This window comes from Mixophyes fleayi, chromosome 8, assembly GCF_038048845.1.
Source record: "Mixophyes fleayi isolate aMixFle1 chromosome 8, aMixFle1.hap1, whole genome shotgun sequence".
NCBI lineage: Eukaryota > Metazoa > Chordata > Amphibia > Anura > Limnodynastidae > Mixophyes > Mixophyes fleayi.
In genome coordinates this window covers 108795607-108939785 of record NC_134409.1, presented here as the reverse complement: position 1 = coordinate 108939785, position 144179 = coordinate 108795607, and the positions used below count along the sequence as shown (strand labels likewise).

The following is a 144179-nucleotide window of genomic DNA, read 5'->3' as shown; positions in this document are numbered from 1 at the left end:
TTTGGAACGTCCTATCTCCATGGGAATCACAGAGGGTGAAGCTGGACGAAATTGAGGAGTTGAACGAAGAGGTGCTTTAACAGCCGTTGTTTTCTCAGACTCTCTTTCACGAAATCTCATATCTACACGATGGCAAAGAGAGATCAAATCTTCTAGTGACGAAGGAAGCTCTTGGGTAGTCAGTGCATCTTTAATTTTATCGGAGAGCCCCTGCCAGAAGGCGGCAACTAATGCTTCAGTGTTCCACTGAAGTTCAGAGGCTAAGATCCTAAATTGAATGACATACTGGCCTACTGTATGGGAGCCTTGTCGCAAACGAAGAATGCTGGAAGCAGCGGAGGTCACACGACCTGTTTCATCGAACACACTTCGGAACGTGGAAATGAATTTGGCACTATCTTGTAGAATAGGATCGTTTCTTTCCCACAGAGGGGAGGCCCAAGCCAGGGCTTGTCCAGAAAACAATGAGATAAGATAGGCCACTCTGGAACGATGGGTAGAAAAATTTTGAGGTTGGAGCTCAAAATGAACTGAACATTGGTTAAGGAAACCCCTACAAGTTTTGGGGTCCCCGTCATATTTTGACGGAGTAGGCAGGTGAAGCGTGGGAGCTGTAGACACCTGGGATGGCACTGGGGAAACGGAGGAAAGCACAGGAGCTTCAATATTAGCTGTAACAGTCTGTCCAGATGTTCCTTGGGAGGTTAACGATTGGTAACATTGAAGTAACAGCGGTTGGCGAGCATCCTGTTGCTCCACACGGCTGACCAGATGCTGCAGCATCTCTTTAGCGGTAGGTTCCGTATCTGGGTCTGTCATGGCCTGATCTTACTGTCACGGGCACTAGGAGTCTTTACCCAGAGATCACCAGGTGATAGGCTTACCAGAGCAGTATAGGTGGTAATATGGTACTCTGGTAGCAGGGTGATCATGGAACAGGAAATAGCAGATGATGAGATGCTCGGAAAGTCTATGACTAGCAGCACTGGCAATATGGAGGTAATAATACACGAGGAACTGTATGGACAAGGGACACGTGAAGGTAGTCAGTGGTCTGCGGTAGCAAGTTGTACCACTGCTATAGTGAGGAGGAATGTCCAACAGAAACGAGGAGGTGATGAGGGTCAGCGGTCTGCGGATAGCAAGTTGTACCACTGCTATGTGAGAGGATACTAGGTAGACCAGCAGGGAAACAAATATACAGGAATCAGTAGAGCGTGGAACTGGACTCCTGCAGGACCCTGGAGAATGGCGATGGTCTAGCAGAGAGGTAAGTAGAGAGACACGAATCCAATGCTGACAGGCGGGTAGAGACCAGCGGGAACACAGGAAAGCGTGGAGAGCGGATCAGCAGTAGATGGATGAGTAGCGCTGAGGAGTAGCAGCAGCAGGTCTCTGCGGACACACGGAGGTAGCCAATAGCAACCAGCAGGTGCAGTAACGATGGGACACGGGAGAGCAGAGTTGAACTGGAACTGTTGATCACGGAGAGTAGCGGATAGCAATAGTGGCAGCAGTCTCGAGGAAACACGGGAGAGTTGACATGAACTGAAGACTGAAGCGCACAGAGGCAGCGGATAGGAATCAGCCAAACAGTCCCGATGAAACACAGACGAGTTGCAGGTTGAAGACTGTAGTGCACGGAGGCAGAGGATAGGAATCAGCTAACAGTCACGATGATGAGACACAGACGAGTTGCAGGTTGAAGACTGTAGTGCACGGAGGCAGCGGATAGGAATCAGCTAACAGTCACGATGATGAACAGGTGAGTGGATGTGGATGGAAGACTGTAGTGCACGGAGGCAGCAGATAGGAATCAGCTAACAGTCCCAATAATACATGGTAGAGTTGAAGTGGTTAGAAGACTGTAGTGCACGGAGGCAGCGGATAGGAATCAGCTCACAGTCACGATGATACACAGAAGGGTAGAAGTGGTATGGGAACCACAGTAGTAGCAGTGGTTTGGAAACCACAGAGGTAGAAGTGGTTTGGAAACCACAGGAATCAGCAGGGCTGAATAAACGAGGAAACACAGGAACACCTTCAGAGACTCATGGGGAATGAGACTCCAAGATCAGGCAACGTGGTGTTGACCACAGGTGCTTAATATAGGGAGTGTTGCCTGATCTGCCAATTAAGTTAAAGGAACATACACTGAAGGTATAGAAAGGGCTGCGCATGCGCAGTCCCTCAGGATGGAGGACGGCCACGGTTCCTAAATGTCCGGGAAGAAGCACTCACAGTCCGGTGAGTGACAAATACTCATTGATCAACTACTCCCCCCATCTGCAAGTGGATACCCCTTGTGCCCCCCACCTTGTTTGACTACCTCCTTTATTTCTGTACCCATATACTTTGTAAAAAATGTAAATAAATAATTATTGATAGAAATACATTTCTTTGAAAAAAAAAATGTCCCTACACATCCCTCGTTCACCCACTTTATTGCTCAGTTAGACCCAGCAATGATGTCCTCTTCATCTGTTATAAATCCATGGGTGCAGGGCTTGGCAAAAAAAAACCCATAATAGACGACAGAGTACTAGCTGCTAAGAGCTCCCGTCTTAAATAAGCTCTTAACGTACTAGTACAATCAGTCATATATAAAAATGAAACGAGAGAACCCCTATTAGCACTAAAAGTTCATAATAAAATAAGAACCAATGATAATAAGGTCCTCCTCTCCTCAAAACCAAACCAAAAGCTTGGTAACAGATTCAAGTCTCTTCGTGGTGCGCACCAATATTTGTCCGGGCGGAAACAAATGTCAAGTGAAATCTTTCTTGTATATTAATCTCTAACCGTGGAACAATTCCCCGAAAACCAAATACTCAGTACAATAGGTGTTGTTTGGATAATTCTCTGTAGTCAATGCCACTGCACCATCAATAGCTAAGTGATGCCGTTTATTTATTACTGGATATACTCTCTATTTATTTTATTCCAAGGACAAGGACAGACTTGTCAGACTTTACAAGGACAGACTTGTGGAACAACCAATACTCAGGGGGCCTATTTATGAAAGGTTTCCCCCCTGTAAAATCCCCGAAAACAACAGTTTTCGGGGATTAAACATTAATTTGCTATTTATGATAGCAGCATCGCAGCAGATATCATAGATATCTGCTGCTTTGCATCTCCTATCGTTTTACTGAGCACTCCCCATAACAATGTATGGGGAGTGCTCAGTAACGCTATTTAACAATGAATGTAATTAACTTTTCAAACATGATAATGTGCGTCAGCTGAAGCTGGCGTACATTATCATTAATGAACAGTTTCAGTGCTGTCAGCTCTGCTCCGAAGAGCAGAGCTGGACAGCACATGTGTGGAGGGATCACATGATCCCTCCCTGTCACTCACCACTCGCTCTCTGCAACTATAGTTGCAGAGCGAGAGCAGAGATGTCTGTGCGCATGCCCGAGGGGTTCACTCGGCGCATGCGCACTGGAGTAAGAAGAGGAGCCCCGTTCATTGCATGCTGCTTCAGAAACGAAGCAGCTGTGGTAAGTATGTTTTCCACTTCACAGGAACAGCAGTTTTTCGGAACTGCTGTTCTTGTGTTGCTTTTTTAATAAATATGAGAAATAGTTCAATCCTTATCAATGCGATTGAAAACTATTTTTCATATTCTGCGAGTTTTGATAAATGTGCCCCTTAATCCTTTAAGCTATATTATTATTATTACCTTCCAGCTGATCGGTGTATTTGGGCTATATTATCTGCTTATTATCTATTTGTTTCTCAAATGATTCTGTAGACAGTTTTATCTGTTGATATTATGGTTTTTTATTGTGTGCGAACTATTATATATATCTATATATGTGTCTATGCATGTTTATATTTTAAATTAATTTATGCATTTCTGTGTGTAATAAATATATGGGCATCTTCTGCGCAAGTCTGCTTTTCAAATTTATTTCTTTGTAGTGGAGGGTTTTTGGACTACCTCTATTGAGTTGCTGCATCTGATGCCTATTGTTTATGAATTGTCTTAGTGTTCCATAAGCGCCAGAGATTGCAGAGTTTATTTAATCAACATAGTGTGTTAGAATGCATCTGCATGGAGAGTTGTTTAATGAACATGTATTTTATGCGTATCTTGATGCAGCCACATATTAGAGATGCCAGTCAACTACAGAACTACATGCCCTGGGAGGGACCGTTGGGACTTGTAGTGCACCTTGGAAACAGGGTTAAAAAAAGACACAGATACTGTGATAAAAATATTTTATTATAAATAAACACACCCTAACACAACCCTCTTTAATCGTTTTATTGCTGACCTAATTCCTGGGATGCTGGTCACCCTCTTCATGGGGTCCGCCAGGTATGCCAAAGGTTAAAAAAAAAAAATAGGCAACGAAGAACTATCTCTACCAAGAGCTGTGTGCTTAATGGCAGTTACAGTAATGTACTGTGCATTCATATATATAGACTTGACATGTCCCATGTCCTTATTGTCTGAGATATAAAGTGGTGAATGAGAGTTTGAGGAGTGTTTTATACGATTAAACTTTATTTTATCATTTTGAGTGTTTTTACTCTCATGGTATAGTGGGCAGAGGTGGCACAATCCTGTTAATTACCCCAGCCCCTACAGGCTAAGGGGGTTAGGTAGAGACCAATTCCTTTTCTGCTTTGGGTTAATAGCCTCTGGGAAAAGAGTGCAATCTTTATTTGTGGGCCGACTTTCCATGGAGGCACCATGTAGCAGCGCTTTCCCGTCATAGTGACCTGTTCAGGATTTGGGGAAAACTGTCTTCTTTTATTTATTTATTTATTTTGATTGTTATTACATGGTGCACTGCATGTGGGAAGTGTTTTGCTTCATACCCATGTGCACCTCATTGCTTGTATAAACAAAGACTTGTGTTGACAAATGTCCCCTGCCACCTCTTCTATGGATATTACGTTTATTGCAATTGTATTTCAGGGTGTGACACACACACAGCAGTGTGGCCAAGGACAAAATCTTGGACACAAGATTAATATCAAGGTACAAAACTACAGCGGCACACAGACCGCGCGGCAGATGCGCTATGCATTGGCGTTTGGCGCATGGGTGATGGCACTGTAGAGGAATCAATCACTGTCTTCTGCAACAACTGTCAGAATTTGGGGATAAATAAAGGAGCAATCAGAAAACCGTAACCTTGCACCTTGGCACTGTGACACACTTATTTCATGACAGCCCACACACTGTAAATAAAATAAAGGAAATGATAAAAGTTATAAGCTTCATATCACACAGCAGTATTGTCACAGTTCACTCGCATCCAGCTTAGCACTGAGGTCACTGTCAGTTAACATTAAAATAGTGTGGTTACACTTTTTGCAACAGCTTATTCTTTCTTAATTGTTTGCCCAACATAACACCCTGTCCTGTTAGGTAATAACATTTTTATTTCAAATAATGTGGCAGGCAGTATATGTAAGTGCATGATTGCTATCTATTAATTTAAAAGCCTGTACATCACAATGTAGTGTAAGTAAATAAAGTGATTAAAGGCTGGTGGGATAGAGAAATTGTTGCTGTTTGGTCTTTTAACAGAGGCTACATGTTAAGTGCAAAACTAAGCTGGGTTTATGAGCTGTGCAAGGTTTGTCAAATTCCTGCCAACCAGGGGCAGGCTGGGCTGAGGGGCAGGGGGGCATCTGCCCCCCAGGATGGTCCCATAGTGGGCTACCTTGGGCTTGGTCACTGGGCCACCTTAACTTTTTGTCCTTTACAATGTTCCTAATAGGCTGCTGTGTAAAGTCTTGACTCCCGGGGTAAAATTTACCAGCCCTCCCCTGCTGCCAACTGTCCAAGGAGGGCAATTGTTCTGATAGTTTAACACATACATTGGCAAGCAAAATATATCTTTACTTTTTTGCGGTTTCGGTAAAATCTGGCAATTTATTTTTGTATTGTTATTGTCTTTTTATAATCTATTTTGAAATATTACTTTGTAGTCGTATGTAGTATATTAGTACTCCAATGTTACTGTATTAATACTCTGCGGTACTACAGTCAAATTGCATTAATTAGTTAGATGACTAGCTCAGCCTAGAGTCCAAAAATAGTTGTTTTTCTTGGGGTGGGGGGGTTTTGGGGTGCAAAATTGTGGCAGGGAGTAGTATAAACTAAAATTAATTTTAAAATATGAGAAAATAGTGGTAAAGGCAGAAGACGATGAATCATCCTTGAGCACGAGTTTGAAGATAAGCAAATAGGAACAACAAGGATGGTGACCGATGCAGGCGTGACGTTGTGGAATGTGCTTCTGTATATTTAAAACCCTGTTTAAAAACAGCCCAGTGGGAAAATATCTGTGCAGGTTATGACAATGTTCAGTTGTTATTGGTAGATATACATAGAAAGATTGGGATTTGTTATAAACCACATAACATAAACAAATGTGCTGAAATATTATTATTATTATTATTATTATTATTATATTTATTATTATTAATAATTGAAAACGGCAGCAAATGAAAGGCCAGCAAAGAAAAATATGATCCTCATCATGGGTGATTTTAAATATCAAGATATTAATTGGGTGTTAAACTTGTGGTTCTGGTAAATGAAACAGATTTGTATCTATTTTAGGTGGCAATTAATTTTTTTCACATCCAGTGCATATATAATAAAGTTTGTAGTAGGTGTGTACTCCTTGCCCAAGCTGCTTCAAACTGATCAATCTAACCTGGGGATACAGCCAGACATCTCTCCCTGTGTCCTGGTTTGATCTGAGTAAATTTACCAACCCCCCTGAGCAATAAAAGGTACTGCATTCCAGGTGGACCGGGAGAATGTTAGCATGAGGCTTAAGATACAGATAAGTGTCTATGATATTCCGGGCCTCAATCATTAAGGCACGTAAATACCGACACGTGCCATATATTGTGCGTAAAATTGCACTACGCAGTCCCAGAAATAAAACATATGTGGGAAAACGCAGCAACATCCAAATCATCTCCCAGCGCAAAAACACTTACTATAGCCTATGCTTTCAGCAGAGAGATGGGGAGAGGTCTGGGCCTATGCATGTATATAAGGCGTAGTGGTTAGCACTTCTGCCTTACAGCACTGGGGTCATGAGTTCAATTCCCGACCATGGCCCTATAACTGTGAGGAGTTTGTATCTTCTCCCCGTGTTTGCGTGGGTTTCCTCCGGGTGCTCCGGTTTCCTCCCACAATCCAAAAACATACTGGTAGGCTAATTGGCTGCTAACAAATTGACCCTAGTCTGTGTCTGTCTCTCTGTCTGTGTGTGTGTGTGTGTTATGGAATTTAGACTGTAAGCCCCAATGGGGCAGGGACTGATGTGAGTGAGTGAGTACAGCACTGCGGAATTAGTGGCGCAATATAAATAAATGGTGATGATGATGATGATGAATGACTATATTATTAACAGGTGACATTAATTGAAAAGTTTATTTTTTTTCTGAGTGCTCTTTTGTGATTTTACATTCCACATGTGCATTGGATGTATCCTGCAGTGTCTTGTCTGTTAAGAGCAGAGCGGACCTAGACCCGTATTCATCAATACATGTATCTTTACATTCGTTCCTTGTTAAATATGGACTTGCATATGCCTGATCCTTGCCCGAGCTGCTTCAAACCGATGAATCTAACCTGGGGATACAGCCAGACATCTCTCCCTGTGTCCTGGTTTGATCTGAGTAAATTTACCAACCCCCCTCAGCAATAAAAGGTACTGCAATCAAGGTGGTCCTTGAATTTTTTACAAAAATGCACAATATGTACGTTTTGCTCTGTTTTTTTGTACATATGTTTAATCCTTTTAATCTATCAATAAGTTGATACATAATGTCACTCATTCAGTGTTCTTAATTGGCATCAGGTACCCACACACTGAGCACCAGTTGCTGACAGGGATTCTCGGCAGATTTTTACCTTTTAAGCTGGCGGCTGCTTCTCCTTCATGTCACAGGCCAGAGCCACACTCCCATGTAGAGAAGATGCCAGTTTGCCCCTGCTCCACACATGGCAAAAAACAGGGGATAGTCCTGATGGAGGGAGCACGTGAGGGCCCAGCAGAATGTACATATTATCACGTTAATAGCATGATCAAATGTATAGCATACTTGGCTACTCTCCAGGAGTTCCCGGGAGGCTCCCGAATTTCGGGGAGTCCTCCCGGACTCCCGGAAGAGTAGTTAAAGCTCCCGCATTCGCTGAAATTCACTGCATTGAATGGAGGGGCGGGGCTTAATCACATCATTAAGCCCCGTCCCAGCTATTCAATGTCGTGTATTTCTGCATTTTATAGTGGGGCGGGGCTATGGTGACACGACGATGTCACCATGCCCCCCTCCTGCGTCTTGTCACATGGCTTCTCCCCCGGGGAAGAAATCTTAAAAGTTGGCATGTATGATGTATAGACCTCTTTATCAGGTGGGAATGGGAGAGAGTGTAGGGTATTAAAGCCTGGAAGTCTGACAATATTTATGCTATTTGTAAAAAGAACACTGCATAAGAGTCAATGCATAGGAAAACATGCTGATCCAATTTCTCCATTTATTTTCCTATAGAGTGTACTATGTTTTGGTAACTATGTATAGTTGCAGTATAGCCAATAAATTTCATTTTTCAAATGAGCTACATCATTTTGTTGCCTTTAAAATATATCAACACATAATAATAAATGTATGTATGTATGTATGTGATTTGTAAAATATGCTACAATAGATAAACACCACTATGATTACCAAAGACATAACAATTGTTAGCAAAATATATGTTTATCATTATGGTTCTATCCCATTGAACCATAATGATTTCATGTATTTTGCAGGTGCTCAATGTCTAATTGTAATAGAGAAATGACATCAATCATTAAGTTACTGCATTTTATTATGGGGTTATGATGGAAATGGTAAAAGAATCATTAAGAATAATTCAAAGTTTAATAAATTGAACTTTTAATAATGAATTCATATAAAGGCAGCACAGTTGCGTGGTGGTTAGCATTGCTGCCTCACAGCACTGAGTTTGATTTCAACCAGGGCCCTATCTGTGAGGAGTTTGTATGTTCTCCCCGTATTTGCGTAGGTTTCCTCCCACACTCCAAAGAGCTAATTGATTTCTGAATATATTAACCCTAGCGTGTGTTTGTGCAGTTTGGAATATAGACTCTAAGCTGCACTTATTTGTACTGTTTATATGAAAGACAGATCTGTATATACAACAATTACTAGAACTACGTTCAAAATATATTTCCGGACTTCTGCTTATGTCATTATTAATATGGGAGCTTTCACCCAGAAATGTTAATTTAAAGACTATTCTGTCTTTGTCTCTTTACACACTGGTGACTACGGAATTTCCCTAAGTGTTGGGGAGTGTCTTCACGGGATGTGATGGCTAAGGAAATTATGACACATATCACATGATGGACAAATCACATGATGTCAACTGACATCTGAAACCTGTATGCTGTCCCTAAACTATTACACTTATCCGTAACCGAGATACTAGGTGTGACCTCTTACTATAAAATCAGCTGATCTCACTCCAACACAGTCAGTGATCTCCCTGCACCAGAGGAAGGTATGTGCATTGCTTTATACATCATCTATATGTTATTAGTCCCAGCTTCTAGCTACGTTACTACTAGCAATCACTAGGTCTCATTTCCGAGTTCAGTATACCTGAATATTTATACATACATGTGTACGGCGATGTGTATGTGTCTGCATATACTTTACAATTCTAACTAGTAGATTGTAAAGGGACAAATTTAGTCTCTCCTTCAACTTTGTATTTGAAATTTCAGATAGATAAATCATCGCCATACAGAATTTATCAAATGAGTGTATCTTTTAGTCAGGACTATTTATAAATGGAGATAGATGATTTCTCTGGTGAAAACGGGTGTTTTTGCCAGAGATAGATCTTCTCCCAATCTGTCATGGGGTTACCATCGGCTACCACAGGCGGTAGCCCCTGCTGCCAAAAAGTTTTGCCGGGTTAAAAAGGCTTTATTTATTTATTTAAATAAAGTATTTTTTCAAAGTGGAATATGTACATCATTATTCCTTTTTATTACTATTTTTATATACGTTTTTTTTTATCATTTATTTATTTTTTACTTTTTTTTTTTTTAAGTGTAACTGGGAGCCAAGTCTGGGCTTCCAGTTCCACTGTGCAAAGCTGGGTCACATACTTGCAGATATATGCTGGACTGGCTTGCTAAGTGGTAAGACTCCTGTTACTGCTGTCAGCCAGGTTCGCTGGGAGCTTTGTATCATTTTATAGTACATAGGGGCAGTATCTTATACTCTATGCAGGCAGCAAATAATAATTGTTAGTTGTTAATGGTTTTAAGAATACTGTACACGTCCTCAACCCTGCTGTATATTACAAATCACCAAGGATATCCAATTAGATAGCTTGTAATATGTTCATATTGTACTAATTTTCATATTGGGATAGCAGTTGTTATATCAATCAGATAACAAATTTGTTTGAGTTAGGTATATCCAATCTTATAGGCAGCGACAAATTTGATATTTACTTACAAATAAACATGTTGAACATGCCTTACTTAATCTGATGAGTGACGTGTAAATATATGGAGTTTGTGTGCTCTCCCCGTGTTTGCGTGGGTTTCCTCCGGGTGCTCTGGTTTATTATTTATCCATCACTAGTGTATTAGAGTATGATATTACAGTTTTGTATTGATTTATTTTACAATTTCACATTTGACCATATTTTTTACACAGCTTCTAAATCCCAAATCTACTACACTAAGTAGTTTTAAATCCACTAGATTAAAAAAAGTAAATCATTGACTCATTTGAGTTTTAACTATTAACCCCCAAAGATTTCTGTATACAAAAACAAAGACATTCTTTAGATTATTAACTCCATGGGGGAGGCTGTCTCACCCTCTGTGTCATTGTATGCTATTGTGTAATTATTCTGGTTTGTCCAGTCTACCTGACAATAAAACACTTCAGAATACAGGTGATAAGTCACGGAGTGTATTTTTATACTAACCACTTCAATTCTTGAAAATTACATTGCTTTTGAGCATTTTTATTAATTAAGGAGACAAATGCATATATAATAGTAGAATTACATTATCTTTAAGGAACAGTTGTATTTGATAGACAGGATTATGGTTCATTAATATTTTTTTTCTGTTTCTCTAGACTCGTCACAATGGGAAATTCAAACCACGGTGAGGATTTCTGTCATTAGGAATTAACTATTTTTTCCCAGAACAATTTTCACAGTGTGGCTTGACGTTCATATGATTGCTCTACTATATCTCCCTACCGGGATTTGACCATCCCTTCTTCAAATGACAATTTTTAATATATTTCAGAACCAGACCTCCCCTTAGTATAAGATTTGTTGACCCTATCCAGGATTGGTTTATCTCTCTTCTACTTTTTATAAAATTCTAAACAGGACCTACTTACCACTCTCTCTGTTTTCTGATTGATCTCTTCGTCTGACATGTCTAACTCGTACCTTCCCTTCTGACTTGTTTATCATCTCTCCCGGGACTTGACAGCAATTTCTTTAAAGCAAATCAATCAAAAATTATGCAATTAATTTGTATTTAAATACTTGTTTCTAGCTGGCAGGGCACACTGCATATTTTGATTTCAACAGCAAAAGAGCTGCTATTTCATTGAACTAAACCTTTTGTATAGAATCTATCTACCAAATGTAAAAGGTCTTGACTGGGTTCTTCTCACCAGGTGTGGAAATTGTGCATCTCTCTCTAACTGTTATTGGATCACTGTCCATGTTACTTAGATAGTACACATATATCAGGCTTCTGGCTGAGGGATATGGGCAAGAGCCAAAAGAGAACCTTGGATGCCTCATAGCAAAATGTTCAAGAGACCCAAGACTTCTCTAGAGGATTACCCTCCCCTCTCATTTTCTCTCTCCCCTTGTCTTCTCTGCTGTTGTGCATTAGTAATCAGAGAGGAGGAGAACATCAGAGCCACCCCCCCCCCCCCCCCCCACTCAGCAGAATTTGGAGCCCTTAAATGCTAACATGCACATACAGCATTCTGGGGATTTAAATGCCTTGCGGTGTCGGCAGTGATACAACAAGGGGAACTATTAAGCCCCCTGCGGAGCTGTCACCGCACTTTAAGTAGAGGGACGCAAGCCATGAAGAAGCACTGGTGACAGCTATATGGGGCCCTTCATCTACTGGGCTCCATAACAGCTGCTATTCCTGCTACCCTGGTTAGGCTCAAGGTAACAGGGTCTTTAGTTGGATAATAACTAGAGAAATGTGAGTTACTCATATCAGTATGCTTTCTGCTTTAATGTTGCCTTCACACATAGCTCTTTAACTGTTGTAGCTTAACAATCACATAGACCACCCATATAACATGTAGAAACTACATGTCAGACATATCTGACATATGGTACTAGGTCAGACCGTTATCAAGCATACTGGCTTGGCTCCCACATTATGGCAAATATGCTGTGTATATATATATATATATATATATATATATATATATATATATACCATACCATACCAGTGTCACATACTATGAACCATGTTCTTCATCGTCAACCTTTTCAAGCTTCTGTGTTACTTTCACTGATTTTATCATGTCACAAATAAAAACATTTAATTTCTGTGAAATGTTATGCGGATAAATATTTGAGAATTCATTGCTTATCTTAATTACTGCCATCATTTATTTGATCAATATCTGCACTGCTACAAGAAAACAAATTAACTTTCAAACTAGCTCTCAGACTTACAGCATGCTTTATTTTAGGAGCACATTGTCACCCCGCACACGTACAGCCAATCCATCCTCCCCATCACCTAGGACCACATATGCACTTTGGTCATCCTTTACACCCTGGACCACATATACATCATGGGCCACATGGTCTCCACGGACATCATGGATTCCATGGACATCATGGATTCCACGGCCATCATGGATTCCACGGCCATCATGGACATCATGGATTCCATGGCCATCATGGACACCACGGACATCATGGACACCACGGACATCATGGACACCACGGCCATCATTAACATCATAAATCTAGCCATTGAAAGGTGAGTCCTAACACAGATGTGGAAGTTCTACTGCTCTTTGTATTAACAATATTTTTGAATGTCTTGTCCAAGGAATGTTTCATGAGAGTTTCTTCCCATCTGGGTGGTACGGTGACACAGTGATCAGCATTGCTGCCTCTCAGGGTCTTACTGTGTTGTTTGTGAGGGAGTAGGGAATTTAGACCTCCAATGGGGCAGAGACTGGTGTAAGTAATACAATAGTTTGTGGAAAGCACTTCCTAACATGTTGGGAATATTATTTTTATTATTACCAGTTATATAGCGCCAATAATTCCGCAGCGCTGTACAGATAACTTACTAACATCGTCCCTGCCCCTTTGGGGTTTACAGTCTAAATTCCCTAACATACACACACACACACACACAAACACACACACAGACACACCCAGACTACGGTCAATTTATTAGCAGCCAATTAACCTACCAGTATGTTTTTGGAGTGTGGGAGGAAACCGGAGCACCCGGAGGAAGCCAACGCAAACACGGGGAGAACATACAAACTCCTCACAGATAAGGCCATGGTCAGGAATTGAACTCATGACCCCAGTGCTGAAAGGCAGAAGTGCTAACCACTTAGCCACCGTACTGCCCCGGACTATACAAATAAACGATAATAAAAAAACATTTGTGAAATAGCTGCAATTTTAGTAGCAGGGGCCCATAATTTTACGGTAAAATGCAACATCATTACCCGGCAATGTTGGTGACAGATTCCTTCACATATTGATATTAATGGTAGATGGCCTATCCAGTACGACCAAAATGCAGCACTTCCTCCTACAAGTAACCAGCTCGGCTTTCTATATCAGTAATGTAAAGCAGGGTTTCCCAAATCCGTTCCTCAAATGCCGACAATAGGTTGTTTTACTGCAATAAGGTGCAAGGTAAGAGGGTGGGAGGAGGGAGAGTAAGAAAGCTGGAATGCATAACTGGATTTTGGCTACATACTAAAATAAGGGGCTTTCTTGTTTTTATTTTTCTGTGTTTTTATTTTTATTAAATGAAATGTTTGTTTGAGAGTTGGGTGGTAGCACAATAGACAACCACAGGAGGCTTGTGGGCTGAAATTTCCTGTACCACCTACAGTTTATCTTTTAAAGACAAACACAAATAAATTACCACAACTCTTTTAGCAACATATAGTAAAGGAAAAATGAACATGACTAAGACACGGGGGGGAGTTTGTCTAATGCAGGCATGGTTTTACTTCTATGACATATAATCAAATGCAATGCAGCCCCATCTGACCAGTATTCAATAACATTGAAGAGCCCGTGGACCAGTGATAACATACTGCTTGGGCTTGGCAAGTGAAAGGTATTCTGCTCTCTATCAATTTCCTCAAGCCCAATGATCCCCTTCACAGTTGAACTACCAGAGCCCCAATATCCTTCTTCACTGGGCTCTTTGAAAACAGGATCACTTATGGATGGCTGAAATTTTCCCCATATGTCTGATAGATTTACAGCACATTTCTGGTGGCGTTACTATACCTATTAAAGAGGTGGGTGTATAACGCAGACTGGGACATGTCACTGGGCCACCTCCATTTTTTCCCTTTAAAATGTTCCTAATAGGCTGCTGAGTCTAATCTTTCCCCCACCGGGCTAAAATTTGCCAGCCCTCCCCTGGTCAGACTGCCCATTTCCTCCACCGTTACACCCCTCAAGTCATAGACAGTCAAAAGTGTCCATTGTCCAGTGCAGACATAAATTGCGTTCATTCGCATAATGTCAGTTTCTGGCCATGCTTAGAGCTATTTCACGTAAGATAGGCTAAAGGACGTACATCTAACATGAATCGGGCCACAAATCTTTGGTGGATTTACAATGCAAAGCCCCCCGTCCAATCCTGTCCAATCTCTGGTGACAGCATAATACAGACCCATATTGATTACTTAACAGCACAATTATCCTGATTCTAGTGGGACAGTCCCAATATTGGGGGAGTGTCTTGAGCTGTCAGGAGTTTTATTCCATCTGGACTTCATAACTTCTTGGATAAAGTTTATTTGGATAAGGGAAACCAAAAAATGAGTATAACAGTGAGTCATGGAATATACATGTTAAACAGAATAAAATACAGTCTACTGTAAATTAAAACTATAAATATTGTTTTTATGGTGACCTGTGTAAAACATTTGGCCTGTGTTCTTGCTCCTATGCTTTGTCATGGAGTGTCTTGGTAACTTCTAATATCTTTATAAACTACAGGCGGTGGTGCATTATCATTTATATGTTGTGTACTTATATATTTATTCTTTCTATTGCAGCAAAAGAAATGAAAACATCAGTCTCTACTAAGCATGTACACAAAGAATATTACACTACATGCTTCTATAAAATGAATTAATATTATAATATAATAATTAGATATATTCAACCTGAGCCTGCTGTCAATATTTAGATGTATATGTGTATTTTGTCCTATAACTTACTTGTGTATATGAGACCTTGAAGATATTACTGATCTCACAATAAATGTTCAAACAATGACATGAGTGAAGATTGTGGTAAAATGTCAGTTAAAGCAAATCAACTAATGCCAGTTAATCGAGAAATACAAATACAAATGTGTGTAAATATATAAAGTCATTGTTAAAGTCAAATTTATAATGGTAAATTCAATTCGTGCTATATATAATATATATTTTTATATATATATATATATATATATATATATATATTACTTTATATTACTAAAATTAATATTAATACTATTAAATGTTCTATCAGACCATCAAAATGGCTGCTGCACATGGACAAGAATGTAGATCCGTGAAACAAAGGTGATTCATCATTGCTTTGTTATTGTCTGGTTGTATTGAAACCAGTATATGATGACATCATTTGTAAAACACGCCCTCCATTGCAAAAGTTTATTTATTGCAATGCAACAAGATCTCTGACTCTCAGTCTGCTTTGGAATTGAGCTGTGTGTCATATTGGCACTGAACTGTGAACATTTTGCTATAACTAAAAATGTAATAAATAAACCTCTATTTTCTTACAAATTCTGCATCTGGTATGGACAACACATTTATTTTACTTTTACATGTGTTTCTACAAGGGACCATATAACCTTTTAATTGCTTTATTACATTTGCCACTTAATCAGAAACAAGTGGTGGCAAATTTACACAACAAAAACTTAACGTCATATGCAGGGCTGCCAAGAGGACTTCAGGGCCCTGGTACAGCAACTTCATGGGGCCCCCTTATAGTTGAGCATGGCAATAAATTTTGCGCCGCAGCCAAGCGGCGGCACGCCGTGGGACTGGTTGTGGTCATACAATTAGGGGATTGGCTGTGCATCATTGGGGCGTGTCTAGCAGGTGAAAAGCGCTAGGCTAGCCTCCTACAGGAAAAAACCCTGCATTGTTGTGTACATCATTGGCAGAAGTGCGTCCACTCGGCGGAGCGTGACATATGTCCCAGCAGTCCTGACTTTCAGGACAGCGGGACAGTGACCTCATAGTGCCTCTTAGTTGTGCCTACAAATCATGTCATGCCTCATAGTATAAGCCCAGTTAATACTATGGTAAATTGTCATACCCACAATTCATAACATACCACATAGTAGAGTCCCCAGTTCATATTATTCCACAGCAATGCCCCAATTAATTTTATGCCACACATAAGTGCCCCCAGATCCTGTTATGCCACAGTAATGCCCCCGATTCATTTTATTTCACACATAAGTGCCACAATTCTTATTATGCGTCACATAAGTGCCCACAATCACATTATGCCTCTCATAAGTGCCCCCCAATTCATATTCTGATACACATAAGTGCAGTGTCGGACTGTGGCATGAAAGGCCCACAGGGGTAATACAATGGTAGAGGCACACCAGAGGGGGTGTGGCCAGCCACTAGAGAGGCGGAACCAAACCACCAGAGAGGGTGTGGTAAGCCCACGATGGACAGCTAGCACCATAGTGTAGTATATAAAGAATGCAGTGTGTATATAAAGAGTACACAGTCTTGGCCTGCTGCTTAGATTGGGCAGAACAATCAGCAAAAATCAGGATTGTCCCATCAGAACATTTGACAGACTGTCCTGCTCTCTCCTACCTGTTTTTGTCACTTTCACCATCTGTGGCTGCTGGTATCTTTAATTGCGACTTGTCTGGGTCCTAGAATGTTGGGGGCCCTATTTGTAAAAAAAATGGGTACATTGAAAAAATTCAAACCAGCCCCGGCGTTAAATCAATAGCACCCACGATTAATAATTAGGCCTTCCAAAAGCCCCAACATTAAAGTAATAGTATTCCCATTTAATAAATAAACCTATTTCCCCTTTCTCCAAACAGCCCCAGCATAAAATAATACTATTTACATTTCATAAATATACCTATTTCCTGCAACCATTACTGCCATTAAATAATTCATATTCACATTTAATAAAGAGACCTCATTCTCCCGAAACTCACCCCACATTCAATTAATAGCACCCAAACCACCCCATCTTAAATTAATAGTCCACACTATTACATTGCCCCACCATCACCCCACAAACAAAATAGCACCCATTAATTAGCCACCACCTACCTCACACACACTACACTGCAAAAGCCCCCTGTGCCATCACACATACTACATTGCCACAAGCCCCCTGTGCCTCCACACACACACACACATGCACACACATTACCACAAGCCCCATGTGCCATCACACACGCACATTACCACAAGCCCCATGTGCCATTACACACACACACATTTCCTTAAGCCCCCTGTGCCATCACACATACACACACATTACCACAAGCCCCCTGTGCCATCATACACACACACTACCTTAAGCCCCTTGTGCCATCACACACTACCACAAGAACCTTTCCCATCACACACACACACACTACCACAAGCCCCCTGTGCCATCACACACACACACAACCACAAGCCCCCTGTGCCATCACACACACACACACAACCACATGCCCCCTGAGCCTTCTGTCGAAGTCGTATAATTGGATGAACGAAAGTATATTGGTTAATATTGTTTTACCGTGCGATTGCAATCAGTACACCACGTAACACGTGGCATGGCGCAATCACACGATAAGATACGCACGCATACACTCGTACTCTCCCATTCAGTTTATATATTTCATATTTATAATGGTTCCATTCCACAGTGATTTATGAGTAGATGGTATTTAGTTTGTAGTTGTATATATTAAGGTTGTATGTACACTTTAGTGATATTTAAGGTTCAGGTTACAGGAAACATGTCATGTTTAGTATCATTTTAATCCCCTATGTGTCCGCAGTTGTCCGGTTCATTTGCCGAAGGGATCGCACATTGCATAGTCTAGTTAGCGATGTTAGGGAATAAATGTTTAAAATGTTGCTGACTGTGTATTGTGAATAGACTAGCTTAAACTGGTTTCTGGGCGGAGAATCATCTGGAATGTTGACCCCCACCCTTGGAGGGGGTTCAATAAAATAAATAGTGAGATCCAAAACAGCGCTTCACTTTTAACAGCTGCCCACTAGAATTCAAGGGGAATATACACAAAATTCCCAACTAGTCATAAAGTGTAAACAATGATATTATGAATCCCTACAGGCGCTAATAAATATTCACTTTAAAGTAGAATGGAAAAATACTTATATAAGGCAGTAGTAATCCTCCAATTCTTATTTCTCTTAGCTTGTTCATATATTCTGTTCCATGAATATATGAACAAGCTAAGAGAAATAAGAATTGGAGGATTACTACTGCCTAATATAAGTATTTTTCCATTCTACTTTAAAGTGAATATTTATTAGCGCCTGTAGGGATTCATAATATCATTGTTTACACCTTGGAGGGGGTTGTTTTAACTGGCCTATGACCTGCATTACACTGGACCCTCCTGAAGCCTGGACCTATGGAAGCAAGCCACATCATCTGTATGGTTTTCTCTGTAGCACTGGGTGTATATATACAAGCTCCCTGGGACCAGCTAGGCCAGTCATTCTCTGACCACAGTCTTCTGGACTGAAGTACTGTAGCTAGTACCAGCGGAGCGCAGCGGGCACGACGGTATGTATGTATCTTTGGTATCGGCTGTACTGTATTATAATTATGTATTGAACTGCTAAAACTTTTGCATCTGCTAAATAAATTGTTTGTGCTTTGGAAATACAAGAAATTGCTTAGACAATGCTTATTGAAAAACGATAAAATTACTTTAACACATCACACACATATTACTGTGCCCCTTCATCATGACCACACTGTGACTCCTTATGATCACACTGTGCCCCTTCAACATCACACTGTGCCCCTTTATCATAACCACGCTGTGCCCCCTTATGATCACACTGCGCCCTCCATGCTGCTTTTCCCCCGTTCATCACACTGTCCCATGTTCCTTCCCCCACCTTCATCACTCTGTGCCATGCTGCTTCCCCATCACTCTGTGCCATGCTGCTTCCCCCCCTCATCACTGTGCCATGCTGCTTCCTCCCCTTCATCACTCTGTGCCATGCTGCTCCCACCCCCCTCATCACTCTGTGCCATGCTGTTCCCCCCCCCACCTTCATCACTCCGTGCCTTTCTGCTTTCCTCCCCTTGCCTTTGTCTTTTTACTTACCTTTCTATTGGCTTCTTTTATCTCTTTTCTTCTCTTCTTCTCTTCTGTCTGGCTCCTCTCTGACGTGATTATATCACGCCCAACGTTCAATGCGAACGGAGCAGGGAGGAGGAGGGGCACAGATGCTATGATTAGGTAAGGTTTTCTTTCTTTATTTATTTTAGTAACCTACTCCCCCCACTAACAAAGAGGGTGCAGCCAGTCCGACCCTATCACCCAGGGACCCAGCCCCCTGGCAAAAAAAAAAAGAGAAAAATAAATTTAGGTTTCAAAATAAAAAAAATAAAATAATAATGCCGGTCGACAGTCAGGGCCCGGGGCCGGGCCCTGGTAATTAGTACCCGCCCCCTCCCCCTGTTGGCGGCCCTGACAGGGAGTACAGTCGTATGGGGCCCCACAGCAGAGTGGGGTCCCACCAGCCCTGGGCCCACACAAATTTATTAGGGGTGGGGCCCTCCGCAGTGAGTTTAGGGAGGTAGCGGGCGCCATTTCTAGGCAGCAGCTGCGTCTAAGATGTTCTCAATGGGATTAAAGTCTGGAGAGTTTCCTGGCCATGGACCCAAAATTTTGATGTTTTGATCCCCGTGGCCACTTAGTTATCAGTTTTGCGTTATGGCAAGGTGCTCTATCATTCTGGAAAAGGCATTGTTCATCACCAAACTGTTCTTGGATGGATGGGAGAAGTTGCTCTTGGAGGATATTTTAGTACCATTCTTTATTCATGGCTGTGTTCATGGCTGAGAAGCAACCCCACACATAATTGGTCTCTGGATGTTTTACTGTTGGCATGATACAGGACTGATGGTAGCGCTCACCTTTCCTTCTCCTGACAAGTGTTTTTCTAGATGCCCCAAACAATCTGAAAGGGGATTCATCAGAGAAAATGACTTTACCACAGTCCTCAGCAGTCCAATCCCTGTACCTTTTGCAGAATATCAGTCTGTCCCTGATGTTTTTCCTGGAAAGAAGTGGCTTCTTTTCCTGGCCTTTTTGACACCAGGCCATCCTCCAAAAAGTCTTTGCCTCACTGTCTGTGCAGATGCACTCACACCTGCCTACTGCCATTCCTGAGCAAGCTTTGCACTGGTGGTGCCCCGATCCTGCAGCTGAATCAACTTAAGCCTTCTTCACAACTATTGAACCTCTCTCCTTGAAGTTCTTGATGATCCGATAAATGGTTGATTTAGGTGCAATCTTGCTAGCAGCAATATCCTTGCCTGTGAAGCCCTTTTTGTGCAAAGCAATGATGAATACACGTGTTTCCTTGCAGGTAACCATGGTTAACAGAGGAAGAACAATGATTTCAAGCACCACCCTCCTCTTAAAGCATCCAGTCTTTTATTCTAACTCAATCAGCATGACAGAGTGATATCCAGCCTTGTCCTTGTCAATACTCTCACCTGTGTTAACGAGAGAATCACTGACCTGATGTCAGCTGGTCCTTTTGTGGCAGGGCTGAAATGCAGAGGAAATGTTGTTTTGGGGATAAAGTTAATTGTCATGGCAAAGAGGGACTTTGAAATTAATTACAATTCATCTGCTCACTCTTCATGACATTCTGGAGTATATGCAAATTACCATCATTAAAACTGAGGCAGCAGACTTTGTGAAAAATAATATTTGTGTCATTCTCAAAACATTTGGCCATGACTGTACATACCTGTTGTTTTCTTTTTGTGTTTGTTGAGACTCTGTGCACAAAGGAAAGAAAATCAATTTAGATAGAAAGGACATAGAAAAATAAAATGTACATTTCAAGTTTGGTTTTGCAATAATTTATTTTTTAAAAGCAATTAAGATTTCAATTAAATTAGTTGAAGGCATATCGTTTCTTTTTTTTTGCAGCATACATAATTCATTTTGTACACACATTTTTAAATTATTAAGCAATCATTACCTTGTTGATTTGAGTCATTCCATTTGACACGTAAAAAAAAGAAATAGGTTGACTTGAGAATTTGTTTCAGCATTTCAACTTACGGAACATTTTTCTTGACACTGTATGCTTTGCAACTTCAGTAGATATATTACTGAGAAGACCAATAAGACTGGCATAAAAAATAATTATTAAGTAAAATTTTAATAAACAAGTGAAACCTTTTCAGTCTAATCCTATTCCTTTTGTTAGAACTTATTTCTGCCAAATATTAGACACCTACAAAAAATTTGAAAAACATGGATAAGACATATTAATAGAAGTATAATATTTATAATTATGGATCAATCTTATTTTATTAATTTATCCAATGCTTTTTATTTATTTAAAGCATTGGATTTTTTTTTTATTTGGTGTCAGCAAACCAAAAAAGTTCGAATATTGCTGTCACTAATTTTAACCCCCACCATTCAGGTTAGGTATAACTTTTAATTTTACTTTTTTAATAACGAGATGTGTTATAATTTTAATTTTCATGATAAGGATAGGCCACATTAGCAAGTAGCTATTATTTATTCTTTAACTAAATATTTACATTACCAATACACAAAATGGCAAAGTTGAATTCGTCTTATGTGTTGGTCCTTCTTCTTTTGTGGAACATAGTAGAAAATGTCAGTTTATGTGATATCCAAAGTGACAAGAAATATACAAAATTATATTACTCTCTTTCTACAAGTGTTAAAGTTTTTATACAATAATAAAATGAAAATAGATCCTTTCTTGGTACATAGTACAGCTTAATGGATAAACTTACAGAGGATATATTGGCATTTTAAAATTATATTTAGCAGTATGCAATTTATGTGTGATAACATTTTATTTGTTAGATGGATTTTTAAATGCAGACATTAAAGAATTTGGTATATTAGATGAATGACAAATAAGTGGGTATATATGTATTAAATATTATTATTTGAACATTGCGGAGTATAATGATAACACATACAGTACATTACATTTGGGATTCTGGTATATATATTCTGGAGTATGCAGGGCTACTCTTAAAGGTGCATTTACAGGTAGTGTTTACAGGTACTTTGGCACTATTACAAATATAAACACAGTGGTAAGCGCTTTCTTTGGTAGTTTAATAGGTTGCTGCTTCCTTAAAAAACGTAGTATAATAGACAATAGGAGGGGAAGCGCAGGACAAATAGTATAGATGTTATATAAAAAAAAAAAAGAACAACACTGGACTAGTATGCAAAAGTAATGTTTACAACTCTTTCAGGAAAAAATGCAGGGAGGCGAAAGACCACTGGGGCAGATAAAAACTTACCCTAACGCTATCCCTAGATGTCAGAGTGGTCCGCTTGTGAAGACAGGCTGTAGGTTCCAATGTGGCTGTAAACTCCAGTGGTGGAACGCATGTGGACCGCAAACTGGAAGTGGATGGATCGCAGTTTGAGAAAAAAGAAACAAAATGAGGGGGAGTATTGCAATGGTATAAACCTACGCGTTTCATCCGCTGAACGGACTTTTCAAGGATGGGCTTGTAGCAGACACTGAGGTTATAAATACTCTGTACAGCCTTCAATAAAAAAAAAAAAAAAAAAAAAGCCTCAAATAAGCCTTAAATTGGAAGCTTCCCAACCTCTTTCACCCCTCACCCTTATGGGGAGTTCAACATTTCGGAGAAAAATCCATAAGGACGGAACATGACATACTGACTGTTCACTGCTCTTTTACTCTGACCTTGATTTTTTGGGGGGATAAAAACAAAAAAGACAGTCCGACTGTGGAAAAGGAGTGCACAAAAAGAGCCTGAATGTGGCTGTAAAATATTAAGGCTAACAGTAAAAGCGATTGGAACAGCTCAATATCACAATATTAAAAAGACAGGGTAAGTTCACTGGTCAAATTATTGAGGGCTTTCCTCTATGAGGGAAGCCCTGCAAAGGAGAATGTAGATTTCAGATAACTAACCTGGCAATGTATTTTTGTCACATTTCTCTTCCTGTGGTATTTCTATCCCCATGTCCTCCCTATGTCTATGTATAAAATAAAATAAAAATAAATGAAAAGTAGTACAATAACCCATGAAAAGGGCATGTTATGCAACTTTTAGGAAAGAGATTATAAACTGTTAGTATAAGTGCCATGGTAAAGATCAACCAAATGGCTACAAATATCAATAACAATAACTTTGGTAATTAAAATGTATAAAAATAAATATTAAACTCAAAAAAAGGTGTGTGAAAATTTAAAGGTGTAATTCTATTTGGATGGAAGCTTCCTCGTTCCGATAATCTTGCAATCAGAAAATCATTTTTTACTTATATATGCCATTCTTCATCACCTACCAACTAGTAAATTTTTATGCATTTTCAATAATAAATATTAATTTTAATAAAACAATTACAAAACTACAAAAAAAGACTGAAATTAAAGTTTAAGGTATGTCAGAATCTTACATTTATATGATAATTAAAAGTAAGGGTACACATGGTTATATATGATTATTTGTTTTCTTCTAAAATAAAGGACACTTACTTCTTCAGAATTTTAAATATCTCATGGTTAATTGATTCAAATACTCCCACTACAAATAAAATAAAAGTAGTCAGTGTATTTTCTTCAATTGACAATATTTGGTATATTCAGAAGCTGTCTTAATAAACTAGGGATGAGCGGGCTCGGATTTTAGCAATCAGAACACCACCGAACAGTGCCGATCCGAGCCCGATCCAAGCACTGTTCAGGTATTCCCGCCAATCACAAAACTCAAAACGGGGCAAAACCTTATAATCCCGCCGTCGGATCTCGCGAGATCCGGATTCGTTTATGGGAAGATGTGAATTGTTTATGAATGGAAGCCTGAGACTGGACGCTATCAGACAGGCTGGAGTACACGATGATTGCTCAACTTCAAAATTTTACCACCATTGAAACAAAAAAGGTTCAGCTCAACATATACGGTACAAACTAACCATGATCCATAATGTAATAATTTCCTCGGTTATGTTCAGTGGCAGCCATACAATACATATATGCTGATGGTGCAGATGCATTCTCAAGAAGTGTTTGGCTTGATATATTGGAACAATATGCAACATTTCCGTGTGCTTTTTAAAGTAAATTATGCTCATTTTGCAGCCAACTCTGTATTAGCCTCTTTACCCAGAGCTAGAGTAAGAAGCCAAAACTCAAACTTTTCTCATGGAACAAGATAGTCATCAAGGCTCACTGTCAACTGCATTGTTTACAATAGTTCTGAAACCCTTGGGCAGGTTTTACAACATGACATAAATATAGTACACTTCCATCCAGTGAAATACATGTTAGAAATGGTAAATCTATTTAGTAAATGCTCTTAAAATCTTAAAATGAATTGGGACAAACCGATGTGATTTCCAATAGATACTAGACTTCAAATAAACCTAATATTTTGCCATACTGATCCTGCCATATAAGTCCAGTGGTACTGCTGTATAAGTCCACTGATCCCGCTGTATAAGTCCAGTGGTACTGCTGTATAAGTCCACTGATCCTGCTGTATAAGTCCAGTGGTACAGCCGTATAACTCCAGTCCAGTGGTACTCTCCTGTGCCGCATATAATTTTTAAAGGCTTTGCCGAGTGTGTGTGGTTTAGGGGTACTCTCTCTTGTGCTGCATATAATGGAGAACAAAAATTTGGAGGATAAAGTAGGGAAAGATCAAGAACCACTTCCTCCTAATGCTGAAGCTGCTGCCACTAATCTTGACCTAGTCTAGACATAGACAATGAAATGCCATCAACGTGGCCATCCCCAACATAAGGCTGGGTGGGAGGGCCCAAGGACAATTCCATCTTGCACCTCTTTTTTTGGCATTATGTGCTCTTTGGGGCCTAGTTTTTCAAACTGCCATCCTGTCTGCCACTGCAGTGCCACTCCTAGATGGGCCACGTGTTTGTGCCGCCCACTTGTGTCGCTTAGCTTAGTCATCCAGCTACCTCGGTGCAACCTTTTGGCCTAAAAACAATATTGTGAGGTGTGAGGTGTTCAGAATAGACTGGAAATGAGTGGAAATTAATGTTATTGAGGTTAATAATAGCGTAGGAGTGAAAAAATAAATAAATCTAGAATTTAGCAGTTTTTATGCTTTTTAAAAAAAAAAACCTCGAGGGGGGTGTTTTGGCAAAACCCATTAGAACCCAAAACCTGAAGGTAATCAGAACCCAAAATGCGAAAAGTGGCCGGTGCACATCCCTATCATAAACAGTAAGTTTATCAAAAATCATCTTCAAAACCAATAAAGCACTTTAAAGTTCAATGACAAGATAATTAAATACTAAAATTATTAATAAAATTCAATAGAACAATAGTGAGATTATCCTTCGTTTACTTTTGAAATTCGGGAGTACTGTCTGATTTTACAGTACAAGGTTGAACATCCCCCCCACTGATAACATTCACCTCTTTAAAATAAAATTAATTAATTTCAAATGAGTGGTTAGTTTATATACAATGTACTAGACATTATGTATTAATATTTATATATGTATATATATATATATATATATATATATATATATATACACACACGCACACAAACATAAACACAGACACACACACACACATATATATATATATATATATATATATAGATATAGATATAGATATATACACATACACACAAACATTTAGATAGATAGATAGATAGATAGTATAGTGTTTTGGAATTCAAACCCACTTGTTATACAGGGTGTTCGGAAAGTCACTGTGCACTTATGTATGACAATATGGATTTATAATATTGCGGACAATAATAATTGTCATTATGTGGATGGAATACATTTTGTGTTTTATGTTTATATGAAGAGTTTGTGGTGCATGTTGTTATTAGTCATTTATGTCATATTGGTGTATGAATGTATGCTGTGTTACTAAAATGAGCTGTAAGTCACAATTGCATACTTGCATACAGACATGTATTTGTACTATCATAGTGACATTATGCAATTTTTAAGCTAATAAAATTATTTTATGCGATGTGAATGCTACGTCTGACATACGTATGGCGCAAATTTTTTTTGCGTTGGTTGTATCTCAAGATGCTCAACATAAGCAAGTAAATACACTTTTTGCTACGTGCATCTTTTCCCAGCGTACATTCTGGTACTCAGTGAAAAGATGCTTATAGTTAGCAATGTTTAATTATAAATAACCATTGCATAACAATGATTCCCTTTTAGAGTACGGGGGAAGGGGTGGGGGTAATAGGTCGTCTGACAAGCACACATTATTTGAAATACATCACTCCAAATTCTAAGCTAAATTATTTAACTATTCTTAACTAACATACAAACTTTCTGGTGCTGAAAATTTGGCAAATCAGTGTCTTAATTATCTTTTTCTATAATTTTCAAGCTAAGATTGGTCTTCCTTCTACTCAAATCACTCTTTATTGTAACTGCTCCATTGGACGTCCACTGACCAACTAGTGGTGTAGATGCCTATTGGTGCTCTTTTACTCCTTGTCCTTAAGGGCATTGTTGGTCACCGATACGCCAATGCCAAGGTACCTGCCCATGGTCTCCGTAGGCAGCTCAGACTTCGTGAGTCTAGCAGCTCACATGCTCTCAACTGAATTAATTATTTCTGATTGGGTGTATGCTATTAGGTGGGCTGTCCATCTCAACAATGTAATCACACAGATCTGATCACCTCCTATATGTTATTGAAAATTATCCCTGCACTGGCCCAATATTAACAGTGCCATTTAAAATATGCTGCATACATTATAGCACAGTTACCATAGTTGTTTATTTATTATTTTACGTCACATCTATTTTTAATGTCTTATTAAACTGTATAATTAGGGTTGCATTAACCAGAAAATAAAACAGATTATTGTACAAAAGATTATGTTTTATTGTTTTTCAAAGATCCGTGTAGCTTACTAAGATCTTACATGAACTTACACATTATTTATTGCTGTTTTGTTAACAGGTGGCAGGATTATAAGAGGCACCTGATGACGAATCACTGTTGTCATGCCAGGGAGACTGGTGGTGGTCCAAACACCTCTTTCGACCTGTCATCTTTCTAGGCAGACCGTGTTGGCCTACATAGATGTCCATGAACTTAGGTGGTGTGGACAGTGATGCGGATCCCATTATAACAGAACACCAGTCTAACTCAAGTAATTATAATGTTTATGTAAAACATACACTATTACAATCTTCACCAGGGCCTGGTCCCTACATCCTGCCCAGGCCTGAGGGAGCACTGGTGTCAGGACTTTCCTCTCCCCCACTGCTCAGGTAAATGCATATTTTCCCACTTTTAAAACCTTGTAACAACTGCAGGAGGGGGCGTTGTGACGCCATCGCTTGCCCATGGCCCTGCCCCTGTTATGAAATGCCAAAATTCATGGCATTGCATAGTGGAGTGGGGCTTAATGGCATGATCGCGTCATTAAGCCCAGCCCCAACAAAGATTCGAGAGGTTGCCTACTCTTCTGGGACTCCTGAATGTAATCAGGCTAACAGGTCTGATTGACCCGATAATCGGATGAAAACACTGTAGTGTGTACCCAGCCTCACTTACACAAAAAAAAAAAGAGCATAGAAAACTAAAGTGTTTCCACCCATATGCACCCGCCTCTGCATCAGCAGCATACATAGTTACCTACTCTCCCGGAATGTCCAGGGAGACTCACGAATTTCTGGGAATCTTCCCGAACTCCCAGGAGAATAGGGCAACCTCCGTGTTCCTGGTCTCCTAATTACTTAAGTGGTGGGAGGCAGGGCTTAGGATGTGAGTCACATATCATCATGGCCCCGCCCCCTGCTGTAATAGGCCTAAAAGTGTGATGACATTTAGAGGCAGGGCCAAATGACGGGATTATCGGAGCCCCGCCCCCACCTCCCCTCTGATCTCACCGAATCCCAACTTGCCAAAGTTGGCAAGTGTGGCAGCATATGAGCCTGGTTTACAAAAGGTCATCATCAGCAGCTTATACATGCACCTGCCCTATAGCAGGCTCAATATATACACCTCCTAACAGGTATATATACTTATTCCTGCAGGTCTGTATGAGCTATATTTGCATGAACACCCTTTTATTGTACTGGGCCAGCATTTGCACGTCCCTTCCCTCCCCCATCCTGCCTTTACAGGCATGGGTGGGCATAAGTACCAGACTCAAATAAGTCTGCATAAGAGATTTGCATATGCTTACTATGCGAGCATGAACAGAGCAATTTCATGCAAAATACACTGTGCAAACTGGCATACGTCCCACTCTATATCAGCCCCAGTGTGACCAATCTCATGGCCATAACTTCATGGTGTTCAGTTGGTGAAGGTATACACAGTGTTCGAGAATATAGGTGTGTGGGTGCATTGAGGCTACAGGAATTGATAGATGAAAATGATATGTACAATTTATTAATATGGGTTTGCCTGGAGATGATGTCATTTGATTCCATATGGAAAAGTGACATCATCATCATCTATTTATATAGCGCCACTAATTCCGCAGCGCTGTACAGAGAACTCATTCACATCAGTCCCTGCCCCATTGGGGCTTACAGTCTAAATTCCATAACACACACACACACACAATTTGTTAGCAGCCAATTAACCTACCAGTATGTTTTTTGTAGTGTGGGAGGAAACCAGAGCAAAACATACAAACTCCTCACAGATAAGGCCATGGTCGGGAATTGAACTCATGCCACCTACACAAATGTTGGATGTTATGCAAGTTTGATATACACTTGTACAAAGGAGCTACACATCTAATATATACAATAAAAGGAATTGTATCATGCAGTTTGTCATTACTGCAAAACCGGGACAATTCAACAGGGTTATCTTTAAAACCTGAGATGGTCTCTGAATATTACAGACGGCTGCAACTATGCTGCACTTTGGTAAATCGCCATTATAGACAACCCAATAGTAATAATGGGCCTGATTCATTAAGGATCTTAACTTGAGAAACTTCTTATTTCTGTCTCCTGGACAAAACCATGTTACAATGCAAGGGGTGCAAATTAGAATTCTGTTTTGCACATAAGTTAAATACTGTCTGTTTTTTCAAGTAGCGCACAAATATCAACTTTAAATTTCAGTGTACAAATAAGCTATAAAGTATTTGTGTGCTACATAAAAAAAACAGTCAGTATTTAACTTAAGTGCAAAACAGAACACTAATTTACACCCCTTGCACTGTAACATGGTTTTGTCCAGGAGGCTGAAATAAGAAGTTTCTCAAGTTAAGATCCTTAATGAATCAGGCCCAATATTATCAGCAGCTTCACAAACATGACGAGTAATCCATTAGCAGCTGAGTTACTGGTTTCCTCTGCAGGACAGCATACTGTACTCTCACCTTCCGGGCAGCAGGTGGCGCTGAACGCTATGCGATGGTATAACCGGGAGACAGCAGGCGGCGTACATTATCTATCTATCTATCATCACACTGCGTTCCTGACGTCATTTCCGGTGCGCCTGGTGTGGTTTAGGCTTCGTTTCGCAGGCGCTGTCTGTAGAGTGTTAATGTGCCGGCAATGGTGAGAGCTGGATGATGTTATATTAACAGTATAATGTCCAATATGCTATAGTTCTGTGTCTCATGCTTTTGTGTGGGGTCTTATTATTAATAAATCGCTATAAAGGAGTTCCCTAGTCTTTATACACTGTTCATCCATAATGTGCTAGCTATGGCCCCCCTGCTGTACGGGAACTACAAGTTCCAGCATGCCCTGTCAGTGCTTCTACAACAGCTTGGAAACCACAGGTTGCTTAACTCTGGGTGTACACTAATTATAACTGTTTGGTAGACTCCTATGTTTAGTTACTGTGTAATCTGTGTAATAAAGTTATTCTGTGTAATGTAAACTTATTTTGTTTTTCAATAACAGGCTCGTAATGCAGAGAAAGCCATGTAAGTATCCATGTTTATTACAAGGGACTTCAGATACTTTGAATATTGTTTTTTTTTCTTCATACCTGTTATGTCACTGAAGGGGCACTAAAGCAAATCTGGCTATTATCAACAGTGGAATAAACAACACTGTTTATTCCATTGTTGACAATAGCCATATTTGCTTTAGTCCCTGTATCAAAATATGTGTTAGTGGGTCTTTTGATGTACAGTTTGTTTGCTCTACAATCTACTGGTATACTATATTAGCCCTTTACAAGGGGTGTGCCTATAATGCGGAAGTTATCATGGGTGGTATGTTTTAGGGAGACAGACTATAGTGATTTAATGTTAAATACATTCACTGGGGAAAAAATTCTAACTGTGTCTTCTCATATGTTAGTAAATCTTGTTATGATTGAAGTGACACTAAGGGGGGAATTCAGTTAGCCGCAAATTGTCTGTGGATGTTCCGAGACTTTACGGCAGAGACTTTGACAGAAATCTCTCCAAATTTTTCCTCATGGAAAAATGAGCGAAGATTTCTACCATAATTGCTGGCAATATGCACAGCGCCATATCCGTGTGCCATATCGGCGGCAATTGAATTCCACCCTATGAGTATTTTTTTTTTTTTAATAACATGGTGCTTGGACATTGATGTGTTGCAACAAATTTCCTGTCAGCTTTTAGCAGCTTAGTATAGTCAGACTAATGAAAGCTGATATCTGGTTGCTTTGGGATGCAGCACATTATTAAGTTTTGCAGAGATCTAATTGGCATATATGCGGGTGTCCCTGAAGCCTTGAAAAACCCGGGACTCCTCCAGATCTATCCCATGTGAGAGACTGAAAAAGAGAGAAACCTGTGAATGGCGATCCAACAATCTGCTGCCTCCAAAAAGGGTAGTCTGTTACCCAGACTCCCTAAGCAAGGGCTGACTCTCCATTGGTTGTGATCATTTAAAGGCATGGTAGTTGTTTTGTCTTAAAATTTATTAAAGTAATACTTTCCTGATATGAATAGCTGGGACACTAATCTAGTTGGCAGAGCAAACAAATAATCCCTGCATGGTAAGCTTACAGTTGTCTGGATGGAAGTGCGGTTCTGTTTTGAAAATATAAATTCTGATGGAATGCATTTTCATTGTAATACCAGACTGCTGTATAGGAACTCTTACTGAGATACATGAAAGTTTTGGGCTCCATGTACACAGGGGATTTGTGTATTGCTTATAGATGTGATAATTCTTTGTTGGCCTCTTCTTAGACTGAGAGGTTCTTGAGATTGTCTAGAATGTGCTATACTCCCATAAGACACTGCTACATTTGCCACAGCATTTCATAGATGCTGGTAGTGTTGCGCTGCAGTTTCTCAGTAATTGTCCATTTTTCAGTCATGTACTGGCTTTGGTAGTGTATTTAAAGAGAGACAAGTTTAACAAGCAGGTGACTGTTTTAAGCTCTAGGGAGGATATAGCATTGTATTTGTTTTTGATTCTACAGTGTGTGTTAACTGATGGTATTGAAGCAATTTTTTTTTTTTTTTTTTCCAAGGACCGCTTTGGCGCGGTTCCGCCAGGCGCAGCTTGAGGAGGGAAAAGTAAAGGTAAGGTGGCTCAAAGTTGTACTGTGACTGTTAGTCTTTGTACACATGAATCTTCACACTATGGGCTAGATTTACTAAGCTGCGGGTTTGAAAAAGTGGGGATGTTGCCTATAGCAACCAATCAGATTCTAGCTTTAATTTATTTAGTACCTTCTACAAAATGACAGCTAGAATCTGATTGGTTGCTATAGGCAACATCCCCAGTTTTTCAAACCCGCAGCTTAGTAAATCTAGCCCTATGTGTTCAGGTTTTGTTCCTAAGGCCTGGTAAACATGCTCTAAAGCTGATAGCCTAGAAATGTAAGTGAATGAACCTGTACACAAGCGTTCGCTTCTCTTTGTGTCAGTTTTAGCATTGCTTGCATCATTCAAGAGTGTGAACTATCAGTAAGATATAGTAGAGTTCTATGGGAATGATCATTAAATGCATCCCACTGACAGGCTTTGAGAACAGTCTCTGAATACTCTGTTAATGCCAAGGTCAAAGTACAAGATTTTGTCTTTGCTTTTACCAGGCATTATATTTTCACTGGCTGTGTGTACAAGCCCTTACTGCCGCAAAAACTTCTAGCAGTTGTATTCTGCTCTGTCCAAAAGGGTATTTGATGAAGGAATTAAAATGTGTTGCTTTGAAAGAAATATGGGTCATGGGGAGGGATCATTCGTCCCCAAAACTCCATCGTTGTTTGAGAAAATTGAGCGTTTCATTTAACTGCAGGGACACACCCATCCACCCAATGTATTGAAGCTAAATTTTTGTGGCATATTTGCACTTGGGATGCGATTTTTTTTTTTTTTTTTTTTTTTTTTTTTTTTTTTTTTTGTGGATCTGTGGAAGCTCAGATGTTACATAGGATAAATCAGTGTTGTAATTTGCTGACTTTCATGCCAAATACAATTTCAAGTGTCTGGAATTGTCAAGACCTTTAACTTAGACTCAAATAGAAACACACTATAATGTGGTTTGTATGTTTTGTCGTACCCTATTTAATCTGGCTTATTTTTTTTCCAATCAGGAAAGACGGCCATTTCTTGCCTCTGAATGTAATGAACTGCCAAAAGCAGAGAAGTGGAGACGACAGGTATGTAAGCCTCTTTATTGCATGGTTTAGAAGATGCACTATTTTTTACACTGCAGTTTTCATGTGGTTCTTTATTGTATTGCTTATCTGGTGCTGCTGATTTGTGTAGCACCTTACAAATAAGTTATTGGACAAAAGGTTCAAAGGTGGAGTAACATGCAACTAATCCTGATTGTTTTAGAGTAAAAGCAATACATTAACCCTCTCCTTTCTAGTCGGCCCTATTCCCAATGTATTGTGTCACTGCCTACATTTGCCCGGTCTCCAAGCAGGATAAAGCATTTTTGCCTTTGGTTGAGGGCTGACTAACCTGTGTGGACATGTGAGGAATAACTGTGCATGGGCGGACAAAATGAATGTTGTGGGTGGGCAGCAGAACCTATCCCTTCCAGGGGTGTGTACCAAGTGCCCTGCTGTCACACACCCAAATGTCATTTGTATATGCAGATTACCTTTTGGGTCATGTGTTTGCTTCAGTGCTACATTTAGAGTGTGGGATTGGCCAACTGTTTTAAATGTCCAGTAAAAATGTTATTTGAAGTTATTATACATCTGCTGGTATGCATCAATTTGCTATCTATCTGTATATATCGCTCTAACATTTCTTACTGTTGAACAGAGCTGCAGGGGAAAGTTAGGATAACACTGAACAATGTTTGTTTTTTAAAAGTCCACAGACTAGGAAATTCCTGAACACCTATAGAGTGGCACAAGTCAATTGTTTTTCTTCATTGACTATTTAAAGACTCCTACACATGGGGGTTGAAAAATAATGCATGTGTAAAGGAGAAACCTGACTTTTAACAGAGCATTTGAAGTGTGTTCTCAACCAGCCCTGCAGCATTTTGTGCCTAATGAGCACTTCCCTAGAATTCCATTAAATTGTACCGAGCGATAACACTTGTGAGTGCTTTAGGTCAGTGGTTCCCAAACTGTGCGCTGCGGTAAGAACTTGGTGGTAAGCAGCAAGGCAGGGGAATGCTTGCTAATTATTTTGGCTTAGTGCCTTGAAAAAATGATGGAGACCCTAAGGGGTGCCTCAAACTGGGAAAAATAGGGATCCACTGCTGTAGGTAACGTTGAACTTGACATGAAGCAGATGCTTGTCCAAAAATACATATGTGCAGGTCCCTTTGATTACTTACTTTGGACATTTTAGGCCAGTTGTTCAAGGCACACACACTGAGCGCATTGTGCAGTTGTTTTTAAAATATACCTAAATCGGCTTTCGTACTCTTGAATCCAACAAGGAATAGAGCTGAAGATACGTGCGCTGATTAATTCTGCTGCGGGACGATGCAGGATGCGTCCAATGCCTATGTGGAATATACATTCATTAAAGGAAAAAAACCTATTCATTTAATGCCACCTGTTAATAATATAAGCAATAATTACAAAACCGTAAAAAAAAACAAAGTAAAAACATTTTTTTTAACACTCTATAAAATTCATTTATTAGAATGATCGTGATGTCTGCTGAACATAAAATACATTTTTACAGTTTCTCCTGATTGCAGACATATCTTATAGCATGTACACATGACTGTCATCACTAGTGATCAGGACTTAGACTAGCCCTGTAGCTGGAGCAAGACATACGGCAGAAAAACAAGTATTATTATTATCTTTTATTTGTTAGGCGCCACAAGGTTTCCGCAGCGCCGCACATAGTACAAACAGTAGACTATACAGGGTATAACAGTACAGAACAATAAACAAAAAGTACCAGTACTTCAGGAACTCCAGGCAGGCAGATGCAATAGACACGGAGCAGAAGAACGGGTAAGGAGACAGGAGGGAAGAGGGCCCTGCTCATACGAGCTTACATCCTAAGGGAGGGTAAAACAGACCAGGCACAAGAAGAGCCAGTTGAGGGAATGGGAGAGAGGGGAGAATGAGCGGAGGAGGTGAAGGGGTTAAGTGGATGGTTGGTAGGCTTTGAGAAAGAGGTGAGTTTTGAGTGCACGTTTGAAGGAGCACAGAGTAGGAGAGAGGCAGATGGAGCGAGGGAGGTCATTCCAGTGAAGGGGGGCTGCACAGGAAAAGTCCTGGAATAGGAAGAGGTGATCAGAGTGGAGGAGAGGCGGCAGTCATTGGCCGAGCGCAGGGAGCGGGTGGGAGTGTGAATGGAGAGGAGGTTAGAGATATAAGGGGCAGTAGAGTAGGAGAGAGCCTTGTAAGTGGTGGTGAGGAGTTTGAAAATAATTCTGTAGGGGAAGGGGAGCCACTGAAGGGCAAGGCAGAGGAGGAGCGGCGTGAGAGGTAGATGAGTCTTGCGGCCGCATTGAGTATAGAGCGGAGGGGGGAGAGGAGGAGGTTGCAGTAATCCAGGCGGGAGATGATGAGTGCGTGTATGATGGTTTTGGTGGCCTCCTGAGAGAGAAAGGGACGGATGCGGGCGATGTTGCGTAGTTGGAAGCGACAGGCTTGGGCAAGAGAATGAATGTAGAGGGCAAAAGAGAGCGAGGAATCAAGGGTGACACCCAAGCAGCGGAGTTGAGCGTCTCAAAGTAACTTTGAGACGCTCAGAGTTTGTATCAGACGCTGCTGCACAAACTCGCTCTTACTGTACAGTGATTACGTGTGAAGGCCCCTTGCCTGATCCGCTCCCTCCCAGAAATTGTAGGCTGTAGTACGTGTGTTTTCGTACATATGTGGACATGCACAGATTTATTTTGCTTACAATAGCTATATGCAGATATGTCCCTTGATAAATCAGGCCCTCTGTATTAAAGTGTTTATCAGGCTTTAAGGACACCTATTGTATGTATCCCACATGTGTACACAAACCCTAAAGGTTTAGAAAAAATAATTAATTGTGTTTTTCTTTCTTAAAACAGATAATTGGTGAAATATCAAAGAAAGTGGCGCAGATACAAAATGGTAAGTTCAGTATTCTCAAAATAACCCAAAGATAAGACTTTTTTTTTAGAGATACCTGTTCTTGGGTTTTGAAGTCCTCCAGGCATGTTCCTCAGACTGTATTGCTGATTTTATACACTCTCACCATCTGAAAACTTCTTTCTCTTTAGTTTAAGCTGTCCCCTGATACGTCATCCTGTAGGTGTTTATTTGCAAACTGAGCTATTTTTAAAAACAAAACAAAAACCCCAAACCTACCAGTATGTTTTTCAAATGTGGGAGGAAAGCAGAATACCCAGAGGAAGCCCATGCAAACTGGTGGAGAACATTCAGAGAGGGTGCTGGTCGGAATTCAACTTATGACTCAGATTGAGACAGCAGTGCTAGCCACTGTGCCAGTCTTCATCCAGTGCACCCACCAACGGGGATCATTGCTAGAAAGTCTAGGCTTGTGTGTCCTGAAAGGATAGTATATATAACCCTCCATGTAGGGGAGTCCTAACATTCATGTAGGCCCACATTTTATATTTGGGGAGTTTGCACATTTCTTTCAGTTCATGATGATTCCATAGTGGGGTCAAAAGAGTTGTTCCCTTTGTGCATTAAATTGTGAATGTATCGCCAGATAGATATGGTTAGGTCCATGATTGAGCTTATTCTTTTATAAAACAGTTTGTAAGCATACAATAGATAACAATGTGGCTAAAAGCCAATTATCTCTACCTCTAAAGCCGTTAAAGGATGGAACTACCAACAGGCGCGCGAAACCTGGTCAGCATGACGCCGCATGCGCGCGAAACCTGGTCAGCATGACGCCGCATGCGCGCGAAACCTGGTCAGCATGACGCCCACATTAGGTGAACTATTTTTGTAAATGTAGATTAGTTTTGGGAGCATAATGTAGCAATAAAATTGGATTTTCCCAGTTTGCAGAACTGGCAGCTTGTACCATGTTAGAGCTTTTCCCTGGAATATCTCCAAAACTGGGGTATAAATGCAAGTCCCTATTGATTAGAATGCTTAGATACTTTAATGAACCCACCCATACAAGACTACAAGGAAGACTCCAAGGGCCTTTGTGACAGCAACTACATCTGTAGGCAACATGGAGAATTTATTTCATTTTATATGTAGGCCTGAAAATCCTCCAAACTATTCAGTGAGTGCTAATATCCTGGCTACTGTGACACCTGGGCCTGCCAGGAAAAATCGGCATGTTTCACTTTGACAAGAAGCAAATTCCGTTTGGCAGAATTATGAATAGAATTTTGATGTTGGTATTTAAAATTATATGGGGTAATAAGATTCACAAAGGCCCGGATCCTTATCTTTGTTTTGAGATTATCTCTATCAATCATTTTTTTAGAGAGTCACGGGCAGACCCCACTGCATAAACTTCTAGAAATCTATATAATAGTAGCAGACTTGGCAAATCTTTGTAAGTTTTATAGAACTCTATGCATAGCTCTTACAGGCCAGAAGATTAGACTATGTACCTGTTAATCTTGTAAAGAGCAAAGTATGTAAATACTTGTTAAGCTCAGCCAAAGCAGAACATACGGTAGTGATAGATATTTCCTCGTAATATTGCTCAAATCTGTTGACTCAGTCTATTACCATGTGGATCTAGAATAAAGGAGTTGGGGGGAAAAAAGTCTTCACTGTGATTGATTTTCTAGTCTTCTTCTCACTAGACTGTTGGGGAACCTATATTTTGATAGCAAACACTTAAAGCGCAAAGCTGAACTCCAAACTTGCAAGTTAGTGTGTGCAAAATATATATTAAAGAAAAGTCTGAAAATACTGTCTGGAATTGGTGTTGTCTTGATCCTTGTTGCTCAGTAGCATGCTATAAATGGTCTGGTAGGCGCGCCAGTCTCGTACGGACTTTGTGTGTTACCGTTATTACAGTAGGTTTAACCCGGCTTTCTGCTAGCAGCTCAGGTAGCTGTGAGCAAAAAGCCGGCGTTGGAACTACCGTAATAACGGTAATTACACGCACTATTGCTGTAATAACGTTAATAATGTGCAGGTCGGGTTACTTTTAACAGTAACACGGCCAATTGAATACCCTCCCATATTGTCATTATGTCTGCAATATGTTCTCTAAGGGGGGTATTCAATTGTTTCTTTTAACGCTCTAAAACAAAAAAAACGAGCGCTAGAAAAAAACGTCATATTATACGGTAATTTTGCGCGCGTAAACAGTTAATACGGTACCTACTTGCTGCCAGCGGGCTGAATTTCAGCTTGCTGCTCAGGGAGCTGCGAGATAAAATTTAGCGAGTAATTACCGTATTAACGGTAATATTTTTAGAGCGCTCGTTTTTTTTTTGTTTTAGCGCGTTAAAAGAAACAATTGAATACCCCCCTAAATATTTCTATCACCAGAGTTGTGCAGTCAGGTGTCCTCTGCTGCTCCTCGTTTCTGCTCCGATTCAGTGGTGCAGTCTCTCAGTTTTAGAGGTTTTCTGTCTTATACTGGCAAATTCCTCCCTCGGCTTATTCATATTGCCAGTTGGAACCACTTGGAAGTTGTTAATTGGTGAAGGAAGGAATCTACCAACTGTGGGTTTGTGGAGGGAGCGGCCTCTTCCACATAGGGATCCAGAGCAGACCCTAGAGACAAAACGGTTGCCATCTTTGTGCATGTTTTTATGGGAGAGTTATGCAGTCTATCCTGGCAGTGCTCTGGCAGAGCATTTTGCTCTCTGCAATCTGTACATGTAATTTACTTTTGAAAAGCATTTGAATGAGCAGACAATGGTATTTAGTAATCAGGATGCTAATTCCAATGGCGCTCCAGACAGACGTGGCCGCTCCTATGCCGTCTCAAGTCTCCTATAAATTTATTGTTCTATTGTTCTTTTATCCTCTGTCACTCCCCTCTCCCTTCTCATTGTGGTCACTTGTTCATGCATCCTGCATAGCTCTGAATGGATGGCTGCGTAGAGAACATGTTGGGTATCGTTATTATCAACCTTTATATAGCGCCAACATATTACTCAGTGCTTTATAGCGAATGTGTAGTCATTCACTGCAGTTCCTGCCCCATCTAGCTTAAGGTTTACATTTTCTACTACACAAACACACACACATTAATAACGCCGTGTTTTCTTTGGCCTGTAAGGGGGAACATATAAACTGCGCACAGGTAGTACCTTGGTTATGGTTCATTGCAGCTTCCAGTTATAGTACTTGTGTGGAAGCAGAGACTTATAATGACAGGCAAGCTCCTCTGCCGGTCAGTGTAGTATAACTGTAGTGACCTCACCATATATTGTATTGCAATACCTGGTGTGCATAGGAGCTGTCCCTCCATTATAAATCACTGCTACAGACACTATTGTCATTACCTCTCTTCTAGATGCAGCCCTCCATATTAAGGCGATCAGTGATTCTAGGTGCTGGAATATGATGCTTACTGATTGGGTGAGATGAGGTTTATAATGCCATTTTATATATACAGAAAACTAATAAAGAATGTAGGAAGCCAATTCAAAAAAACAATTTTACAAACTATACATATATACAACATTTGTTTTTCTTAGTAAATTAAAAGCTAAACTATAGCATGTTACTGGCAGCGTGGTGTTTTTCCAATCTAGCTTATCAGATGGTGCCTTTAAAAACTCAATTTTTACGCCCCTGTCTTGCTCACAGGGGACGAGCATTGATAACAATACTGCCTGGAAGAGGCAAGTGATGGTTTGGCACTGTTCTCTGTGCTGCCATTATACCCTTGTAGTTGGAAGAATGGTATATTTTTGGTCTAATATTTTAGGTATTTGTTGTGATTTCTTGTAGACTTCACAGTCCTCCTGGCAAGGGCGGGAAATTTCATCTGGTTAACACATGTTCTATTTTGTTTTATGTTGTTTTTTTTGTTTGTTTTTTGAGTGTTTAACAGTTTATTCCATTTTTTTCGCTTAGCCATGGTTTGTGTTATGTTTTAAGCTGGATCAGCTGACGTTTTGCCTTCTTCCTAGGCAATAAACTCTGGAATGTGTTTAGTTCTAGTATCTAAATAAAGAACAGAAGGAAAGAGGAGAGTGAGGCAGGGAATGCTATTTTAGACTGGGACAAATCTGCTATTTGTCCCTCTAGAGCAGTGTTTTTTAACTGCAGTCCTCACGCACCCCCAACAGGCTCATGTTTTGAGGATTTCTGTCTGGAACAGGTAGAATAATTACTGACCCAGCCCAGTAGCCTCTCACCTGTGCATGTTTAAAGACATCCTGAAAACATGAGTTGTTGGCGGTGTGTGAGGACTGGAGTTAAGAAACTCTATAGACTAAACTAACTATTTAGACTCCTAAAAAATTTCAGTAGACTGTCTGTGGCTCATTTACACTGATTACCTCATAATATTTTTCATACAATTTAAATTTGTGGACTGTTTTATAACTTTTGGGATTTTTTTAGGGAGCGATCTTCAGAACTTTGTCTTATGGTCATACTGCAAGATATTCCTCAATGAAATATGCTTGGGTGGCATCAACCAAACAACCGATCAATTAATGCAGAATGGATAATTACAAAAATAGTTTTCCTGGAGGGAAAATTTCACACTGCACTTTTCCAGACAGAAAATACATCTTGAGTGTAGAACCACTCTCTCACCAATATGTCATAGTGACGTGGAACTGTCCTTTTCCAGGCATACAGTGTCTTCCTAGCTGAATTTTTAATTGATGACCTACCCGATGATGTGTTAAATATATACATACTATGCAGTTTACATTGCCCCAGACAAATAGTAACCACCTTCCCTCTGGTTCACTCTTTTCTGTATAACTAGGAATAAAGTTTTTCTACTCTCTCAAATATTGGATACAGGCTAGGTAACTCTGCATAGGAGAAATTCATTGCACTGGCCCTGCAGATCTCCTGCACAGAGAGATCCTGAAAGCATAACCTCTTGTGGTCCCAATGGAGGAGGTGGATAAACTGTTCCACAGGACTGTCTCACTATTGAGTGTCTGTCTCTTTCTCTTTAGCTGGCCTTGGTGAATTCAGGATCCGCGACTTAAATGATGAAATAAACAAGTTAATCAGAGAAAAAGGTCACTGGGAAGTCCGTATAAAGGAGCTGGGCGGTCCTGACTATGGTGTAAGTGGAAACTATTTGGTTCTCAATTGTTTGTTTTTGAGGTCTATATACTCTTTTCTTCTTCAGACGTTTTATAGATATTCATCTAAGTTCTCATTTTTTTACATTACCTGATTTTACACTTTCCAGGAACTCGTTTTTCATGGATTCCTCTTTACCTAATTCATTTCAGCGCACCCATTTCTATGATTTAAGTTTTACCACATTTTATCCCATACAGTGTATCCAGATACAGTATTTTCTGCTGTGATGCTCCTGTGTAGTTGTTTTTGTGTTGTGTAGTACTCGGGTGGTTTTATGTACGGAGCAGACATGGTTAGTACAAGGCAATTTACAATTGGCCAGATTGTGTTATAACCAGATTGTAATTAATGGTTATGTTAACTTTGTTTTCTTTTTTGAAATGGAGGTTTTTGGGTTTGATTATATGCACAGTTGAATGTATATAAGTTTACACAGGTGTTTTTATATTCATAATTGGCTACTTTAAAGTCCATCCTAATGCTTAAAAGTGTTTGTAAAGGCGTTGTCTAGTTCAATGAAAATTGTACTTTGCCCCAGCCTATTAACAGCCCAGTCCCGTAATGGTCCTCGTGTGTGTCTGTGGTGTGTGGGCTATGTATATATTATTTGTTCCTACTTGCCTATAGTGATGACCTGTGCTGACTGAGCATTTTACAGACAATAGATAGATATGATCGGCCCATCTAGGTCCCCTGCTCTAAAGCTGGGTACACACTACAGAATTTTCCACCAATTTTTTATGCCGATCGATTTTACATCCGTTCAATGGTCCGATCGCTCGGTCCATGGACTGCATACACACTACCCTTGTTTAGGACGATAAAGGGAAGAGCGGACGTCCCTTTAGCGACTTTTTACAGCCATGTTGTCGTGAGCAATGACTGTAATTTCGTACTCAGTGTTGTGGATCGGTCGGAAGTTTATAGACACTACACAGCGGAAACGAGATTGGAACGAAAATATTTAACGGTACGACCAACCAAATGAGGCGACAATCGTCCATTTGGGCAGACTTTCGACCATCGTGTCACTGCACACACTGACCCGACTTTTGAATGAGCGGTCGTATGTCGGCTGATTTAGCCGATTATTGGATGAAAACTGTGTAGTGTATTTCATAGCATGTAGTGATAGGCTTACAGAGGTTTCGCATGTAACTTTTAAATCGTTCAGTGATAAGCAGTGAACTTCCCTAGCACATTAATAATTGGCCATCTGAGAATCGTTTAGATGTGTTTTTTGCAGTTGCCATGAAAACTCTTGTTTCTCTTGATTGAATAACTGTTCTTTATCATATTAGCGTATAGGACCCAAGATGCTGGACCATGAAGGGAAGGAAGTGCCGGGAAACCGGGGTTACAAGTACTTTGGTGCTGCCAAAGATTTGCCAGGTGTCCGTGAGCTGTTTGAAAAAGAACGTAAGTGTTTTGTGTTTGTACTGTTAATCTCTTAATGTTGAAGATTACATTATTCCAGAGCATGGATTAGATATATTTGTGTGACTGCTCCTAAAGTCTATGCGGACAGGCAGCTGGATTTTTTCCAGACAGCTTTTGTAGCTCTATACAATGTTTTACATACATACATTTGTGAGGTTTACAAGAAAAGGGTATTTTGTGTAAAAGTTCCCAATAAGTTCCTCTAGTAGTGAGACAAGATTGCAAATCATTTTAATAAAAAAATAAAAATGTGATCTTGCGAAGAGGACTCTTAGACTGCTCTGTCTTTCAATATCTTATATTGTTGCTGTGTTTATTTCCAATTGTAAAGTACTGCAGAGTAAGCTGGCGCTATATAAATGTGGTTAATAGTATGGGATTTATTAAGTAGGAACTAATGGAAACTTTCTCCAGACATTTGCACAAGAGAGGGACATCTAAGTTGCCAGACTAATATGCTAGTTGCCCAGCTGGGTATCTCTCCACCAACACCCACTTCTATATATCGGCGCTTTAGATTATTGTGGAGGGCAGAGAGTATAGATGAAGTGTGGCGGACTTGTGTTGGATAATGGAAAGCCAGAGCCGACCAGCTTCCAGTAAGTGTGCTACTTACAGGATGATTTCCTATGTAAATGCTGGGGGGTGGGGGGCAGATGCATTTTATGGGGGGGTGGGCTGGATTCCAAATAGTTGCTACCTCGTTAAAACCTCAGTGTCATCCTCACTGACACACATGGCTTTACTTGTATGATATAATACTTTATAAAGCACCACTTACTCTGCAGCACCGTACAACTAAAAGAAAAACATAGAACAATACAGGAACATATATAGAGATAGGTGGAATCTTTGCTAGAGCGCACAATCTATTAAGTACATACATAATACTAATTTAGAAGTTTATAATATTGGTCTTTCTGTATAAAAATTGATTCCCAGTCATGACCTAGTCTTGCTATACACTGGTGAATTTCCAGTTTGTTTCCTGTTGGCAAAAGGGAATATTTGAACTCTTCAATTTCACAAATAAAAAATACTCAATGATTCAAAAAAGGTCATAAATGTAATGCCTAGGTCACAGGTCTAAATAGAGAGACACTGCTGCTTAATAACTAACACTGGATTATATTAAACCCCCCTGTTCAATATATAGCAGTGATTTAATCAATCATGTCAGGGCAAGTAGAACAGTATTTCCGTTTATTAAAATGCAAGGTCAGTATACATGAAACTTAGCAGCTTGTTTTTAATGATGTTAAAAAGTAAATTAAATTACAACTAAGCTATTGAGCTACATCCTCTGAGTAAAACAGCCATTGAGACGTATAATTTGAGTCAAGTGAGTAAATTTGGATTTGAATGAACTTCTCATTCATTGAAGTTACTGTATCACGCTGGATTCATTCATTTTCATATAGTACACAAGCTAAATCACATGAAACTATTTTTAAAGATACCAAGTTCTTAAATTGCTTTTAGTTCAGACATTTTCCCAAGATTTGTATAAACCCCAGAGGTCCCTGACCTGCAGCACTTTCCTGCTACAGCTTTAACAATCTCTGCATGCCTGAAATGGATGAAGCACCTTGTTCCTCTCCACCTTGTTAATAACCTTGGTTACCCTGTTGCCTGTACAGTGGAGGCAGCCATTTTGTGTTCTGAGAATACAGCCAATTAATCCATTCCATGTGAGTGATGTCACTGGCTAGTAGTGATTTGATAGGCTGTCATCCCATGAATATTTGTAATGGCTGCCTGTGAGTTGGCACATTACATACAATCACTAATACAGCCTGTATGATCTAGTACAGGGGTGGTCAACCAGTCCGAGATGAAGAGAGAAAAAATATCTATAGGTACTGCAAAGAGCCAACTTTACCTTTTTATATGTGTGTACATATACCCAATATAAACATGTGCATACATACCATACACATATACACTGAAAGTGTAATGTAACTTACAATAACTTGCTAAGCAAAAAACCATAATATCCAACACATTGTCATAATGTTCAGAATAATCATAAAATCTCCTCCATGTGCCACTTGATCTCACCACATGCCCCTTAAATGCCATCAGACCTCCCCACTTGCCATCAGATTTACCCAAATTCCCCATACATGCCGTCAGACCCTCCCAGATACTCCATACATGCCCAGTAACTTCCCCACATGCCATCAGATATATCAAAGATTATCCATACGTGCTATCAGATTTCCCATATACTCCATAACTGCCAATCAACCCCCCCCTCCCCCAACATGCCTACAGACCTACACACATTCTATCATATCTCCCTAAATGCCATCGCTTCTTCTTACATGCCATCAGACCTCTCATACTCCTTACTTGCCCACACAGAGGAAGGAGTAAGAGTACTCGCTCCTCCTCCTTCCCTGATTGGATTGTATATGACACTGTGGCCTCCCTGCATTGTTCAGAGCAGGTCACAAGACGCGGCTGCTCTCGGTCAGTCGAACAGCTGAATGTTTTCCAATCTTCCTCTGTCGGTGCCTGGACAACTATACTTTGTTTATGCTACTGGCCCGGAGCCACATTTCAAAGCTCAAAGAGCCACATGTGGCTCTAGAGCCACAGGTTGGTCACCGCTGATCTAGTACAACAATAATAATGATTGCAATGTGCAGTTAATAACGCAGATACCAATATGGGGAAAAGTCTGACAAAATCCTACATCTGTAACACACAGTAAATGTAAATGGTTACGTGCTGTCTGCTGAGAAACCTGTTTAATGTGCTGTTATGTATAGGTAACCTCTATTTTAACATTTTAGCTTGGAAGCAAGACAATAAAATATGCAAATTTCTGATTGTGTGGATTAGAAAACAAACTATAGTCATTAGAGGGTTTACATTGAAGTCATTATTACCAGTGATCAATTTCCAAAGGAAAATATTGTTTTTGAAATGAATACTCTCCTTGGAACTGAAGCTTTATAATCTTGATGATTTGACTTGTATTTAATTGGATGAATCTTGTTTCCTAGCTCTCCCTCCACCTCGTAAGACCCGCGCTGAGCTGATGAAAGAGATCGATGCTGAGTATTATGGATACAGGGATGAAGATGATGGTGTGTTGGTTCCATTGGAGCAAGAGGAGGAGAAAAGAGGTGATGCCTTACACATGTTTTCTGAATGGGGTCTATCTATAAATGTCCAGTGACTTTAACCATCAAATGTTACATTACAGCAGCTGCAATAACCTTTCTGTTGAAGTAGTTGACATTTTCTCTGTACCATAAATGTTGGTTCCTACAACTGACAACAATGTGCTCACTTCATCTAGAAAATAATCAGTGTAAAGCTTACAGGGTCCATTAGAAATATCATCAAGTAAGCAATAAAGTCAGGTATATTATGGATATGAGAGTATTATATTTGGATTTGCAGTTACATGCTCCAAAGAGCTTATGTAGTGCCAGGAGCGGTGATATTCAGCATGTTTGATATAGATGGGGGATAGAAGGTATGGATGGCTATGGGGGATAGAAGGCATGGATGGGTATGGGGGATAGAAGGCATGGATGGATATGGGGGATAGAAGGCATGGATTGGGTATGGGGGATAGAAGGCATGGATTGGGTATGGGGGATAGAAGGCATGGATTGGGTATGGGGGATAGAAGGCATGGATTGGGTATGGGGGATAGAAGGCATGGATTGGGTATGGGGGATAGAAGGCATGGATTGGGTATGGGGGATAGAAGGCATGGATTGGGTATGGCTGTTGAATTTTCCGGTGCTCTTCCTCTGTACACATCATTATACACCTGAAGATGGGATCATAATCCAGTCAGCTGACTTGGCTCACACAACAGCTCACTGGTGTCAGTGAGCATCCAGTTTACACTTTACAGCCATAGATGATAGAGGGCAGCATGATACGGTACACTAAAAATGTACACTATAAAGCACCTGAAGACTCTCCACACAGACAGACCATCTCATTACCCTTGCCTTACAGATGGTATGCAAAGCAGGAAGTGCTGCAAAAATACTGCAGTCCCAGGGGTCATCTCTTCCTGTGTCGGCACATGTCTGCTGTTCACACGTTAAGGTTCAGACAATGTTGATATGTTCTGACCCACTGCATGTGAACAGCAAATGCATGAAGCACAGGAAGCTATAATCCAGTTCCCTGCGGTGTTTCTCACATTGTATCCCATACAGAACGTGGCTTGAGAAAATACTCTGACCGTGCTCCTCTGAAAGAACCATTATTGTTTGTGTCATAGAGTATCATTAAGGTCCTGTTCAACAGCTCATGTAACCTCTTTCCAGCAATTGCTGCGGCCATAGGGAAATGGAGAACGGAGAAAGAAGCTCACCTGGCATCTGGGGAGAAGAATGAGGAGGAGGAAGAAGTGAATATCTATGCAGTGGCTGCTGATGAGGTAGGAGCTATTTCTGAAGTTGGTACAAACATAACCAGTATCCGTATGGTATCATCATCACCATTTATTAATATAACGCCAATAATTCCGCAGCGCTGTACAGAGAACTCATTCACATCAGTCCCTGCCCCATTGGAGCTTACAGTCTAAATTCCCTAACACACACAGACTAGGGTATGTATGTAGTTTGCTTGCTTTTGGTTAAAATTCATGTTGAAGTTCTACTAAAAACTCTGCCAAGACCCCTGTATCTCAATGGCCAAGCATACTTCATTGGGTAACGCATGATCTTGAATGACGTAAAGCAGGCCTGTCCAACCTGCGGCCCTCCAGGTGTTGTGAAACTACAAGTCCCAGCATGCTTTGCCAATATACAGTAGCTTATTACTGGAAGGGTATGCTGGGACTTGTAGTTTCACAACATCTGGAGTGGCACAGGTTAGCCAACACTGTCCTAATGGATGGACTACATGCATATGAATATTTATTATTAGTGTAAAATGGCCGCCTCCACCATGTGTAAGTGACACTTTAAATGTTTTAACTTAATTGAGAAGAGGAAAGAGGTGAAACAAGGCCTCTTATTTATCAATTAAACTGTTAAGATGAAGGGCTGGCCAGAAAGCCTGAAGCAGCAGCAGGGATAATAATACAATTATGTAGCACATGAAAGGAAGCTGACTGCTTTCTATTAAGTAAATTAAGTATAAGTACATACAGACTGGAGTGCATCCGGTCAGTAACTTTGTGCATTCATGAGGTGAGGATACAAGATAAAGTTGAAGAGCTAATAATTATCACTAATAAAACAGGCCTAGTTTATAATTATACTAATAATGCAAGACCTAATATACTGATCTCATTTCTCACAATCATCTATTTTGGTAACCTACATCACCCATTTATATATTACTATACAACTCGTCTTTTCTCATTGGACCAGACAAGGCACTCAGTCGGAAGAATATATATACAAATTAAAAAAAATAATAAAATGACAAAAAAAAGTAACCCAGAGCAACTAGATATTCACTTTCCTTATCTAAGGTGTATTCAAAAAATAATAGAATATTTTGGGTTAGCTGTGTACCAATCCAGCTTTCCAAAATGACATCCATTATGCTTTCCACAAGATCGCCCAATGTGTTTGGGCACTGCATACTCCTGGATCTGTTCATTCTATAAACCTAGATTGGCACAATTCCTTTCTTTCACTCCTGTGAAATGTTTATATGTTAACAGATTGCAGAGGTACATTTCCCTAAGTACAGACTTGGCTCTCTGTTAGTGTGTTGTAACTTGTATACACTGAGAACTAGCCCAGAGATTCATTCCTTGTGAGCGTGATACAGACCTGGGCATTGTGATACAGGTCACGTGACAAGGGCAGAATGTGACTTGGTCATATGCTCGGAACAAGTTGTCATAAAACAGACACAATGATCATCAAAATACTGCATGTCCACATGCAATGTTTATACTCCTTGTTTGTTTATTGATCAGAGTTATGCAAGGTCTATGTCTTTTTATTATGTCCGATAGTTGTATTTAAGGACACGGGGACAGTTCTGTTTTTGTTGTATGCTAGAACTTGGTTTTCTAGTTACCAAACAATCCGTATTACTCTTTAAAAATGGATTTACCACTTTATCACACACTTTAATTACAGTCCTGAAATTGATATGACACCTGTACACCAGCTATCTCTTCATATCGTGGTTGGAAGGGCCACAGATGACAGTTGTGAAGCCCACCACTAATCTATGGGGGTTTTAGTATTGGTGCAAAGAATTGTGGTCTTCCTTGGGACAACCTATATTGTATGAGGGCTTGCATCAAGTCTGGTACAAACAGTCATTCAAGGAAACCTTATACAGTATTGTGTCTGCCTATGTAACACGCAATGTGGAGGAAATTTCCCTTGCCACTTATAATCACATGCTTGTAGATTTAGACTTCCTGTTGAAGTGACCACTGTGACGTTGTGTCTTTTAGTCTGGAGAAGACAGTGACAATGAGAAGGAAAGAGAGGAAGGACAGCAGAAATTTATTGCCCATGTTCCAGTACCCTCTCAGAAAGAGGTAATGTATAGCCAAACTCGAAAATGTAACGTTTTGTGTCCTTTTATCGTAAAGGACCAAGTGGTAATATAATCTCATTGCCTAAGAAATAAAGTAAATGTGATTACCCCCTCCATCCTGTAACATTTACCTGTCCATCTGTATGTCTAGACCTTTTGTCCTCTTAATCTAAATATGAATTGGGGATTGTTTTGTGAATTGATTGTTTTTCCATTTATCTTTGTACCAAACTGTTGCTCGTTCGTTTTTTTTTCCAGAAACCCTGCTGAACACCTTATCACTATATTTTATCTAAGCATTTTTTTGGCAGTTCATTAGTCATTTATTATGCAAATGTTTGCTCTGATAATACTTTGCTTTAGATAAGTTTTAGGTTACTAAAATATTTAACGTACCAATAACTAAACTGGGTTAGTTCTTTGGCAAACTGATCCCACCACATTTAACTCAATTTCCCCTAACTTTTCACAATTATTCCCATTTTTTTTAAGGTATTTTGTACCTTTATAAAACAGAAATTTTAAAGTTAGGCTGAGCAGTATATGACTCATCCCTGGGTACTTCTCAGTCATCCTATTGGGGAACACTGGTATAGAGTGGAGCTGGGCAAATTTTTCATGTCTGCCTATGAATTTTGTATTCTGTTTAATAACTTTTTTTTTTTTTTGTTAGACTTACTGTTTGGTGGGTTTTTTTGTTTTTTTTTAAATCTTTTTAATGCGGCTCATCTGTGGAAGACATCCCTATGCCACCGCTGGGGATGCCTGGAGCAGGTTGTGGAGGGGTCGTGTCCCCAGGGTTCTGCCGTAGGTAGTGCATGGGAATCCCGTGGCCATTGGGTCTGTACACAGCAACAAAGGTAAGTAAATTCCCGCTCCTTCTTGAGCGGGGATTGGGTAGTGGTCACAGTCCAGGGGGGGGGGGGGGGGAAGCGGTATACTCTCCCCTGCCACTACCTTCTATGTAAAAAGGTGTTGACCTCTCCTGCTAAGATTATTCTCCAAATGTGTATAAAAAAAGCACTGTCTTGTATTAAAAATCATTCTTGTTTCTTCTGACCTCTTGATCACTGGAACCATAAACCAGTGTAAACTGTCCTTATCAGTGCACTTGAGCAAATAAACATAATTTGCTTCAAAGACCTGCTTGACAACGTCTTCCATGCTGAAATTCCCGTGACAAACAGATTAGACCCAACTCTAATCCATTCCCGGCTGTACTGAGGTTTGAACCCAGCTTTCTGGTACCACAGCCCTGCCCGCTACCCAGCAGCTCTGGCCAGTGTGATAGGCCAGGGGGGATCCATCCACAGCAACCCTGATCTGTAGGATGAGGTCAGGGCTACCAATCAAGATGTACCAGCAAGAGGGTACCCTAGCGGCGACAGTTACCCAGAAGGAATGCGGTTCCGGATGCCATGAAGGAGTCCAGTGGTGGCAGCCTTTTAAGCCCCTCCTACTGCGGTTAGAGGGCGCATTTGGGATAAAGAAAGAGAACAGTGGCAAAGTAAGCCCAGCTGGTTCCCAGCAACAACAGACATGGTGGCATAGGTGGTCCATCCTGTCACACCCCATGGCTCCATGTAGATGATGGTTTTTCTTTGAAACAGGCTTGATTCTGTATACGGCGTATTCCGTCCAAACACTTACAATATTCCCTCGTGGTAAACGCTTTAGTTTTTCTATGGAGCTGAAGGCTTATTTTGCTACAGCTGTAGTTGATTGGATTTCCAGCACTTACACTTTTTTTTTTATTAATTGCTTAACAAGAGTCCTTTTAGGTGGTCCTCATAAGTTTAGAGAGCTTGGAGGCTGACCACCTGAGCAGAGGCCTCTTCACCCAGAGATAATCCTGTTGCTGGTGTGAACGTGGGGTCAGCCAGACATAGACATGATGGCATCTCAGTTGAACCACAGGATGAGGGATCAATAGACATGTCTAGTGGGTGCCAGTTTGACTCAGGGGACCCTCCATCTCATTTATCTCTTCCTACCAGTAGCCATGCTTCCACGGGTACTATAAATGTGGAGAGAAAATATTCTCGTGGCAGCAGACAGACCAAGAAGGTCATAGTACTTCAAAATCCTCAGCATGGCATAGTGTACGGCATGGAAGAGAATGTCTACATCCCTTGGCGCGAATTGAAAGGGTTACCTACATCTTCAGGTTGGACTGACTACTGCTATTTCTGCAGGATGGTTTGGAGGGGGAGTTTAAACTCAGTTCATTCAAGGTCCAGGTTTCAGACCACTTAGAGAAAACTGTCTCTCTTACCTGAGGTGCAGACCTACTTTCAGGGGGTGCTGCATGTGCAGCCTCCATACACCCCACCAGTGACTCTGTGGGATTTATACCTTGTGCTACCAGCCTTACAGCACCCTCCTTTTGAACCACTCTGTTTGAACTTAAAATCCCTTCCTGTTGGCCATCTCTTCTGCTAGGAGAGTTTCAGATTAGGGAGCTTTATTTTGTAGTTCTACATTCCTCATCTTCCATGAGGATAGAGCATTGCTGATGAATATGTCGTCTTTCATGCCAACGTGGTTTCTTTCATGCCAACGTGGATTCACGGTTCCAACGGAATCCTGAAATTTATTCTTGTTTTTTTACTGGGATAAGTCTCTAGAATGTATTTAGGCCCTTCGTCTTTAGATCAAGGCCCTTAGTCTTTAGATCAAGGAGTACCTCTTGGGTGGCGTGGTACGGCACGTGGCCTCCACTGAACAGCTGTACCAGGCGGCCACCTGGTCTTCGGTGCACACCTTTACAAAATTTTACAGGTTAAATAGTTTTGTGTCCAAGATGTCGGCTTACCCTCCTTCAAGGACAGCTTTGGGACATCCCCAGTGTTCCAGTGTCCCCCACTAGGATGATGGAGAAAATGGGATTTTTGTATGTGTGTTGCATCCTTTTCTCTGAATCCAAAGGGGGACAATGGATGCTCTCAATTACTTTTTTTTTTTTGTGTTCCTATTCTAGTTCTTTGTTTTGCACTGATGTCCTTGTTAGAAATCTTGAGACTGTTGTTCTTCTCTCCCTTTTGTTCTGTACTTCTGTTTTGTCCTTTTGGGGCTTTATTAGAAATTTACTCAGGATTCAAAGGCAGCCATTGGGGTATAGAGGAGGACGAGCCAAAATTTAGCGCTTAATTTGAATGTGCCCAATGCTCCAGCTTCCAGACTTTATACCAGTGTGTCCCGTTTTATTTAGAGAAACCGATTTAACAGAAGTACAATAATCCCATATATATGGCTTGTTTTTTGGTTTTTTTTTTTTAACGCAATTTTATGTCGCAATTTTGAACGGACCAGACATAAGGTGCAGTAATGTGATCTGGATAATTCTGGCCGATTTTAGACCAATTTGGCAGAATGTTACTGTGGGTAGCCGTTGAGAATTGCAATTACAGCTATTACTATGTGTCTGTGACTATGGGCTGAACGCAATAATGGTACCCAAAAGAGAGATAGCCAAATGGCCTGAGCGATCTGGCAGCTATCTTAATCCTAATGGCTAATTATAAGTAACAATTAATTAAAAGCTGTCTTTTTTGCACATTGTTTTCTTCAATTTCTTATTATTGTAATTTGTTCCACTTTGTCTGTTATGGGATATTAGTGTGTACAGTTTGTGAACATTAGTTTTTAGCAGTCTCTGGTATCCTTGTGTATGTCACACTCCAATCTCTCTTCTGTTCTCTGTACAGATCGAGGAAGCTCTGATACGACGAAAGAAAATGGAACTTCTACAGAAATATGCCAGCGAAACTCTGATGGCTCAAAGTGAAGATGCTAAACGTCTGTTAGGCATATAGAATTGTAAATACATGCAACACCTGCCAGGTCCTTGTAAATTATCCTACTATTTTCTTTTTTTTTTTTTTTTACATTTTTGTACAGAAATTCAACAGAAAAATATAGACTGATTTTGTACTTCTTGTGTGGCAGTTTTTCTCTATGGTAATATGTTTTAAAACTGCCATTTTGGCATGGTTCTCGTAGGGTAACCTATTCAAACAAATTCAACATAGTGTGAACTATATCACTGTTTCAGCAGTGCAAGTGTGGCACTGAGGAATGCAAACAAATGTGTTTTTATCCAACCAAGTGTGGATTGAAACGGTGTATAACATACGTCTAAGCTTGCAGATCCAGCCAGCACATTTCTCTCAACTGTGACCAGATACAATCAGGTCACTACCTTCCACAGTTATGTTTACCTCAGGAGTTGCTGTTTATCCTAGAAGCTTTTGTTGTGGGAGAGTTGGGTCATAGAAGAACCACTTGTAGGTTGACTGGTGAGCAAGAGGAACGAGAAGGAATATATAGTTTGTAAAGTGCTTCTGATCTATGCAAACAGTTGCTGCTAATAACGATACCCAAGCTTGCTGTTACCAGATTTACTGTTTCCTTTTTCCTCTCCTACCCTACAGATAACTCTGGATTGTTTTGTAGTAAACAAAAGTGCACAGCTATTATAAGAGGACAGACACAATGTTGCTGGGTGGGACATGTCTGTGTAAGCAGTGCTGTAAGCTCCTGAATTGTCAGCATATTAGCATCTATATGATACAAGTGGGAGGCAAAGCAGTAAACATCTTGGGGTAGAAGTGATTGTTATGTGATCTAGACAGGTAAAGAAACCTCCATTGACGATTCCACAGAGTACACAAAGAGGAAGAGGTGTGACATTCGCAGGAAGACACATTGTTGTCTCAAAAAAACAACAACAATACAGTTGTTCAGTTTTTTCTTTTCATAAAAAACAAACCAAAAATCTAAACTTAAAGGGAACATGTCACAATTCCAATTCATTGTGACATTTGATGATTCTGTATATTGCATACCTATTTGGTAATCTATGGAAATTTACCAACTCCATTCATCCTCTCAAAAATATGGAATAGATTGCATTTAATTATGTGATTATATAAACAAGATTGCCTCCCTTTTCATGCTCCTTAAAGGCTCATGCAGTCAAGTGTTGTAGATTAACCGCTGTGTCAGCATGTACATAAGTAGGATAATTTTATGCACAATATAACTATATTGGGATAAGCTCACCTGCCAACGTCACGGCATCTCCTGTAGGTGATTCCCTATTCTATGTTTTTTTTTTTTTTTTTTCAATCTCTTTATTTTCCCATTTTGTTGTTTGAACAAAGTAGAATATTTCCGATGAATAAAACAGTACAGAGTAAAATTGGTTCCAGGGACTCCAATTTCAAAGTATGCAGCAACAAAGTTAACATTTCTCCTATTTATGTACATGCTGGCACATAGTGATTTATATATTGTTTTAGAGTGCCGAATTCTTTTGTTTTCTTATACACAATGGTTTAAATTGTCCTGGCAGCACTTTCTCAAATGATTTTAAATTGTACATGTACACATTTCATTCATTTAAAGGCACTTACCTTGGTTTCACTGATTTATTATATGTCGGTCCTATGTTCCATCATCACATATGATTGGTGTGTGTGATCCATTAAGTAGGTCAGGTGACCTCTTAACAAAGGTTTCTATTGAACCAGCGACAGGATCTTCTGCTTACAGAGCAAGTGTACAGCAGGCTGAGATGTGTTTTGAGGTTCCTATAGATGACCTAGCTAGGCTCTGTAATAATGTGAGACTGTTGTGCAAACGCTTCTGCTTTTTTTTTTTTTCTTTTAAATTGGCTCTAGATGGTAATTCAACGAATAATTAAATGACTTCCTCATTTTAATAGCAATGCATTATACTGGTGACTGGTAAGAATTTATTTTTCACTTGTAGAAGTCGCAATTAAAAATGTCCTCACAGGTCATGGTGCTGCAGTCTCCTGCCTGTCTTCCCAGGACACAAATGTTAATGTAGGACATCAGTAAACCACCTCATCCTCCTGTTCTTTCTCTTCCCTGCCTGGGGGTGCTTTGATTGGTGATGGGACAAGTTGTTGAACTTTATATCCTCAACTGACTTTCTTCCTTAGTGATAATGCCACACGGGAAGTTATGGCTGCCTAGAAGTGCCCAGCCATGGCAGGTCCAGCTGCTTTGAGAGGTCTTGAATCTGTGTCCAATTAGGTCACACACATGAGAAGCAACCAGTCACATTCTTTGGTGCACACCTAGCGCAGTTGGACAGTAGCCATACGTGAGGTAAATTGGCATCTGACCATATTTTCAGCCAGTTCCTGACTTCTGAACATAATTGATCATGTTGATGGGGCTTATTTTTTTGCCCATATATGCTGCAGTATTTATGGGTACGATTTTTTTGTGGTTTTATTTTTGATGTCCTTTGTTCTTTCCAAACACACAGATCAATTTGCACTCCTAAGTACACGGCAGAGGTGCAGGGGTAAGAAGTTTTTCCGCTCCTAAAAACTGTCCCTGGTGACTTTGCAGTAACTGTATTTAGTTATTGCGAAGATGATAATGTATAAACAGTTTGTGTTGAGAGAAGCAGTTTGATATGGCGTGCCCAAAAATTGAATCAACCAGAGGCCAGTTCTACAGCCAGTAGCAAATGGTAGACAGGCCACATACCATTTTGGAAAGCCATTTTTATGCGTCATGTCAGAATTCATTGAAGGTATGTTTGTGGCAGGCGACCATCAAGAAATTAAGAAAGAAAAATAAAAATTAGGGACTCTTACTGACTCTCATAAAGCAGTACAGTCATTGGTGCTATTTCTAAAAATAGCTGTTTGGTTCACTAAACATACTGAAAATGTTGAAATAGTGACACTAATATATAAAAACCCTTTGCTAAAATATCACATTTGATTATGTGCCTGATCCCAATCAGTACCTGTCTGATATTTTATTCCTCCATTGCTTTCTTTTGTTTTTGTTAAAAGTTGCCTACTTATCTATGAACAACCACTTCTGGTCAAGTATGGCCACACATATCGATCACCAAAACGGATTGATGTAGTACTTACCCTCGTGTATCAAACTCCCATTGTCCCATAGATTGTAAATTTGTGAGCAGGGTCTTCTTACCTCTCTGTCTGTATTGCCCATTATTGTTTTATTAGTGTTTGTTCTCAGTTGTAAAGCGCTACAGAATTTGCTAGCGCTATATAAATGACTATGATTGATCAACTCTCTTTGTTTGAGTGACTGGATTAAACGAGGTCTGTCCACTTTGTATGACAAGTAATTCACAGGTTAAGGACATGACTGTGTCGACTTACTGAATATTCCGCAGGTACTGATTGTTCCTGATCAGCTGTTGGTCTGGATTGATGGTTTGTTGGGCCCACTCATAGAGCAATTTATGAAGTTTGGTCTAGAACATCCAAATTAGCCTTCCAAATTGTTGCATATATAGTCATCTTAATTATTGGTCTCTTCTCCCTAACGATTGTTACATTTCATGTAAGGGAGTGTGGAAGAAGTCTACTAATATTGTAGAAAGATGGCATCTGCTGTAGTGAATGATCTTAACTTTGCATTGTGCATTTCTGTGGGGGATGACCTGTCAAACTATATAACCATTTAATTAGACCTCTCCCTCTACTTGTTTGAGCTGTAGTAGTTGTATACATTATGCAAATGATATCTTCCTTTTGTGCTAGTTAAGTGAATTTGAACAGTTTACCTGCATCCTGGACACTCAGCTTTTGATAACCCCCTGCCAGGACATTTTTACTTGTTTATGTTTTCATTGATATGATAAGTGCATGGCCCACCTCTACATTGTGGAGGATGCTTTTTAATGTAAATACCTGAACTGCAAAGCTGTGGTGAGCCCACATGTGATTTACACACATCTATGCCTGATGTTATTCCAAATCTTCTGTTATGTCAAAGTAACTACCAATGTTTGAAATATAACTAACTATTGGTACTGTTATTTTTTAAAACCATTCAGTCTTTTAGTAAGATATGGAAGCGTGATCACCGCTGAATCGTTGACTTTCTCTGTATTTAGATTTAAATTTGCGTTGAAACATTGAACACAATGTATTTATGGATCTTTTTTTTTTTTTTTTTTTTTTAAACTTAATTACTTCTACAACTGTGTGCCTAACAGTACATTATCCCAGTGTCATCCCTACTTATCAAAATAACCTCAGTCTGACCAGTAATGTACAGGTGGAACTATGAGATTAATGGGAGATATTGGAGATTGAGGGGTGTGCTGGAGGCACTGGGATGCACCCCTAGGACATACTGGAATGTACCCCTAGGACACACTGGTCAGACTGGGATCATTGTACCCCTGGGACACACTGGTCAGACTGGGATCATTGTACCCCTGGGACACACTGGTCAGACTGGGATCATTGTAACCCTGGGGGACACACTGGTCAGACTGGGATCATTGTACCCCTGGGACACACTAGTCAGACTGGGATCATTGTACCCCTGGGGGACACACTGGTCAGACTGGGATCATTGTAACCCTGGGGGACACACTGGTCAGACTGGGATCATTGTAACCCTGGGGGACACACTGGTCAGACTGGGATCATTGTAACCCTGGGGGACACACTGGTCAGACTGGGATCATTGTACCCCTGGGGGACACACAGGTCAGACTGGGATCATTGTACCCCTGGGGGACACACAGGTCAGACTGGGATCATTGTAACCCTGGGGGACACACTGGTCAGACTGGGATCATTGTAACCCTGGGGGACACACTGGTCAGACTGGGATCATTGTAACCCTGGGGGACACACTGGTCAGACTGGGATCATTGTAACCCTGGGGGACGCACTGGTCAGACTGCGATCATTGTAACCCCTGGGGGACGCACTGGTCAGACTGGGATCATTGTAACCCCTGGGGGACGCACTGGTCAGACTGGGAACATTGTAACCCTGGGGGACACACTGGTCAGACTGGGATCATTGTAACCCTGGGGGACACTGGTCAGACTGGGATCATTGTAACCCTGGGGGACACACTGGTCAGACTGGGAACATTGTAACCCTGGGGGACGCACTGGTCAGACTGGGATCATTGTAACCCCTGGGGGACACACTGGTCAGACTGGGATCATTGTAACCCCTGGGGGACACACTGGTCAGACTGGGATCATTGTAACCCCTGGGGGACGCACTGGTCAGACTGGGATCATTGTAACCCTGGGGGACACTGGTCAGACTGGGATCATTGTAACCCCTGGGGGACACACTGGTCAGACTGGGATCATTGTAACCCCTGGGGGACGCACTGGTCAGACTGGGATCATTGTAACCCTGGGGGACACTGGTCAGACTGGGATCATTGTAAACCCTGGGGGACACTGGTCAGACTGGGATCATTGTAACCCCTGGGGGACGCTGGTCAGACTGGGATCATTGTAACCCTGGGGGACACACTGGTCAGACTGGGATCATTGTAACCCTGGGGGACACACTGGTCAGACTGGGATCATTGTAACCCTGGGGGACACACTGGTCAGACTGGGATCATTGTAACCCTGGGGGACACACTGGTCAGACTGGGATCATTGTAACCCTGGGGGACACACTGGTCAGACTGGGATCATTGTAACCCTGGGGGACACACTGGTCAGACTGGGATCATTGTAACCCCTGGGGGACGCACTGGTCAGACTGGGATCATTGTAACCCCTGGGGGACGCACTGGTCAGACTGGGATCATTGTAACCCCTGGGGGACGCACTGGTCAGACTGGGATCATTGTAACCCCTGGGGGACGCACTGGTCAGACTGGGATCATTGTAACCCCTGGGGGACGCACTGGTCAGACTGGGATCATTGTAACCCCTGGGGGACGCACTGGTCAGACTGGGATCATTGTAACCCTGGGGGACACACTGGTCAGACTGGGATCATTGTAACCCTGGGGGACACACTGGTCAGACTGGGATCATTGTAACCCCTGGGGGACACTGGTCAGACTGGGATCATTGTAACCCTGGGGGACACTGGTCAGACTGGGATCATTGTAACCCTGGGGGACACTGGTCAGACTGGGATCATTGTAACCCTGGGGGACACACTGGTCAGACTGGGATCATTGTAACCCTGGGGGACACACTGGTCAGACTGGGATCATTGTAACCCTGGGGGACACACTGGTCAGACTGGGATCATTGTAACCCTGGGGGACACACTGGTCAGACTGGGATCATTGTAACCCTGGGGGACACACTGGTCAGACTGGGATCATTGTAACCCTGGGGGACACTGGTCAGACTGGGATCATTGTCTCAGACGGAAGTTTCCTCTGTCCACGACTTGAGGGGAGGGGTGGGGGCGGGACATGTTGGGTGCCGCTGATTGGCTCATTCTTATACTACCGGCAGCTGATTGGCCCGCACTCGCCGCACAGCTGAGTTATATACCGGGAGCCGACTACACGGCGTAGACAGAGACCACGGAGAAGCTGACCCCCCCTCCCCCATACAGGACAACACCGTGACCAGCGCGACCCACCGAGAACGGCCTCTATACCCGGAGGTCCCAGCTCGTCCGAGGGAGACACGGAGCACTCAGTGGGAGCGGGGTCCCGGGCAGGATGAGGGCACTGTGGCCGCTCTGTCGCGGGCTCCGGTTCTTGGGGACACGTGGATCGGTGAGGAGGGAGCACCGGGCCGGGGTGTGCTTGGCCGCGGACGAGCAGCAGGTAACGGCGGTATTTGGGGTGCTGGTTATCGTGTAGTCGGTGGGGACAGTGACGGTCATGTCCCAGGGATCTGTACCATAGGTGTATATGGCTGCCTCTTACCCCCAAGTAATAAGAGCAGGGACTGGTGTGCACATACCGGGATTAATAATAAGATGCCGCAGGTACATGCATTGTAGTCCAGCTGAGATTCACTGGAGGGTACTGACATAGTCACATAATGCTTGGCCACTTACACATGCAATACACTTCCACTACATGGGGCTAATTCAGCTGACATACATATATATATATATATATATATATATATATATATATATATATATATATATATATATATATATATAATTTCGTGAACACTTGAGGTTTGGAGTACAGCCTGTGGCTTCACAGATTCCTGGTCTGTTATGCTAGAATGACCTTTTTAAAGGTGATTTTGGAAAGTGTATTGAGTACTAATTCTCAGGTTGCACATGAGTTCATATTTGTTTACACCAGAACAAGATTACAAGTACTGCTTTTACCTTGTGTACTGATTGTAGAAGTGTTTCCTTAGTTTTAGCTTTAATTGTATTTTTTTCATGGCTGACACTTGCAGTAGGGGGTATATATGGATGATCAACTCAGCATTTCATATGAACTCAGTGGTCAGGTATGAACCAATGCAGCAGCTCCTGATGTGACTCATTCATTATTTAATCTTCTTAATTATCAGTTATTCCGGTATTCTGGTTTCCTCCCACAGCCCAAAAACCCTAGTTTGCTGTGTTAGGGAATTTACACTGTAAGTTCCATTAGGGCAGGTACTGATGTGAATGATTAAATTTTCTCAGTATGTATTATTTGTTTCCTGCTCTGATCTAATGCTTCCATCTGGAGTTCTTGTCACTGGACTGAAGAGTGACCATGTAAATTGGTTCCTATATGTGAGTAATAGACCAGCTGTTACTAAGAATATTGTGTTACTGCTCACTGGTTTTTCCTTGTATGACACCCTGTCATGGTCATAATTTGAAACCGGTCCACTAAGATAAACAGTGTGTAGTGAGGAATAGGAATCTCTGTATCTGCCACAGATCAAGCAATTGGCTAAACAAAATGCACAATCTGCATACTGCTTTTTTTATTTTACTGCCCTTTAAAGAAAATCTAATTCATTCAGGCCAGGAGTAAACAAATACAATGTTTCTTTCAAAGTATTTTTTTATGTAAATAAACGAAAACATTATTAGAGGTTCTAAGCATTTCAGCATTTGGCTATTATGACCTCTCTAAAAATACAAGTACAGGTGATTAGGTTGGTAAACAGTAGTTCTGAGTTACAGGTAAAAGCCTGTCTGTACTGCCAGCAAAGAGGTTTTTGTGGCATTGTTTTGCTCAAACATGCAAGTTGTAATTTATATGATTAATGCATCAGCATACACTAAAGCTGCAACAAGAGCAGCAAATACATTTAGTCCAATACTGAGATCTGCATCTCGTTCACACTTGTCCTCTTTTTATACTCTTTCCGACTATGTCCACTATAGATTGTATTATTAAAGGTAGAATGCATGGAAAATGCAGTAATAACAATCGTAAAAGCACGTGTTTATCCATTTTTGCCTATTTTCCCCGCACGTGTGTGAACAACCCCTCATGTTTAAAAGAAGTCACAGGAAATGGTAATTTTATAAATAATTTCTTATTCCACGATTGTGACCTGTGTATCGTCATGTTACATGCCCTTTGCTCTAAAGCCATTTCAGGGCCTGAGGAGTTACTAAGAAATGTGTCATGTAAAGAATATGTTTGACCCTGGGCCACTGGCTTGTTTATAATGTCCTTGCCACAAACCTTTCCATTCACAGGGGGAAATGGTTAACAGGTGTAAACAATGTCAGAACTTGTCACAAAATGGCAGACTTGGACTGACAAGTTAAACACACCAATTTGCTTGTAGAAACATTTCTCTGTATTAGACAACAGCCTTTTGTGTTCATTTGTAGGTCTGGAGATTTGCGTGACTGTTTTTTTTTTTTTGTTTTTTTAAAGCATTGTAAAGTTTTATAAAATACATGACCAAGAGGGTATATTTACTAAACTGTGGGTTTGTAAAAGTGAAGATGTTGCCTATAGCAATGTTGGATCTAAAATCTGATCCAAGTTTGCCTGTGGTGTCAAGTATATCTGGAAGTGCTTCAATCAGCTGGAGAGAATAGACACAGACCAAGTTCTGTATACAAGGAATATTCTCTGTTTATTGATCTCAAGATACAAGTCGTCATAGCCTACTGAATATATGAACCCTACGTCATAAGCATAGAATAGTCTATGGTATGTGCTGCGGATGAACTATCTCACATATTCTTGAGGTGTTAAACTTTCTCCCCCTTATTAGGACAGATGTGTCAATTATTGTTTTCCCAAGGGGGGCTGGAGGTTTATCTTCTGTCTGCCATATCCATAGTCATGGGCACAGCTTCCACACTACAAGCTGAAAATGAAACTACCTTCTATTCACAAATCTTGGTACATTCTTACAGGAGTTATCAGTCAGCTTAACCTCAAGGCCGTGGGCTTATATCTTGCAAAACTGCATTTCAGCAGAAAAATGAATAATCTCTTTTAGTAAATATATCTATGCGAGTTACAAAAATGGCTGAACAAAGGCTTTATGAGGCCTTAACAAAAAATCATATTTAACGGCAGCAAATCCGATTCTAATGTCATTTATTTAGTACATTCCACAAAATGACCGCTAGAATCTGATTGGTTGCTATAGGCAACATCTCCACTTTTCAAACCCGCAGTTTAGTAAATATACCCCCAAGTCTCCGAAACAAGGACTAAATCTGTGGTAATTGCTGCTCGTTCGAACTTCGCCTTGGTTAATTCACTTTTGAAGCAATATTCTGGAAACTGGCTAGCTTTTTACCTTATTTATTTTGTCTTTATTTTTTTTTTTAATAAAAGCAAAAACATGTGTAGCTAAATTACAAGGTGATGGGGCTTAATAGCATTCACTGATGTATGTAAAAAGATTTTTGTTTACTGAGCTGGTTAGTAGAATGGATTCCAGTTCCAAGATTCATGCTAAATTCTCACCCTCTTTAATATACTAAATATTAAGCTGTATTCTATTCAGGTGAACAGGATTAAACATATTTAATCTTAAATGACTAATTTTTCGTTTTTTCCCGTGCAAATTCAAACATCAAACTGGAACACACTAGTGTTCACTATTCAAATAAAAATACAAAAAATGTAACTATTTAATCTGAAACAGGCATCATTTTATGGTTTAATTTGACATCTTTTTGTATTAACGGCAAAACTCTAAAGTGAAAGCATGAATTCAGTTGTGGTTAAACCCCAAAATAATGATTGTATCACAAACAAGTTGTGGGGTCCCTCGTACAGGCAAAATTTAATCCTGATTCTGAGCTGGGTAAAATTATTGGAGATAGTTTTCATTTAAAGTAGGTCTGGAAGACTTGTGTTCTGGAAGCCCATGAGGCTTATCAAATGTAATATTGACATGTATGTATGTATGTATGTACGTATGTATGTATGTGTTCAGGTGATAGATATAAGAAAATAAGTGCATTTTTCCTTTGCAAAATTGCAATTTAAATATTAGTGGAAAAACACAGAAGTGAATAATATTGTACTTATCCCAGTCATAACTTTACTGTGAAAGTCTTTTTTTTTTTTTTTTTTTAAACACACGACTTGTATTGCACTTAGGCCAGATACCCATTGACATAAGAAAAAAGCTAGTGTGTAATCAGCACTTACACTTGCAGTTGAGGTAAGGAACAATGGAAGATGCTCTCTCAACCGCAGGTGTAAGTGGGTATAGGATCACTGCAACCAATGGGTTCCATCCCTACATGTTTACAGTAGTAAAATCACACGTTTCAACGTAATTGGTCAATTGACCTGAATTTTATGTTGTCACTGTAAACTGACTCGTCTGTCTCCTTCTCCAATAGGAACACCCAGAGTTAATCGAATTGTCATGTGTTATTGACATGCAACAGATTTATTTCTAAAGCTGCAGGTTCAGAACGGTCTTCAACCAGATGTTCCTCTGTAATTAAAACACTAGCTGCCAAAATCAGCAGAATATCCAATTGTAGGCTTGTGACCCTTTGTAATGTAACTAATTATGATCTTCTCTCAGTAAATTGAAGTACCGTGTACATCAGGGAAGTGCATGTTATGTAGTTTATTGAACCAATTTGATGTGAAATTAATTTCAAGGTCATTGGCCAAAATGTTCAACACATATTAAAGAGAGAATCTTGAGGCCTTGTTTTGGGTCAGAGTTCCCATACCGACCTCTACTGCAGTTTTATGAAATATCGATTGCAATATATTTTTTAAAAGTTAATAGGATGCCGTAAAGTTCATCAAATGGAAATACACCTATCAGGGTTATGTTTGACTTTTTGTGGAGTTTAAAATGCAGTGTTAATTAATGACTGGTTTTGAAAATTACAAATGAAAGCTGTCATTGTATGCAGACAAGGTAACAAGCGATTGATTTCAGAGACAGTTATAGGACTGCTCATTTGCATGACCTCAGGGCCTAAAATCTGTATCTTCCTGGTCCATGTGCAGTTTTTCAAAGACTATTGTAGTATTTAGATTCTGACTATTTTAGACCTAATTAATCATGGTTTACAGATTTTGAAATCTAAATGTATTGATTGGCTCTTTGTCTTCCAGCCATCATTTGGCCTCTTGTTTGACATTGACGGCGTGCTGGTCCGAGGAAAGACCCCAATCCCTGCAGCAAGGAAAGCCTTTCAAAAGCTGGTGGATAGCCAGGGTAAATTCTTGATGCCGGTCGTATTTGTCACTAATGCCGGAAACTGCCTTCGCCAGACCAAAGCTGACCAGCTATCAAACATACTTGATGTGCCAGTAAGTGTACATGTACTTTCTCCATACAGTATACATATACAACTTCTCTGTCCATACAATCATCCTGTAATGTACTCCTGTCATAGAATTGAGGCATTCCGTCAATTTGGAATATTTAGAATGAATGGGGATTCAGAGTACATTAGTTATTCCCAGACGTAGAACTGCTATTTATTTTTCTGGCCGTACTACTTAGGTGTGAAAGTTTACAAAGCAATTTAATGGTATCCAGTCAAGCTGCAATCTTGGACAATTGTCGCATAAAAGCAACCGCAATGTTTATTCTTCTGAAAGAGCCAGCTGGCCGCCAGACCCCTGGCCCGAGAGATGGATGGGTGTGTATGATTGGCTATCAGTGTGTGTTGACAAATTGATTGATTTAATCTCGTTATTTAGTTGTCATGTTACATGGCAGGATTGGGCTATGTGTGGCCACCATTCATCTGACCTAAGTGATAGGGCCAGTAAATAGTCCACCAGCGGTGGGGGAGTCCATACAGTTACAGAATTAAAGGCATGCAATAGACCTAATACTATTGTGAGGACTTACAACAGAGTAGATCCAAGTAGTAACACTGTTGTGTCTTTGTTTTCCATCCAACAGATCTCCCAGGATCAAGTGATGATGTCACACAGCCCCCTGCGCATCTTCAAACAGTATCACGACAAGTGCGTCTTGGTATCCGGACAAGGTCCAGTTCTGGATATTGCAAAATAGTATCCTTTTTTATTGTGGTGGCTCATCCTGGTTCTACAGCAACTGTGATAGTGGCAAAGGTCAATGCAAAATGCTTATAACGGGATTGGGCTTCATATATGGATATTGTATCATAAGCGGTATTGGCTGTTGTAAAGGATAGCTGTCAGTTTGTCCCCAACAGGGCAGTGGCTGGAGGAAGAGAAGAGCAAGTGCTTCTCAATGAAAGCTACTCGTAACATTCCTAAATGTATTTTCAAATGGTGAAGGAATTTGTCAGAGCTGAAAATCTTTAAAATAAGCTGTGCTTTGTGAAGAAGGCATTTTTTCCCTGCGCACGGCAGACTTCCTATCTGCTGAATGGGCCATTGTATTATAATGCTGAAGGGGATAACACTCGTGCAGTACAGAATAAGTGTGTACTCTGTAACTAATAAGATTACGTACAATTTTGATCTTACATATTTATTTTATTTTTTTAAGTTCTAGAGATTTTTTTCCCCCACTTTTTTTTTATTTTGGATAATCTTGAATTCTAGCTTTGTTTTGTTTTTTTCCACAGTGTGTTTTGACCGTGAAACAAGCTATTTTCAATTTACTAACAGATGCATGTGTCTTGACAAGATCTCCTTGTTGGGAGATGGTATGCGTTAGAATTAATGGGACATCCAGCAGAAAGATCCACTATGTGGTACAGCCTTGCGTTATTAAACCAGAACGTTATTGTCAGATGCCTGTTTATCAAAGAAAAACAGGTTTTTACTTGTGATATTCATTTTAATAAAACACCATGGTGAGCACCATATAATTTTGGGATTTACAAAAGCAGATAAGAACCTGGAAATTAAATATGGAATCCCTACAATGAGGACAAATATACCATTCAAGTCTAGAATCCTGGAAACGGCTGGCGTGGCTACTATGCAGGGACTGCTGAGACATCAGAGTTTTTTCATTTCCAGAAAACCGACTACTTCCATAGTGTGTGGTACAATTTGAGAAAAGAAACAGAAAATGGTTTGAGAATCGACACCAACTAGTTCCTCTATCCGTGATGTACAAGAGGTTTAGTTAAAGATCTGGCCGTGAATAAGCTCAATGCACAGATTTCTACCTTGGTGACATTACTACACAACAAATTTGGTGCGGGCAAATTTGTTTTGAGGATCATGCAAGCTGCAAAGAAAATAAGACCTCATCCTCCTCTGGTGCAGAAAAGGATAGGGCGAGCTCAAGAAGGAAGACCTTCCTTATTTTATTCAGGCATATTCAGCTAGATTAATAGGCAGAGAGAACATGAGTTTTTACTGAAGAATTATGCAAAGCACCAGGACACATTTGCGCTGAAATGAGGTTTGAGAGAGCGCTAAGTGGTATAATGTTAAATAATAATAATTCGCTTGGGTATTACCCCTAGGTCAATGTTGGCTAACCTGTGACTCCAGGTGTTGTGAAACTACAAGTCCCAGCATGTTTTGTCAATATATAGCAGCTTATTGCTGTAAGGGTATGCTGGGACATCTAGTTTCACACCACCTGGAGTCACAGGTTAGCAAACACTGCCCTAGGTATATGCTGCCATGGAGGAGAGATACCAATCAATTTGTGCTTTTAGAATTTTTTTTTTTAGATATTTTTCAGCTTGGGTAAAGCCAGAAGACACCTGGAGGAAGGAGTGGTCTTACGTACCTATCAGAGGTGTCCGCTTTCTTGTTCTGAAAGAGTTGAAGGGAGGCTAACCCTTTGGTATCTACTGCCATACAGGATATAAAGGAATCAAAACTAATGTTAATAATTCCTCATTTTTCTCCGTAGGGTGAGAATAACTACTGTGTTAGTAGGTTAATAAGAGTACATTTTCAAGTCGTCGTGTTTTAGCAAGATGATATTTATAATGTTACAAAATCCGAACCAGTCCTAGCACTGGTTGGCATAGCATACTGGAATGTAATTGCTATTCTTATAGATATCAACTGCATATTCCAATAGTTCATGTTTTCTGTTGGCTGCTGTTTTCCTTAATTCACATGATCAGTTTAGGATTTTCGAATCCTATCACGGTAGACTCGGTGCGTGAATCTTATCCGTTCCTGGATATGGTGGACCATAGCAGAAGACCTAAAATTTTGGTGAGTGATGTGGCTTTTTAATATCGATAGTCTATGCTTTAAATTTAATATGTTGATGGTTTGTGGTTTTGTGACTTCTGGGTACACTATGTGCAAAACAAACATATATTGGTGCCTGGTCGAGTGCCGATACTCCTTTGTGAGGAGCCTCAGATTCTGCAGTGATGTACAGTCAGCCGTGCACAAACAGAACATAATACAAATTGGATATAAAATCTCTACATTCATATTTGCTACTACCTAGTCAATGGTAGAATTTCTGTTTTGCAGAATTTATGGTACAGTGCTTCAATGGCTCTACCTTAAGACATTTAATTTCTCTGCGCAAAATTACATACCCATGTATTTATTCTATTATATGTCATTGTCATTGTGATGCCACCCTGCCATGATGCTAGCTTTGGGCTTTCTTTTAAGCTATTGACATAAAGAGGGTGCGCTGTTACAATAAACCTAATGGTATCCATAATGTATATTGCAGATGGACCTATATAGAATCCTACAGACTTATCTCTTTTCTGTATAGTGAACCGATGACGTATGAAATGTCTATGAAAAAGAAAAAAAAAAAAGTGTCGCTGCAGCTTGTTTTTTTTTTTCACACACGCCACTAGGCATTTATAGATATATATAGATATATATATATATATATATATATATATATATATATATATATATATATATATATATATATATATATATATATATATATACACACACCAATTCCTGTGTACCATCAATGATAAGAGAATAATTGTTGTACTTTAGATAACATTGCTCTGGCTTAGTTAATGATGAGTGGCTGGTTATTTTGTCCAGTATGACGTGTATTTGTTTGTACTCCTTTACAGTGCACGGTTGTGCCCTGTGTCGCTGTGACCTGCAGACAGTGCCAGCTGGAGTGTCAGCCCTGTACATAATGGCAATTATCATCAGTCTGACCTTTTAGTTTAATTCTAGAATCAGCTCAGGTTACATCGCAGAACACTTTGTAGTAACTGGTTAATAGTTCATGACAAGTGTAACTTACTAGTGTGCAGGATATAAATCCTTTATTCTGTAAGCTCATGTTAAAATGCCACATTTATCCACAAATGACCATTTTCTCATGTTTTTCATACATCCCTCTTTACTTTTACAGCCATCTACAGCTGTGGATCTTCCCAGGATAGAAGGTAATTATTTCTGGTTTGGTTGTGCATTTTAATAAATTCTGAAAGTGGAAAATAAATAGAGGTGGTATTTCTCTTATGTTCACTCTCCATATACAGTGGCCACTGCTGTTAACAGAAAGAGTAACGTATATGTATGTAAACAGAGAACCATTGTGGCAATGACATAAATACTAGAGCGTAGCTAACAAAGTAAGGGCTCATACTCACAAGTGGCTATAGAGCCCCCCATGGTACATTGTCATGTTCTGCATTCATCTGCAGGTGTAGGCATTGGTAGTTAACCTCCAAAATTACAGATTTTGGGGCACTATGAGAGGACCACACTGTCCATGCTTCCATGCTTACTGTACTGTATGGATCTGAAAGCAACAGGCTTCATTTTCGCCCTACTTGGCATATGTACCGTGACTGCTGACAGCAACGGTCCTCGTAATCAGTCTTTTTTTTTTTTTTTTTTGTACGTCCACATCTTGGTGAACACAACACAGGGCAATGTACTACGGTTGGCTTTATAACGGCCAGTCAGTATAGAACCTCGGGGGGCTAGGTAGGGGTTTTAATTAGGGTAAATGGCTCTTTGTGTTCAATTAAGTGAAATGTAAATATGACTCTCTCTCTCCTTAAGTGACATGATCAGTGCTTGGCTTGATTCACAACGGAGATTGAATATTCAGGCATGCAAAAAGGATGTTTTGGCAATGTCTTCCTAATTCACAGTTTAATTAGATGAGGGCGGGTAAACTCATAGTCCAAGTTTGTATTACAAGAGCATGAGGGCCACTGTCATAAATCCCATTCCAAAGTCTCAATTTTGAGACTAGCGCAAACTTTTCTAAGACTGACCTTGTTCCAGTGAAGAAATAATCTGCTGCTCTTATTTGTTCCTGCAAATGTGGTGTTCTTGTCTGGAGTGCAATTCATTTTAAGACTGCTGTATTATAAGCTGCGCTTCCACAAAGTAAATATGTGTAACTCATCAGACCAGCCTGCCCATAGCCATAACTACGACTATTGATGGATTTTTCTATCGCTAGGAACATAGGAAAAATTCCTCCAGGTACACATTGGCGGAATAATACAAATTACCAACTTATAATTTAAATATTTATTTTTTTAGCTGTTATCCTGTTTGGAGAACCAGTCCGATGGGAAACCAATCTGCAGATTATCATTGATGTTTTACTGACGGGGGGTTATCCTGCAAACCCTCATCAACCAGACAATTACCCACATGTACCTCTGCTGGCATGTAACATGGATCTGATGTGGATGTCTGAGGCCCGCTCACCAAGGTAAGAGGAGCACATTTAAATAAATATATCTTCTGTACATAGCTGAACAGCTCCCTCTAGTGTTGCATTGTGACATTTTACTACGTACAAAATGAAAAGAAGTTGGTTGTACTGAAAACAGAGCAATATCTATTGAGTTTAGAATATGCTTAATTGCATCAATTCAAAACGATCAGTTTTTGTTGTGCTGCTATTGCTCAAACATAAATCTTTTGAATATCCCTCGTAGGTTTGGTCATGGGATATTCATGGTTTGTCTGGAGAACATCTATAAGAAGATTACGGGAAAGGAGCTGAAATATGAGGTTTTAATGGGGAAGCCCAGTGCGGTGACGTACCACTATGCCGAATACCTTATCCGAACCAAGGCCCTGGAGATGCAGTGGAATAAGCCTGTCCAAACCCTCTATGCTATAGGGTAATGAGCTCCTTAAACTGTAGCTATGTCTCCAAACGTGACTGTTCTTGGATGTTAGAGTAAACTGAAGAGGATGTTTTGCTAAGCATTGATCTATACTTTGTCTTACAGATGACACAGATCATTTACTGATTACAAAATATACATATGAAAAGCTTAGAAACCCCTCCTTAATCTATCATCCACATCTGGTGGCTGAGCAATCAATCTATATTTTCAGGATGAGTCTGTAACTGCACCCTCAGCAACTTTAAACTTATAACACCGAGACCTGCATGAAAAGGTGCAGGTAGCTGCAGAAAATGTACTGTAACCCATAGCAACCATTTGCTTTTACGCCATTTTTTTTTTTTTTTTCATATTTTGTGATCTATACAGGAAAATTTACAGACTGGGATTTATTGCTATGGGTACAGCTTTTCTTTTAGATGTTTGAATAGGGTCTGAGCACTTATTGCCACCAGTCTTCAAAACTGGGTACACTCACGAATAAGCAGGAGTAGGCGATATTAGAACAACCTGAAGCCAAACCGATGTTAACTGTACCATAGAGTAATTCCTCTCTGCCAATTCCTGATTGTCAATATGGTGGAAAGTTTGAAGTGGGAGGGGCTAAACCAAGTTGTAGCCAATCCGACCATCTAAACCAGGCCTGTCCAACCTGCGGCCCTCCAGATGTTGTGAAACTACAAGCCCCAGCATGCTTTGCCAGTAGACAACCTGTTGATAGCTGGCAGGGCATGCTGGGACTTGTAGTTTCACAACACCTGGAGGGCCGCAGGTTGGACAATCCTGATCTAAACATTAACAAGAGGTTAAAGGATGACAGCGTTGTCTAATTACTTTGTGCACCTGTTTTCTTAAATGCATTTTTTTTATTTTTTAAATAATCCCACAAAGGGGATTCTAAGAGGCTGAGAGTCTATTAATCTTTTTCTGTATTTAGATCATGTTCCATTATACAATGTTGTGTACATGTTTTGGCTTACATATGACTTTTTTCATGTTCTACAGGGACAACATAATGAGCGACATCTATGGTGCTAACCTCTACAATCGCTACCTTCAGGAGGTGAACTGTAGGAAAGGCCCCAAGGCGATGGTGCAGGCCGGCTCTGGAGCACAAGTTGCTGCAGTGGTGGCGGACGAAGAGGAATCGGCATGGGATAGCGAGCTCTCGTGTCCCAGTGCCACTTGGTGTAAGTCTGTTCTGGTTTGCACTGGGATCTACAACCCTCACACTGAAGTGCCTGCCGACCCCTCGGTGTCGGTTACTGAAACGGTCTTTCATGGTCACCGGGATTTCAGGATTGACCCAGCCTTGGTGGAACCAGGGTACGTTGTTCCTGATGTTAACGCCGCCGTAGACCTGATCTTCCAGCTGGAATTGTTTACACCGACCCCTGGTAACAGGACTGCCTAAAGATTTATATAAAGCTATATATACATGCTAAAGTATCAGGATATTATGACCCAATTAACCTCAGATATTGACGTTTGTTATTTATACTGTACTTCACTGTTCTCCACTCACTCGTTTTCTTTTAATTGTAGTATTTTAAAGCCTTTTACACAAAAAATTATGTATGTAAGTTTTAAAACATTCTACATTTTATTTGATAGGATGCAACAGAGCTTATTTCTGGTTAGGAAAAAGTGTCCAATTCTTGCATTAATGATATTGTTGTTTTATACTCCTCCTGTTACTTTTCTAAATACCTTGTGACTTGTTGTATTTTATGCACAAACAATACTGCTCACCAGTTGCCTAATAATATGGTCCATAGACCGATCTACAATGCATAAAGGTGCTGGATATCTGGTTACTGTCAATAGGCGGACCTAGAAAATGTACCGCTCTCGAGCCGGGTTTACAAGACTGACACTGCAGCTGATGACAATGCAAGATAAGGAAAATATATATATATTGTTCCTTCAGAACATTTCCACTATTTTTCAAAGGGCATTTTAAGTGAAATTTAAACTTTTTTCCATTTTCTATGGTTTTATGGACAGCTAAATGGGCAACATCTGCCCAGTTTGTGACTTGAATTGTACACGTTCAGAAATGTTTGTGTCTGCATTTTATTATCTGTATGTAATGTGCCATTTTGGTGTGTACACATGGAATGCCTATAATATTGTCTGAGTCTGTTACAGATGAGTTTCTCCTTATGGTTTTACTAAACGTGTTTTACAGCATAACTTTTGGTAGTAGCATTTACTTTAAACCGCTAATATCCATATGCACAAAGAGGTAATTTTTTGATGTGGAACAATGAGGTTCTACTACCAATTTTTTTGGGGGGAGGGGGGAGCGGGGGGGGGGGGGGGGGGGAGTTGTTGGTTTTTATTTTGTTTTTCATTTATGTACATAAAATGCAAAACCCCATTTTAAAGCTGAAGTCACATGGAAAAAAAACATGTTTGGGTTTTAACATAAATCCCTCTGGTTGGCTATAACAAGAAATATAGAGGGATATTCAGTTGCCAGTAATGTGGTGTGCTGATATTGCTGGAAATTACAGTAGTAATCTCTGCTCATTTTTTATGGCTGGAATCTCCGCTCACTTTTCCTGCCATAACATCTCGCATCTTGACTTCATACGTTTCGGAGACACCTCGCGCTGAATTGAATCTCCCCCATAGCTTTGTGGGGCTTTTGTTTGTTTCAAGTTGCTATTTATTAATTACAGGCCCTGAGAGTCATCGGATTGCCCTGTAGTGATCAGACAGGCTCTGGACCCCTAAGCAGACATGTTCATAATGTAAACACAATTTACTGCCCAAAGAAAGTCTTGCAGCATTATAAAGTACTGATATTATTTTTTTTTGTTTTTATATTGAAACCCTGCTTCTAAGTGGAATAGAGGTTGTTTTTTTTCTTCTAGCTATTGATTTATGTATGCAAATTAAGAAAAATAGTGATGTCCATGACGGACATCGACATGTCCAAATAACACATTTATGAAAAAGTTTGCTGTTCTCAATCAACACATCTATAATGCTGCTGAACTAATGCTGTACTTGTAAATGCATCTCAAAATCTGAAATTTATAAAAGAAAATGCCTTTTGGCTATAGCTGTCGATGCAGGGCCCAGTGTCTGATAGGCTTGGGTTATGGCGCCGAAGCTGTGATCGCAGCTATAAGACTGGGAGCTGCATCATGTGATCAGATGCAGGGACTCCTAGCCGGCTGCTTCTACTGTGCAAGGTGTGAACTGGCAGACTGCATGCATCTGCTTTTAAACGGTTATGGTTTTGTTTCAATGTCAGAAAAATAATAAGATTGGAGAAGGAGCTAAGTCTCTATTATCTGAAGGTTCCCCCATCCAGTGGAAGGGATAAGGGTCGTCGTTTTATTTTTTTTTTCCCTTTCTTTCTTTGGCATAGTCTCAAAATGATGTGGGTTGCCTTTTAAAGTAAGGACAATGGTGCTTCAAATGCCAGAGAAGAATAGAGATGCTTGTGCAATACATTCTGCTTCCAGAGCAGTCTAGATTAACGCTGAATGCCATTGGACACATTGAGCAAGATATGAGGTTAATTTTTACTTTTTAAAGTTGGGAATACCCAGGCAACTGGCTGGAGACTGTTTCTGCAAAATATGCAATCTAGCTCCAGGGCATTCCTATTCCCAAACACATAATGAAGTATGTTGAAGGAACATGAAATGAATATCATACCTGGGCTACTTTACCAGAGTTGATATGGTATAGCCAAGGAATTAGAAGATCGATTTAGCTACCTGGAACAATCATAGGGGGATAATTAGCCTGGTATTACAGAGTAAGTCTTGGTGATATTTCAGTTTGAGGTTGCATTTAAAAATGAAATTTAATTCAAGAAGCTTCTTCATATTGTTGGGAATTGTTTAAGTCTATGGCTTCTGTTTTATCTATCTTAATTTTGTAACCAGTAGAGCACTATACTGTAACTCCAGTAAGTAGGTTTGTCAATTCAGCAAGTGTTTTATACAATGTAAGCAAGATAGTTTGCGTAGAGTACTATTTTATATTCTGAACAAGCTGTACATTTGCCCTGTACCTGGATTTGATCATAGTCTAATCACCAAAGGTTCAATGAAGATTAAAGTGGATAGATGGCAGGCCTGATGAGCACTGAGATATAGGCATTATCAAGAAAGCATTAGACATTGAAAGCAGATGTGTTGCTTATACACTACTGCACATTAGACATAGCTGAGCACACAGCACCTCTTTACTGTTACAGCTGTACGATTTCTTTTATATTCCTCTTTTTTTTACATGTCTGCATGAAGTTGACCATCTCCTGGACCCCTATGAGTATTCAGAACAGCCAATATACAGGCAGGAGCATGCTAATGGCGCCATACATACATACATACATACATACATACATACATACATACGACAGGTGCCAGCTTTCAGTACATTGGCTCTGACTGATCATATCTGTGTCACAGGAACGTCTGCTCACAGCAGCATCTAACTTAATGTGTGTGCAAGGAATAATAGGATTTTTACTTACCATAAAATCAATTTCTCTGACTTTCTCTGTTTTGTACAATTTAAGAACTGGGAATGAGATGTGTAAATTACAGACCAGAGTGGAGGAGTGTGTGTCTAGGATGGCTGCATTGTGTATATTGTGTCCAGCGTGGTGCCTCCATGTGTAAACATTGGATTTTGCCAAGCTATTTTTTTTTTCCCCCTAATGTACAGGTGTTTTGTTAAATTAAACATTGGAAGTATATCAAACATTGCTAGTACAAGAATACATTTCTGTATTCCTTCTGGGCAGAAGTACATTCCACCAAAGAAATCTGACCCTCAATGCCCAACCTGGACAGCACTTCCTTGATCTGGAACATGTCTCTGGGTTAAATGTTTATGACAGCACTGGGGCTAAGTGGTTAGCACTTCTGCCTTACAGCACTGGGATCATGAGTTCAATTCCCAAACATGGCCTTATCTGTGTGCAGTTTGCATGGGTTTCCTCCCACACTACAAAACACATACTAGTAGGTTAATTGGCTGCTATCAAATTAGTGTCTCTCTGTCTGTGTGTATGTTAGGGAATTTAGACTGTAAGCTCCAATGGGGCAGGGACTAATGTGAATGAGTTCACTGTAAAGTATTGCAAAATTAGTGGCGCTATATAAATAAAGGGTGATGACCTGCTTTCCAAGTTGGCTGTAATGAGATGAAAGGCCTTGAATCAATCTTCTCCTAAGCCCCAAATGTTATATGTTGCCAGATATAGCACTTTAGTTACAGTTGGTGTAAATTTCTGGGCAGGGGCATGTTTAATGTAGCATAGAGACAACTTAACACTGTAGCAAGAAGAAGCATGCATGATGGGTATGATCATACATCTTTCATATCAGGTATAGTTCAGACCAATTTCATTATAAGGGGAATTTGAGGAAATCCCCTGGCTCTGTTTTGGTGGACTAAACTATACACCTATCAGCTTCAACATTAAAACCACTACCTATTGTGTAGGTCCCCCTTATGCCACCAAAACAGCTGTACCTGCTCAAGGCATGGACCTTTGAAGGTGTCCTGTGGAATATGACACCAAGATGTTGGCAGCAGCTCCTTTAAGTCATGTAGCTTTCATGATTTTGACTTGTTTTTGTAGCACAACCCACAGCTGCTGGATCGGATTGAGATCTGGGGAAATTTAGAGCTTATGTTAACACCTTGAACTCTGTAATGTTCCTGAACAATTTTTGTAGTGTGGCAGGTCCATTATCCTGCTGAAAGAGACAACTGTCATCAGGGAATACCATTGCTGTACTTTGACACATACCGGCTACCTTAACATCGTTGCAGACAAAGTAACAGATTTCCCAGCAGAACATGTCCCAGAGCATCACACTACCCTCCATTGGCATGATTCATCAGAACAGGCCACCTTCTTCCATTGCTATATGGTCCAGTTGTGGTGCTCACATGCCCATTGTAGGTGCTTTCAGTAGTGGACAGGAGTCAGCATGCACATCAATGAGCCTTGGGTCCTGATGACCCTGTCGCTAGTTCACTGCTTGTCCTTCATTGGTCTAATTTCGGAAGTTACTAACCACTGCATATTGGTATCATCCCCCACAAAATCTGTTTTTGGAGACATTCTGACCCAGTCATCTAGCCATCACAAATTGCCCATTGTCAAAGTCGCTCAGATATTTCCCCGTGTCCATTTTTCCTACTTCCAATACATCAAATTTAAGAACTGACTGTTCTCTTGCTGCCTAATATATCAAACCCCTTGACAGGTGCCATTGTAACAAGATCAATGTTATTCACTTCACTTGTCAGTGGGGTTTTTTTTTTTTTATATAAACACTTTTATTAGTAACATCTTAAAATTCTTGAAAGGTACATCAGTTACATAGTTTTTACATATATTGATACAGGATGTACAACACTCAGTGCTTTTACAGTAGGAAATTAACTGCACCGATCTGGAACTGTAAAGATGTCATTTTTAACATTTCAAACAGTGGAGGAAAAGAGAGAAAAGGAACGGGTGTGATATAGGATAATAGGGGGAGGGAGGGTGGGTGGAAGAATAGGGAATTCACGCAACAAGCTAGAAGGAATGGTCTTAGGTGGTGGTTCTGCTCCAGGTTCCTGCCAGAATTGGTGCAAAGGTTGGTTGAGTTAAGAAGCCCATAGGGACCAGACTTTATAGAAGGACACAGAGGAGCCCCTCAGTATGCTGGTGATATGTTCCATCTGATAGCTATGCCAAACCCAACCACAGACCATCTGGAGTGTTTGGTGTGAAATGTTTCCAGGCAGCAGCTATTTGACGAGTGTCAGCGCTAATGATATGTCGGAGGAGTTTGTGGGCATTAGAGGGGAGATCTGGTAGAGGCAGTGGTAACAGGACATGCTTAGGATCGGAGGGTATGGGGATGTCAAGGATTGCTGAAGCTAGTGTGAGGACTGCTGTCTAGTATGGGCGTATTTTGGGACAATCCCACCAAATATGCACGAAGGTTCCAGTTTGGCTACACCTTCTCCAACAAGCAGCACTTGTTTGTGGGTATATAGTGTGTAATCTGGAGGGAACATCATACCATCTATGGAGTAATGTTTTGGCATTTTTCCTTGATGCGGACACTTATGGAGCAGCGCACTGTCCACTCAAAAATATGGCGGGAGATTCAAATAACATAAGGTTCCTATAGAACCTTGTGGCTATGTAATTCTGCACAGTTATGGTACAGAAAAGTCATATTTGCATGTACCTCTGCAGTGTAAGCAAAATGAATGAAGATTGCCATAAACATCCTATAGACACACACTGTGCGAGGTTGCTACGAATGCTGGAGGGTAACCGAATCTCCCCCAATATTTGTAATAAATGTAAACCACCTGCCTCTCTCAGAAACACCTTCCTTGGTGGCCTTTCACTCATTGCTCACCTCTACTGCCTCAGGTGCCACCAGATATTAAAGCCAACTGAAATAGTATATGAAGCTGAGGACTTGAGGACTTCTCCTGACGAAGTCCTCAAGGATGAAACGCGTAGAGGTGATTGTGGAATATCTGTGAGGATCACACTGATATGATATCCCCACTTGGATGCTAGATACCTACTGATTTATGCCTGAAAACTTTTCAGTTCTGGTACGTGTAATTTTAATGTTTTGGAAATAAACATTTTACACCATGGAAGCGCCCCTGTCTTTTTGATGTTATAGGTGCGTTGCTGTTTCCCCGTGGAGATCGGGTGTTTGAAGGGAATGACGCGCAGAGTACGGTCTGCTGGTGTTTAAAGTATCGTGGACTTGTACAACGATTAAGAATTAGCACCACCAAATACTGAACTTTTAACTTTCGTGCGCACCGTTTCTGTATCATATATATATATATATACATACATACATACATACATACATTACACACACACACACACACACACTTTAGGCTTCTGTGAAAAGAATCCACTTTTTAGTAACCCTCAAGACAATCCATTTTTTGTTCCTGTATTCAGGACTTTGCTCAATTTTCTGACACAAGAGTCACGCGTGCATTTAAAATTATTTATTTCAAACTCATTTGCTGGTGATAAATATATATCTATTTAAGAGCAGAAAAAAAACAAAAAACCTTCCTAAGTCAAATTTCAGAAATTATCTGACCTGTTAAGAGATAGTATTTAATGATTAAGACATTGCACATAATTCCCAGTCTTGAAATGTTCTGTACGTCGCCCCAAAAGGTTTTAAAAATTCAGGAATGACTCCAAGTAATAAGCCCAAGGATTGGGTATTGAAAAGAAAAAAAAAAAAATTGTTCCAAGTTTTACAAACTTTAGAAAAAAAATGTCTGCAAAAACGCAGGTGGTCCTACAAGTATTGTACGGTCTGTGGCTCACTGCCACATTCTGAAAGAATTTCATACAGGAGTTATTAAAATCACGTGGTACTTCAAAGAATCAACTAGGGTTCTGAACCCAGTGACTAAAAGGCATTCGGTGTGGTACAGTGTGCAGGACTGCCAGGCTCTGCGTAATTCACAGCTGTGGAAGCCAGTTCCACAACATTTTCAGTTATTGATCCCTTACCTACTCCTGTCTACATAATTTAAAGTTTCAGGTAGAACTTTGAAAATAACAGTTGAGCAGGTTTTCTAAGAACATGGGAGGACATATATAGCAGAGTTAGGCAGCCAGTATTTCCATGCTACAGTTGAACTATAACTCCCAAGATGGAATCAACAAAACATGTTGGGAGACGTAGTTCAACAACTGGAGTGCCAATAACCGGATGACACAATCTATAGCCATACTAATTCCAGGCAATTATAGAATTGGCTACCTATAATATGCTAATAAAAGCATTCATCAACAGCCACAACTCCAAGATTCTCCAGCCATGTCTTTGCTATCGAGTTTTATGCTGTCTGTGGATTTTTCACTGAATACTGGCCCGCCGTGCCGCATCATCAGCTCCGTGGCCATCTTCACAAAGGCCTCTTCCACGTTGCTGGAATCCTTGGCGGATGTCTCAATGGCACTGATGATGTCATAATGTTTGGCCAAGTCTTCGGCTTCATCGAGCTGGACTTCTCGAAATTCATGCATATCAGACTTGTTACCTGTGGGGCGAGAGGCAGCAGTTAGAAGGGTGACCTTATACTTCCTCAAAGGCTATATCATCCTTTATTTACACAGCACTGTACAGAGAATACTTGTTATTCACATTAGTACCTACACCCCATTGGAGCTTGCATTCTAAATTCCCTAACACAGACACACTAAGGTTAATTCAGTATGTTTTGGAGTGTGGGAGGAAAAGCAAGCAAACATGGGGAGAACATGAAAACTCCCCACACAAGGTCTTGGTTGGGAATTGAATGCATGACTACAATACTGTGAGGCAGAAATGCTAACCCCTGTGACTATATATAATAATGTATACAGAATTTCACCACCTCTAGCTCAGTAAGTAATGTTTTTCTGCCGATTTTATTACTTATTGTTTCTTTGCCACCACCCCACCCCCAAGCAAAAATAATGTAGAGTTATAGGCATAAACAAACACTAAATTACTACATTTTCAGCACAGTGCCTAAGGCAGCATCAGCTCTAAACATAGACCTGTGTACTATCCACAATAGGCAGTTTCCAGGAAGTGGTACTAAGCTTTTGTTAGTGTACAATGATACAATGACAATGTATCAGGACCCCTCCATTTCTATTTTCGAATGCTATAAATGATATTTTTTATATATAAAAGACACAGTTTTAAAATATTTTTACTATAAGATTTGTACCAGGATTTTTTTTTTTTTTCCTTTAATGGGCAAGTATACAGTACATGTTTTCTTATTCAGTATACTGGATGTCACGGATTATATTCACTTTTATATTTTTCATCAATTATTTACATTACGCCACCAATTCTGCAGAGCTCTCACTCACATCAGTACCTGCCCCAGTGGATCTTACAGTCTAAATTCCCTAACACACACAGGCTAGGGTTAATCTTATCAGCCAATTTAACCTACTTGTACGTTTTTGGAGTGTTGGAGGAAATCCGTGGGCGCGGAGGAAACTCACACAAACATTGGGGGACCATATAAACAGATAGTTTGAAAAAAATCTCATTGCTTTTTATTTCCTCTTCATTACCAAATGGTTACGTTTTTTTAGCGCATGATAAATTTAGCAGCTTCTGACATCTCTCTAGAGCAGTGTTGGCTAACCTGTGACACTCCAGGTGTTTGTGAAACTACAAGTCCCAGCATACCCTTCCAGCAATAAGCTGCTATATATTGTCAAAGCATGCTGGGACTTGTAGTTCACAAACACCTGGAGTGTCACAGGTTAGCCAACACTGGTCTAGAGAAAGAGACCTTAAATATATGTAGGGGAAAATGGAGAAGTCTGGGGGAAACAAGTGTCTCCCAAGGCACCAGTTCTCAGGCCACACCAGAAATACATTATTATTGTAGATGTGTAAGGTGCCACAGTACACACACACTTTGCTTTCTTTCAGCACAGGTGAATTTATTAGCTTACTGGGACATTAATTATTCTATGTTCCTGTGAGGGAATCAGGACATTGTACACAACATTACACTGCCAAATCAAACATTGTTTTAGTCTGGTGCTAGTAGGGAACTGAACCCATTCCAGATACTCCACCTGTTTTGCCCTCTATTATAACAAGTTTTCCAGGCTCTGAAGCAAAGTACCATTCCTATTGCAGTATGCTTCCCTCAACATACTTCACTAGGAAGCGGGTTCATGGCATGAAACACCAAACAGCAGCACAATGATTAGCATTGCTGCCTCACCATGCTGGGGTTATGGAGTTCATTCCCGACTAGGGTCCTTCCTGTGTGGTGTTTGAGAGGAAATTGGAGTGCCTGGAGAAAACCTACAAAGTCAAAAAACATACCGTTACATTAATTGGCTGTGGACTTAAATGGACCATAGGGCAGTGGATCCCAAACTTTCTCAGTTCGAGGCACCCTTAGGGTCTCCATAATTTTTTCAAGGCACCCCTAAGCCAAAATAATTACCGGGTAGTCCCCTGACTTGCTTACAACTGGCCCTGGCCGAGGCACCCCTGTGAGATCACCGCGGCACCCCAGGGAGACGCGGCGCACAGTTTGGGAACCACTGCCATAGCGTCTGTGTGTGCTTCGGAACTTAGACTGTAAGCTCCAATGGGGGCAGAGACCGCTGTGGATGATTCTGCAGCACTACATAATATGGTGCCATTATGTAAATAATAATGGAGGCCAAACAGTTCAGTCTTGGTCTCCTACCATAGAATCTTCCTCCAAATGCTTTTGAGCAAACCAAGTGAGGTTTCATGTGGTTGATGTCCTACTCTAGACAAACTCACAGTTTGCGCCATAGTCTCTCCATTTTTTAGGATGGACTTGACAGTGGTCCAGGCGATATTAAATCTTTAAAGTCATCTTATATCTGCTGTGATCAATGCTTTTAAATAACCTTTTAATCAGATTTGCTTAAATGCCTTTAAACTCTAGGACAAACTACCTGTTTGGATATGCACCAATTATAGAACTAGACCTCTCAGATTGGTATCGTTATTGTGAGATCAACTGAAACCGTTTCGGTTGTACAAAGTGACTTCTAAAGACAACAGATTACTCCAGGGTTGATTTCAGGTTCATCTTACTGACAGAAGGGGTGAATGCTTGCAGCGGCTGGCTAGGTTGGAGGGCAAGGGGGCATCACCCCTACCCTGGGCCAATCCCATACTGGCTACCTTGGGCTGGGTCACTAGGCTACCTGCATTTTTCCCTTTAAAATGTTCCTAATAGGCTGCTGGGTCCAGTCTCGCCCCCCTTCCCCAGGGATAAATGTACCAGCTCTCCCCTGAATGCTTGTGTAATGAAATGTCATTTATTGGTTATTAAATCAAAAAAAATGTTTGAGCTTTACTTGACAGCATTTTCTATTGAGCTGTGGTAAGAATTACCTAATCAATTTTTATTCCATGGTGTAAGAAAATAAAAAATGCCAAAGGACTGAATGCTTCTTCTAACCACTGCAATGACAATCAGGGAAGCGATTTCAATATCATTATGAAAAAACAAGCACAGCCCTGACTTCCACTCTGCTTAGTCAATAGATAACCTGTTTCTTAATAGGTTTTCAGCTGCCTTTATTGACAGAACAATTCCTTTGTGCCGTTTATGAGTGTTGAGGATGATAAAGGGCATATGGATCTCCTGGGGACAGCTGGATGACAGCTTAGTCATGGCCATGGATAACAGGTGTTAGTGGATTGTTATTACACTCAGGAAACAATAAGGCCTAGAGAAGAATATATTCATCGTAAGGACCCAGACAATTCACCTTTTCTCTACACAGGTTCTACTACAGGCCAGAGGAGTATAACCCTCCAATGCCGACTAACAATTATATTCCATCTTCAGACAATAAGCTAGTTAACATCCTCCTGCAACTTAATGCAAATAGTGTTTTTATTGATTGAATCCATCTGTACTTTTCAGACATTTATATCGGGCGAGGTTGATTTGTATTCTGGACACATTTGTATCCAATGGAGAGAGCTGCTGTAATCCATGGCAACAAATATTTAAACCACACGATATAAACCCAGGATATAGTCGGAATGTCGACAATGAACATATTGACATTCAAAATGTTGACACCATAACGTCAACATGTTCATTAGGTTGACGGGGTTAAAATGTAGACAGTCACAATGTCGATATAAGCATTATATTTAAACCAGCAATGATGTGGCTTTCCCCTGCCCATAATGCTAAACCAGCCCCAGGCTGGTCACAAGGGGCTGGATTCCCTAGCGAGAACAGGAACCCCCCCCCCGCCAGTCCTCTTGGTGCACTACAGGTCCCAGCATGACCAGGCTGTAATTAAGTGTCTGGGCATGTTGGTTCTTGTAGTACTACAAGCACCAGCATACCCATGGCTTGCCAGGGCATGCTGGCACTTGAGAAGAAATGTGCACCTAAAAGAATAAAAATGTAAATAAAACACAAACCGTTGTAAACAGTGCTTTACTTGAAATAAATTCACACCAAAACATCCCTCATGTATCCTATTTATTGCTCATCTACATCCAACGTCATCTGTACTAGATCCAGTGATCCTTGCTTGGCAAAACAAACATGGGAATTTCCCACAGCCTGAACTCGTTGTGGGAAATCCCCATGTAATAATAGGACCAGTGCAGCTCACCATGCGGTGGACTCTTCAGAGCTAGTATTGCAGAGTATTCCTGAGTTTTGTATTTTTGCAAAGAAACCATGGATGTATTACAGATGTAGACCATGAATGTATTTATTGTTTTTATTCTGCAAGATCATTGGATCTAATGTAGATAATAAATAATAGGGTGACGTAGGGATGTTTGGGGTGTTTTTATTTCAATTAAAGTTCTGTTTACAACAGTGTGTACTTTATTTACATTTTTCTTTGTGTGCACTACAGGTCCTAGCAGGCATGGCAGTCATGGGTATGCTGGTACTTGTAGAACTACTCATCCACTAACCCCCTCATCCACTAGCCTGACCATGCTAGTGGGGGAGGTCTTGTTCCATCCCCATACTGACCAGCCTAGGACTGGTTTAGCATTATGGGCAGGGGCAACCCATGCTGCGGTTTCCCTTCTCACAGTGCCACCAGCCCAGCTGGTAAAGCCTAGCGCTGGTAATAATAAAATCGGAGGGACTCCACGCTTTTTGTCCCTCCAGTTTTGCTAGTACCTGCCTAGGCTGGCAGCATTAGGGTTGATTAAGAAGCTTGGGGGCCACTCTTTTTTACATTTAATTCCGTTAAATACAAACACCTCGTAAAACAAGTGCAAACTTTCACACACCTATCAGCAGCTGCACGATGTTAGAGCCAGCGTACTTCTTGACATCCTCTATCCAGCGAGGGATGGACACAAATGATTTCTTCTTGGTAATGTCATAGGCGATGATGGCACCGTTGGCGCTCCTGTAGTAACTCTGCGTTATGGTGCGAAAGCGTTCTTGTCCAGCCGTGTCCCAGATCTGCAACTGGTGAACAGAAAAAACACAACGACATCTGTAATGTGCAATCACCAACTTATTCTACATTTGTAGTACGCCACTTCATTCCATGTATGGCTTCGCGGAGGACACAAACGTTGCAGGACAGTACACAGAATCACATCAAAGTCTTAACACTTTCCAGTCGGAACTGGATCACCAGACGTTGCCCACCATAAACATTTACCATTATACTGAATATCACTAGAATTCCTTCAAAAGGTTTCACGTAACAGCAAATTGTATTAAAATTCAGAAAGAAAAAAGAAAAGAAAAAAATTACACCAATCAAAAGGTATGAACCAATTTTCAGTTGCTTTCATAAATCACCCCATCACACAATAAAGAAGCCTATTCAGCAGACTGAAACATCTGCACTTTCAGAGTATTTGCTTATGAAAACATGAAGTCCCGGGTTAGAGGGAGTTTACTCTGGCACAATAGCTCTGGTATATTGATTTACCTGTTCTGCAGTCAACCGCTCATCTTTGCAGCTGTGTTACCCGACACCTCAAATTGATTGGATCATCTCTAAGCTTGAAAGTGCAACTAGTACAAGCTGATCTTAAATTGCACAACACTTTAAACAACCACTAAACCTAAAATTCAAGCGGACGTATCAAAAAGAACAGCTGCTAAAACGTACAAACGTAGAATGTGTGCAGAATTCAGGAGCTTATATGTAATTATGTTAAGCATCTCAAATTCTGTCAATGCATGAGAAAATTATATACACACACAGTATATTAAGTTTAGCTGTCCGTTAAAGAAAACTTGAAAGTTTTTAGAAAATTTGTTATAGCACCTAGTGCACTTTGTAAACAGAATAGAAGAAAAAAGTTCTTTCCACACTTTCTACAGTAGAGGAAGATAATATTAAAAACATTAGATGCTGTAAGCGAATACTGTGACTCTGGATGAGTCAGTCCACATATTGCTAAATACTCAAGCCCAAGGCACGGGAACTGTGATATAAATATAATTGAATAAAGGGAGGGGTTCATACTTCGCTCAGGTCCCTCTGGTCTAACTGTACTATTACAGCCGTGTGAGGCATCCAAAAGTATCTTGGTCACAAGAAATATTGCAATGGCACAATCAAATTGCAAGTGATGAGTCTGCAGAATTCTCCCTATGAAGCTGTGAAACTACAATGTAGCTACAAAGTTCTGGGGGCATTTTTGACCCTCCTGGTACTAAAAAAAAGTTTCTGTAACCTGCAGCAATAAACAATATAAAGTCAAGCCACTATTATTATTATTATTATTATCCTTTATTTGTTAGGCGCCACAAGATTTCAGCAGCGCCGTACACCATACAAACAGTACACTATACAGGGTGAAACAGTACAAAACAATAAACAGAGATACCAGTACTTCAGGAACTCCAGGCAGTAAAGCAATAAACACGGAGCAGAAGAACAGGTGAGGAGACAGGAGGAAAGAGGGCCCTGCTCAAGTGAGCTTACATCCTAAGGGAGGGAAAACAGAACAGGCACAAGGGGAGCGAGTGGAGGAGATGAAGGGGTTATGCGGATGGTTGGTAGGCTTTAAGGAAGAGGTGGGTTTACAGTGCACGTTTGAAGGAGCACAGAGTAGAAGAGAGGCGGATGGAACGAGGGAGGTCATTCCAGTGAAGGGGGGGCAGCACGGGAAAAATCTTGGATTCTGGAGTGGGAAGAGGTGATAAGAGTGGAGGAGAGGCGTCGATCATTGGCTGAGCGCAGGGAGCGGGCAGGAGTGTGAATGGAGAGGTGGTTAGAGATGTAGGGGGCTGTAAAGTGGGAGAGATCCTTGTAAGTGGTGGTGAGGAGTTTGAAAAGGATTCTGTAGGGGAAGGGAAGCCAGTGTAAGGCGAGGCAGAGAGGGGAGGCAGAGGAGGAGCGGCGTGAGAGGAAGATGAGTCTTGTGGCCGCATTGAGTACAGAGCGGAGGGGAGAGAGATGTGAGATATCACATAAAACAAAAACAAAAAAAAAACTATGGATTATATTTCGATTCTTGAATTATCGTTTATTAATTTCCTTGCTCATGAAGTCTATAGTTAATACAGAAACCGCCAAGAACAAAGTTTCACAAACATTAAGAAACTTCGACATTTAATTGATAGGTCATGCTGTATACAATACATAAGCTTATGTGGCAATTGCTGCTACTTAAAGAGATTAAATAAAACCTATTATCTGAGACTACTTCCAAACAAAGATATTTCTTGATCTGGCTGCGTGTTCGTGATTAATCATAGGTCCAAAGACTACAATTACACGTGGACAGGCAGCATTTTCCTAGTTTATAAAGTCCCATTTAAAAAGAGGATTTTTCTAAATGAAACATTGCTATAAATTGAAAAATATTTGTCCTTCAGACATTTTACAAAATCTACATACAATAAAATTAGGCTTGATTTTTACATGTAAAGTAAATAAATCATTCTGCCTTACATTAATGTAATGGCTCAGTGGTTAGCACTGCCTCACAGCACTGGGGTCATGAGTTCTCAACCTTGGCCTTATCTGTGAGGAGTTTGTATGTTCTCCCCGTGTTTGCATGGGTTTCCTCCAAGTGCTCTGGTTTACTCCCACACTCCAAATACATACTGGTAGGTTAATTGGCTACTATCAAATTGACGTGTGCGTGTGTGTGTGTGTGTGTGTGTGTGTGTGTGTGTTAAGGAATTTAGACTGTAAGGCCCAATGGGGCAGGGACTGATTTGAGCGAGCTGCGGAATTAGTGGCGCTATATAAATAAATGGTGATGATGACAAAGTGGGAGCAGCCATGCCAGTTCAGACAAACATGGGGACAAATGATTATATTGAGAATGCAGCCCATCAGTACCAGTAGAGAATTGTCTCCGTGATGTCACCAGTTTTTACTGAATTGATGAGCTGCATCCTCATCAATTAAACCTTCTTCACCACACACCATTTAAAAGTCCAACTATATTAAATTCAGTGTTAAAACTACATGTAGCAAAAACTGTCTACATGTGGTCTTAGCACCAATCTTTAGAGGCCAACTCCCATTTCAGTAAATGTGTATTATCCCATCACTATCCTATTATCTAGATCAGTGATGGGCAAACTTTTTCAGGAGCGGGCCAAATAAAAAAGTAAAACTTTAGGCGGGCCAATATAATTTATTAAAAAACTCAAATATTGAAATATATAAGACAATTTTTTTTGAATGGGGCGGGAGGGTGTTATAGAGCAGTGTTACCTCTATAAGTGCAGCGATCGTACAGACACAGCACTTATTTCAGCAGGTTGATGCAGATCCGTCTTCCTGGTGAGCCACTAACTGACAACACAGCAGCCAATCGAAATCCGCCTTAGTATATGGCCCAGCCCATCTCTTCTCACATGACTTTCAGCCATTAGGGGGCGGGCAGGTGTTTGAGTGATTGACATACGAAGTGTCCTTTTAAGAAGGAGGATGAAGTGTAATGAAGGAAATACCTGGGAAGGCATAAAAATGAAGGTTCTGACACACAGGGTCGGCCCTAATAATTTTATGCATATTTTAATGCTGTAGTTTGTCCATCACTGATCTAGAGCATTATATTTCTTCTACATGCAAAAGTATCCCTGACATCAGCAAATTAAAACTACCAATAATAAATATAGATAGAATCCTGCTGGGAGCTTGACTTGGAAATTAAGATTAGGTGGTGTCTGGTTGTACTGTACTAGAAGATATAGGAAAGTTTGAAAGAAAAGTGAAAGAGTCAGAGACCTAGTGTAGAACGAGGCTGCATAGGAATGGGTTAAGGTGTCTAAATAGCGTTTCCATCTATGAGCAGATGTTTCACGGGAATTCAAATTTCACAACTTCTCCAACAGATACAGCAATAAAACAATACGGTAACTGGAGGTATTTCAGTATCACAAAGACGCTTACCCATTTTATCAAATTACAGAGAAGAACGGGACAATATTAAATGCAGCAGCTGGATTATATAGAAAATAAAAGACAAATGATGTGGTATAAGGTCTCAATGTCATTCGCCTACATTTTCCATGCTGCCACTTCTACATTTCCACCACTGGCTTTAAAGGGAAATAAATCACCAATTTCAGAACAATGTTTTGCAGATCACCCGATGAGGACGCTCAAAATAAAAAACTCATTCATAATGACCATTTGATAAAACTGTACATTATGACATTAACCGCGTACAGCCCAAACTTCCTGTTCCTTTATTATATCTGTTAGAAACATTATATTATTCCTTTGTAATGAGTCTGTTAATTGATAAATTTGATGTCTATTTTCCAAACTCTAACCGGGAAAATTACCATGTAGTCTGGCACAATACAACGAACCATCATCAGCTATTTATATAGCGCCACTAATTCCGCAGCGCTGTACAGAGAACTCATTCACATCAGTCCCTGCCCCATTGGGGCTTACAGTCTAAATTCCCTAACACGGACAGACAGGACAGACAGGACAGACAGGACAGACAGGACAGACAGGACAGACAGGACAGACAGGACAGACAGGACAGACAGGACAGACAGGACAGAGACTAGGGTCAATTTTGATAGCAGCCAATTAACCTACTAGTATGTTTTGGAGTGTGGGAGGAAACCCACGCAAACACGGGGAGAACATATTATCCATATACAGAATAGATACTCCGAATAGTTTTTTTGTTTACTCTTAACGCCATAAGTTTTACAACCTTCATTTCACACATATATAAACCAATATTTCTTTAAACTAGAACATCCATATGATGAAGTTTGCCGAGTATATAAAAGTCGCCCATTATTATTATAGGGATCCTATTGTCACCAATTCAGGAGTACCAGTAGACTGAATTCTAAGAAGACTATAACAAAGTTATTTTTCCAGTGGCAAAATCTAGAAAGGTCTAGGACAGTGTTGGCTAGCCTGTGACACTCCAGGTGTTTGTGAAACTACAAGTCCCAGAATGCCTTGCCAATATATAGCAGCTTATTGCTGGAAGGGTATGCTGGGACTTGTAGTTTCACAACACCTGGAGTGTCACAGATTAGCCAACACTGGTCTAGGAATAGCAAGCCTCACTTACTGTATATCATCAGCCTCTGGCTCTTTATTTCTCTCCTCACTTATGCCGAGGTGACAATTGCCCTAGCTCGCCATAAGCAGTCACCTGACATGACCAGTTGTGGCAACCATTAGGAAAGTCCCAAAACTGATCTGCATATATGAAGTTTGCAAAAGGAGAAAGTCTCTTTAGCCCAGGAAACAAGATTCTGCCAAGGCTGATCTATATCTTCAGATGTATCTTCTAAGTCTACTTATTTCTCATGTTTTACCCTTTTCCTCCAGTGCCCTTACAAGAACACACATCTCCAGTTTCAAGACACCCAATAGTGTAGAGAGCCCAGCCTAAACACCCCATTATCATATCCTCCAAATGTTAGATTATTGGCCGACGTATGCAACATTGTTAGTGCAGACAGGACCCCAGAGCATGGCTCAGAACTGCACAGAGTCTCTAACTAGACAAACAGATGAAAAGATAAAGCTGGCATTAGCCAAAGAATACAGCCCCCCCCCCCCCCAATTGTACCTTAAAAAGATGCTGCATGCTATGACTTCTTAGAAAATAACGAAAGGACTTTTTTATTCTGTAAAGCAGGGCTTTGACTAGTGTTCATGCAGCATCCCCATATAGTTACTTAAAATGTTGACTGAATAAATTGCAAGCTGGCTCTTCCTAACATGAAATGACAAAAAAATCATGAAGAGCAAGGGAAGAAAATTAACAGTGTATATGGCAGATTACCCATGTTAGCAGAATGAATATATATATATATATATATATATATATATATATATATATATATATATATAGTAGCCACTACACCAAAATCTGACACCATATGAACCACTTCAATCACAATCTTTAAAAGTGTCAAATCAGCTTTGGTCACTGCATCTAGACAATGCCAGCTTACTCTCCCCCCAACCACTGCAAACAGAACCCTCTAGGAGTTGCTCCTATAATGATATACTAGGTAGACCAACAGCTGTACTATGTTCATTCTTTGAATAAGAAGCCATAGTCTAGACAAGAGTCTTCCTTACTGGACTGTCTGATCATTGTGTATGAAAGGCTCTGGGTAACACCTGTCCTCACTATTGTGTCCATCAAACCAGAAAATCAAGTAATTCAATAGCAAATACCTGACACACTGATAAAACAAATATTTCACAATTAAAAAAAAACAAAAACAAAACAGATTTTACCAGCAGATGTAAGCAGTTATAAAATGTATCCCTGGGTCTGAAAATAAAATTATGAAACATATTTTGTTAAATGGGTAGGTAAATCAAAGTTTCGAGTAATACATAACATGGTAGACTGATTTTAATTTCTCCTCAGTGTCCGAGGTGAGTCATTTCTGACCCAATTTCCCTGAAATTTCAGGGACAACTACATGAATGGAGGACACTGTTACATGAAGGTTTCTTGACACCAATGTCACATTCTACGTACTGATAAATCAATGTTTGTAAAAGAAACAGCAGGATGTGACAGTTCTGCTTTCCACTCTGGCCTGTGATCTAAGCAACACACTGTACAAAACTGCTGGGACAAAGACATAGGAAATGACAACTGCTGCCCCCATGACCTCACCTTCCCCGACAACCCCCATAGAATCTATTGTGCAACTTGTTATTGTTAAACCATACCTAAAAGCACATGAAACATAAATGGGGCACTCTTCCTGGAAATAGTTCCAGTGCTGTCCAAATATCAATTAAGTGTTGTAATCCTCCAATCTTCTCTTCAGAGATCAGATAAAAACAAAGTCAGCAGAGTTCACTAATCCAGAAAGCAGTGTAGAGGTCGGGGGTTTCCTGTTGTTCAGGGCCAGAAACATACGTGTACAAGTGTGTACGGTACATAACACCCCCATTTGTAAAATACTGAAGAGGATGATAAGCACTGACGTTATTTACAGACACACAGACAGTGATGTGCTAGTGGAGAAGTCCATGATGGTCTTTTACACATTACACAAGAAATACAGCAGATTTCTGAAACACAAGTTTGTTTACTTTTTGCAAAATAAATAAATATCAAACTGTATCAACCTCAGATATTATCTTGGGACACCTGCCACATAGTTTACCAAGTTCTATAGACAGTTTGATACACAACAAATAGACTTGACCAACCTGATGCTCTCCAGGTGTTGTGTAACTATAATAAGTCTTTGCAACAAACAAGGCATGCTGGAACTTATAGTCCTATGTGACACAGGCAAGCGACTCCCACACTTGGCCCGGCGCCTCTCACCTTAATCCGTTTCCCCTGGATGTCCAGGGTCTTCATGGTAAAGTCTACACCGATAGTGTTTCCCTGTCGTTCCACGAACACGCCGCTCTTAAACCGCTGCACCACGCACGTCTTCCCCACGCCGGCATCCCCGATCAGCACGATCTTGAAGAGGAAATCATAGGCATCGTCCGAGTCCAGTGGATTGGACATGCCGGGGTCCCGGGAACCGACACCACCTCCAGCAGCCCGTGACGTGGTGCGAACACCCGCTGATCTGACAACGCGGAACTGCAGGACCCCTCTATGATCTGAAGACACACGGGCTGCCCCTCTACGGCGCCTTGATCAGATACACGGCAAGTAATAGACCACTTGCACATAGCCGTCCATCTCATTGCCTGTCTCGGCTGTAATGTAACCGATACACCACTTGCAAATAGATGTCCAAGCTACTGCCGGACTGTAATTACACGTAAAGGATACACCATGTTCACAAAGCAACTTTTGTTATTGCCTGTTTGAATCATAAAATATATTTCTTAGAGCCTTAGATACGCTGAATCTACTGCACACACAGTCTATCATGGACATTGATGCATCTCAACTTGTACCATTGTAATTTACAATTTTATCACACTGGAAGTTCTTGAACATACTTCATGCAATCTGTCCCCAATTACCAGATTTAAACATGGAAATGTTCCTATTTTTCAATACTGGCCAACTGTGCTGTGTAATTAAGTACTCTATTATATGCAGTTCTCACTATCCTTTCTTACTTGATTGACTTTATAAGTTATTAAAGAGCATAATAAATGCATAAATAAATAGAAAAATACAGTGTGATGTCCAAAAAATAATCAACACAAAAATCCACCTCTGGCTTGATGCTATTAGAAGAGTTTAAACAGAAAATCCATTGTAAACAAGGATAGGAATTATACAGAGCTTTAATTATCATCATCTATTTATTTATATAGCACCACTAATTTTGCAGCACTGTACAGATAACTCATTCACATCAGTCCCTGCCCCATTGGAGCTTACAAACTAAATCCCCTAACTTACACACACACACACACACACACACACACAACCCACAAGCGCCACACAGATAAGGCCATGGTCAGGAAACAAACTCATGACCCCAGTGCTGTGAGACAGCAGTGCTAACCACTAAGCCACCGTGCTGCCCACTTTATAAGCTATTTTCAATATAATTATGTGGCATTCACAAAAAGAATTGTTTAAATTTTACAATGAACCATATAAAAAAATAATATAACAGCATACTTGCCAACTTTTGAAAATTCATTTCAGGGAGAAATTAAAAACCATTGTGGGCGTGCCCTGTCCCGCCCACTGGGCGTGCCCTGTCCCGCCCACTGGGCGTGCCCCAGCTCAATCATGGTTGCAAACTCTCCCGGGACATCTGTGAGACTCCCATAATACTGGGAAATCTCCTGGACTCCCGGGAGAGTACTGTAAAATCCTGAATTTACCTTTGGAGTTCGCGGAGGAGTCCTCTTTTCAAACTGCGTATGCGCCGGTGACATCATCGGCGTGATGACGCGACGCACCCAATATTCCAGAAGACCCCGGCCTTTGTGGAGCACGGATCTCCAACACCTAGCAGCTGAACTGGTAATGTTATTTACTTTAACTGTTAAAGTTTAAAAGTAAATGACATTATAACAGAAATTTCAATTGGGGCAGAATGTCTGCATAATTCAGCTTTCAATTCACCATAATGTATAATGCCCATGTCATGCTTTCTTATATTTCTTTTACACCACAACCTGGTACAATAGTTAATTTAACTATTGTACCAGGTTGTGGTGTAAAAGAAATTTAACAAAACATGACATGTGCATTATACATTATGGTGAATTGAAAGCTGAATTATGCAGACATTCTGCCCCAATTAAAATTTCTGTTATAATGTCATTTACTTTTAAACTTTAACAGTTTAAAGTAAATACTGGGATTCCCCTGGTTATTCCCCAGATGAATCGGCCTATTGAGGATGTGCTCACTCCCCCAGTCCTCCAGCATGATTCCCCGGCTCCCTCTTGACTCCATCCTGCCTCATCGCCCCTCTATGTGGCCGGCAGGATGTCCGAATTCCCCACGCCCTCCCCTGACAGTTTCCTCCAGTTCCCCCTGCCCAGGTTACCAGCCGCCTCACACAGACAACAAGCTGCTGTACCCCGGCGTCTGGGTGCTTAATAAAGGCAACATAATGGAAACATTTTTGGGAGGAAATACATAAAACTGTATTATAGAAACAGAAATACGACCTTGCTTCACATGATATAAATGGTGCTCATAGTTTAAAAGTGTTCATTTGACCTGCCACCATGAATTAAGGGCTTGTTCACACATATGTAATGGAAAATATGTAAGATGCATGAAAACTAGCATGCACCTCAGATCTGATTTTGGTGATGCCTTTTGAACATATTTCCAAGCACTTTGGATGCATTGCTCCTTTACCAATACAATCTGGTACTGTGGAACAGTGATGGCAACAGCAGAGCTGACAGAAAGGGCTCTCAACACCTCTGCTGTCATATAGAGACCACTGAGCTGGTCCACCATTGTAATGGCTGGAGATGAGTTGTCCTACTGGGCACAGGTAATATATCGTTTGATCCATCGGGCATGATGATAAGATAACAAACATGTTCATGACTGTTAATGACTTTTTGTTACTGCAAAAATGATTTCCTATCCTTCCGTAAAAGTATATAAAACACTTAGACATAAAATTAGGCAGTTTCCTAACATTTTACTGCTAGAGCTCGTATAATACATTTTTAGCACATAATGTTTGTGATAAATACATGGGCAGTCTGTTCTAGGAAAAAACAGTATAGCATATGAAGTTCAGTAAATTAAATTTAGTATTGTATGAATTTGGGACTATTAAATTAACTTATATATTGTTCAGAAGCTGCATGGAAACTACTTCTTAACTTTTGTTCCTTAAATACCCTTTTAAAGTGTTAGGTGGTTACTAAGCAGAAAATATTTGGTGTTTTCCTAACTTTTCTCTGCCCTTGTTTCCCAATCAAGTAACCAGATAACCCCTGGGGAGAACCAACACTGATATAAACATGTTCTGTATTTGTATTTCTCAGTTTAATATATACAGGGAAAATATCACAGGCTGTATACAGTGCAGGCACGGATCTTCTGATCAGCACGACTGTAAATATTATTCTGACTGACCGTAGAGAAAGTCCAGGCTTACAGTAATCAACATCCCTCCACTCCCGGTTACCTTTGCCCGTGGACTGCGCAGGCGTTGGAGCTCCGTGTTCCGCAATGGCCGGGGTCTTCTGGGATATTAGGCGCGCCGCATCATCACGCCGATGACATCACCGGCGCATGCGCAGTTTGGAAAGAGGACTCCGCCGGTAAATTCGGGATTTTACAGTACTCTCCCGGGAGTCCGGGAGATTTCCCAGTGTTCCGGGAGTCTCCCGGACGTTCCGGGAGAGTTGGCAACCATGTATAACAGCAACATAGCATGAATGGGTCTTTTATCTGTGTAACTTCTCTTCAGAGCACACACCATCCTACTTTAGAGGACTCCTATTCCCAAAATAGTACAAAACATCTTGCATGATAATTAGAAACATTTACTATACTCCGGTAGTCGAAGTGGAAATTTAGAAGTGCGAATGGCTAGAGACCTGGAAGCCACACAGGTCCCCAGAACTTTCCAGGGAGTTTCAATTAATTTTAGATGGTTTTTAACACTATGTTGAAAAACACCAGCAAGGCTATCCCATCTGTGTCCATCTGTGGTGGTCGAGTACTGATGGGAAATCCTTCCCTTACCTTGTCCTCCAGACACGAGTAAGGTTCTTTTCTGTTCGGATATCCGGTGGTCAGGAGATAAATACTTCAATGAAAGGGACAAGGATCGGTCAAACAACTTGGGTTTATTGAGAATGCGGTAAGGATAGTTTCGGTAAGCCACCGCGCCACTGACCCCTTCAGCTCAATAGTAATGACAAAATAATGCGTCTGATCAGCATAGAGCACAATAGCATTTAACATATAACATACACCTGGTGAGTATAAGGCACAATAGCGATCACATCTTCAATGCACATTGTCTAATAAGGCACACTGGTAATCACAGTTACTACTTTCAAGTTAACAATATCTGACTGGTGATGATGCAAGAACCATCAATAATAACCCATCAAGACTCTTACGGTCACTACCGCGCCCACTAGAGGGCTCCTTCTTATTCAGGTGTTTGGGGTATTGTGCTATTCCCTCTGGGTTAACTTGAATCGCAGCGGTACCGCTAACGCTAAATGTCACACCTTCAATATCAATAAATCAACTCTTAAGTAAATCACATAACATTAACATCATCTAAAACATTTGGTGCACCAATATTATCCCCGGTAACGTTACCATATTTTACACTCAGTCCTGGGCTGACCTGTGCACAGGAATTTGGGTAGTGTTCCAATGTCCTGCAGAGGTTTCCATCAAGGGTTAAGTATTATAGTAGAAAGCAGGGCTGTTGCTCAGTTCAACCACAAGATGGCGCTGTTCTCTCAACAGTCAATGAATCTCTATTAGCACACACAGGATATAGCTGAAATGACAGTCTTAAATATTCCCTGCAGCCTGTGTAAAGGTATGATCTGGGGAAAAAGCTCCCAAGAAGGGAACAGTAGCCTTCCTTGTACAAGAATGCAATGTCAGTTTTGGATAGATTCTCTCATCACTCTTCCCTCTGACACTAGGGTGTGGGAAGTACACTGCAGGCTAGGGTTTTACCTTGAGAGGGTTCTGTAGTTAGTGGAGACTGTCTTTGGTGCCCCACTGCGTGTCCCCAGCTGTTCTCCGTCCGCTTTGCTGGCAATGTCACCAGTTCTGGCAGCAGCTTATCTTCTCTCTGCTCAGCTGCACCTCAGCCCCCCTTGTTCCTTCTACCATGCTGCTCTCTCTTCCTCCTCCTTCCTGCACATCCTCTTCCTGTTACTCCCCCAGCCAATCAGGGCCTTCATCCTCTTCCTGTCAATCACTCCTGGGCACAAGTTTTTAGGAGCACAATTAACCCCTTGTAGCCCTGCATTTTAACAGCGCTGATGCACTCCTCTGTGCTGTTCAACTGGGCTTTGGGGCACCACATTCACCCCCGCTTTTTCAGGTGCGTGTCCTCACGCATTAAGACATAAAGGTGGTTGTTCTTTATCAACTCAAATCACACATCTACAACATTTATAATGGCAAACATTTTCAATGACAGCAGTTTTAATATACATTATTTACAACAGTTTCAGTGAGAAAGATCTCTAATCCTGATACCGCCAATAGTAGCTCGAAAGGGTCAGTGGGCAGCTGAGGCAAAGTCCCTTCGCCATTATCTGACTCTTCGTCCCAGTCATCCCTTGATGTTTCTTCTGGACCTTGGTCTGGCCTTGGGCGGAGCTTGAGCTGGTTTCGGTGAATCCACTGTGGACGGGTGCCGTCTGGTCTCGAAATCTGGTAAACAGCCATCGTTGATATGGGTTCGGCCGTAATCACATACGGGTTCAACTCCCACTTGGGATCCAGCTTACTCCGGGGTCAATTATTCTTCTTGAGGACGATGCTCCCTTCTGGCAGCCGACAGGCCTGCGCATCCTGGTCATAATCTTCCTTCTGCCGTTTGTAGAAGAACGGAGGAGGGCGCCTGCGCTGGACAGGTCTCTGCTGAGGGGACACTTCCTCTGCTCTCTCTCCCTCGCTCACTTGCTCTGTACTTACTTCCCCACCAGATTCTGCAGCATTCTCTCCTCTTGGCCGGTAGAAACGTCTGCGGAACCTTCGTCGGTTGGGTGCAAATCTGCTTCCTTTTACTGGTACACCACCAGGGCCAGTCACGTTTGCTGCCTCGGCACCCTTCTCTCCCTCCACAACATCAAATTCCACAGTCTCTCCGTCTCCAACGCTGCGCAGAAACTTCCATGGGTTATTTCGCTTTATTGCTGTCTGATAGACAAAGACATCTCCTTTGGTGTCATTTCTGTTGATGAAGCCATATCCATTCCGCACATTAAACCACTTGACAGTGCCCAAAACCTTTACATGGGGACCAGCGGACTTTTGATAACCCTGTAGGAGCCGAGGGGGGGTCGGGTGCCGCGAGTCGGGGGAGGGGCCACATGGGGCTAGTGTGGTGGCTGGTCTCCTCCCTCCCTCCTCTGTGTGGCCTGCTGTGTGTCACATGGGACATGCACTACATCACAAGTGCCGTCCCATGTGTGAAGGGGATGAATACTCCACAGCTCCTACAAGGAAAAAGGTAAGTTGGGGGAGGGGTGGGGTAGTATATTAAGTGTGTGTGTGTCCCCACTGCGTCCTGGTATTGTGCGTGTGTGTCCCCACTGCGCTCGTGTATTATGTGTGTGTGTCCCCACTGCGTCTGTGTATTATGTGTGTGTGTCCCCACTGCGTCCGTGTATTATGTGTGTGTGTGTCCCCACTGCGTGCGTGTATTATGCGTGTGTGAGGGGCCACTGCGTGCGTGTATTATGCGTGTGTGAGGGGCCACTGTGTGTGTGTGTGTGAAGGGGGGGGGCCCAAACCAATATCTTGACTAGGGCCCCATGAGGTGTAAATCCGGCTCTGACAAGAATGCAATGTCAGTTTTGGATAGATTCTCTCATCACTCTTCCCTCTGACACTGGGGTGTGTGCAGTACACTGTAGGCTAGGGTTTTAACTTGAGAGGGTTCTGTAGTTAGTGGAGACTGTCTTTGGCGCCCCACTGCGTGTCCCCAGCTGTTCTCCGTCCGCTTTGCTGGCAATGTCACCAGTTCTGGCAGCAGCTTATCTTCTCTCTGCTCGGCTGCACCTCAGCCCCCCTTGTTCCTTCTACCATGCTGCTCTCTCTTCCTCCTCCTTCCTGCACATCCTCTTCCTGTTACTCCCCACAGCAAATCAGGGCCTTCATCCTCCTCCTGTCAATCACTCCTGGGCACAAGTTTTTAGGAGCACAATTAACCCCTTGTAGCCCTGCATTTTAACAGTGCTGATGCACTCCTCTGTGCTGTTCAACTGGGCTTTGGGGCACCACACATCTGCTCTTTCATTTGGTATGGCCAGTATTTGAGTAATGTCAACCTTACTTGGGACTACAATAGTATTCCCAAGTGTCACAATTGTTCACGGACAGTCCCCTTTTTTCCCACTTGTAAACTTTAACTCACAAAGCTTATTTTCACATTACCCATACTCCTGAAGCACCCAAAGGAACAGGTCAAGTTATACTATGTACCTCATTTGGAACCTTACAGGAAATATGGGGTGGATTCTTTGGTCTGAACAAGCTTTCCATCTCTTGGGTGCTGTGGCTTCTCATTTCAAAATGATGGGAAACCTAGAGTACAAAGAGGTCTACAATGCAGAAATGTAGGTGGTAAAGTGTTACTGTGGAAAGGCATCATGACCACAGGGAGCAGCCGGTAAAGCTGTGGATACAGATTTTACTTAGGTGGCTAATACCAAGGTAGGTTTGGAAGAACTTAAATTTGAACCATGTTAAAATAGTGCTGAAGAGAAACTGATCGGAGAATGACAGCGGATGACCCAGACACCATTCTCCTACTGGTGTAACCTTAGAAAGGGCACATTCTCTATACTTTCAGCATGGAATGTCACATTTATTTTATTTTAATATATCCATTTTAATTTTATATTATATATAAGTTTGGTGATACATGTTTATTTTTCCAGTAAGTTAAAGTATTTCACAGATACTATGTTTATAATTATGCTGTGTGTGACCAGGATCTATCAAAACAGATGAGAAAATAATGCCTAACAACCTCTGTAGGTGGGTGGGCGACCAGAATAATTAACACAGTCCTAGCTATGATCCGTATATGTCCCCCCCTGAGTATAAATAGCCTCTAGCCAAATAATGAGGGCTCCTGTCTAGCATGCTAAGGCAGCGTAAGAACCGGTTATTGAAAGTCATCTCTGGGTCACAGAGAACCCTGACTAGCAAACATCTATTAAAATAAAAATAAAATTATTAGAAATAGAAAATTCAAAGATTTCCCCTCATTAATAAAAATATTTTAATTAAACTTAGTACTTGCCAACTGCGGTTGTAATTTCACTCAATTCTAAGGACTGTTGAGAGACCAGAGCCGGATCGTCTTTTGGGCAACTTATGCTTCGGTATAGAGCCCAGAAAGCACTGAGTGGCCCAGATTACTGTAAACTGTTTTTATGTGTTGTTTTTTGACAAATGGGAGCGGGATCCAAATCAGTATGTTGCCTAAGGCCCCACGGGTTCTTAATGAGGCTCTGGTTGAGATTGCGACATGTGGTGGAAAGTTAGGCTCACTTGCTTAGCACTATAGTGTCCCTGGTCATTGTAAATTATTGATAAAGCACGAGCATAGCACTGACAGTCCAGGCTAATATGTGGTCGATAGAAACAAACTTGTCCTTGATTTGAAATTCAGCTTCTTTCACCCCAACCGCCACCAATGTTTATGTTCCCTTGGTTTCAAAACTCAGCTCCACTTGGCATTTTAAAAGTGTCACAGCAATCTTTATCGCTCGTTTAGTTTTTAATAAAATCAGAATGGAGGAATTAGCAAGCGCTACGAAGGGTGAGGATGTGAGGATGTGAAGGGCAGCATGGTGGCTAAGTGGTTAGCACTTCTGCCTTACAGCATTGGGGTCATGAGTTCAATTCCTAACCATGGTCTTATTTGTGAGGAGTTTGATTGTTCTCCCCGTGATTGCGTGGGTGTCACGGGCACTAGGAGTTTTACCCAGAATTCACCAGATGTAGCCTTACTCACCAGAGGCGCGGAGTCTAACACAGTGGCTGGTCTTCTCCAGGAACTCCCACAAGGAAGTATGGGTTTTAGCGGCTTCCACTGTGCAGGTCGCGGCCCCCTGGGGAGTATGGTGAATATACGGTACAGCTACGCACAATAGATACACGGAACTACATAAAACTGAATGGAAGAAGGAATGTCAATGATATATATATATATATAGAGTCTCTGAGCAGTAGAAACAATGGTAACCCGGCAGCATGATGAGCAGTAATAATAGGAGGAGAGAGTTCCAAAGTGCTTAGCACGCAGATAGCATAAAACAGGCAGATGCTTGACAACTGAAGAAGGTCTATGCGAGCAGCCAATCATACAGTGTAGTAGAAGAGTCAGCTATTACTACAGAGGCTGAATAGAACTTAGTCCCGAAAATAGGTAACATACGAAGTAATTAGAGTAAGCTGCACCTGGCAGGTATTACCACTGGCATGATGTGAAGACTTGTCCAGAGGCAGGTAGAATACAAGGTAGCCTGAAGCAGTCTGCAGCTGGAAGGTATTACCACTGACGTAGAGTGAAGACTTGTCCAGAAGCAGGTAAGATACAAGGTAGCATGGAGCGATCTGCGGCTGGCAGGTATTACCACTGATGTGGAGTGAAGACTTGTCCAGGAGCAGGTAAGATACGAGGTAGCATGGAGCGGTCTGCGGCTGGCAGGTATTACCACTGATGTGGAGTGAAGACTTGTCCAGATGCAGGTAAAATACAAGGTAGCGTGGAACGGTCTGCGGCTGGCATGTATTACCACTTGTGGGGAGTAGAGACTTGTCCAGGTGCAGGTAGCATCCACGGCAAACAGGTACCATAGGTAGGATCAGGAAACTCCTTGGTATCTCAGCAGAATGAGGACCAAGAACAGGCAAAGGTAATAGGGCGTGTCTTAAGTAGTGAGGAGTGATTAATTATCCAATGAGGAAAGGAACAAGGTTTTAACAGTCTGTTGGTCTGCACATGCGCAAACCTCTGGTCAAGATGGCAGACGGCCGCGGCGCAAGACAGGCGCCGCCAAGAGAGAGAGGCCCATGTCTAGAACTAGAGGAACTAACAGTCTGGTGAATGACAGTGGGTTTCCTCCAGGTGCTCCGGTTTCCTCCCACATTCCAAAAGCATACTGGTAGGTTAATTGACTGCTAACAAAATTTACTTTAGCCTGTCTGTGTGTCTGTCTGTCTCTGCCTGATGTGAGTGAGTTCTCTGTACAGCGCTGCGGCATTATTGATGCTATATAAATAAATGGTGATAATATGTGAAGGGGGCTGTCATGCCTGCGGCTGTCGCCATCCTTGACTCGCTTTTCATCAAACCCCTGCCCAAAGAGGACTCATTGTTCACCTGGGAATACGTCAAGAATCTTGCTTCATGTTTTCTTTTTAGTTTGAAGAACAACTATCCGTTTATATTTTAAAATTATTATGTAACACTTTTAATCACAATTTTGCACACCCAAATGCCTTAGCTGCAGCCTAGTCAGTCTAATGCATAATCAGGTAGTGCCGACAGGGCCATGTCCAGGGCCGGCGGAACTCGGTAAGCAGGGTAAGCAAGGCGGGGGGCACCATGTTGGAGAGGCGCTTCCCGCGCCTTCCACCGGCCCTGCTACAAATAAAAAAAAAAATTCCCTTGCTGCGGCGTCCAGCGCCCTCCCCTGTTGTCCTCCCTGCTAACTGACAGTGTCGGTAATGGCGTCATCTCGCCCCAAAACTGTCAATGAGGAGCGGCACAGAGGAGGGTGCCGAAGAGAAGAAGAGAAGAAGAGGAAAGGGGGGGGGGGGGAATGGTGCAGAAGAGAAATAATGAGGAGGGGGGGATGCTGTAGGGGAGAAACAGTGAGGAGGGGGGGGAATGCTGCAGTGGAGAAACAGTTAGGGGGGTGCTGCAGGGGAGAATCTGTGAGGAGGGGGATGCTTTAGGGGTGGAACAGTGAGGGGGGATGCTGCATGTGTGAAACAGTGAGAAGGGGGGATGCTGCAGGGGTGAAAAAGTGAGGAGGGTGGTGATGCTGCAGGGGTGAAACAATGGGGGGGTAATGCTGTAGGGGTGAAACAGTGTGGGGGGGTCATGCTGCAGGGGTGAAACTGTGGGGGGTGGTCCTGCAGGGGTGAACAGTGAGAGGGATGATGCTACAGGGGTGAAACAGTGTGTGTGGGGGGTGATGCTGGAGGGCACAGTGGGGGGGGGGGGCAGTGATGTGGTAGGGCACAGTGGGGGGATGGAGGAGGGCACAGTGGGGTGAAGAGACAAATCTGTGATGAAAGAGGGGGCACATTGTGATGAAGAGGGCATTTTTTTCTCTTCTATACTTCTCACTAAATTAATTTGCTAAAAATGTAAACTTTTATAGCAAAGAATACATATTCTTCATTTTAGTTTATTCATGGAACAATAAAGTCACACTGTTTAATATACTTACTTGTATTACTCTCTTTATGAAAGTTTATATTATGATTTGTGTTAAAAGAAGAAAATCATTATTGAATAAACAAATAATTTATAAAAGAGGAGGGCGCAAATTTATTTTTTGCATGGGAGCGCCAGACATGCTAACACTGGCCCTGGGCGTGTCCACAGCACAATGGGGGTGTCCACACCCAGGAGGCATATCTAGCACTTCAGAAGCACTAGACTGCCCCCCCCCCCCTCCTCCACTGAAAACACTTGAATTGCCACACACTTCTGAGGCGCCATAGTGTATGGGGACATAGTTCCCAACTTTGAATAAGCTGAAACAAACATGTCCTCTCGCAGGACTGTTTGAGGAATGCACTTGTGCATGGGTTTCTGTAATAGTACATTAAGAGATCTATTAAGACCCCTACATGAATAAAGAAATATTTTTTTTTCGGCTAATTTATTAAGAAAATGTCTTCACTGACCGTGGTTCCTGGTAAATAGGTGGAAGACCTAAACCCTGTGAAAACTCTGGTTTTCACAGCATTTAGGACTTATCTCCCTCTGATAAATAGACCCCTAAGCCTGAAGTTCAGGAGAAGATATTTTTTTTTCTAGGTGGAAGAGCCTCTTTGTGGAGGTCCAAAAGGTAGGCAAGGATGAAATATATTGTATGGTTTGTACAGTACAGCAAGCAAGCAAGCAAACATTTCTTTATACATGATTATTATTATTATTATTAATTTTTATTTATAGGGCGCCACAAGGTGTCCGTGGCGCCGTACAGGGACAAAAGCGAATTACAATACAACATACTTACCAACTTTCTGTTGGTGAAATCCGGGAGCCTGCAGAGGAGGTGGGCGTGACGGGGGGGGGGGGGGGGGGGGCTCCAAGTGACGTCATTTTGGACCTGCCCCCATGACGTGATGACGCAAAATGCGTCATTTGACAGCGGGGGGCGGGGCCAAACGCCGCGATTCACCGGGAATCGCGGCGTTTGGGACTTAATTCTGCCCACTTCACTAGGAAGTGGGCAGAATTATCCAGATGCGGGGGATTGCCACACTCGCCCGGGAGCCCGGGAGACTCTCGCAAAATGCGGGAGTCTCCCGGATATTTCGGGAGAGTTGGCAAGTCTGCAATACAAGGTGAGACAGCACAGTACAGTAAACATAAAGCACAGTAACTCAGTAAGCTCAATGCACAGCTAGTGAGGGCGGGGGGAGTATCCGCAAATGACGGGGCCCAAAAGGAGGGCGCGGAAGACAGGGAGACCCCCAGAGGGGGAGGAGGGCAAAGTAGCTGGAGAGCAGAGTTAGAAGTGGTGGAAACAGGAGGAGAGATGGCCCTGCTCAGAGGAGCGTACAATCTAAGGGGAGGGGTGGACAGACGGAGAAACACAGGGGAGAGAGGGAGAGTAGAGGGACGGAGGCAGGGAAGGGGAAAGAAGGGGGAGAGGCAGAGGATAAGGTAGGTAGTTAAGTGGGAGACTGGAAGGCTTTAAGAAAAAGGTGGGTTTTTAAAGCCCGTTTGAAACTGGACAGGTAAGGGGAAGTCCTGATGGAGGGAAGTCCTGATGGAGGGAAGTCCTATCATGATGAAAATGATATGCGCTAAAGCTGTGAACTCTAAGGCCTAAATTTACTAAGATTTGAGTTTGGTGGCAGTTTCAAACCACCACATATCGCCTGTGGTTTAGTGCTCCAAACCGCCACATTTACTATATGGCGGTTTGAGGCTGCGATATAAAACGGCTGGTGATGTGTGGTGGATTAACAGCTAAACCGCAGTCAGCTTTGTTATCAAACCGCCAAAGGACAGGACAGAGCAGTTTTAATATCTGCTTCTGAATGGCTTGATAGCTCAAACATGCTGTAATTGATTCCTTTTCAGGGCTTTATGCAGCAGTTTAGGAGCCGTAGCTAAAATATTCTACTGTCACCAGGCTGCTAATCCAGTCTGTGCTTTCTGTACTAATATTATGGGTTGCAGTTTTTCTCACCCAATGTTCAAATATCACACCTGGGGGTATATTTACTAAATTGCGGGTTTGAATAAGAGATGTTGCCTATAGCAACCAACCAGATTCTAGTTATCATTTGTTTAGTACATTATACAAAATGACAGCTGGAATCTGATTGGTTGCTGTAGGCAACATCTCCATTTTTTCAAACCCGCAGTTTAGCTAGCATGTTCAGTTCTGTCACATGTCTCAATATGTCCCCTAGGTTCTAGATTCATTGGAAAAAAAAATCCACAGTTTCTTTTTCACATTACAATATTTATCAAATGCCTGTATATCAGAGTGAGAGTACCAGAAGCTATTGCTGTGCATAACCTCAGGCATATTCCTCTCCAGTCGAGTATTAAAACCGTTTTTTTTACAGTAGTCACTGAAACATTCCACAGCACCTTTCTGCATCATTCTGTGACAGACATTCAGCTGTCACTGTCTCACAAGCTGCGCTATGCTATGTAACATTCACGCCACCTCAGTGTACACATCTAAAATCACTTCCCACCACCAAGCTGTTATGCTTCAGGCAATCAGTCACTTATGCTAGTTCTCAAATGAAGAAAAAGTCTACTTGTTTTGAAAATTACCACTGCTGGCTGCAAAGCAAAGCTGTTCCATTTTCTCTTTACTGGATACTGACTTGAAGCGTTTTCTAGACTTCTAGCTACCTGATAATGTGTGCTTGTATATTTATGGTTTGTAGCTAATACACAGCAATTGTTTGGTACGACTGCAGCTGAGTCTTACCTATGGATATACTGAGTTTACCTCTGTACTGTACACACACCACACATCTCATGTTAACAAATGTATTCATTTCTCATCCAATTGGAGCAGCTCACGAACTTGGGGTATCCAGCCTTTCGTTTATTCGGATTCATACTTTAGGTAGTTTCTGATGTACAGCAAAAATATCTCATTCAATGCAAGTCCCTCACCCCAAGTGTTTTAATCTCCATTCCCCATATGTTGCAATTAACAGCGATGTCATATCCACAAATCCACTAATATACAGTAATCCTCTCACCCCAGTTTACCTTTGTCTCTTGCCAAGTTCACACTTACATTGTTGAGTTTAAATGAGCAAGGATTGGGCCTCCTTGCTACTATGGCTCCGGGCCACCATATCAAACACCCATCTGCCACTGCTCCGACACTAAAAATACTCTCATTCTAATAGGCTTATCAAAAGTAGCCTTGCAAAGATATTTAATTGTTAAAGAGAGAAGAGGACACACTTAAATCGGTATTGGCAAAATTAGTTATGGTTTGGTAAAGTGGGGTCATGACCCATATACAACAGTGATTTGACTTTTTTATATTGTCTTACCTAGCGACTGATGCAAAACTGATCTGGCAATTAACTTTAACCTAAGAAGCATTGCATTATGTTTCTAATGCCTGAAGAAGTGGAATATAGCTGCCAGTTCCACACTTGAGGGACCAGCTTTAAATTGCCACGCACCTCATGTCTTACCAAGCCCCATACAAATTTACCAATTAGTCGTCACAGGAGACATGCACTCCTTTTATAATTAAAGTTCCCTATTTGATAATAAGATGAATTTCAAACCTTATTTCCTTTGGGGCTGTCATACAGGTAAAAACATTTAAACATATCAGTTTCTCCGCAGCTAAGTGTTTACCTGGGTACATTGTTTAAACAAAGTTAAAAGAAGAACCATATAATTGTAGTATATAGGAAGGGGGGATGTGAGAAATCAGACTACTATCTCTTCAAATAGAATTCATAAGCCAGCTGGATCCTCTAGTTCAGAAGTACATAGGTTATATAAACCTTTAATATATAAAGACTGTGTATAGGCCCTGAACTAAAGGGCAATCAATGTATACTAAAACAGTGTATAAGTCTGTGTTAGCACTAGGATGTAACATTTGGGTTGGTGGACTTGTGTTCTTCAGCATTCATTCATTTAATCATTAATCCTCTGTTACATTATAACATACTTGCCAACTCTCCCGGAATGTCCGGGAGACTCCCGAAATTCAGGTCGGTCTCACGGACTCCCGGGAGAGCTGGCAAGTCTCCCGCATCCCACAACTGGCTTCCAAAAATGACGCGATCTGCAGTGAATCGCGTCATTGTGGACCTGCCCCTGCGACAAAACAGCATTTCCGCCACAGGGGCGAGGCCAAAACGACGCGTTTGCCAGCACCACGCCCCGCCCCCTCCCCCCCTTCAGCACACCCCTCTCCCGGAAATAAATTAGCGAAAGTAGGCAAGTATGCATTATAACACTGGAGTCCCCAAACTCATTCCCAAACTTAAAGTTACAGCGTCTTTTCTAGTTGGTCATGTTTTTGGAACTGTTATATTACACTCCTGCTATTGGAATTTACCGGTAAAATATTTGCTATCACAATTTCCGTTACCTAACATATGATATATATATATATATATAATTTATTTTAGAGACTTTGATAATTATCTATTGGCAAATTTTATGTTGTTATACCTCATTGTGGCTTGAGAACACATATACTTTCTACACTGTCTTACTGTATTTTATATTTAATGAACTATCATATGGAATTTTGATATTTGCTACCATTATAGTTTTATATCATACTGGTTTATATTCATTGTGTTTTACAGATTCTTTCTCATTTTCTTCCATGTGTACAGACGTAGAGTGTATACACTGCTTTAGTATACACTGAGTGCTCGATAGTTTATACATACCTGTTATTTATGGTTTGTGGGACAAAAATCCAGCTTTTTATAGGCAGTACTACCGAAATAGGGAAGGCGGGGAGAAATGCAGATCTCTTTCCAGTGCAACTGTAGGATATCATTTGTTTTTTAAATAGTGATGTTTTGTTATATGATGCTGTATATTTTATTTTGGTTTGCAAAATGACATACTTTTCATATGACTATCATTTTATGACATTTTTTTTCCCATTTCGCCCATGATATCCAGAAAATGACCTTAAAAAAACAAGCATTTCTAACTCCGAAAACAAAAGTTATAATTTCCCCTCCGTATAGCTTGTCAGATCTTTCTGCGTTGTAGTCTCAGCTGCCTAGTACTGTGACACTCTCCTGGGCCTACTGAGTTCAGGATACAGCATTTATTTATGTAAATGTCACACAAGGACTTCCTGGTTAATTATAATGCAGGATAACAAACAGCCTTGGATTATAGACTAGTTTTACTCTCCCAAGGCCAGCAATTGAACAGACACTGTCATCAAGTTTGGATAAGTTAAATTCAGGTTTAAATATATTTTTAGAATTGCAGAGTTGATGTCTTTTTTGTAGATAATAATTCGCAAAAAAAAAGTCTGAAGTTTTACTGGTTTAGTTTTGTTCTATCGCTTGTCAGCCTCTATCTTAATGCACACCTGCTAACATTCCCGACAGGAAAATTGTCCCTACTAAAACCAAACCATGTCCATCTAAACCAAGCCCACGCTCACCTGCATCCTGGCTGTCATGATAACAGCTGGAATGTCACTTCCAGTATCACTGTCCCGGCTGTCACCAAGGCAACGGGTGAGACGCCTTTGCAATCAGCGCTGCGTCCCGGAATCTGTGGCAGCCAGATGCGTGCACAAACCAGTATAATTAATTAAGCATATTTTGGAGGGGTAATTAGTACCATCTGAGCCCCTAACCTCTGATTGGCCACATCATGTTTTTAAGGCAGGGAGGGCCTAGCCTCCCTGTTGGTTATAGCGTCTGTGTGCTGCCCAATTGCTGACCAGCTCTGTCTTGTTCTATCCTGTGGATACTCTGCATTTGATCCGATTCTTGTTTGACCTTTGGCTTTGACCCTGCTTGAATGCTTATTGCCCCTGACCTCTGGATTACCCCTGTTTGCTACCTGCCTGTTTCCTGGTTATCCTACTTTCTACTGACCCACGACCTCTATCCTGTCCCTGGTACCTGCCTCCAGTATTCCGGCTTCCTCCTCCCTGCGCTATAGTTATACCGATAAGCCTTTACTATCCTAGAGCTTAAGCCCTGGGGGCATCCAATTACCTCTGAATAACATTAGTTCTATGGGAAAGGTTGCTGCTAAAGGTGGAGATGTTGCTTTAAGAACGGGATCGGTCTGGAATTAGGAGCATAAATGGAAACAATAGTCACCAATTTCTCAGCAATAGTTCCTATAATAATCAGGTATCTACAATGTTCGTCCTCAATTTTAGATGAGAGTGTGAAAAAACAGCATGAGCTGACTAAGAAACAGGAACAATGCTCTGATGGAGTGAGATAGCTCATGGATTTAGACAGAACTCTGGAAGAACACATTGGCCATATTCAGGGGCGGGCTGGCCCGGGGGGCAGGGAGGCAGCGGCCCCCCGGATGCAAAATTCAACACTTTCCCCCGCGGCCGCATCTGATGACATCGGATGCGGCCGCGCCAGTGCACAGGCGACCGCGTCTCCTGACAGGGGATGCGGCCGCGTCATCAATGACGCAACCGCATCCCCTGTCATGTGATGCGGCCGCCTGTGTGCCCCCCGGGCTTCCCTCTCCCAGCCCACGCCTGGCTATATTTGGTGCTCAAGCCACGTCACAAGTTGTTTTTCTTCTAAATCCCTTTATTTGAGGTATTACAAGAAACAGGAAATGGAACAGTGTCATCAGAAATGTTTACATGTTGTGTAGTAGCAAAGAACAAAAATACTACACGTTGAAAAAAAGTTTTGCATATAATTGTAAGAAGTCAAAGTTAACAGCAATAAATGAGCAATAAATGAGTAATGTATCAAAGTGTCCCTTGTGTGGTTCTTACAGTTGTGTTTATATAACTCAGTAGAAATGGATTGCATGAAGTATATTGTGATTAGTGGGCAGGGGGTTGGGAATAAGGGAAGGAATGGTATGATAAGAGGTGGAAGGGAGGGATAAGTCAAGGGAGGTTAACTATTTAAGTGATGGATAATAATCCTGGTTATGTGGTACCCAGAATTGTGTATAGCATAATAGCAAATTAGAAAGAGTGAGACTGAGCGTTAACCCTGTCCATGTACATAGGGTGTGCGTATTGTGTGTATTCGGATGTGGTATACAGACAAGGTTGGGTAAGAAGCACAATAATGGGTTGGCTAGCAGTGTCAGGTACTTCAAATGAAAGCAATGCAGCCAATCAATCTGTATAGGAATTGGTGCGATCTCAATAATTATATAGATTAAAATAAAATTGAAATTAAATAAAACAAAAAATTAAAATACCAGTTCTCAACAACTCTATGAAGCAGACATTATATTATATATATGTGTATATATATATATATATATATATATATATAAAATAAGTAAGTAAAATTGTGTGCATGTACACCATGCAATGTTTATAGCTCTTATGTAGTTGTGGTGTTGGATGGAGGACTTATTGGCAGGCAGAAAGTGGGAGCACTTGGACAAGATACGGACATGACACTCTTGCACCAGCTACCTTACTACTGCCCTAACTACCTTGCCCTACCTTATTTTCTCATACAAGACAGTTAGGGCAAGGGTGTCATGTCCGTATCTTGTACTAGTGCTCTCACTTTCTGCCTGCCACCGACCTCCATACATGCCCCTTACATGTCTATCAGCCTCCATACACGTCAGTAGTCTTCCCACAAGCCCGCAGTCTCCCCACATGATCATCATCATTTATTTATATAGCGCCACTAATTCCGCAGAGCTGTACAGAGAACTCATTCACATCATTCCCTGCCCCATTGGAGCTTACAGTCTAAGTTTCCTAACACACACACACACACACACACACACACACACATATAGAGAGAGAGACTAGGGTCAATTTTGATTAGAGATGGGCGGGCTCGGTTCCCCGAGATCCGAATCCATCCGAATTTCGCCTATCCGAGTACCGTGTCGAGCAGGCTCGGTACTCTCCCGCCCGTTCGGAATTGAAATCGAGGCAAAACGACATCTGAGCTCGGTTCTCGCGAGATTTGAAAAGCATAGATACCTGCCTCCACAGCAATCCATCGCCATTTGACAGAGGGAGAGAGCAGGGTTAGGTCACAGGCTGTATTAGAGCAGGGACAGAGCAATAATTGTACACCTTATTCTTTGCATTATTCTTTCATTTCTAATCTATTCAATTCTATTATTAATTCAAATTCTATTAGCAACTGTTAGAGCAGGAAGAGAGGAGGATAGAGGAGGCTTATTTTAAATTTTTATGCACTACAAGTGCTTTGGGGTGTCCCATATTCCCCAGTGTTTTACACTAATTTTTCTGGCTGTCAAAAGTCATATTTGTCAGCAGTATCTATCTAATACAATATTTTGCACTACAAGTGCTTTGGGGTGTCCCATATTCCCCAGTGTGAAACACTAATTTTTCTGGCTGTCAAAAAAGTCATTTGTCAGCAGTATCTATCTAATACAATATTTTGCACTACAAGTGCTTTGGGCTCATTAAAATGGATTCAAAGCAGTCCACCTATGAGCAGAATCAGCAAGCAGGTGCTGGCACCAGTCCTGATGATAGTGTTCCCAGTACGTCATCTGGTAAAGCCAATGTAAAAGTACATAGTCTTTTTAAATCAGGGAAAAAAACACACACCTCAAAAAAATGTAGCGTGTTGAAGCGAAAAAGAAGTGTTTCTGAGGAAAAGTTAACTGCCGATAAAAAAAAATTGCCAACATGCCATTCTACACACGCAGTGGCAAAGAAAGAATGAGACCTTCGCCTTTCTCTATTACTGCCAGATCTAAAAATGTTACTGAGCCTTCTTCTTGTAAGGTCACTCGTGAGCAAGCAAGACCAAGTAATTTGGAGTCTAAAAGTTGTGCACAACTACTGTTACTCGTGAAAGGCGAGCTGCAAGAAAACAGTAAGGCATTAGAGGATAATGTATGCTCTGAATCAGAAATGACACCAATCCCTGTGGAGAGTCCATCCACCAGTGGTATGTGTAATCGTGAGCATTCTGTTAGTGACAGTGTACCCATAAAGAAGGGTCCTTTCAGCAGTTCTGCTGATGTGTGCCTTAACAGCCCGAGTGTAGCCAGTGATACACTAATTGAGGATGCCACTTTGGAATTAGAAGAGGGTGAGGGGGAGATTTGTGTAGGCGACGAGCACACTAATGATGATGTTGATGATTATGATGCAGACAGATACCAAATTGCCTTTCTCAATTTCTATTTATATTCTAGACTCTATAACGGTTGAATAGTTTTCTATTTTACTCCTAGTGGAGAGGGGATCTGATGCAGACAGATACCAAACTGCCTTTGTCCATTTCTTTTTATTTTCTAATTCTATAGTCTATGCAGGCTGCTTTTTTTCTATTCAGCTACAAGTGGAGGGTGGAGGGGTCCATTTATTGTTTATATTGTTCAGTCTATGCAGGCTGCTTTTTTTCTATTTAACTACAAGTGGAGGGGGGGGGGGAGCCTATAGAGACTGAAACCAAACTGCCTTTGTCCATTTCAATTTATATTGTACAGTCTATAACGGCTGAATTTTTTTGTATTTTCTACAAGTGGAGGCAGGCCTAGAGAAACAGAAACCAAACTGCCTTTGTCCATTTCTTTATATATTTAACTATAAGTGTAGGGTGTAATATACACCCAAAGACAATGGCTGCATTGCTAATAGGCTAAGATGGAGAGGAAGACAATCAGGTTTGTGTGCAGAATTAAGGACGGCCTACCAGGGATTAAACTGTTTTCTTCCTAATTTATTAGCTTTAGAATTACCTTACTTATCCAAGAAACAGGTGGAGCACTAAATAAGGTTATTTTATGCCCAAAACATTGATTTTTAAACAAAATTGCAAAACAAAACCAAACAAAACCAAAACCAAAACGCGCAAGGGCGGTTTGGCAAAACCAAAACACGACGGTAATCCAGATCCAAAAACAAAACCAAAACACGGGGTTCAGTGAGCATCTCTATCTAGTATGTTTTTGGAGTGTGGGAGGAAACCGGAGCACCCGGAGGAAACCCACACAAACACGAGGAGAACATGCAAACTCCACACAGATAAGGCCATGGTCTGGAATTGAACTCATGACCCCAGTGCTGTAAGGCAGAAGTGCTAACCACTTAGTCACCATGCTGCCCTTGATACCAGATACCAGACTCTCCACATGCCCTCAGTCTCCCAAAATGTCTAACAAACTTCCCTTCATGTCATCAGATAGCCCTACATGTCCCTTACATGCCCATTAGCCACCCCACATTCCATCAGACCTCCCCATATGTATCTTCCATGACTATCAGAAACCTCTCTACATGCCCCTTAAACGCCCTCAGTCTCCCCACATGCCCTCAATCTCCCCATATGCTTTCAATCTCCCCACATACAATCAGATATTACCTCACACCTCCCCCAGGTTCCTTTACTGCTGGAGCCCGTGCTGAGGAAGGAGAGAGCTGAGAGGTCACACTACACTCTTTCCTCCCCTCCTCTGTTGATTGGTTAAGTTATTATAGCATGACCTCCCTGCGTTGTGCAGAGGAGGTCACGTGATGAGGACTCACATGTGTCTCGAAAGCCGTACGCTGTACTATGATTTGAACATAATATGGAACATATCCTTACTGCATAAACATCAATAACACCTACCCATATGCTGGAAAATGGGTGGAAAATAAGACTCACGGGGGTAAATGTATCAAGCTGAGAGTTTTCCGGCGGGTTTCAGATTCTAGCTATCATTTATTTAGTACATTCGACAAAATGATAGCTAGAATCTGATTGGTTGCTATAGGCAACATCTGAACTTTTCAAACCCCCCTCCACCCGAAAACTCTCAGCTTGATACATTTACCCCACGGGCTCCAACAGATTTAATGCTTCCTTTTTGACTGTCAAATACAGTAGCATAGTAACATGTAACATAGTTGATGAGGTTAAAAAAAGACAACGGTCCATCAAGTTCAACCTATTTTGGATTTCCTGCGATCCCTCACTTATATTTGAAATTGATCCAGATTAAGCAACCACCAATCTGTCTCAATCAGGAAAAGTCCCTCTAGTCCCAATATTGCAGTATTATTTTTTTCCCTACTATCCTTCATTTTAATTAACGGTGGTATCCCTGGATACACTTTTCCGCTAAAAATTTGTTTAAACCTTTCTTAAACAAATCTATTGAATCAACCTTCCCTGGCATTGAATAACATATCTTGGCTGCCCTTACTGTAAAGAACCCCTTCCTTTGCTGGTTTTAAAACTTCCTCTCCTCTAACCTTAGGGGGTGACCGCGTGTTCTGTGTATAGTCCTTGGGGTAAAAAGTTCCCATCAATGTTCTCTGTATTGACCCTTAATGTATTTGTACATAGTAATCATATTACCTCTTAGACCCCTCTTTTCTAAAGTAAACATACCTAAACTGGCTAACCTTTCCTCATTACTTAATGACTCCATACACTTTATCAATTTTGTTACTTTTGTTACTTTTTTATAGAGTGGTGCCCAGAACTATACTCCATATTAAAGATGAGGTCTTACCAACGATTTATACATTGGCAAAATTACACTGTCTTCCCTTGTATCTATGCCCCTTTTTATGCATGCCAATACTTTATTTGCCCTTGCAGCTTCTGCTTGACATTGAGCACTATTGCTAAGTCTACTGTCTACGAGCACTCCCAAAACCAATTATTAATTAATGATACGGTTTAATTTCCGTTTTTATGTATTATCCCTACCATTTGTCCCTTTCTAGTAAATACTGAAGAAAATAAATTGTTTAATACCTCTGCTTTTTCCTTAGTATCATTTATCAATTCACCCATCTCACTTCTTAGAGGTCCTATATTATCTTTTTTAATCCTTTTGCCATTTATATACGTAAACTTTTTGGGGGTTGTCTTACTTTCTTTTGCAACTTGTTTTTCATTTTCTAATTTAGCCAATCTAATTTCCTTTTTGCATGATTTATTACATTCCTTGTACCTATGGAAGGACTCCTCAGAGCCGTCAGACTTAAACAATTTAAATACACTCTTCATACTTTGCATTTCTTCCCGTACCTTTTTATTTAGCCACACTGGTTTAGACCTAATTCTTTTACATTCATTTCCCATAGGAATGAACTTATACGTGTATGTTTCCAACAACATTTTAAAGAGAGCCCACTTCTCTTCCGTATTTTTTCCTTCCAAAACTTTATCCCAGTCTATACACTTTACAGACTCCTTTAGCATATTAAAATGTGTCTTTCTAAAGTTTAAAGTACTAGTTAATAACTTATACTGTTGCTTCTGTAAACTAATTTCAAATGAGACCATATTATGATCACTGTATCCCAAGTGCTCCCTTACTTGAATATTTGATATTACGTCTACATTATTTGTTATTACTAGGTCTAGTGTAGTCCGGTTCCTAGTTGGTTCCTCTACTATTTGGGACATCTTGGATGTCCTCTCGCCAACTCAAACTCAATCCTACAAAATCAATATGAATAATATTCCCACCCAACAATAGAAGCTTACTGCCTGACATTTCTATTTCTGTTGACAGCATGACCATAAATCCCACCTCGCAAGCTCACTTCCTAGTTTTATTCCTTGACTCGCAACTATCCTTTGTTCCCACATCAACTCTATATTTACATCATGCTGCATACATCTAAAAAACATTTCCAGAATATGTACATATCTCACATAAGTCACTGCAAAAACTTTAATTCAAGCACTCATCATCTCCCGCATCGACTATTATAATTCCCTCCTTACTGGTCCTCCCAAAATTAGACTAGAGCCTCTACAATCTATTTTGCACGCAGCAGCTAGATTGATTCTCCTTGCAAATCGTTTTACATCTGCTGAGTCACTCTGTCAGTCTCTACAGTGGTTGCATGCTTTTCAACGAATCCAATATAACATTCTTCTACTAACATACAAGGTCATCAACAAAATTGCACCAACATACATCTCCTCACTAGTCTCAAAATATCTTCGAACTCAACACCTCCATTCTGCACAAGATCTGTGTCTCTCTTCTACTCTCATCACTTCCTCCCATTCTCAGTTACAGGACTTTTTTCGGGCTGCACCCACTTGATGGAATTCACTCCCTCGCACCATAAGACTTTCCTCTAGTCTTCAAAGCTTCAAGCGTTCTCTGAAAACCCGTTACCCTATTACCACCCTCTACACAGCTAACAAAAGACAACAACCCTCTGACCAACATCGTTGTGTGACTGAGCATGCAGCCCACTAAATATTTTGTAACCTTTGCATTCTAGCTGGACAAATATTCAATATGATGTAGCACTTACCCTTGTGTATCAAACCATTGTCCCATAGATTGCAAGCTTAAGAGCAGGGTCTTCTTACCTCTACGTATGTATGTATTATCCAGTATTGTTTTATTACTTTTTGTTCCCAATTGTAAAGCGCTACGAAATCTGCTGGCGCTATATAAATGTTGTTGATGATGATGATGATGACATGTAATGGTCTTTCAGCGTGCTCAGAAACCTATTTCCCCTAGCTGTACCGCAGGTCTCAGTACTCCAATCAATGTCCAAATAATTAAAATCCCCCTGTGACTGGATCACTATTAAATAACTTTTGGTGTAAATTTATTTAAAGCAAATAGCGCAGGCCGCTTATTTATATAATTGCCAATGCACTTATTTTTGATATTGTGTATATTGTGAGATATGAAATTGTTATCTCTGAGACCAGGGTAGAAAAGTTGTTTTTTCTGTTTACCCTTGCTAAAGGAAATACCTAATTTCTGATGTATATATCTGATACAATGAGCCTTTGTTTACAAAGTCTTTTGTGTATTGTGATGTGGGAAACTGGCTTGTTTTTGTTGTTCTGTGTGAATATGTATTCCGAACGGTCTGAAGAAAGGCCCTGTGCTAATTAGATCTTTTGATGTGTGAGGTTTCACTTGGAGACAGGAAGGTTTAATTTAAAACGTGCTGCTACATTTCCTCCGTCTAAAACAAAGATGCAAGACATTACAACATTTCTAGAATTTCACAGATAAATGTAAATATCGTTAGCTTTGCAATGCATGTAAATTTATGTTTTGGTAAGCAGGGTACATCCTGATTCTAAATATAGCCTGTGTCCAAATCTGTGTAAATGCACTGACTTGTACACTGAAATGTATTCTTCTGATTTCAACTGACCTGAGCACTGGGACCTTTAACCAGTGAGAGCAAACAAACATCTTGCTTCAAGACCTGCTTGAAAACATCTTCAATATTGCTGTAATCCTGTGACCTGCAGATTAGACCCTAAATCTAATTAGTTCTCCGGCTGTCTGAGGTTTGGACACAAGATTTTCCAGTACCACCGCTCTGCCTGCTACCTATGCAGCCCTGGTTAGTGTGATAGGCCAGGGGGGGATCCATCCACAGCAACCCTGATCTATAGTGAGAGGTCAGGAGTACCAGCCCGGGTACACCAGTAATGAGGTACACTAGCAGCATCAGTTACCCAGAAGGAACATGGTTCTGAGTGACATAGAAGGAGCTTAGTGGTGGCAGCATTGTAAGCCCCTCCTACTGCGGCAAGAGGGCGTATTTGGAATAACGAAAGGGAACGGTGGCAAAGTAAGCCCAGCCGGTTCCCAGCAACAACAGACAGGGTGGCATAGGCGATCCATCCTGTCACACCCCCATAATTAAAACTTGACCTAGTTGTGTAGCCTTTTTAATTTGCTGTAGAAGTTGGGCTTCCTCAATCATACTTATATCTGGCGGTTTATAGTATATCCCTATCAGCAACTTCTCTGAACTTTTTCCTCCACTGGATATTTCCACCCACAATGCCCCTATATTAATATTCTCGTAAATAACTTCCTGAAAATTTGGTTTTAACTCTGGCTTAATATAAAGAAATACTCCCCCTCCCATTTTATTTACCCTATTCCACCTGAAGCGAGTATAGCCTTCCAAGTTGACTGCTCAGTCATGTGTATAAATCCACCAGGTCTCCGTAATACCTATAATATCATACTGCTCATTCATTGCTACTAGCTCTAACTCCCCCATTTTACCTGTCAGGCTTCTTGCATTTGCAAGCATACACTTAAGTCTGTTGCCTCCCTTAGGTATTTCTTTTTCTTTAAAAAGGGCCTCTCCTTATCGGCTATGCTTCCCTTTCCCCCCTCTCCACCCTCTTGACTCTTGATAAATTCCTTCTTACTAGTCTCAATGTCTATTCCATAAATATTAGCTTGCCCCTCCCTTGAAGCCTAGTTTAAAATCTCCAACCTTCTAACCATCCTCTCCCCTAGCACTGCAGCCCCCTCCTCATTCAGGTGCAATCCCTCTTGACATTAAAGATGGCAACTGGCCGAGAAATCAGCCCAGAGCTTCCTACACCAATCTTTTAGCCACTCATTAACCTCCCTAATCTCCCGCTGCCTCCCTCGACTAGCGTGTGGCCCAGGTAGTATTTCCGAAAATACTACCTTGATGTCCTTGCCTTAAGTTTGCAACCTATGTCCCTGAAATCATTCTTTAGGACCCCCCATCTTCCTCTAACTTGGTCATTAGTGCAACATGCACTAAAACCGCCGGGTCATTCCCAGCACCTCCCAATAATCTGTCCACCTGCTCCACAATATGCTGAGCCCGAGCACCCGGGAGACAACACACTGTTCGGCATGCACGGTCCTGGTAACAGATTGCCCTATCTACCTTCCTAATAATTGAATCCCCAACCACCACAATCTGCCTGGGTCCCTGAGTAACTTTGGTCCCCTCCATGCTGGAGAGACAATTCCCCTGGTTGCTAGAGGAAGAAGTCTCACCCAACTCTACCAATTCTGAACTGTCTTCCACAGTATCTTCATCCAATCTAGCAAATCTTCTGTGATTGCTTAGCTCAGTACTGGCCTGCCTCTTCCTCCCTCTGCTACCCCTAGTAACTGTTACCCAGCTGCCTACCTGTGCATCCTCCTCTGTCTCTGCTCCACCCTGCTTAGCTAACGCATCAACGGTGAGCTGTAATCTCTTCTCCAGGTTGGCAATCTCTCTCACTGTTGCAATGGTCTGCTTTAGATCAGTTACCTGAGCTTCCAGAGAAACCAATTGCTCACATTTCTCACAGAGGTATAAACCTTGGAACAACTGCTCCAAGTGTGCATACATATGACAAGATATGCATTGAGTGAGATCATCAAGCCTGCTACCACTCATCTTATTATGACTAAGATAACTTCTTATAGCCTACAGTGAACTCAAAATTACTAACCTTTGCTAGCCACTTACCAGATTAAACCCCTTCCTGGATTCAACTCCTTACTGGATCTAACTCCACACTTTAAACAAAAAGCACTTGAAATAAAAATGCAGTGGAAATCCCAAGCTCAATAAAATTGCTTACCACCATCTGTTAAATAGAGCTTGTACTGACCAGCAGTAATTTTTTTCTAAAAAGTTATTCCTACTAGCCCAGGAAATTGCCATATTCTGCACTGAATAAACACAAATAAAAAGATTAATTTCTCCAAATGTCTATTCTGTTAGGCTGGATACACGCTACAGTATTTTCAGCATATTATCAGATGCCTGATTGGCCCGATATCACAGTAGTGTGTACCCTGCAACGAGAAACGATTATTGTTCCAAAGCACATTATATCATTGAAGGAGATTTTTAAACTGAACTAAAAGTCCCATTCAACAATGGAACAATGACGTTTTAATTCTGCAATGTGTATGTACTCTATAGAATTGGAATGACAATTTAGCTGCATCACATGTCACTGGATCCCTGCAGTGGGGATCGGAACTTGTTCCTGTGACCCAGGGCACCCCCACTTCTGCATATGCTGAATAATAAAGAATACTTAGAATAATAATAGAAAAGGTCTAGATAACACACTATAATAGAAAAGGTGAACATAACATAACACACTATGGGTATCGCTACACTGAGTGTCTCAAAGTGTGCCTATGATGCTCCCCCAGTTGCAGAGTGTCTCTATAATGTGCCCAAAGCCCCGGTGTGCCTCTACAGTGCACTGTGAGCTCCAGGGTGACCCGCTGCGTCTCGCTCTGGTGGTCTGTATAACGCGCTCCAGGGCCGGCTGACTCCCTGACCTTATATAACTGCACAGCCACCACCTCCAGTCCCCGCTCAGTGTCAGGAAGATGGGAGGTTCCTATCTGTACAGCTTTCCCTGCTGCACTGAGCCTGAATCACAGCGGCCCCCAGGTATGAGATACTCCATATACCGTGTTTCTGGCTGTAGGTGAGAGTATTATTACTGCTGTACTGGACTGTTGTACTGGGTATAGTGGAACTGTTGTGCTGAGTATATGGGCCTGTTATAGTGGCTATACTGGAACTGTTGTGCTGGGTGTATGGGGCTGTGACATCACAGTGGCTTAGTGGTTAGCACTTCTGCCACACAGCACTGGGGTGATGAGTTCTATTCCAGACCATGGCCTTATCTGTGTGGAGTTTGTATGTTCTCCCCGTGTTTGCGTGGGTTTCGTCCAGGTGCTCTGGTTTCCTCCCTCACTCCAAAAACATATTGGTAGGTCAATTGGCTGCTATTAAAGTGACCTTAGCCTCTCTCAGTCTGTGGGGCATATTCAATTCCGATCCCGATTCGCGGGATCGTGCCGGAACGGCTGCAAACCTAATTCGCGGTACCGCAATAACGTGGATTTTCGTTCGCAGCCCATAGGGCTGCGTACAAAAATCTGCATTATTGCGGTACCGTATTACCGGCAGTACTGCGCATTTTCCGCGGTAACGCGATCGGATCGGAATTGAATATGCCCCTGTGTGTGTATCTATGTTAGGGAATTTAGAATGTAAGCTCCAATGGGGCAGGGACTGATGTGACTGAGTTTTATGTACAGTGCTGCTGAATTAGTGGCGCTATATAAATAGCTGATGATGATGTTATTCAGGGTATGCTGGGCAGTTTCTGTCTGCTATTTGTTGCTGGGTATGTGTAAGATACTCGTATTTATAGATTACTTTTCAGCCAACGGTTATGACAAATTAAGAGCACAGATCTGAAGGTAATCGGGTATAGTGTGCACACATGAATCGGCATGATGATCGGGATTTATTTCCCTCCCCAGTTGTCGGTAAAATCGCTATACTTTTCCTTTAGTGTGTATCTAGCCATTTGCTTGAGCCAATGAGATTGTAACAACTAATGTGTGGAAATATAATGAATAAATAAAATAAAGTTTCTCTGTTCAATTCAAGTTCATCACAGCTCACATATGAAATGAGTTAGACCTCAAAATGTAGTTAATGATAAGTATATTCTAATACTATTCTTTATAGGGCAGCATGAAATACATCTATTCATTATGTCTCTGTCAAAAAGTATCCAGAATGACCTCATTTCTACAACCATATATTGTAGGGTTGTGACAATGGAAAGGCAGCTTGCGGAAGCCTGTGTTGGCACACTTTCATTTGCTTCAGGGATAGAGCCATTCTTTTTTGATTTGCTGGCGTTTTGTCTTGTGTACAGAGATGCACTATAATATTGACAGGATACTGTTCTCACTGTCTGTCTGTTTAGCACGATCCTCCGCCATCTGCTCTTTTAAATGGTCAACAGATTGTCTTATTCCCTGCATATTTGCTGCTATGGTTCTCCTGAGAGTGTCCTGCGTTCTGTCCATCTCTCTGGACTCAAAGCGAGCCATCTCTTCAGGATGTCCACGAGAGCACCATGATTCGTGTAGGAGGAGCTGTGCCTCTGGCATGAACATTGCCTTCAGCTTGGCGCTCTGCTCGGGTGGCAATCACTTGCAAATCAGTAAACATTTCAGCCAGCATTTGAAATGTTTGAACAGTATCTGCAAAATAAAAAAACAAAATAACCAGTAAATTGTCTTTCATTTATTATTTATTATGTCATAATCAAATCGAAACAAAATATACATGTGTAGCCTGGCATCATATTCTTCAGGCAACGATTGTTTTAAAATAATTATTAGGCAACTTTTACAAATACAAACATGTCATGTATGGCTACTTTTATGTGGCTATTACATACCTTCATCAACAGAACTCTGTGAAGGTGAGAAGTGGGATGAATCATCTCCTGTTTCATCTGAATCTACACATCAAGTTGTAAATACCATATTATATTGTGCACTACTTGATTATTTCATCATATCATCTTGAAAAATAAATTATTACTACACTTGTGGGATTTTATAAATGAACATGAACAATACTCATAGGCAAACTGAGGGGGGGTTTCCTAGTGCCTGGAAACCCCCATCCAAGCCTGGGCACTGTATAATTGAGGTGGCTGGACCCTGCCCACTCTTCTCACGGCTCTGCTTGAAAAGGGAGAGCTGCGTGCACCCAACAATAGTGCATGCAGCATTGCCCATTTATATTATAGGGATAGGAAGAGTTGGAGAGCAGCAAGCACTGCCTAATATTATAGCCATGCCCCGATGCATGCTGGTCACGCCCACTGGTGGCATGGTGTGGAAACTCCCCTCTACAAATCCTGCGTTTGCCCCTGACACTAACCATATCCTTCAACTAGAGTTGAACTCTTGAATAAGGAACACCTCCTGGTAAAAATGTCGACAGTGTTGACAGAAGTGTTTGGCATCTCTGTCGCTATGAAAAAGGAGTCTCATGCTTCATTGGAAATCACAGCTATGGAGCCCAGGATATGGTGAAAGCATAAGATGATTATTACACAGGTTTAAATCAGAGAATACATGAAATAGTACAAACCGAGCATAGTTGGGGCAGCACAGTGGCCTAGTGGTTAGCACTTCTGCCTCACAGCACTGGGGTCATGAGTTCGATTCCCAACCATGGCCTTATCTGTGTGGAGTTTGTATGTTCTCCCTGTGCTTGCGTTGGTTTCCTCCAGGTGTCCGGTTTCCTCCCACACTCCAAAAACACATATGTAGGTTAATTGGCTGCTATCAAAATTGACACTAGTCTCTCCCTCTCTGTCTGTCTCCCTTTGTGTGTGAGTGTGTGTCTATATTAGGGAATTTAGACTGTAAGCTCCAGTGGGACAGGGACTGATGTGAATGAGTTCTCTGTACAGTGCTGCGGAATTAGTGGTGCTATATAAATAAATGATGATGATGATGATGGTTGATACTGAACAGGGATTTCTGAGTAACGCTGAAAATCTGGTAGCAAAGAAATACAGCAGAATACAGAATACAGTAGAATGGCTGAGTGGAGAGAAATCCGGTGCAGAGATGTCAGAAGCAGCATGTTGAAGTACTAGAGCACAGGAGAAGAAGGAGAACACAACAATAAGAAATAGCACCTAAACAATAAGGAACAGCAACCAAACAACAATGACCAGCACAAGTAATAGAGAGAGGCAGGTATAAATAGGGATCCATCAGGCGCATGAGATAATTAATGCAACAGGTTAACCCCTAGTAATGAGAAGGAGAAAATACACAATAGCAGCACCTCTTGTGAATTAGAGGTACTGCCGGATAATACATTCAATGTAAAGTCCAATATAGACCTGGAGGCAGGAGCTGCCAATACAAAGCAGTGTGCAGATGCAGTAAAGGTGAAGGCATATCCTGACAATGAGTTTACAGTTGGAAATTAGTTGAAATAATTGATTAATTTCTAAATATATACAGAGAGAAATCTATGTTACTTAACAAAATATAAAAATGAAAAAAAACAAAACAAGAAAATAATCATACCTTCCAGTGAAGAACCCTCAGATGGGGTGTTTCTCAATTCTGTGTCATCCTCTTCCTGCTGGGTAACACCACCAGCGCTGAAAAACATGGATGATCTGTGTATTAGTTTTATATGGCTGATACTAAACAGATTTTTACAGCTTCATTAAATGTACTATAAAAAAGACAAATAATAGACAACAATGGGGCACGTATTGATCAAGTTGTTTATCATCAATTGAAGACTCTTCTGGGGCTACAAATTGAAAACTATTACTGATCTGTTAGATTTTTCTCTACAAAAATGCTGTTTAAATTGAATTAAGCTCTGATATAACAATAAAAATGTAAATGTCGTATTATAGTCCTTTATTACCTTTCTGTTTTCTGGTTTTGGGTGGACTCGGATGGAGGATGAGTGTCAGTGTCCAAATCTATCAAAAACTAACAATTGTGTTCTATACAGCTTCTACAGTTACATTATCTTTATATAATATACCCCAACCCCCCACAAAAAATAATAAGTTCATTAAAAAAAAGTAAATATCGTTGGTGGAAATAAATAGAAACAAAGCCATTCTTACATTGATGCTTCTGTCTTGGTCTCTGTGCAGTACCTTTCTCAGGGACACGCCTTGATGTATCTTAAAAATAAACAAAAAAGTTAATATTCTTTATTACTAAAAAATATAAAAAAAGTATTATTTCCCTTGGATTTATGTGTATTATTTTGCAAACAACTTAATGAGTTTTTCTGTCCTTACCTAAATACTTATTCCGTTGTTTTGACCCAACTACTTATAAAACGGGACTGCTCAGTAATTATTTTGGATTAGGGGTGCCTTGAAAAAAATATGGAGACCCTAAGGAGGCCGCGAACTGAAAAAGATTGGGAACCACTGGTCTAGGGGTTACACAAAAAAGTCAGTTAGCTTTGTGGAACTTATTTTGTCTGTCTTCACCCCGTCTCTTAAATCTACTCAAGTTTTATTGGGCAAAAGTGCCTCTCTGAAAAGGTCACTATGTGGCGCTGTAAAAGCCCTATCAGCACCACAGTCCATGTATTTAAAACACTAGCCCCTCTGGCTCTTAACCCCTGAATTTAGAGGACTACCTCTCTATTTATATATTTCAGGCTCCTTATAAACAAAAGATAATAATAATATTAATAATAATAATAATAATAATAATAATAATAATAATAATCTCTTGACCCTGGCTGCTCTCTAGACTATTCCCCACACTCACTCCCAGTCCTTTTTGAAGTTGTTCATGTTTTGGGATACTGTTCTCTAACACTCCTGCTATCACAAATACCCATGACCTAACACACACACACATTATATATATATTATTTTAGATATTTTGATATTTATTTTTTGGCAAAACTGTATTTTATATTTAATAAATTGTCATATTACATTTTCATATTTGCCTCCATTATATTTTTATATCATACTGGTTCATACTCCCGCTTTTAAAACAATAATTTTGTTATCAACTGTAGCATATAGTTTGCCACACACCCTTAAATGTATTTAAAAATGCTTTAAAGAGACATTATGACAACGGTTCAAAAATACTAGTAATCCATTTATTGCAGCACAGAGAAACATTTAATGGACACTTTGGTAGACAGGGTCAGTTTGCAAGTGCTTGTGGGTCGAGTAATGATGTTTCCATTAATTATTCTTTGCATTGAGATTTTAGATGAGGTCCAATTAAATGCCTTTCAAAAAAGAAAAATTGTTTTGGTGGAGCTGAAAAATAAAGACATGAATAGTTAAACACCCTGTTCAAAATCCAGATAAATCAGAACATCTGGGTTGAATGTAGTGATGCTCAGGCTCGGTTTTCTGAAAACAAAACCCATCCGAACTTAGGGCATCCGTGGAGGCTCGCGAGCCGGCACGGTACTTTCGCGCAACCTCAGGTCTAAAACTAGGCAAAACATCATTGTTGCGTTGTCGGATCTCGTGGGTTTTGGATTCCATAAGTACCTCCCTCCCCAGGAGATCCAGTGCCATTGCTCACACAGAAACATGGGTAGCAGTGTTCTTGTCTATCTCCATTCTCCAGTTACATTGCTTAGTGCCATTGCTCATACAGAAACAGGAGGGGTAGCAGTGTTCTTGTCACTTGACAAAAATTGACTAGAAATGACTGGAAATTAATGTTATTGAGGTTAATAATAATAGAGGGATAAAAAAAAGAGTCAAATTTTGTGATTTTTAGCAAAAGATTTTGCCAAAACCAAAACACGAAGTTAATCCAGATCCAGAACCAAAACCAAAACACGGGGGTCAGTGAACATCTCTAGTTTAATGTAAAATCTTTAAGTGTTTATCTCAGAAAACCCATATATTTATTAGAGCTTACCCCATATTTGCCAACTTTTCCTCGTTTGCTTCAGGGAGATCCCAGGGGAGGTGGGCGTGCGGGGGTGGGGCTTGATGAATCGCATCATTTTGACCTCCCAGAAATGCGGGAGTCTCCTGGACATTCTGGGAGTGTAGGCAACTATGCGTTAAAGAAAAGCAGCTAATGAATCTCTAGAGACTGAAGTGTCTTTTACATTTCTGTCTCCATTACTGAAGTCATGTTGTCTTACCTGTCAGTCTTTGATTAAATCTTGGTCTCCATGAAAATGGCCACCTCCATAGGCATCAATACAATGAAATAGTTCAGCGCTGGGCTGGATTTCATAGGGAGCTGGGTCCACAAAAAACCAAACAGTGCTAAAAGCACTAGGGCTCTTCCTACACCCCTGGACAGTAGGTGTAGGCTAATAACGATGATTAAAGTTCTAAAACAAAACAAAACACAGCCGCCATTTTGTTTTGTGGAACTACAAGTCCCAGCCATGCCAGGCTGTCCTAAACATTCTGGGCATGCTGATGCTTGTATAACTACAAGCACCAGCATAACAATGGCAGCCAGGTCATGCTGGCACTTGGAGAACTACAAGTGTCGACATAGCCTGACACCCAGGGCTGGCTGCGACCAGCCATGGGGTAAATGGATCAAGCTGTGAGTTTCTGGCAGGTTTGAAAGTATTGATCGGATCCGTTATCACTATTGGTAGATGCTGGCGTCAGACTCAAACAGACTTCCAGTGAGGAACAAAAGAAAGAAACAAAGTGCAAATATTTGCTAAAATGTGTCAGTTTTTCTGTTTCCTGGAATGAATAATAAATTACTATAAACAGTGACTGTTTCAAGATACAGTATCCATCATTTTCTACCTTGTCATAAAGCAGCTAGTTTCCATGATTGGAGTTTGAGACATTGGGCCTGTGTTCCAATTCTGTTCCAACAACTAGATCCTTGTAATGACAGCTATGGAGCCAGGAGTAAGATGAAAACATAAAACTATTTTATTGTAGCAAGAACTCCATCCAGGTGAATGCAGGGTGTACACAGACCAGGTAAAGGTGGGTATAATAAACAAACACCTGGATGTGGCTGGATAACAGGTATATAGTAGATGAATACAAAACAGCAGGTACAGGTAAAGCTAAACAATGGTAAACAACCAGGATTCACAGGAACAGAATATAGCTTGTCAAGACGTCCAAGGGAAAACAATCAATGACCAGCAAGGGGCATGGTGAGGAGCAGGCATAAATAGTCAGTTAGGCAGCTGCAGGTAATTAGAAGGGGAAGAAGATTAACTCCTGCCAGTGAGGGGAAAATGTCAAGGCACAACAGCAGCACCTCTGGTAGCACAGAGGTACTGCAGGTCTCATAAAACATAAGGAGAGTATTCTAACAACCTGATTCAGTAACAATGTATTTATTTTAAAAAAACGTCACATACATCAGATATATGTATGTCCGTATTCACCAAGGAGCAGATCTATCGATACGTCTGTTGATGAATATGGGTCTAGGTCCACTCTGCTCTAACAGACAATGCACTGCAGGATATGTCCAATACATATGTGGAATATCGATGGTAGTGGTGTCATCGGCACTGACAATTCCAACAGGGCTTACAACTACAAAATAACCCCGAAAACAATAAAAGTGACAAGATTATAATATGGACTTAGCATATAGCAGTCACTCATTATGTCTGGCAGCTGTAATGATCTACACCTGGAAAATGCGACTGTCATAAATATCTACATAAAGAACTCACATAATTTATAATAGACACAGTGCAAATGACGCTTTTAAAGCGGCAATGGGCGGACTCAACTCCTGGATTACATTGTACAGGCATTAGATAGATAATTATGGCCCTCACAGATGACCAATGGCACCACGTTACAACCTACACAGTCTTATAGTGACATTGAGGCCTATTTAGGTAGCTGGGGTAAAGGACAGGCCTGAATTTCAACCAGGGATCCCAGATGGCAGAATACACGTCAAATTTATCATCAGCTGAAAGAAGCATGTTGTCCATGGACCTATAGAATTCCAGTCTCTTTAACCAGTGCCGTTATGAAATTATAAGTACATTTATGCAACCAGGGTATTGTAGGTTTTTAAGTGTTTACTCCTTTTTTTTTTTTTAATAAAAATTGTTTATTTATTTTTCACTTGAATTTTGTTGGATGCAAAGGTCACATTAAGGGTGGAAAAAGCCTGACATTATTTATTTTGATTTCAGGCTTTACATCACAAACACCTGCATTTTCAATATGGGTGTAGACTTCTTACATCCACTGTATATGAATTGCATTTTGTACAAGCTCAAATTGAAATGAAATCACATTCCTCCGGTTTGGATGTATGCCCACGCATACTAGCCCATCACTTGATACAACCCACTGTTGACTTGTTCTGTAAACAGGAAATTAGTTGGGTAAAGATCAATCAAGTTTGTGCAAGAGTCATGCAATTGGATATAAGCTTTAAAAAATTTTTTATTTTTCTAAAGTAAATTTTAAGTACTGGTAATCAAAGGTAGACAGACAGTGGGACTACAAGTCCAGGCATGGCTGGCAGAACATGCTGGGACTCCTAACTCCAAAACAAATGGTGATAATTCAATGTCATTCGACATCCAGTTGCCTAGTTGGCCTAATAAATATTACATTATGTACTATGGTTGAATGCAAATGATTTTTTGTCTTTAGAGTAGATTGCTGAATCCAAAAGTCTGGCAAACTTTGCTTTAAACATTTCCAGCCCCTCTGCTCTCTGCTGTTCGGTTATAACTGCAGCCCGGATCTTCAGCAATGTACTAATTAAATGTTCCCTGGGAGTTAGCACAACTGTATTCCCTCTCCACAGTCCAAGCCTGTAGTGAATCATTGCTGCACTGTTGGTCAATACCGTGGAGGCTTGCGGGTAGATTGGTCAACTGCGCTCCCTATGTGGATATGTAATGAAAAGCTGCCAAAAGGAGAGGGATGTATAGGTGACCCCTATCCCTATAGATGTATATATAGTTGGAGAGAAACTTATTGGCGCTAGAACACACTGTACACAAGTTGGAGTGCACAGTGTGTGGAGGACTGGTAATGGAAATAGCAGTATGTGTCTATTCAAAGACCTGTTTATTCACAATTGTGTGTATCCTTCTAAATATATCAACACAATAAAATATAAAGTTCTGGCCAGAACAATCTTATAATATAGCAATGGTATGACAGATTTGGTGAGACTACACCATAATTATTAGGCTGGGGATGAGGTACCCAAGTACAAAGTATGCTTAGGTTATATCATCACATAAAACAAACAATATGATCTTTAGTAAGACGCTTGGCATGCAGTTCTGTATGGTAGATATAGGTGCACAAGTAGCCAAGTTTGCTGTAGATTCAGACATAAAAAGTCAAACGTGCAAAGACTGCAATGGTTTTTCTTAAATAGGTTGGGGTAACTCACTTTCAATCCAATTTGATTATGTTGATACCATAATATAAGAGATTCCAAGTAAAAACAGAAAGAGACTTACTCGTTCATGCAGATGTAGGTGGAGGGCCTTTCCAACAGTCTCATCCTTCTCTCTCTTACTGCATTCGGGACGGCTTGTATCCTGGCCGTGGAAGCTGCTGGATTGGCTTTCAGTCTCCAACAGTCCAAGGGGTATATTTACTAAACTGCGGGTTTGAAAAAGTGGAGATGTTGCCTATAGCAACCAATCAGATTCTAATTATCATTTATTTAGTACATTCTACAAAATGACAGCTAGCATCTGATTGGGTGCTATAGGCAACATCTCTACTTTTTTTTAAACCTACAGTTTAGTAAATATACCCCCAAACCTCAGTGGTACCTTGTCCAACTAGAGAAAGTCATGCTGCAAGTTACTTTGTTGTGTCCATATTCCTGTATGTAACTTGGTACAATAAAAGCTAAGATTGTATAAAATATTTACTAAAATAAAATGTTATTTTCAACAATGGATCCTTTATATTGTGTTTATTGGTGGGCTCTGCATACATTACTTTGATGCATTTTTGACTGCAATGTCTTTTGTTGATGAAACGTATTGTTAAAACACTTCTTCAAAGAAACACTAGATGGCAGTAGTGTTGCATCACCAGTTTCCTTAATTTTGCATTTCCTCTTCCCCTGAATATTGTCTCCTTAGATGTCTAGAATATTATTTAAAAATAGAGGATTATTATATGCCATTATTTAACAAATTGTCATGTTTGTAAGAATTTACATTTATTAATTACGACCATTGCATTCCGGTTGATGTTTAGGTGACATGTATTGCCATTGTCATTACAGGATTAATTATATTTCCTTATGTATTAAAGCTGAAAATGACACAAACTATAATATAGACAGTATACTTGCTTAAATAAATAAATAAGGCATAATTGTATTATTTTGTTTCATAAAGAATGACTCTAATGTGAGATATGTATATATATATATATATCTATAATATAAATGCTTAGTGGCGTGTGTTAGTCTGTCTGTGTGTGTGTGTGTGTGTGGAAAAAATAAAACCAAGCTGCAGCGCCACCTGCTGGGCGGAGTTATACATTGACCTACTAAATTCTTAGTGTGTGTGGAAAAAAAAATTCAGAAAGGGCTGAAATTTGGTATACTAAGATGTTTTTAATTTGTTAATTTAATTTGTTAATTGTTAAAAGTGTTTATAAAGATTTAAAAAATATATATATATATTTCTTGAAGGAGAAGTGACAGTTGGGAGTGGTTGGTGGTTGCCGGGGGTGACAGTTGGGAGTGGTTGGTGGCTGCCGGGGGTGACAGTTGGGAGTGGTTGGTGGTTGCCAGGGGTGACAGAGCGAGAGGAGTGTGATACTCAGGACCGCTGAGAGAGATCCCTGTGTCTGGATAGACATCTGGATAGATGTGGCGATGAAAATGAAGGATGGAGGTGATGGAGAAGAATGATGAGGTGGTGACATGTGGACAAAACCACGTTAAAAAGGGCGCTTACGTCGGGAAGTAACGCTCTTCCCCTGAGGAGGCCTGGGCTATGGCCCAAATGCATGACAAGAACCTTTTTAACACCTTAAGTAGCTTGATTTGACATGAGTATCATGCACGGGTTAACATATATATATATATAAATTTACAGAGAGAGAGATTTATATATCTATACAGATAGATAGAATGTATGTATGTATGTATGTATATATATATATATATATATATATATATATATATATATATATATAACTAATCTCCCTGCCCTCTTTAATATCACATGCCCACAGGGCGCTGTCATTTTTAATACAGACTAATGCAATTTAAATGCTTCCATTCAATATATGAGAAATCTAGCTATGGTCCTGTTAGTGTTTTACCCACAAACACAATGAGGAAAAACTTGATCATATAACTAGTGCATTTTACTAAGATGTTGTTCTGCATGCTCTGTTAAGATGTTTTTATGTGCATTAAGACACACAGCGGCATATTCAATTGTTGAATATCCCCGCCGTGTAAAAACTATTACCGTTATTACGGTAATAGTTAGCTGGATTTCAGCTCGCGGCTCAGGGAGCTGCGAGCTGAAATCCAGCGACAAAACTACCGTAATAACGGTTTTTCCACGCACTATTACCGTAATATTGGTAATAATGTGCGGACCGCAAGATTTTCGGCGTTTCCGCCGACAATTGAATATGCCCCACAGACAGGGGCGGATCTAGACTTTATGTTTAGGGGGGGCGATTTTGCATAATCACGCCCCTCCTTTGCTCTGATTGGCTGGCCTGCATTAACCCTGCCTTCCGCCTGTGATTGGCCCCGCCCCCTCCCGTTGTGGTCGCCGGCTGGGACCACTCTGATTGGCTGGCCCACATTTAGCCCTGCCCCAGCTCGCGCTTAGCCCCGCCCCTCCCGTTTTAATTGGCGGCTGGGACCTAGCTTTTTGCTGCTAGGGGGGGGCGAATGCCCCGATCGCCCCCCCCCCTGGATCCGCCACTGCCCACAGAACACTGCCTGAAGTTAGTGTATAAGGTCCTTTACAATTATGCATTCTGTCTGCATGGCCACCAGCTCCATGTGTTCTTCTTATACAGCTGTATGCTCAGTCAGTGATGGCTACTCTCTGGCTACTCTCTGCTGTCTGGAGACACCTCTACAAAGTTGAAGTGCTCCTAGGTATGTAGAGAGGCGCACTGTGCAATCCTCTTACTCCTTTTGTTAAAATAAACATTTCCATTTTTGGCCTAATATACTGCTCAGTTTAGTGAATTCATTTAGTGACTCAGGAGAGTGAGGGGACATAGGGAAGGTCATTACTTTATGTGGCAGCTTTGTGTGCGCTTTTTGATACAATACCTTGGAGTATGCCTGGAAATACGATTCTTTGCTGAAGATCAAAATGGGTCCTATCAGAGGTGGAACTAGCAAGCTGGGGACCCCGGTGTCGGGAGGTGGTTATCAGGGCCCCTGACCCTCTGCATCTGACATGCAGTGGGCCCCATTATCTCCACGGGCCCCGGTGCCCTGCACCTTCCGCACCAATGGCAGTCACTGGGTCCTATTAAAAGTATATGACAAGTCGTCAGAGCTGGTGTAACATTTATGTTTTTTGGAGAGTGAAAATGAGCTATCACTGACCGTAAGGAGTGTCCCAGAAATCCACCCTCTCCACCCCATAAGGGATATAGGCCGACCAACTGGCATCCCAAGCCATGAGCTAATAAAGAAAGACTTGTACTTGGGAGATAAGCCATGCAGTTCTCAGGTGTAACAAAATAGGACGGACTTTGTTGCTGCCCCCCTTTCTTCATGCCACTTGCATAGGGCTGTCTAGTGACCATCCTCCCTTATCCCTCTTCGGTGCCATTGCTGCGCCTGCGATTCCTTTTATCTAATTTCCATAATCTTGCTCCGCAATAGAAAATCTTGATTCCACATTGCTCTGCAAAGCACTGGCACACCTATTCCATACTTTGCAAGGGACACCCTCAGTCGGCCCGACCCCTCTCCTTAGCCTCCATAAACTTCTACACCTACGCAAATGCCACTACCGTGCTCTTCAAACCAATGGGAAAATCTAACTGCAAAGATCCACACATGATATTGCACAGCATAAGGGACATTGGGCATGATCCATTAAGGAACTTAGGCAAGAATTTGAGTAAGTTTTCTTACTTAAGTTTTCTGGGCAAAACCATGTTACAATGCAAGGGGTGTATATTAGTTTATTATTTTGCACATATGATAAATACTGTCTGTTTTTTTCATGTAGCGCACAAATACTTGATAGCTTATTTGTACACTGAAATTTTAAGTTGATATTTGTGTGCTACAGGAAAAAACAGCCAGTATTTAACTTGTGTGCAAAATAATAAACTAATTTGCACCCCTTGCATTGCAACATGGTTTTGTCCAGAAAACTTAAGCAAGGAAACTTACTCAAATTCTTGCCTAAGTTTCTTTATGAATCAGACCCATTTGTGCATGGCCTACAGTGCTATTTAAATCAGGTAAGCAGTGTAAGAATATGTCTATACATGTATTCAGCGCAGACAGCAAAATAGGGTTAGTTTTCTGCTAGGACAAAATACAGATGAAGCAGGGTAACTGTGGTGGAACACTAAAAAATGCAAAAATAAATGTATTTGTTTTGAGTTCTCAGGGCCATGCCATTGAGTGAAGAGTCAGACACAATTTGCTGATTTTCAGCCACTAGATGGCAGTAGCTACTGGGAAGTCACAAAGCGAGAGCCAGGAAAACTGATTTAGCTTGGACACTCCATAAAGTATAAATTTTCCTACTGAGCCCCTGAAAAAGATTTTGTTTCCAGTGAGCCTCTCTGGTTTCTAGTTGAACAAGCATGTAATAATAATATCAGGGCTATAAGAATAAGAATCCCAGGGCTGGACTTGCTACCTGTCAATTCTGGCATATGCTAGATGGGCTAGGTGGGCTAGGGCCTGATGAGCCGACCACATTTTTTACATTTATACCATCGAGAGTCAAGGCTTCATCTCCATCTTTATTTAGCAGGTTGGGCTGATAGTCGTTATAGCAGCTAGAAAGCATCCAATTAAATGCAGTATAGCCAGGCCCGGCGCTCCCATTAGGCAAGGTTAGGCAGTTGCCTAGGGCGCCAGGCTCTGCAGGGAGCCTCAAAATTAAAAACAATGACCATTGTAGTTTAAAACTGTGCGGCGACCGCTGAGCAAACCTTAAACGTCCGCCGCACAGCTTGAGATCGATCCAGGGGGAGTGGGAGGGGCTAGGGATCACCAACGCCACCCTCCCCTCCAACAGCTGATGGGGCGCTCTGTCTCCTCCCCTCCACTCAGTGACTGAGGGACGGCACCCGGCAGAGAGGACCAGCGCCAAGGTAAGGAAAGACGGGGGGGGGGAGTTTTTTTACATTGTGTTGAGGGAAGGGGGGGGGCAGATTTTTTTACATTGTTCCGGGGGGCGGGGGGGGGGGGGTAGTTTCATTGTGCCTTTGGGGCGGATTTTTACATTGTGCCTAGGGCGCCGAGGACCCTAGCACCGGCCCTGAGTATAGCAACATAGGAGGAGCTCTGACAGGGCATGTTGTGGTGTTGGTTGTCATGTACATCTGGAGCACTAGCCTCTGCTGTCATGCTTAGTGCCCCAAATGTAGTGTTCCTGTGACTGTCAGCTGAGCTCAAGTCTGCACTGCATTCACCCAGCAGTAAATTACAGACAGGTTCCCTGGTAGAGTTTGTATGTGGGTTTGTGCAAGAGAGTGATATCATCTGCGCTTCTCCACGTGATATCACATCAGAGGCGGAACTAGCAAGCTGTGGGCCTCAGTGCAGAGAGGTGGGGAGGAGAGTACCGGTGCCCCGATCCTATGCATTTGCTATGCAGCGGGCCCCGTTATCTCCATGGGCTCCGGTGCACTGCATCTACTGCACCAATGGTAGTCCCGCCACTGCATCACATGTGAGTGAGGGCACAGTGATGTCATTAGGGAAAAGGAGGGGAAACAGTAATGAAATGACATCATTCCAGTGCATACGTGCCAACTCTCCCGGAATGTCCGGTAGACTTCTGAAAATTGGGTCGGTCTCACAGACTCCCGGTAGAGCAGGCAAGTCTCCCGCATCTCGCAACTGCCTAGCCTAAATGACGCGATTCGCGGTGCATCGTTTTGGCCCCGCCTCCTGCGACAAAACTGCATTTTCATCGCCAGGTGCGGGGCTAAAATGACACATTTGGGCCGCACCTGTCCCCGCCTGAACAGACAGCGGGTGAGTTCTTTAATTCACTACAAAAAATAAATAAATAAATTATATATATATATATATATATATATATATCGGACTGGGGCATGAAGTGCCCACCGGGGGAACTGAAACATTAGGGGCCCACCAGAGGGGGTGTGGCCAGCCATCATAGAGGCAAGAGCAGACACTAGAGGCGGAAGGACAGCTAGCACCATAGTGTAGTATATAAAGAATGCAGTGTGTATATAAAGAGTACACGGTCTTGACTTGCCCCTTAGGTTGGGAAGAACAGTCACCAAAAATTGGGATGGTCCCACTAGACTCAGAACATTTGACAGACTATCCTACCTATTCTTGTCACTTTCACCACCTGTGGCTGCTGGTTTCTTTAGTTGCGGCTTGTCTGGATCCTGGAATGTTGGGGGCCCTGTGTTGAAAAAAATATGGGTACATTTAGAAAATTCCAACCAGCCCCTGCGTTAAATCAATAGGACCCACAATTAATACTTAGGCCTTCCTCCAGCCCCACATTAAAGTAATAGTATTCCCATTTAATAAATAAACCTATTTCCCTCCCTCCAGACAGCCTCAGCAATAAATTAATATCATTTACGTATAATAAATATACCTATTTCCCACAACTGTCACTGCCATTAAATAATTTAGATTCACATTTAATAAATAGACCTCATGCTTCTCAAACACAGCCCCACATTCAATTAATATCCCCCAAACCACCCCTCTTAAATTAATAGTCCCCACTATAAAATTAAATTGCCCCACCATCATCCCACAAACAAAATAGCACCCATTAATTAGCCACCACCTACTACACACACACGTTACATTGCCACAAGCCCGCTGTGCCATCATACACACATTACTGTGACCCTTCATCACCATGCTGTGCCTCCTTATGATCACACTGCACCCTCCATGCTGCTTTGGCCCCCCTTCACACTCTGCCATGCTGCTTTGGCCCCCTTCACACTCTGCCATGCTGCTTTGGCCCACTTCATACTCTGCCATGCTGTTTTGGCCCCCTTCACACTCTGCCATGCTGCCTTTGCCCCTTTTCATTCTCTGCCATGCTGTCTTTGCTTCCCCTTCACTCTCTGCCATGCTGCCTGTGCTCCTCCATTCACTCTCTGCCATGCTGCCTTTGCCCCTTTTCACTCTCTGTCATGCTGTCTGTGCTCCTCCATTCACTCTCTGCCATGCTGCCGTTGCTTCCGTTGCTTCACTTACCTTTTCTATCGGCTTCTTTCTTCTCTTCTGTCTTCTTGCCGACTCCTCTCTGCGTCGCTCCTCACTGAACGTCGGGCGTGATGTCACGCCCGACATTCAGTGCGAACGGAACAGAGAGGATGGGCACCGTTGCCGCGGTCACATGAGTATTTATTTTATTTAAATTTTTTTTAAGTTACCCCTTCCCCCCACCAACGAAGAGGGGAGCGATCAGGGTCGGGGCCTACTGGGGGATACCCAATCGACCCTGTATATATATATATATATATATATATAAAATTATCGTAGATTACATATAAGGTAGACAAAATGAATGCAGGCATGACAAAACAAAGTGTACCATAGTGTAGTATATAAAGAATGCAGTGTGTATATAAAGAGTACACGGTCTTGACTTGCCCCTTAGGTTGGGAAGAGCAGTCACCAAAAATTGGGATGGTCTCACTAGACTCAGAACATTTGACAGACTATCCTACCTACCAAACGGCATGAAGGACCCTGCTCATTAGGGAGGTTACATTCTAAGTGGAAGAGGGCAAAGCTGAAACAAGAGGAGTGAGTGTGGCACAGAGTGGAGATTGGGACAGCTATGAGGGTGTATTAGTGTGAATAGTTTCCTCAGGGTTAAGGTAAGCTGTAAACAAGAGATGGATTTTTACAGTATGTTTAAAAATTTGAAGTATATTGTGTGAGTGTGTGTGTGTGTCTGTGTATACAGTACATACATACACACACACACACACACACACACACTATATGGAAAGATTTGTGTTACATACGGGCAAAAATAGTCTTCCATTTATTTTATAGTACTTTAATGATCAGACTATAATGTGGTTTATTAGAGAAGGAAATATTTGAAGGGTTTGTCAAAAAACCAAAATGTAACCATTCATTTTTTTTTAACAGAACACTCCAGCTGCTCCTTCCTGATGTGGAATAGCCTCCTAAGAGATCCTCCTGATGGACAGCTACATAAATTAATCATGAACACTTGTAGCAGCTGGTGACCCTATTTATATATTTGAGTCACGGGGCCAGTGAGGTTCTGCAACAACCTGTATACATAAAAATCAATACACTAATCCTAAAATATGTTGTGTGGATTGATTTCAATGAGAAGGACACTAGCAGGCTAAGACACTGAGAAAATGGTAAGAAGCTCTTGCAGAAATTGTCAATCTGATAGCAGGGAAGGAAGACTATCTCAGCGAACAAAGGCCCCCAGTGGTGCCCGATGAAGCCTCACAGTAGGAGACATTAAGCAGAGCTGGAAAATTTCCTCCAAATTTAGAAGATATGTCAGCAGAAATCAGGTAAATCTGCTGTGCTCTGTGCAACGTGAACTGCTCCTGGGAATACAACATTAATCCTGTGTATTTTAAGAACCATGTTATATTATAGGTAAGGGACTTAGAAAAAATATTTACAGTATGCTTTGTATCTTTAGTTAACCCCTTCCCGCTTAGCTGCTGACTACACACACCCTATTGCGCTACCCTTTTGCAAAGTGACTGCTCCTGGCTTCTTTGCATTGACTGGGAACCATTGGAAAGAGTTCCATGCTTTTTGATCATGAACACATAATATTCTGAGTAGCGTGCGACTCACTCTCGGCTGTCTGGCCGCGTCTCGGCTTTCGCTATGGATGTCACATCCTCCCTCAACGTCCCGGCAGTCACCAGGGCAATGGCCGGGACGCTCTTATAAGCAGTGCCACATCTCAGCAGCTGCCAGTCAGCCACGTGCGCTTTGCACCCAAATTAATTAGTGGCCTCCTGGAGGCAATTAGGGCCTGTTTTAGGAAGACTCCTCTTTGGTTCATGTAGATATATAAGGCAGGGGGGACTTAGCCTCCTTGCCGGTTATAGTGCTCTGAATAGTGTTGCTGACTTGCTACCTGACTTTGGATTGTTTCTCTGTTACTGACCCTTAGCTTTTCTGGACCCTGTTTTTTGCTGGTAACGCTGACCTTTGGCTTGTCTTTCGTATATTCTTGCTTGCTGTCAGCCCTGACCCTTTGCCTGTTTCTGACCACGAATATTTGCTACGAACCCCTGACCTCGGCTTACGTCTGACTACCCACTATCATCCAGTCTACTCCCTCCAATTCCCAGCTGCGCTACGGTTACCAAGGATAAACTTTTACTATGCTAGAGCTTAAGACCTGGGAGCATCTAAGTACATGCAAGCACATAAAGCTCCACAGGAAAGGTGAAGATCTCTATGCCATCTGTTCTAAAAGTTTATCCTGGTGACCATTGACCTAACAACGTAGTTTTGCGTGAATCGGGGGATGAGGCTTACTTTGTTCTAATTTTGTCCTGATGAATATTGGGAGGTATGCTTGCGTTCATCTCCATATATGCATAAAGGGCATTAACAGAAGATGCATGCTGGGACAGTAGGTAGCTTCCTGTGAGAATATAAAAAATAAACTGTAGTTTTTTTATATACCCATATAAAACAAACAGTACAATGTATTCTTGCGTCTTGTAGGGTCTCACCTAATTTGTCCTTGTAGATAAAATGTGGATTAGATCAGTATTATAGATCACACACACTAACATTAATATTATGCATTCATTATGCAAGGTAAATGTCATAAATCCCAACATTTAACTTTTCTGAATTGGGAAAGAGCCACACCCCCTCTAAAAAGGGGGGCGTGATTGCATCACATTCCCAAGCAGTTGGGACAAACATCCTGGCTGCAGGGAATGCAGGACATTGCCAGAATAGTGGAATACATCATCATCATCAACATTTATTTATATAGCGCCAGCAAATTCCGTAGCGCGATACATAGCCTAAATCAGGACTGTTGGGAGGTATGACAAGCGTGCACTTCAGTTTCAAAATTGCCGGCAGTGGTCATGAGCTTTAACACTCACTGCAATATAACGAAATTCTATGGACTTGCTCATTAAGTACATTATGCTGTGGGGAAGCTTTAAGAACATACTTTTTAATGCTCTATTAAAATAAGTGAATTCAAAGTAAAACAGCCTAAACTTTCTCTAAATCTTGTATTATTTCTTTCAAGATGTGAAACTTCATCAAAAATTGCCTCACTGTCACTTTTGCTTATTTCAAGTGTCTGAGAGCGTGGAACAGCATAGCGCTGCTTATTAATCAGTCACAAGACTATTTTGTTCATAATTAGTTCTCCCTTTGATGTATCCTTACTCAGAGCCCAAGGCCGTGTACACAGACTTCCCCATCTAGCAATAATCACAAGTTGTGAATACTGAGCCAGCACATTATAGATAGATTTATTGATCAACCTCTTGAATTAGTTTAGCTCTTTAATTGGAACATTGAATTTCTTTTAATAGACAGTTATGGTAATTCCCCCTGGGGAGGGGCTTCAGCCTGTGCTGCAGAGACTGTTTTTTTTTTTATTAACAGAGAGTTTAACGTATTCATAAAATGATTGTTGCAGTACCTCCTACTTTTAAAGGATAACTAAACACAAAAACTATTTTTATATGATGTATGTGAATAAAATGCATGTTTCGGTTTTACTGTTATTTCAGTGAAGTATATAAATAACCATCAATAAGTCCTCTAACTGATTGAAACCATAAAATATGGGATCAAAGAATTCCTAAAACAGATTTTATTTTGCCATAATTCATCAGTGAAACATATCTTGAAAAATTAAATTACCTCAATTACAATGTTACAATATAATATATACAGATGTCAGAATCAGGCAGGATATCTGCATGGCTGGGGTACTATATGGCGAGTAAGAAAACTCAGACAATATTTACAGCAACATGGTAATGTCAAAGCTGTCATTCCCGACATACTGGTAATCCCGACTGACCAGCAACAATTGTGACGTATCAATATCCCGGCACACAGATGGACGTCATGTTTGAGGGGAACACTATTCATCCTGCTGTTAAGGGGGCAATGCAAGGAGGTGCCCGCTGTACAATGTTTTTTAGGAAGGCTTGTACATTGTACAAGCTGCGCCTCCTTGCATCATTATTATTATTATCTTTAACTTATAAGGCGCCACAAAGGGTCCGCAGCGCCGTACATTACGTATACAAAAAACAGAGAACCAAGACACAACATGATACAGAAAGAACAAAAATATATACAAAAACGGTAACAAGGTAAAGCAAATCAGATTATTTCTGGGACAGATAGTGAAAAGGATGGTAGAAATCAGAGAAGTAGGCCGAAGCTTAAGAAAACAGGGCTAGGAAAGCAGGCCAAGAGGTACAGAGGGTGATGGAATAGTAGAAGGAGCACACAAGGAAAGAAGGCCCTGCTAATGAGAGCTTACATCCTAAAGGGAAGGGGGAGACACAAATAGGGTGGTACTAACTGGGGGAGAGAGCCGGGACAAGGAAATTAGGAGGAGGACTGATAGACTTGAATAAAGAAATGTGTCTTAAGGGCACGCTTGAAGCCTTTGAGAGTAGATGCTAACCTGATGGAATGTGGAAGATCACTCCACAGCAGGGGAGCAGCCCGGGCAAAGTCCTGAAGACAGGACCCCTTAACAGCAGGAAGAATAGTGTCACCCTTAAAAAGACGTCCATCTGTGTGCTGGGATGTTGGTGGGTTGCAATTGTTCCAGGTCCACACAGTCGGGATTACCAGTATGTCGGGAATGACATCCTCGACATTATCATGCCACTGTAAATGTTGTAGGCATTTTCTTACTAGCTGTAATGAGTACCACACATCGGGGGCATTGTGTTCTTTTAAAAAACTTTTAATAAACTTCAAGCTTTGAATTTTTCTCATGTGTATAAAACCAGCAAATATGGACACGTTGAATGGTCAGGTTGTTTCAGGCAACGACTAAAAAACAGATTTATAGATCATTGCAATCACAAAGAAGAGGTTAACGTTTCAAGTTAGAGATTTAAACTCTTTTCTGGAAAACTTACACATTTTTCGATACCAAAATAGTTCACAGAAATGCTTGAAACTGCAAATAATGGGTGACCTAGCTAAGGTTAACAGCACTGGACCAAATTGTATGGCAGTGCTCATACTATAATCTTTATGATAATCTACTGCTGGCAGAGACTGTTAAATTTGAAGGAGCAATAATAGGCCACCAGATAACACAATGTTATTGCATGTCAAGGGCTGAGATGGAAGCAATACACAAATACTGTGGGGAACATCTGCACAGTGCTTGAAATAGCCAAGGTAAGAGCTAGCAAATAACAAAGGAAAATTCATTATCAGTTCTAGCTTTTCCCTTATCTCCTCTCTCATATGAGTTTGTCACTCTTGGTGAAATTACATTTCCTTATGTAATAACTACTTACTGCTGCATGGTTGCTTAGTAGATCAGGAAAATATTCAGCTGTCTGACCTACAAAAAGCCAAGTTAGAATCTACCAATTAACGCAGCACCTCATGGTTGCCAGTAGGGGCAGAATACGTCATCGTCGGATACCATTGCAAAGTTTGGTGGAGAGCCTGACAACACTCATTGGCCTACACTCTGCTCTCAGCCTGTCTTAAAAGCTGATGATATTTGATGATGTTGTATATAGTTCCTCAAGAGTACAGTGAGTATGCTCCGGCCAGTACTTAGGATGATCATATTCTTAGTAGGTCGTAATATACTGTTCCTTTCTCAAGTGTGCATGTGAAGTTGTTTTTTGTGTGTGTTGTGTGCCGGAATGTAAATGTAAAAATATAGTTTCTTTTTATTGTCTGTGTGTTGAATTCACTGTATCAAATTGAAGCACTGATAGTGCTCAGCCAGAGGTATAGACCTCACTGGTTGGTTGCTTCTGCTATCATGTATAGAGCTAGCAAAGAGGGTGCGCTCAATAGTGGTAATGATATAGTATAAAAAAAAGTAGTAAAGTCATAAGGATCAATTCTACAGACCAGCGGGTTACAACAGTGGAATTCATGCAGGTAACAGCAGCACAGGAATTCTGGCAATAGGTAACAACAATCGGGTGCGGTTCTCTGCCTTGATGGCCAGGACAGGAAACCAATGAGGGCTCACCACCCAGCTATTTGGATTTTTGTCACCGCGTCATGACACGTGTGATGTTGGCACTCCAGCGGCTATTTAAGCCACCACATCTGGCGCCATTTTGTAGTTCATTGATGGAGCAGCAGTGGAGAGGATGTTGTGAGACATAGAGAACCAGAAAGAATAAGACAGCAAAAGAAGCCGCAAACAGGGAGCTCTTGTCAGGGCTTAGAGTGCTCCTGTTAAGGAAGCAAAGAGGGAGCCGGCACAAGACAGAAGAAGATGGAAGGGGAGAAGATCCACTGAGGCAGAGCAGTGAGGATGGTGGCAAAGAAAGAGGTAGCTGAGGATGCCCCGGAGACATCCAGAGACAGGTAAGGCCATTGTGGGCATCACCTCTACCAGGTCCCTGTCCACACCTCTATCTCTTTCTCCTCACCTGTGGGCATAAGGTCCTGGCCTCATTCTGGGCACTAGACCCAAGCTGGTAGTATGGCACTTTAGGCCTGAAAAGCAGTTAGGGATTACTAGGGGGTGTACTGTCCCTGTGAAAGGCCTGAGGCACCAGCCAAGCATAATGCTTGAGGAAACAGCCAGGCATAAGGCCTGAAAGCACAAGCAAGGACAGGTGATAGGTTTGTGTGAGCAGAAGTAGGGACAGGTGCTAGGCTTGTGGGAGCACAAGCAAGGGTAGGTCATAGGCTTGTGGCAGAACAAGCAGGGACAAGTCATAAGCTTGTGGTAGAACAAGCAGGGACAAATCATAGGCTTGTGGGAGCACAAGCAGGGACAAGTGATAGGCTTGTAGCAGCACAAACAGACAGGTGATATGCTGTTGGCATCCAAAATCTGTGTCCATAATGTCGGGAGCAGAAAAGAATAGAGTCTTTCAGTACAGTGAAGGAATCTGAGTTTCGACTGATGGTTCCAGGTTGAGGCACCTCACTCTGTAGTGTGCTGGTTCAGCGGGCCCTGGCCAGGCATGAGCACATCTGGATTTGAGTAAAAAGTTTGAGTCTCATAGTCGGTGTAGAGTTAGTTCCCACGGTAGCCCCCAGGATTTGTTGGGTAGGGTGGTGCCTGGAGTTGTTGTGCACAAGGAGCCAGGATTGTGTATTGATATATCTAGCTTGAGAGTGTAGTGCACTACACCCACTTACAGGCCAGATTGCATGCGTAGAACAGTTCTTTCCTTAAGTCTTGCACGTGCTCATAGGGCTTGTATAGTCTTGGTGGCCTACTCTAGCAGGCTAGCAAAAGAGAGAAATTGTGGGGAAGGGTCTGCCTTCTATGATCTATTCCACAGGTGCTGCAAAGAACGTGGTGTCCTAATGCAAGTGAGCACACGTACATATCTCTATGGCCCTCCCAAGATGAGTAGTGTTTCTGTACTGAGGTTGGCATTGGCGTTCCCTTGTGCGAAGCTAGATTAACAGCAGCTGTCTTCTGCAAAGGTGAATGCCATGTCGCCCTCCTCGTGGACAGCTGGGACAGTACTAAATTGAGTTGTATCTTCACAGGTCGCAGTATGGCTGTTCAGGAGTGGTTTAGTTCGGAGTTGTTGGCTCTTAGCTTTTCCTCAGGATCAGTTGAGTACCTGGGTTGTCAGAGCAGGAGTGTGTGGGTGGTTTCCTCCTCTAGTGGGATTAAGGGTAAAATTGTGATGAAGGATGAACAGTGTGATGAAGGAGACGACCCCAGTGTGTACATGCATGTATATATATATATATATATATATATATATATATATATATATATATACAATTTCTAAAC

The 144179-nt window shown here is 41.2% G+C and overlaps 3 protein-coding genes and 1 long non-coding RNA gene across 5 annotated transcripts; 3 read left to right on the top strand and 1 right to left on the bottom strand.

Annotated features, from left to right (window-relative positions):
* The first annotated feature begins 9413 nt into the window (after positions 1-9413).
* LOC142099575 (uncharacterized) lies at positions 9414-16113 on the top strand. The gene is made up of 4 exons (XR_012678576.1): positions 9414-9562; positions 11170-11198; positions 12781-13076; positions 15370-16113. It is a non-coding gene; the product is annotated as an uncharacterized LOC142099575 (long non-coding RNA).
* Positions 16114-30046: 13933 nt separating this feature from the next.
* On the top strand, positions 30047-53046 carry ISY1 (ISY1 spliceosome associated protein). The gene is made up of 11 exons (XM_075183143.1): positions 30047-30131; positions 30483-30505; positions 32041-32092; positions 33109-33174; positions 36015-36057; positions 41037-41149; positions 42474-42591; positions 45627-45749; positions 46920-47032; positions 49028-49114; positions 52821-53046. Exons 1-11 carry the CDS (start codon positions 30129-30131, stop codon positions 52926-52928), a joined length of 849 nt encoding a protein of 282 aa, XP_075039244.1. The 5' UTR covers positions 30047-30128; the 3' UTR covers positions 52929-53046.
* Positions 53047-59402: 6356 nt separating this feature from the next.
* LOC142099573 (haloacid dehalogenase-like hydrolase domain-containing 5) lies at positions 59403-72538 on the top strand. 2 transcript variants are annotated; one of them, XM_075183142.1, is made up of 8 exons: positions 59403-59708; positions 64425-64622; positions 65227-65339; positions 67355-67448; positions 68590-68623; positions 69741-69915; positions 70145-70333; positions 71348-72538. In XM_075183142.1, the coding sequence occupies exons 1-8, from the start codon at positions 59601-59603 to the stop codon at positions 71754-71756; spliced, it is 1320 nt and encodes a 439-aa protein (XP_075039243.1). In that variant the 5' UTR covers positions 59403-59600; the 3' UTR covers positions 71757-72538. The 2 variants fall into 2 exon arrangements, with proteins under 2 accessions (XP_075039243.1, XP_075039242.1); XM_075183141.1 differs by lacking the exon at positions 59403-59708 and adding an exon at positions 60530-60634.
* Positions 72539-78361: 5823 nt separating this feature from the next.
* On the bottom strand, positions 78362-92014 carry RAB43 (RAB43, member RAS oncogene family). The gene is made up of 3 exons (XM_075183140.1): positions 91684-92014; positions 84187-84370; positions 78362-79432 (listed from the first exon to the last, which is right to left on the bottom strand). The coding sequence occupies exons 1-3, from the start codon at positions 91873-91875 to the stop codon at positions 79179-79181; spliced, it is 630 nt and encodes a 209-aa protein (XP_075039241.1). The 5' UTR covers positions 91876-92014; the 3' UTR covers positions 78362-79178.
* Between the last annotated feature and the right edge of the window lie 52165 nt (positions 92015-144179).

Excerpts from the sequence above, each read along its gene's own strand:
- ISY1 (XM_075183143.1), top strand. Across the intron at positions 30,506-32,040 it reads CGTAATGCAGAGAAAGCCAT|GACCGCTTTGGCGCGGTTCC; the intron begins GTAAGTATCCAT and ends TTTTTTTCCAAG. Across the intron at positions 49,115-52,820 it reads CAGTACCCTCTCAGAAAGAG|ATCGAGGAAGCTCTGATACG; the intron begins GTAATGTATAGC and ends TTCTCTGTACAG.
- LOC142099573 (XM_075183142.1), top strand. The coding sequence starts at position 59,601 with ATGAGGGCACTGTGGCCGCTCTGTCGCGGGCTCCGGTTCTTGGGGACA. Across the intron at positions 65,340-67,354 it reads GTTCTGGATATTGCAAAATA|TTTAGGATTTTCGAATCCTA; the intron begins GTATCCTTTTTT and ends TCACATGATCAG. Across the intron at positions 70,334-71,347 it reads CAAACCCTCTATGCTATAGG|GGACAACATAATGAGCGACA; the intron begins GTAATGAGCTCC and ends CATGTTCTACAG.
- RAB43 (XM_075183140.1), bottom strand. The coding sequence starts at position 91,875 with ATGTCCAATCCACTGGACTCGGACGATGCCTATGATTTCCTCTTCAAG. Across the intron at positions 84,371-91,683 it reads TCCAGGGGAAACGGATTAAG|TTGCAGATCTGGGACACGGC; the intron begins GTGAGAGGCGCC and ends TCTGTTCACCAG. Across the intron at positions 79,433-84,186 it reads CATCGTGCAGCTGCTGATAG|GTAACAAGTCTGATATGCAT; the intron begins GTGTGTGAAAGT and ends CTCGCCCCACAG.